Genomic DNA, 110802 nt, shown 5'->3' with positions numbered 1-110802 from the left:
TGTGCAGCTGCGATATTAAGGCCAGCACCGATTTGGATGAGCTCAGGGATCCTGGCAGAGAAGGAAGCATTAAGCTCATTGCCCAGTTCTTTGTCTTCTGATTTTAGCAGGTGTTCTAGGATAGAAAAGGAAAAGATGTCTGTTCACCTACCTGGAGTCAAGAAAATCACAACTTTTTTTTTTCTGTTAATAATGTATGAAGGGGGTGCTGTTTCTCTTTTTTTTTCGTTTACTTTTCCTTTGTGACTCTCTGCCTCTCTCCTCTTAACTATTGCCTTCTGTCAGCACGGCCCTCAAAATAATGACAGAGCTTCTATATATAACAGCATGAAACAATCAGAAGAAAAGACTAGTCAGCAACCTCCACATGATATTCCAAGATCCAACAACGTTAGGATGCTGCCCCATAAACTGATTCATGCTAAGTCCTTGTGGTTTAAAAATTGGGCCACACTGTAGTGACATCAAAGCTTCTATAGGAGAAGTTTACATTGCATCCTGTCAGACCCACTTTTATGGTGTTAAGCCACAACACACCTATGCAGGAATATTATCCCAGTTTCACAGTGAATTGGGAGGGAGAAGCAAAGAGAGGCAGAAAGTGGTTATCTTATCAAAGGTCACAGTGAGTTTGTGGCAAAGCTCAGTTTGAGATCCTGCTCCTATGCTAAAACCCACAGATAGCAGCCCTTTTGCTCTGTAGAACTGCTTTTCTGATTAGCAGCAACTGTCAGCCAGCTTTATCACCTACCATGCTCTTGCTATGAGATATACATGGTATACAATGATGTCTGTTTCATCCAAGGCCTATCCTCCAGGGAAACTGTATAGAAGCATTCAATATTTAAGGTTCGAATTCAGGTATCTCTCACTCTAATTCTTTTGCAGAAATCCCATGTCTTTTTTTCATCTTGACTTCATTTGTCAGGAGTTGAGACAGTGGCACAGGGGAACCTGAGAGTACAAACAGAAATGCTGCAAATAACTTGAGTGGTAATATTGCCTTTGTAGTAAAATTCATTATAAGAGAATGCTTTTATTCCATGCAATATTTACTGAAGAGTTTTCGCCGAAGAGGGTCAGTCAATTTTTCAGTTATTTCTGCTTCAACAGTTGCTATTGCTTATTCTGGAAATTAAGTGGATAACCAGAAACCAGTTATTAATCTGATTAATTTTAAATAGGCAAGAGAGGCAGAATTCAGACAGAAGGAACCTTCCATCAAGTTGCAGTTACTCTTTTCATTGCCAGCTGGAAAGAAGTGCTTGATAGCAAGCTGTCTGAGAATGCAACTGCATTATGAATAGCTGAGTGATCTGTTAACAAGGATGAATTACATTCATTCACTCTGACTGAAGATGTCTGCTGTGTTTTTAAAAATCTGTTTGCTGAAAGAGCCTTTAGTATCAAATATTTTGTCTTTATATGTCAGAATAAGTAGTGTAATCTATGCCAAACATCCTTACAAAAAGAATGTGATTTAGATGACATAGTGACATTCACTGTCTGCAAAGGAGACAACAAATATGGCTGAGATGTCTAATCCTGCTTGCCTTTCTGATTTTCAATTATCTCCATTTAGACAGCTGCAAGGAAAAACTGCACAGGAAACTTCCAAGTGTCTCTGGATGAATTCAATTACTTTGACCATCACAACTCCTTATCACAAAGAAGAGAAATGGAAGCAAATACTGGTAGAAATGCCTTTTGGGTAGTGAGATTTAATGCTACTAGGGACAAAGGAAACATTGTAATTACAAACTAGGTTCTATTAAGTTTGACAGTAAAAAGATTAAAAACCTTATCCTATCCAGAACAGAAAATCTACGTGGATATTGTCCTGTATTTTCATTAGACAGATTTTTGTATGAAATAAGCTAAATTTGCCTAAACATGTAGGGACACTGATCTGTCTTACCCTCCTGAATCTTTGTCTTTCTAAATAAATTAGTTCAGGGCTTGGGCAGGTGACCTTGGAACAGAAGTGATCTGTGACTCAGTGGCTGATTCAAACCTGGGTCCAGATCGTGAAGACTGTTGGAAGTCTGTTGTGAACTGAAAAAAGACTTAACAATTGAACTAAGTGTTAAATTGAATTTTGGATTACCATTTTCAGATTACAAAGCGAGCAAAATACTGGAACAGATGGCTTGGGAATACTGTGAATTCTACATCACTGTCACTATAAAGAGCAGGTTAGACAAGTATGTCAGGAATCATTTATGTAGAGTTGATCTTGGTAGACCAGAAAACCAGAATAGATGACCTCTCATCCTTTTGACACTTATTTCATATGGCTCTGCTTTGAATTTAGATATGCAAACAAAGTATATGTAGTTTAAAGTAGCCTTTGTGTGTAGTTTGATTATTCAGTATTAAAGTATGTCTTAAACAGCAACTAATCTGCTGGTTAAGATCTGCTAGGCTGGAATGAAACAAGGTTTGTTCCAGTCTTGGTCCTGTATTTTCTTCAACTGAAGGGTAGCAGAACCTGGTTAAAAATGTACACATGCTTAACTAGGCAGAACAGTAATTAAAAAACACTCGAATAAGAGCTGCTTACGTAACTAAATCAATAAAGCTGATAGTTTTACGAAACTGGGTTTTGTTTTCATTGAAATTAAAGATTGTTTGGTCTTTGTCATTATAGCACACACAGCAGCAGAAGATCAGGTTATATCACTTAAATGCAGTCATGATGGGGGACTTGACTGTGTTAGCATTAAAGGGCATAAATATAAAGCCAACATAGCACATGAGCAAAGCTTCTTCAGGAAGCTCATTAGAGCATATCAAAGATGCCTAAATCTACCTTTGTGTTAGGCTCCCCCCATTCATCTCCGTGGTACTCCTCTATTGCAGTTGTGATAACTGGGTAATTGCATTTGTAGGTAAGTGCAAGTTTATGCAGCTTTCTAAATTCAGGCTTGTGGATCTGAATGAGGACCACGAACTTTAGGAGGATTACCATTCTCCAACAGCAGAAAGCTCTTCACGCGACACTGTTGGTACTGATTGGAAACAAAGATTTGGTATTTACTCGTACTGTGGCAAAGGCAAACAGTGAGAAGGTGTTACTGAATTTCAAGTACCAAGGGCTAGTGGTCTACAGTTACACCATTTTTATGCATTTGTAGAACGGACATGCCAACTTCAAGCAAGCTTGCAGATGGGTCCAGCAGAGCTGTTGGGCAGTTCCCTCTTGCGCACAGGGGAACATGGGCCCCTTCCAGATGCGGGGCTGTGGCACTGAGGACACGCCGGTGGCCACCTTTCCCCAACACCAACCAGACTTCATGGTGGACAGGCCAGGAGCAACACAGCTGACACGTACAAACAGGTGTAACTTTCCAGTCGCCTTTCCCCCTTTCCCAGAAATCATGAACAACCCATCCCTCCACTTCTCTCCCCACGCCCCGGGTGAGGGCCGGCCGCCACACAGCAACAGCCCTTATCAGCTCTGTCACTCGCCTGGGCCAGGCAGAGGCAGCGTCCTGGGGAAGGAAAAGGGTTGTGCCAGGGAACAGAGTACAAAAAAAAAAAAAAAAAAAAAAAGGAAGAAAAGAGGGTTTTGCGGGCAAAGGCTCTTCGGCCGAGAGAGGAAAGGGGCCTCTTCGAGGGGAAAGCCGGGCGGCCCCCGAGGGCGCGGCGGCGGCGATAAGGGCCGCCCGCGGGTGCCCCCTCCCCCCGGGCTCTCCTCCCACCCTCCGCCCCGCGGGGAGGATGCGGAGGCGCCGCGGGCCGCGCAGCACCCAGGAGCGCAGAGGCGGCGGCGGGGATATGAGCGCAGGGGGCGGCGGGGCGCTGGGGCCGCTCCTGCTGCTGCTGGCGCTGCTGCTGTGCGCGGGCCGGCGGCGGGGTAAGTGCGGCCCCTCGGCCCGGCCCCGCGCCGCTCGCTCGGGGCCGTGAGGGCGGCGCCCCTCGGCCGAGGCGGGAGGGCGCGAAGGCGGACGGAGGCCGCGGGGCGAGGGGAGCGGCGGCGGGAGGGCTGGGGCCTGGCGGGGGGCGCCCGCCGCACCGGGACGTCGAGGGCCCGGTGGCGGAGGCGGCCGCGGGCGCGCTCGGTTTGGCGGCGGCCGGTCCCTCTCCTCGCCCGCGCGTGAGGGCGGCGGCGGCCTCGTGCGCCTGCCGGGCCAGGGCGGGAGCCGCGCCTGAGGGGGGCGCGGCCGGGTGGGACTGGAACCGCGAGGGGACTCGGTGCCGGCGTGGAAAATCCTGTGTGACTAAGGAGAAATGGGGGGGGGGGGACGACGACACACACAACGAACCGTTTTTTATCTCCCAGAGCAGCAATCTGAGGTGGACACTCCCATGCCTTATCAGTAGATAGAGGTATCATGAGAAAGTTCTTACCGTGGCTGTTTGTCCATTTAATTTTCTGACCTACCTTGGCTACCACTGCATGCTGACAGTTTTTGTTCTCTGTTCTTATTGGAAACACGCACACGAAGGTGTATAAAAGCATCGAGAATTAGGAGTAGGGATCTTACGATGCTTCCTATCAGCCTTAAGGCACTCCGAAATGCGCTGTGAGTAAAACTGGAGACGCTGTGCGCGTGGAAGGGCAGTTTTATCAGGCTGATAAATTCAGTGCATAAAAAAACCTGGCTAGGGTGTTTAGCTGACTTCTCGTTACTGTTACGTATTTAGACACTATGTAACGGCAGGCAAAATTTTGTCAGAGCTGCTATATCCGCAGTAAGATTTGCCTACTGTAAGAACCACACCATCCTTTTCGATCTTGGCTGTCTCAAAGGAGTAAAAAATTACATACTGCCATGTCCGGCATCATGAGACAACATCAGCTTGTGCAATATTAGTTATTTCTTTAAAAATGTAAAAAGGGTATAACCATATACATGCTTTGTCCACGTTCAAGCTGTTAGTTCTGAGGTTTATCATTTGGAAAGCCAGTGCATGTGTGAAAGAACAAAAAGAGTTTACAAAAAATGGAGAGAAATGCACATAATGCATTAAAAGTATGAATACAAATAAAGGAAAAAGTTCATATGTTACTCTAGTTTCATGTATATTTATAGCCCTATCAAACTACAGTAAATTAGGTTGTGTGTCATATGCTGCTAAACTACTTCTAATATGAATTAATTTCTAAAATTACTTTAAGTCGTTTTCCTACTGACAGCATTCTCAACATTGTTTTTATGAATGGCATTTATACTATATGCATGTTGATGGTATAAGATACAAATAGATTGATAAACAGCCTGAATGTCTATGTGTAAGTAATAGAATAAATGAGGAAACAGAAATCACAACAAAAGGGAAAGAAAATTAATGTGGAGAAAAGATTAATAATATTGGATAGAGCTATTTATTATGTATCTCATAAGCCTTGCTAACTGGTGGAAAGCTGTTTTGCTTGTTGTCAGAGATGGATGGAGAAAACGATTCAGTGTAGTTATTTTGTTTAATCCTTTCTGTTTATTTTTGTTATCTTTGGTCTCTGAATACTATGGCTGTGGTTTTTCTGCAAGTCTGAACATGAGATGGGAGGAGATAGAATTTATTTTATTCTATGTGTTTTAATCTGGATTTTATCCACTTTGGATTTTATCTGGATTTCATCTCCACTTTAAATTCTGTGCCAGTTACCCAGACCACCTTTATGTTTTTTGGGTTTTTTTTAAAGAAAAACTAATTATGTCTTTTTGTTCTTAAAGCAGTTGTAAACAGATCGGTTCCAGATGTCTGTGCAACATGCCACATTCATGCTACATGTCACCAAACTGAAGGAAAAAGTGTCTGCATTTGTAACTATGGATTTGTAGGCAATGGAAGAACCCATTGTCAAGGTAGGCTGCCTCTTTGTAAAATGGCAAGAAACTGTGTACATTCCTAAAATATTCTGTCTTGAGTAATATTACTGAATTCTTCAAAATACAGTAAAAGCTTTGTCATTTCCTGGCAGAATTTCCAAAACATAGAATATACATGAATTGTTTTTCTTTTTTTTTAACCCTAATGGCTAGCCATGGACTGTACTTTACTTGTACTTGATGTAAATATCATTTTGTAATTAGTTGCTTAACTATTTTATTCAGTTTCTGCTATATAGTGAAGGATTTAAATTAATTTTGTCTTAGAAAATGTAGGGTGTTATCAAATACTTTTGAAATACAATGTATTGGAGTGGTTTATATCTTTGTATCCTAGCTTCAGCAAAAATAAAAATTAAATATGGTGGGCTTCACTTTATTATTCTTTTCAACCTATGTGTTGTTGAACTGAAAGCTAGACAATAAAACTGACAAAAATTTGTGCTGATTTTTCCAGTTATCTCAGATTACTGGGTAACTAAAAATTAGTTTCATAAGCTGAAGGTCTGTTCTTAATAACAGTGTGCATATATACACAGATTTCTTAAGTGCAAATGTCTGTTACATGAAAAGTGTTGTTCAGCATTGTTTTATTACTGTAGTTGACAGTGTCCTTTTAATACTATCTCAATCAATACGTGAATCGAAGGATGATGTCAAATGCTGCGTTGGAGTGAGTGGTAGTTTACCACTGCTTAAAAGGGAAGGTCCTCCACCTCTGATCTCTTTCCCTCCATCTCTTCCCCTTCCTTCACGAGCACTGGCCCCGGTTGGGCTCTGCACAGAGTTCAGTTATCTCATTACTGCAAGAGAAGACAAGCTGTGTATTTTGCCATGTTTATCCTTTGCCAGTTGAGTACGCTGGTTAAGATCAGCACAAGCTCCATCAAGTGCTGCAGCCAGTGCATGCCATAAGGAAGAGCAGGGCTCTCAGTTTTCAACAGCTCTTAGATCAACTTTTCACAACTCAAGCTGTGTTGTGAAACTTTATTCACAGTTTGTCCTGGTTTAGCCAGGATAGGGTTAAGTTTCCCCAGCAGTGGGGGGAGCTCTAGCCGGGTTATTCAGATACCATGCGGATGTCACATCCTGGCAGGTCACATTTTCCTGGCGCGGAGCGCGGTGCACTCGTGGTTTTGTACATCGTGCTTCAAACTGCTGTATTTGGTAGCTATTTTGCTCTGTTCATTGCTATCACTATTACTGTTATTGTTATTGTTGTTGTTGGTTGTGTTGCTGTTGCACTGTTGTATTAAACCTTTCCTTATTTCAGTCTTGGGGCTTTGTATTTCGCTCCCTTTGTGGGGGAGGGGCAGCGGCCAGGTGGTCTCAGACCCCGGCAGAGGCTAAACCAGTACACAGTTTCATCCAGGGACTACAACCCCTGTTGGTCTAAATACTCCAGTATTTAGTTAATACTCCAGGGAAAAAAAACAGTAAGGGGAAATCTGGTTACACAAGAATGAGTGAGGAGGGGAGGATACTCCACTTCTGTTAATCTCTCTGATGTGTTTTAAATGTGCTAACAGATAAAGATGAATGCCAGATTGGAGCCAGCAAGATCTGTGGAAATCATACACTATGTCATAATACACATGGAAGTTTTTACTGTGTTTGCCTTGATGGATACCGAGCCTCCAACAACAACAAGACATTTATTCCCAATGACGGCACGAACTGTACAGGTGGACATCACAAAGAATCTTGAGCACCAGGAATCCAGAACTTAATTTTCTACTGCATGAATCTTTCTTTCCTGTCACTTTAGAACTTACTTTCTAAACCTATGTCAGAGCACTTTCTGCTGTGGATGCAAACACCTATTTGACACCTAGGTTCTAACAGCTGTGAATTAGTTCCATTTTGCATTCTTTGCTATGTTACAAATCGTTGCTTCACAGTCACATTGAAACAGTAATCTTTCCCAAAGAAGAAGCTAGATTAAAGAAAATAAAGTGATAGTTATCTTTTCCCCAGAATGTCATAGCTGGGTTTAGTGTAGAATATTAGCCAGTTCCTTGTTACAGTAATGAACTCTTGTAACTGATTAAGATATTTGCAGATAGGGGATTTTTCTAGGATAGTTGTAGCAGGAGATAACATTGGAAACTATTTGTCAGGTAAAACAGAAACAATTTAAAAGATAACTAGCTGCGAAATTGAGTCTTCTCCTTCCAGATGCTTGAACACCAGGCAATGATCAGCTCCTTTGTTTCCCAGAAAAGCCATCAGAAGCTACATAGAACCCTTCATGGAATGGTGTATTTGTTTTAAGCTTAGCTGCTACATTAATTAAACTATTACAAAGTGCATATATTTTTGTCTGAATTTTTAGATATAGATGAATGTGAGAAGTCTGGGCTGTGTGGTCACAATGCAAGATGTGTGAATACTGAAGGAAGCTACAAGTGTTACTGCAATGATGGTTATAAATTAGAAAATGGAGAGCATTCTTTTCATCCAGATGGAAACATAGTTTCATGCAAAGGTGAGAGTCTTTGGATGTGGTTTTTGCTAGCAGATAAAATCAGATCTTGCATGATATAGTAGCATCTGCTCTGACCTGTGCTTTTAAGTCTCTAGGGCAGAAGACCTCTCTGGGGACTTTGTCTGCTGTATGATTTTTTACTTCTTGGGTTCAGTTTGTTCCAGTGATGTCTGGATGGTGGAGTCAACACAGGATGTGGTTACTACAGACTCTCAGTAGTGGTTCAGGTGTGCGGGGTCAGAGAAGCTTAATAATGGTATGAAGACAATGTAGTTAGTTTCTGAATAGGAAGAAAGTGTGGTATAATCCACTTGCTAATATAATCGCACTGCATGAAGGGGAAGGGAGGAGAGGATAAACAGCTGGTAAGAGAGGTCAAATGAATGAAACAAGCCTACGGGAGAGGAATAATAAAATAATAGCTTAGCTATTTGTAACATACTGTCACCTGCATAAATAACCTGTTCTGTTTATCTTGCCATCACAACAACAAAAATTTCAATTTGAAACTGTTCCTCCTTTCCTCTCTAGTGTAAGTTTTTGCAGATGCAAAGTGCTAGCAGTGTAAGCTGTAGCTGTCAGAGTATGTAATGAACCAGGCATCCCAGGTAGAAGGAACTGCCTTGATTGTATCCACCTCTTATTTCTGAATTACTGCAAGAACCGTCAGTAAAGCTTACTGCCTGTAGTTTGTCTATTTTTTCAACTGGAGTGCTCTGTTTCATTTTGCCAGAATTTCTGATAGCCCTGCTTACCTCACTGACTTCCCCTTCCACATGCTGTGGTAATGTGTCTGTGTCACTTGTGGGGTCGGACAAGGGAGCCCTGACAAGCCGCTGTGCTGAAGGAATGTAGCTTTTTTATGCAGGCTGGTTCAGTGAGATGGAGGAATTGAGGGGCAGACCATTTCAGCGCATCTGCATTGCTTCTCCTTTCCCATGCACAGGGAAATAAAGCTGTGCATTAAGGCCTGAAATTTTCCTCTGGTGTTGAAGGATTGTTCAGCCATTGCTGTAATGAGACTGGCACATGCCAAGCACCATCACATTGCAGTGTCTCCTCTTCCATGTCGTGAATGGCTCCAGCTGTACGTTACTAAAGATGTAGCTCGATACCTGGATCGCTGTGTTCCTTCAACTGTGACCAGTACAACTCTTCAACTCCAGTCTTCTACCTCTTTGGTGACTGCTCAGATTCATCAGATTGGATGGATTTTGTGGTGTGACAATCCAACTGAGCTCATTTTAAAGTGGTTATGTGTTGTGATTTTTGTACTCTGAGATTTTTTAACACAATCTCTTTGCAGAAATTGGATGTGGTTCCCCTCCTGAAATGAAGCATGGCTACATTGTGGGGAACTACAGCTTGCTACCAGGAAGTGTGGTTCATTATGAATGTAAAGAAGGGTTTTACAGCAACGAGGGAAAGTTCTCTTACTGCACTGCAAATGAAACTTGGGAACCTGTCACTTTAAGCTGTAAAGGTGAAAACAGTCTTAAATCTTTCTTAAAATCTTCATTAAGGGGGTTTATGCATGGGGAAGAAAGATAGTAGACTGTTTCCTCAGTTGGAAGGATAATTTTTCAAGATCTGGCTATTTGAAAAAAAAAAAAAAAAAAAAGAAGAAAAGGACAGATTATAAAATTGTGCCACCTCTTCTTGTTAGTGTAATGACATTTTGGATGCTAGTTCTTGTATTTTTACAGACACTGCAATGTGTCCTTCTGCCTGTGAACCAAGGCCTAAAAGACAACTAGATTCTGTAGCATTTCATGGGAAAGGCCACTGAGTTGCAAGGCATCAATGACCTCTCATGAAAAGAACAATTTTTCTGACAGCTTGTGAAGTTTTTCCCAAAGGTTTACTATAGAGGCAAAAGAGAGGCATCATATCACCCCTCATCTCTGGATAGCTTTCATGATTTTGTGAACATTTGTGCATGAGCAAATGCTTTCATATCTCTGAAGTGTTAAGTTTCCCATAAGCATCTTTAAAACTTCCACTTGCTTTGATGTTCTGATTGCCCATTCTGTTGAAATATTACTGCTTACAAGTGCAGGATTTTGTGTCCTGTGAGTAGTTAGAAAGTCTGTATATTAGTTAAATGGCACTTGAAGTGCTAGCTAACAGAAGCTACACGGTGTAGAACAATTCTACAGGGGAGAATTGTCATCCTGAAAATTGTCTCTTAGTGAGGGGAGTTCCTTTTCTCAAGATACAAAAGTGCTCTTGGTTTCTAATTCTTTCCTATTTTTTTTTCCTTTCCTTCGAGAGTGGATAGAAATGTCATGTTTTTATGTGTGTCTATGGGAAGGGAATAAATTAGAATAAAGATGCTAGATCAGTGTGGCTGGGAAAAGTGAAATATTTAATATCACTAGAAAATTCATAAGAAAGAAAATATAAAACAATTTAATCCTGAATTACTGGTATCAAAAGTAAAACAATTGAAATAATATTTTTCCCAAAAAATGAGTAAAGGACAATGAATTTGAAAACAAAAGGGAAGTGCCCATAGTCTCAGGAGGTCCTTAAAGAATACTTGTGGAATGCAGTCCTTGTGAGTTGTTGGTGCCTTTGTTTTATATCAATATTAGTAGGTCAGGTCAGAGTTTCTGGGCACATCTCTCATGGTTAATTGAAATAAAATACATCAAACACCAAGAAACAGCCCGAGTCTGAAATGACAAACTTATTTCCCCTTTGTATTGTAAACTCTTTTCCTGGATTTCAGTTAGGACTTCTCTTTTTGTAAAACCAGCAAGTCTGATTTTTTTTTTTTTTTTAATATTAGTAAAGGCACCTTTAAATAATTCTTTAAATGCTGAGAGTTTCCCTGATAAGTCTTTATTGCTAATTAAAAAATTTCTCCTAGCCAGGTGTAATGTCTTCTTTTTCAGGAAAATCGATGTTTGTCTTTTGTCTTCCTTCCTATGGTAATTTAAGAGTTTATTTTGTATAGTCATGGCGAAACTGGCCATTGAAGGTAGGTCAAACTTGGTAAGATGTGTGACCTAACTTCAGGCTACTGTAAGTGGAGCAGATCCCCTTTTTTAAATTTAAATGTAAGTATATGGATATAATGTGTCTTTGAAGAGTATAGCTTCCTTTGAATATTAATAAAATAATTGCCTTGAGATGAAAAATCAGACAGTTTAATGGGAAGATACGATGTATGTGAAGAGGTGTAGTTAAACTGTTGAGTGTGAGTCTTGTGTCATGCTAACAAGAAAGCCTTTTAGATGGCTACCTTAGAAAATGGACATCATATCAAACATTGCTTTTCTGTGCTGCTTGACTTCTTTGTTTTATACCTTTGTAAATGACAACTTGGCACATTTGTGAATAGAGCAACTATTACAATACATTTTGAACACTGTGTAGACTCTTGCTTTAACAGGAAGCTTTTGCATTGTCTGTTGCAACCTTTTCTATGGTTTTGCATTTCTCTGTCCTTGTGTACTTTTTAAAATTTTGGTTCCTAAAGGCAGTTTTTGCTCATCCACCTCCCTCTGTCTGTTACTCACTGCAAATGGTATAGAACCAGCTTGCCACCTGTAATCAGGTTTGTAAAAGAATGAGAATCTTAAAACCCTGGGACATTTTCTGTATACTAGCAGCTAGGCTGAGGAAGGAGTCACAGATCTAGCATGCCGTTCTGAGAGAAAGGCAGAGAGAAATTTTATTTGGAAGCAGCTCTGGAGTAGCTACAGCACTGTCAGTCATGGTGGGGATGTTGCAGAGGACACGAGGGAGTGTTGGATTGTCACAGGAGCAGAGGCTTAGTTGATAAAAATGAAAGAAATACTCATGGGAGTGCAGCCATCGTTACTTCTGCTGCTTGACTAACAAGTTTATCTTCCTCTTTCTTCCTCTCCCTAGGTGTGGATTGTGGGCTTCCACCTTCTGTTTTAAATGCACATCCAACATCTGTAAGTGGGACCACATACAGAAGCGAAGTTACTTACCATTGTGTTCATGGTTACTTTATTGCAAGTGGCAATCAGACTGCAGTCTGCAATGCCAAAGGACAGTGGGATGGTACTGACCTGGTGTGCAAAGGTAAATCAAATCTGCCTTCAGATGTAGTTAGCATAGGTACTGTTTCAGCCACCATAATAAATAGTAGTCATCAGTTAGAGACATCCTCTTTGGGCATTCAGTTTGTATGGTCTTCTGACATAGGAAGTTCAGTTACAAAACAAAAGCCATATATTAAACAGGGTTTTTTATCTAAGTTGCTAATGAAGTTGCAATAAATTGTTAAAAGTTAACATTCTAAGGACAAAAATCCCAATGCATGTCAGTCATCCATGAGATGAAAATGCAGCCTAAATTGCTGCCATTTTTCTAGCTCAGTATCTTCTCTGTGGTTGAAGCCACTACTCAGAAATTGAACCACTATTAGCAGTTAGTGTCCCCTTAAAATGCCCATATTGGGATACAGTTGCAAACTATCATTGTTCAAGCATGTTATTGTTATTTGGAATTAGTCATAAATCCCTTTTGTTACTCTGATTTGTGAGAATGTAGCCTAATGAGTTCCTTGATAAGAAGAAACACAAAGGTACATTTAACAAAAAGTATTTCACCCAAAAAAATTTCTAGTGTATTTTCACTCTGAGCTCATATTATTAATTAATGTGACCTTAGGATAATTATAGTCTTCAGTCTGTTTTTACATTGGCACTTTTCTGTTCACTGGGTGATTAATATCTTTTCAGCTTGATCCAGCAGGGTTGAGTCTTCTGTTCATTGCAATCAAATGTAATATTTTTTTGAATGTGCAATGTGTATGTTACAACCACTCTCTGTTTTTAGAATCTTCTTTAATATTCTTATTTTGAGTCACCAGTCTATATAGAAGGTTTACTATGTTACACAGAAATGTGCTTCTGCATTTCTGCTTTTCTGTCTGATGACAGGATGGCCATGGGCAGATAGCTGGAGTTAAGCAGCAGTAATTTTTGTATCTCATCACATGCTCTCCTTCTGTAAGTTAAGAAATTCTTTTCATGTGCATTAGTTATTCTACAGCTTGTTCTGATGATTTATAATAGATACTACTTTCATACACATTGGGATATGAAAAGAAAAGTAGTCATGATGGTGCATGTATTGGCAATTGCAATACATATGTTTAACTTTTCCTTTAAAGAATTGTTTTTTTAATTCTTCATTTTCCTTTTCTTGCGTAGAATTTCAGAATTACTTAAGATTATTTATTAAACAGTTTTAAAAGCACTTGTTTTCTGCATGTAAGCTTTAGTGAAGGTTAGATTTTGATTCTTACATTGTTTACTTGATGCAGAATCTCTTATTGACGTTCATAGTGGATTTGAAAGGGAATTTTAACCCTAAATAATATTCTCCCATTGATTTAATCTTCACTCTTTATTCTTTTTTGTTCCCTAATTTTTTTTATGAAGCCCCTGTAAACAACTGAACAAATGAATTAATTTATAAGTGTATTACACCAGCTTTCTCAGTATCTCTAAAGTGTTCTGAATAATCCATCAAATTTTCCCCCGGAAGTGTTCTTTCTGCTTGTCTGCAGCAGCTTCTCCTTTTTTTTCAAAGCTTGAATTAAATCCACTGGCAAAGGAACATAACCTTCTTGATGCTGTTCTTCCATGTCACTCCTTGGACCATGTGTTGTTTTTCAGATCTATTGTTACTTAATGATAGGCAAAATAAAGGAATAATTAGCATGTAGGGGATAAGACAGTGTTGTGGGAAGATGGATCCATTTGTAAAAATTGGCTGAGAGATCCTTGTTCTCCCATTTCTAAGCAGGACCCTTCTATTTGATAGTTCATCTTGAAGGATAAATGCCCCACTCTGCTAGAAAGCCTCTGTTCACAAACTTCTGGGTTCTAAAGGGCTGGCCTGACTTCTAGAAATCACTAGGAAGTGGAAAAAAAGTGAAGCGTTACTTGCTGGAACAATTCATCTCTCTTCCTTAAACACTTTAGTACGCCTTGCCTGTTTGCATTTTCAGGTTTTGTTATCCTGTTTTTTCTGTTGCAGAAATAGACTGTGGCAAACCTTTGATGATTCCACACGCAGAAATGATTTGGGACAACTCTACCACTCTATGGAGCAGAGTGTACTATCAGTGTAAAGAAGGATATTATTTTAATGGAGACAGGAATTTTTCAGAATGCACAATAGATCAGTTGTGGGAGAATATTACATACATATGCAAAGGTAAATATCACTGTAGGAAGTTGCTGTGGGGTGTGCTATTTAAACAGTTTCTCATTCTTGTTCTGAAGGTAAGAACAGGAGGAAGGATGAAGGCAAGAAATCCCTTTCTAATTTACAAGGTGGGGAATGTGCGTGTACTTTTGGATGGAAAGGTCACGGGAGAGAATGTTAACCATGCAATAGTTTCTAGTAGATGCCACAGATCTGTCTGTAGTCATCTTGCTTTTTATTTCAAACAGAAAGGGACTAATGCAACTGGAGTTTTATTGCTTTAAAAGCCAGGGGAATGTCACCAGATGAGCAGAAGACATTTAATGTTTTTTTGTTGTGTTCCTAATACTGTAAAGTGCACTGCAATGAAAGGAGGGGGAACGGAATTCAAAACTCTTTTTTTTTTTTTTTTTTCCCCTCTCATAATGCCCAAAGTAAAATTTGTTTATGGCTGCCTTTCCAGCCTAGATCTAGTTGTCTGAATTTCAGGATTTTGTTAAAGAAGAATGAGTCCTGAGAAGGGAGATCTGTAATGAAGGTGTTGTTATACTGTGGGCTTGGAAACAGGATGTACTGACATTTTAATAATAGCAAAAAAAATAGCAGATGTTTTGGACTATGTCATGCTCCTTAGTGGTCTTCTGTGTCCTTAGAAAGCAGTGTCACAGGATAGCTCTATGACTGTCAATTTTTTGTTCTTTAGTAGCAGTGCTGTCTTTTGCAGACGGTAATGTTCCTGTAGCTCTGTGACATCCACATGTTTTTCAAAAGAACTGGAAGTGCATCTTTGGCTGCTGCCAGTTCACAGACCAGAGAATTGCCACTTGATGCCTCTCCTGCCTCACTTGATGTCTTGAGCATTCACTGCAAATATAAAACGTGACATCAAATAAAATGAGCATGTAGAAAATCATTTCTCTCACTTTTTATAGTGCCCTAATAAAAATGGAAGTACTGTTGTTAGAAGTCATAATTCGTATTTTATTTAGGCAATTTGCATAGCTGTACTTTCTGAATTGGTTTTGAAGCCAGCATTGTGTAGAGTGGCTAAGTTAATCAGGTGTGTCAGCCTTTGCAACGCCAGTAGTTCTATCTTGAGCACTCTGAATCTTTGAAGGGCCTGAACCTGCAGACTGTACTCACAGGATTACCATGAATTTCAGCAAGAGCTTTCCCAGAGGCAAAAATGTAGACTCCAGCTCTAGCTGGCCAAAAAATTCAAGAGTTATGGTCAAGTTGAATGGAAAAAGCTTTTAAAAAATAGCCCAACTAGTCCAGGCTCCTTTGAAAAAAAGAAATCATGAATAGGAAGTTAGTGCAAAGGTCTTCAGTTTAAGTTCTACATTTTTCACATTTATTGAGGGACCATATGACTTTCAAATGAAATGAAATTTCTCTTTCAGTAATGATGTATGGAAATTTATGTTTCAGATGTGTGTGATCTTAAGGATGTGTGTAATTAATCAGTAATTCCCATTAAAATGAGAGAAAATCATGTATCATTGCAAAATAACTTATGATAGAAGTCAGAAAACCATTTGTCTTTTCCTGCTGCCTGAAAAACATCATTAGAAATAAGGAAGTTAAGAATTTCTGCTGAACATGTTCCCTTTGGCAAATAACTTCTTTATTTTTTAGGCAGTGATTTCTGTGGAATGCCCTTTATTTGCATTGTCTGTTGGGATATATAATAAATGTGTGTGTGTATATAGAAGTACATTTAATAGTAGCTGGTTTAAATGTTAAAAAATTGCTCAGCAAAGTTAATTTTACTGAGAGATGTTGATTGGATTAAGCCATCAGCAGTGAAGTCTGGCAATAGTCAGCTCGATTACAGTCTTCCTTTCCCAACCTTTGGTTTGTATACATAAACTCACGAGACTATCATCAATTAAATACCTGCTGTCCAGTATGCTCAATGTGTGAGTCTGGACATCCTGTGGAGCTTGTCCTGGAAGAACTTCTTTTTCCCCTGCAGAGTGGGAATGCATGGTTTCATTTATCTTTATTGCAGAAATAGTATGGTGTTATTCCAGGCACACTTTGTACTGAGCTCTGGTGGGATTTCATGGTAAATCTGGGAAGTTTTTTTTCAGAGTGAAAAACAAGATCCCCTTGCGGGAGTAGTGTTTCAGTTTGTTTCAGGGAAGGTCTTTGGCTGTAAGGCACAAGATAGGCTGAAAAAAGTTTGGTTTTCCCGTTGTGAGTTTCAGAGGAGAAATTGTCAGCCTGAACTTTTTTGATAGTAATATTTATCTTATTGAGAGAGGTTGTTCTGGGTGTGGGCTCAAAATGGGACATAAGGTAACATAAGACTTCCAGTTGCATTTTTTATTAAAGTGAAAAGTATAAAATGAAGCCTTCCCACTCATGTTTTTCTCTTTGAGTGGATTCCACGCATAAGGTGTGGATTTTTTTAATTTATCATGGCTGTAAGAAGGTCAGAAAAAAGGTGATTTGTGCCTTGGCTGAGATGCTTGTTCCTAAATCTGCACTTGCAAATGGCGCAGTGCGCAATGTATAACATAAGCTGTTACCAAGCCCATGAAGAGTATCATTTTGAGAAGGCCAGGGAGAGGAACTGGAGGATGTCTGCAATGAAAATGTGTACATGAGTTGGTTTTGTCTTTCATTGAGCTTGGATATAAATGTTTGATAGTAAAAGGTCAGGAAGGGCTTACGTAGGTGCTGAAGTAAAATCTTTTCCCCTTGTAATATGTGTAGAGCATATATGTGTGTGCATGTACACACCTACACTCACATACAGACAGCTTAACTTTTGAGAACTTACTTCTTGGGCATCTGGGGAAAGTTAAGATGAATTATGGTGAATAGGGGCTTACGGGGTTGCCTTGCTCTTAATTCCGTATGCAGTTCTAAAACTTTTTTGGTACTTTTTCCAATCTTTTTCACAGTTATGAAAGGGTCAGTTCATGCTCAAAAGGGGCAGTGTCTGATGCACTTTTCTGTGTTAACTGGGCAATTGTTAAGGATGTTTTACCTACTGCAGCTCTCTTCATCCCATTTGCAGAGTCCTCCCTTCTACTATTCATCAAGCTTTTTCCAATTTCCCAGGCCCAAGTTCTAGAAATATCCTTGTCATAGAGAGCTTTTTGTCAGAATCTGATCTAGCCTTTCTGTAACAATTGACTCTAGTCCCAGCTGTAAGCCCATAGGCTGCATTGGCTGCTGCTCATTATTCTGATCCTAGAAAACTGCTTCTCTAGAAAACTCCTTTTCTGTGTCTGTTTTCTGTGGAGGTTGTTAGTATTCAGTGTGTTTAGCATCTGTTGGTGTGGATAGCAACAATATGGTGTCTTAAAGTCAAACAGTTTGTCCAATTTCCTTACTTTTATCCAAGGAAAAGAAGATACAAATCTGCATTAAAGAATAACTTCTCAGTATTTAAGTGTCTCCAGTACCACTATTCACTATATTATTAGAAATGCGTTTATTAAAGTATATTCTGATGGGTTAAGTGAAATATTGTCCTTCCAAAAGAAGCAACTGCTGCACATGAGTGGGAAAAATCCATGGATATGTAAGAAGGATGGAGGAGGGAGTGAGTCTGACCTGCATGGAAAGGTAACATGCATAATTGATAAAGCAGGCAATGGGAAATAGCTGGTGTAGTCAAAAGGAGAGATTGTCCTCTGTGTCCCATTAATGCTGAGACTGACAGGATGGCAATTATGTTGGTCAGTTGTGAGAACCTTACAAAGTAGTGTTAGGGGGTAAGGGCTGTCAGCAGATTGTAGGCTTCACATGTGTGGTGTATAGAGGAAAAGATGATCCAGTCCCAACATATTGTGAACCTAGAACTCAAATAGGGAAAAAGCGATTCTTCACACCAGTACACATTCCATCTGATCCTGAGCTTGGAGCTTCTGTGTCATAACCTTTTGTGTGCATGCTCTTTTTTATGTTACCTCTTCCTAAATGCAATGTGAACTGTCCATCTTTCACTAAAGGTTAATTTTCTGTTTCAGAATGCTTCATTCTTCTGTGTTGTGACTCCCCATCCACAAATGGAGTTTAGCTGCATGTCTTGATCTTTGGAGATTTTGTTGAGAAATCCATGTGAAACTTGGGTATTATGGTAGTGTTAGTTGGTGAGCCATTTCCGAGAAAATGGATGTTGTACACCAGCACTGAATGGGAGATACTTGCTTCAGAGATTTGAAGGTTTAGAAGGAACAGCAGTTTGATGAGTCCATCCAGAGAAGGCATAGCAGATTGTCCACACTGTGCACTTTAGAACATGCAGAAGAGGAAAAGAATACTTTCATAATGCAAAAAAACACTTGGAAAAAAACAAAAGTGAAATCTGAATCCAATCTGAAATAAACAGAGCAGGATCATCCTTCAGGTGTCATTTAACTGTAGACCTATATCAAAGATAATTTTCATGCAACTGAGAGGGTCTAATTACTCTCTTTTTAATCTATTGTTTTACCTTTGCTTTCATTTTCCCTTCTTCTCCTGTGCCTTATCCCTATTCCCAATGACTGATTTTCCCTCTACCTAGAATTCTCTGAGATGTCAGTTTTTACATCCTCACTTGTACAATAAGAGATGATACAGAAAGGCAGCTAGAATGTTTCTGTGGTGGCAGTGTCATAATTTCCACACTACAGTGAATGGGCTAATTGTCACTCCCCTAATTTTTATTTCCAGCCATGTGTAAATAATTTGTATCAGCAGTTATGATTTTAACAGAAAAGGTCTCACTCACATCTGTGGGCATTGGTTCAAACCCCATAATTCTATGGGAATAAGAACCCCATCAAACAATTAGGATAATTATAGTCTCAGTGAAGAGGATCTGATTGGCCTGAGTTCTTGTAAAGGCCTAATTTAATATGTTAAATCCAGACATCTGGTAATCTGGTAATTTCTTTAATTGTGTGGAAAAACAAACACAGTGGAGTCTCTGTTGTGGGAGGTGCTACTTCTTAGATCAAAGTGATGCAACCCAGGGACAAACAAAAAAAAAATGTAGATTTTTGCAGGGCTATTTAGGCTTCTGTTTGTTTGAAACTGAATTAATAATTACCTAGTTTGTGATGGCAAATACCCATCTTGGGAACCTCTTTCAGAGTGGGGGTAGATTGTGCATTTCTAATCCCAGCCCATCTGATCCCATCTAGTCGGACACCCTTGACTGATACGTCTTTTCTTTGTAAGTATGCTCACAATTGCATCTCTTATGTTTTTGTCAGTCTGTTTCAATACATGAATTACTCTGCTCCTGATTGTTTCCTGGTAACATTTTTAGACCAAAGGAGGTAGTAAATCTTTAGCTATCTGCTTGTTCCTGCATGACTGTCTCTACCTCCAGCTTTGCTGTTTCTTTGTGGATTTCTTCTGTGTAAAGTTTGGGGCTGAAGGTGAAAATCTGCTGAAATTTTGCAATGCTAGTTAAACTGGAAGTACGTATGTTATTCAAAATGTGAAAAAGTCATAAAAACTTACACTATCCTAAAAAGTGTAAATACCGAAGATATGTCTTTGCAACAAATTCCATATATACTTGTGAAAGCTACTGTGCAAGAGGAGTTTGCCTGTTTGCTATGGGACAGGTGCCTTGAAACAGTCTGAGCAGAAGTTCTCTTTGAAATGTTTGCTCTCATTTAATTTCTGTGTCTGAGTGTGTGGTGCATGTTAGTAGCAGATGGCATTTGCAGCATCACTGACAGTTTTCACAGAATTTAACAGGCAAAACATACAAAAAAAAAGCTAATATTTGGATTTTTTATTTCCCTAAATTGCATGTATGTGTAGGGGTTGGTAGAAGGAGCTCTGTAAGTGAATTTGCATGCGTGGCTGCGCTTTTTAGCTACTTGCAGAAGATGAGGTGTCAGATCAGAGCTGGTTCTGTTTGCTTTCTGGTAAATAGCATTTTTTCATGCAAGTTCAAAAATACTTCCCTGATAAGATATATCTCGAGCTGAGGTCAGTGGTAGTCAAGTGCTCTTTCAACTGAAGACTAGTGAATTGTGTAAGTCAAAGTCATGTTGTTTTAATTACTGTTTAGACATAAAGTTCTCTATGTGTTATGGTTTTTTTCTGAATCAGCAAATAATAAGACTGAGTACTGTGACCTGAACTTTCAGAGGCTGATAAGCAAAGGATTAAGGTTGATCCTCACAGCACAGGGTTAAGGCAGAAGATCATGACAGTACAGGCATTTATGCACTAGTTGTAATTACTGTGAAGATTTTTCCTACACAGTCGAGTACAGAGAGATGCTGTCCTTCCTAGCAGAGCTTTTAATCTTCAGTCCCCGTTTTTCTTCTTAGAATTAATCTCTTTGGCTTCCTTAACATGATTTCTCCCCCCCCCCCTCAATGCTCGCAGATGCTGTTGAATCAGTTTGCTTGCTTTTTGCATTTTCCCATTTGTGTTCTGTTTACCAGCACCTGTCTTTCCTGGCTGCTAACAGCCAGGTGCTATTTGCATCTTTCTACCCTCTCCCAGATTTGACTCCTCCAGGATCTTTTTCCACCCTTCTGCTCTGGTCTCCAGGCATTTGCATGTCGTTTCTAGGGCACTTTCCCTTGGGATGGGAAGGAGATTGTGAGAGTAACCTGGAGGTCATTGGAGCAGCAGCGGCATCCAGTGGCCTTCTCGGTTAATCAGAAGTTGAAGTTTCTAGTGCTGAGGTATGGGGAAATTGAGGGTCTTCACTTCTCCCATCTCATTTCTGAGTCTGAGTGAAAGCTGTTGATCAAAATCAGATATGTTGAAGACCTGGATGCCACTGTCTGCTAAGACCTCACACTGAGGGAGGCATGTAACTTCCCAAGCTCTGGAAGTCACTGGCACCATTAGTTTTTACAGAACTAATCTGTCAAGGGAACCTGTTTCCCTCTAGGAGCGTGAGAATAGTTTTTTCAGAGATACTGTTGTGCTGTTATTGGACCCTGTGTTTATGCTACTGGGATTCATGTTAAATCAAGGACTTACTCTACATTTGGTTATCCAAACAAAGAGCATGTAATTGGTTTCCTCAGAAAGCCCAGGACTTTGTTGTGATGTTTACTCTGTGTGTGTTCCAGCTTTTTGTCCTCTTTCACTCCTACCCGTTTAGAGTGGAAACTTTTGAGAAGTCTGCAAACTCTTCTTTGGCTGTATAATAATTGCATGGTGGCCTCGTCCTTCTGAAAGTTCAGAAAGCATAACAGAAAAATTGATATAGTTACAGAAAAAAGTGCTACTAGTTCTGCCTTCTTTCTTCCAAGAAGGCCACTGTATAAGATTTCTTCCCTTGCCTGAATAGCTGGCATAATCCCTTTTTTGTTGTTTGCTGCTTTATTTTTCTCTGTTTTTTTACTTAGTATGAATCATGTGCCTGATTTTCTTATGGAGCAGTCTTGGAGATTACATGGATTTTTCTTCTTTCTTGGTTCACATTTTAATTCAGATCTCACTGATACGCAAACATTTTCCCTCTGGCTGTGCTCTAATGAGTGATTTTTGCCACCCAGTCTTTTAATAAGAATGTATCTGATTTAAAGAATAGAACAACTGAACATACTCTTTTGCTCTGTGTTGATACAGAAGTCTTAATACTGTGGAGTTTCTAGACAGTACTGTGAAACAGAAAACAGTAATAATACACAGCACTTAAATACAATTAATTACATGGCCATTTATAAGGAATTTTGTTTTAGAGGACATGCAGATTAATCTCTTTTTCTTCTGTCCTGTAGAAGAGGAAGCTTTCAATAGCATTTCCATACTTAATGGCAAGTTGGAATGGGGGAATTAAAAGTAGTTGGGAGATAAACTGGTCTAGTGAGTGAGGCATCTGTTGAATATGTGAAGAGGGAGATATCATTAGAAACGGTTTTATGACAGTTTTAATAATCAAAAAAAAAGGAAAGGAAAAAGTGCTGCAAAATGCATAAACAGTTACACTTTAGTTCTAAATAACTGCCTACATACAAGAATTTTAGAGACTGTATTCATTTATTTCAGTGACAGCTTCATGTCCATGTGCTGTAGGGGGACCCCTGTGAAATGGTAATGAAGTTTACATATGGAGGAAGAGCGCCCTGAGCTTTTACAGCAGAGCATTACACCAACTATTGTGTGAATATTTCTGAAGTATCTACCAAGGCTGCCCTGTAAATTCCCTTCATTTCTTTCAGCAGCTAGTAAGGGCTTTTCAGCTTAGAAACTGTATGAGCTTGGATTTGTATGACCTCGGTGATGTAGTGAATGTAATAGGAAAATATGGTAGTAGGACAAAGGAATGATTGACAGCTGGTGAAAGAAAGAAGAGAAGCAAATACGTTCACTGTCCATCTGAGTTGTGACCAGAAGGAGCTTTAATCTTAGCTCTGGGAGGGTAGTTGATTATCTTGTTATGTGAAGGCAACTGCTCTGTGTCTGATGGCAGAGCAGTGAGAGAACTACCCAAAAAAAAAGAACAGGTGACTTGATCTTCCTCGCTGTGCTTTTTCTCTGAGGCATAAGCCAACTTTTAAAAGTGTGTAAATTAACACAGTTATGTTGAGTGATGTATCTCTGGTTGCTAGAACTGTACCCCTTACATTCTTAGTTCTGTGGGCTTCTTTCTTTTAATCTGGTGTTTGTTCTGAAAAGTCTTTTACTGTGGCTGTGTTGTTTAATTTTATTTATTATAAAACAAGGACAAAAGTTGACAACTTTTAAAAAGCAACCCAAACAAATAATGAACCGAAACATTCATTCAGCTACAAAAAAGCTTTTTTCCAATCTAACACAGAAGCTTTCGTAAAACACTTTAATGCAGGTTGTTGTATTCAGAAAGGCATTATTTTCTAAGGTTGTTTGGCTTATTGGTAACCTCTTTTTCTTACAGACAGATCTTTTCAATCTTCTTGACTTTATTTGCAGTTTAATGAAACTTCTAATCCATGAGATCCAATGGTCTACAAGGTCTTCAAGTTGATTTGTGTGTGGCTCATTCTTTAAAAGACAGAGCACTGCATGTCATGAGATCCCGATGCTGGCACCCAAGTTCAAGGAGAATACAGAACGGGTGGCAGAATTAGTGGAATTACAGCACTTGTTCATTGCCCCAGTTGTTTATTGGAGCAGTTGTTTATTGCTCTTCATTTTTGGTGGTGTAATACTGTCGTAAGGACACTTTAATAAAAGACTTTGACCTGTACACAGTACAAGTTTAATGTATTCAGACTAGGAGGAATGTGCAAAGCAGAGCAAAATGTCTTTTCTCAGTGGCTCTTCTGCCTGGATTGTCACCTGGTACGAAAGATTCTAGTCTTTGTATATACTGAAGATCCTTGTGTAAGAAACAATGCTGTTGTATACGTATGCTTTTATATACAGGAACACATCATCAGTCTGATGGAGTTAATGAACTTGTTCCTTTGCTGTCAGGAAACTGTAATGTAGTTTTGATGTCCTCTTCAAGGTCTGTAAAGTCATTAGAATTAAAATTGTCTACAATAAAATGCAAGCTTAGCAAAGTATTTTGTTTTCATTAGTCACAGTAGTTTACAAAGTGCTGGCTGTGTGTTTAAGGACTTCAGTCATTGGCTCAGAACAGGCTTCTTCAGTTAGCTTTGTATTTTAATTTTAGGAACCAACACAGTTAAGAGAAAACTTACTACCTAGCTTCTGCCTACCTTGTTTTATTTTTCCCATTTGAAAAAAAACAAAAACACAGAAAACAGAAGAAATAAACATTTGCTCCAAACATACTAAGATCTGCATGAGAAATAGTAACTGTTTTCATTTTGTGTTCGTGTTTTTGCTCACAGAGGAGGAATTACTCAGTAATTTGTCCATATTCAATGAAACATGTGTGAAGTGGCAAAGGAAAACTGGAAGACTGCAAGTGCAAGAAATGTACATAGTAAGTGAGACAGTATTTGAGATTGGGAGTAGCTTTTTCCTGGTCAGTTGTGATGAATCAGCACTGCAGATTTGTTTTGTGGGTTTTGTTTGTGGGTAATTTGTCTTGCTCTTCCCAGTGAGCTGCTTAGAAACCTAAAGGTGGCTGGGTTAGGAAATGAAAAAATCCCTGTCCTAAAGTTAAGTAGAAAACTGAAAAGCTATTGGGATCCCATTCCAGTAAATCACCTAAACATCTGCTTGAAACTGTAAGAACTGTTTCAGCACAAGTTTATGTTTTAGTGGAATTCTGTTGTAGAGCTCAAAGTCACATTGACATAGAAGACACTGCAAAACTTGGGCTCTGTCCCTATCTGTGATGCAATTTCAAGTAAACAGCATTTCACTTGCAGATACTGGATGCAACTTTTTTCAGAAATGCAATATATATTGATATACTGTGCCTTGCTCAAGAGATTCAACCACCTTATCTTTGAACATTTTAGAACTGTTTTTCATGGAAATTGAAAGCAACCTTGGTAACTACTTTTTTTTTAACATAAAAGCATATAAACATGTAAGTCAAGATGTAAATTCTCAGAAACAAGTAGTTCAGTCAGTGTTATTGAAAGCCAAAACAGTATAAGAATTCCCATATTTTGAGAATGACAACATCCAAAGAAAGGTTGGTTTTTCGAGTGTGTACAAATAGAGAAAAAAGTAAAAGGGGATTATTTAGGATCTACAGGATGACTAGGTTAATGTGGAAAATACTTTTCAAGGTTGAGTCATAATTTTAGAAAGCAACCTGTCTTTCTCCTCCTGTCTTATAAACCAATGTATTTTCAGTTTGATTGCTTTTATTCAGCACTGCTGAGATGGAAAAAGCAAGTTTCCAATTACCCTAACAGTTCAAAACCAATGCTTTTCATGTATCCAGTGGTAACTGGCAAGCTGTGGATCTCTGGTGTAATGCACTTTGTGCACATGCTTTTGCCTGAATTCAGCTATCTGCAAGACACACCAGAATAGTCAAAACTGAGAATGATGTAGGCATAGGTTGAATGCAGTAAAGTTCAGAACACATTCTGGACTGCCTTGAGCTCAACTACGTAAGTTTTTACTGTCCCTTCATCTCATATAAACAACAGGTTTCTTTTCCTCTGCACTGGCATGACCTTAGGGAAGCTTGTCTTGTACAGCTGTTCGACGTTCAGTCTTACTACTGCTTCTGTATGGCAAGAGGGAAAAACTAGAGAAAACTAACAAGCAGGTGTAGTTTCCATCTGTGTGCTGTAAACAAGAAAAAATATTTACTTACACCTTACTATTTGTGTTGGAGGTGTTTGTTTGTAGTGTCCATGTTATAGATTCCTTCTATTTGTTGTAGAAATATAGGAAAAAATATTTGTAATTTTAACAGCCAGAGGAAATTAAAGATCTAATTTATTAAGCTGTCTTGTTCCACCAAAGCAGTTAGTCACAAGCCTATTTTTTTTTGATTGAGCTGGTATTCTAAAACAGATGTAATCCTAGGTTCTCAAGGCTTAATTGAACTAGTATTCTGAATTTTGGAGAGCCACAACCAATTGCACCATCGTTTTTGTTAAACCTTTAATAGTTTCACATACTGGGCCAAAGATTGGATGAGAAGAAGTTCTCAGAAGATGTGATATTTAACATCACTACAAGTGAAGATAATCCAAAGGTGTGTTTAGATCTCAAATCTGGCAGTAACTACGTGGTGAATATTACTACCATCTCTTCCACAAACATCACTGTCTCAGTTACAGTAGCAGTTCAAACAAAGGGTAGGTTGTGTTTTGTATTTTCTGTGCTTATAGAAGAACTTATTGTGCTGCAGAACTCACTGTTTTGCGTCTAGCAGACAGGATAACAGGCTGTCTCCTAGACTCTATCATTCTTTATGCCGACTGCACACATGTAGCCACCATCAGCATCCTCTTTTTCTGCAAGATGTTTTTTGTTCTGCTCACTGTGGCAGTTGAATCTATGAGCAAGCAGACCAATGGTGGTAACTGCCCTTCAGAAAGATTTGGCAAACTTGCTTCTTCAGGATTGGTCTTTTGGCTGAGGCAGGATTGGTGCAGTGGCATTCCTGGCTACATGCCAGAATTTCTGTCTGCGGTACAGTGCTTACTGGTTTCCATTCCTTGCCTTGAAAACTGATTCTCTTGCTTGTGAGAGAATTCCTTGTTGCAGAGCTGTGTGATAATAATCTGAATAATGTGAGGATTATAGATAGTGTTACTATGTCTAAGATGAGCATGATGTGATGAGCAGTGTTCTGGCAGTTTTTCAGTAATTGTAGAGAAGGCATGTTCTAACAGCAGGTTTCTGTAGAACCTTAGTCATGGAAACTTTAAACTTGCCTTCTGACATACTAATGCTGATGAGACAGACCTTGAGAAATAATTGCTTTTGGAATCCACAAAAATGCTTGTTCTCATGTGCTTTTTCCTAAAGGGCATCAACTGTGACAGATTGTTCTATGATAACTTCATTTCCATCAAAAGGTTTGAACCCCTGGATCTTTCTGTCATTATAACCTCACTAGCTCTGGACAAATAAATCCTATCTTGATTTTCCAAATAGTCTGCTTGAGTTTTTCCGAAAACCATTTTCCTCTAGCAAACGTTCATGCTTTATTTAGTAGGTTTGCTCATTCAAAAAGAAATGAGATTTTTACCTCCTTCCCAGAAGAGAATTAAATTTTTTTTTTTTTTTTATTTTCAGCTACTCATATTCAATAAAGTTGAAGGTGAAGTTTTTGTAATAAGTTGTTCCCTTTTTTATTGTCTCTACAGTAAAGGAAGCTTTCAATAATGTATTAATTTTTAATGATACCTGCTTGAAATGGCGGCGAAATGTAAGAGGAGCTGATGTGGAAGACAGATACTCAGTAAGTGACAATCTGTATTTTGAAACTAGGAAACAGTTTATATCAATCACCTGTACGAAAAAAACTGTAATTTTTCAAACACTCACTGCTAGCAGTGTTCCTCATTCTAATAATGTCTCATAAAAAAACAGGGAGTAAGCCTGAATAGCAACCTTCAAAAAAGAAAGAAACCACCATGCTCTTTTGCAGTCTCCTTTTCTTGCTTATTTTTTTTCCCCTGTTCTACTCCATTTTGCCTTCCCTATCTGTACTTTCAACTTTGTCATGTTCAGGCCTCAGACAACTTGGTTCCAATTCCATGGAATCAGTCCACTCTGTCTTGTGATATGCCCATCCCAGCAGGGCATTTCTACATGAACTGTCTCTGCCAGGACTCTTGGCCACTTGCTGTTGTCTCAAATCTCTGTGTACTAAGAGGTGCTCAGAGATTATCTAAAGGCATAGGATCTGTTTAAAGGAAAATTAGCACATGGTTAAAATATAGCAAGCATTTTAGTTTTCATTACCAGAGGAATGATCAGGGGAGGCCTTAAGTTAATAACTTCACAATCATTTGGGACATCAACAACAAAACAAACACACAATCCAACAGAAACAAAAACCCCCACAGGTCTGTAAATTTGCCTGGAAACATAGATGTCTGTAGGCAGATCTTGGAGGGTACTTGGCATTTTGACATAGGTCAAAATGACTTGTTTTTGACTTGATCGTCGATCAAACCAGACAGGTGTTTGTGTGAGCTTACTTTTATAACTCATAACTTTGCACCATGAGGGTATACTACAATGAAGTGCATTATTGATGGAAGCCTATAAGTTAGCAAGAAATCAAGACTTGGGGGAAATCATAGTACTAATAAAAAAAGAAGATAGACTAGGAGGAGGAGAAGTGAAAGATTTAGGACAGTGTCAGACCTTATCAAGAGGGACTGCAATTCCTGTCAAATTTTGGAAGCACTTGAATTTGAATAACTGTCAGTGCCAAAATTTCTGGGGTTCTGAATGCAGTGATATGTTTTTCTGCTATTTCTTCTAATTTAGAGCATGACATGACTGAATGCAAATGATATATTAAAACATTGCAATTTCCATGCCATGATTGTTTGGTTACAGTTTCATGTGCAAGGCCAGCGTTGGTATCAGAAGGAATTCTTTCATGAAATGACCTTCAACCTTACTACACACAAGCAGGCTCCAGAAGTTTGTTTTGATTTGCAGCCAGGCACCAATTACTCTGTTAATATTTCCATGGTAGCTTTGAATTTTTCACTGCTCGTTTCCATGACAACACAAATTGCAGGTAGGTCCTGCCATTTATTTTATGTATTTATAAAAGCACCTATTGGGTGCCAGAGGCTCAAGTGAAACAGTGTTGTTGATCTCAGTGTTGTATGGTGGGTTGTCAAAGTGCTCTTTCTGTGCTCAAAATTGTTCATTGTTTTCACAGATTTCATAAGGTTGACAGTTCAGCAACAGAAGCGGGAGAGAAAGGGGGGGTGAAGTGTTATTCTGGCACAGCAGGGAAAAGACAGCTTGGTGCGTTAGACACAGGATTGGTGTCTAGGGGAGCTGGGTTAAATTCCCTGCGCTGTTGGAGGCTAAGTCACTTTTTTTGTGAGTTTGATTTTGCTCCACTGTGAAGTTGAGATAATAGCACAACTGCACTTCATATGGGGATTTGTGTTGTGACAACAGATATCACTAAAGTCTACAAGGATCCAAAGTAGAGAGTCCTGCAATTACCTCAGACAGATACCTTCATCTCTAATTGGTGGACTACAAAACATAAAAGTCATTTGAGCAAATGAGGTTCTGTAGGGAGAGTCTTGACTTCACTATTTAGCAAGATTGTCAAATGGAGCTGAAACGCTGTGATGAAAAACATCTGTCATGTTTTGTTTAGAACAGTTTTTCACCATCCCTATACTGTCAGACTTCCTGTATTAGGTTATTACTGTTCCACTGTGGAGTGCAGTGTTTTGTACTGGTGTTGTTCCCATTGGGACCACAAATTGGAATAGGTAAGAACCATGATAAATCTCTGAGTATTTGTAACTCTTTTCAGCCACTAGATGGGACCAGTTCTCTTCTGACTGCTTAGGAAGCACTAGGGATTTGTGGTGGTTTTAAAATGGGTAGTGGAGCAATATTTTTTGTAGTAAATCTAAGGTTTTCAAACTTTGTGAAAAGCAAAACATCTCTTGTTTCCTAAAGGTACTGTTTAGGATATACAGTGACCTGTTGTTTGTTTGTTGGGTTTTTTAAAAATGAAATTACAGTAATGATTTGATAACTTATATTCAGAAGTTTCCTAGCTGTCAGTCAAAGGTAGCATCCATGAGTTCATGTAGCTTTGTAAAAACTAGTAAGCTGTCTTAGAATTTGGTTCACTGAGGTAATTTTTGAATACATACTCAGAGTAAAGGCCTAGCACTTTACTCTGTCATCCTGTGGTATTTCCTAAACTCTGCAGGATTGCATCAGGTCACTTACTCAGCAGATCTCTAGAGAACACTTTGCAGCAGGTGCTGTGTGAAGTGGTATTTGTGCCTGGGCAGCTGGCATGTTTTCCTCTTCACTGAGTTAGTGCTTAACAAATGCACATGCATAGCCCCAGAAAAGGTCTTCATGTAAAAGTTAGGTCATTTCCATTTTGAAAAAAGATCCTGCTACACAAGCCACTACTTTTTTTCAGTGAGCAATAAAAGGTAGGTGTTGTTCTGTCATTAGGAATCTTCATCCAAAACTTGCCATGCAAACACTTCGTATTGTGCTTTTTTTAATGGAAGCCAAAAAATAAAAGTCTTTTTGTCGTTGAAATTCAGTGAAAATTAAAAAGCCAACAGTGATGATGCTGCATAGCTCACCAAATAATGAAATTTAAATACGATGTTAAATTTGTTGCTGTTTCAGCTTATCTGAGATGAAAAGGGTACAGTTAAAATAATTCTTCTGGCAGTGTCCCTTTGACTTCTATGCCTTATGTTTTAGGAATTGCATTATCTGTACAAGCAATTTAATTTATATAAAAACTATTTCTATTTTAGAGTAGGTGTATAATTTGTTTCTTCGTTTGTCCAGTTATTTTGTAATTATGTATGTTGTTAAACCAGACAGTTGTGTTTCCATCATGCGTGGAATGATCTTAATGTATCTGCCAGCTTAAGTCTGAAAAGTGTTTTTTGGCTTGGGTGGTTTTCTGCCTAAATAGTACTGTATAAGTGCAAAGTATGCCTTAAGCACAGAGGCTCGAAGTAAGCTGACTTACAGAAGTGTTTTACTGTTAATGTACTGGAGGTGGTCTCATTTGTTGCTTAAGGTTTCATATGGTATCCCTGAACAAATGCACAGTCAGTTTGTCTGTTTTCCCGGCCGGCGGCAAATCCAGATACTGTATCTCTCTGACTTTCACACACCTCCTACGTTTTGAGAGTTCCTGAGATCTTAACTGTGGAGTTTCAACAACTGTGGAGAGACATGTCCCAGAGGATTTAATGAACACTGCCTGACAGATTTATTTCCTGACAAGGATAGTAATCTGTGTAAATTCTTAAAGATTGTTGCAGAATACAATAAGCATGTAAATGCTAGCATCAAGTTTGGGTCTTTTTTCAAAAACAGAAAGATTTGTGAATGCATGTTAGGAAAACTACTCCTATATCCTGAATATCTATATTTGTATATCTCCTGAATGAGGATATATTATGTCCATAGTATTTCTAAAGAAAAAAAAGCAAGAACAAAAGCAAGAACTTGGGACTTAAAAGCCTGCTTTCATCCCTGGCAAGTATCATCCTTTAAAAATAGTTCCATGCTGAGCACAAAGCTGGGTTTGCCCATCATCTAGTGGATGGTAAATATAGTCTAGCAAATGCTTCATGGATCATTGAAATTCTGCTCCTTTCATACTTCCAGTAACAGGCATCTTGCACAGACTTTTACGTCTACTTAGCTTATTTTAGACAAGCTCTCAACACCTGTCTACTTGAGATAGGAAATTGAGTCAATTATGAAAAATGATTAGACAGTGATTATGTTGTGGTTGTAAAAAGATGGTAGCAAGATTGTCTTTTAAGCAGGAAGGGAGTTCATGTCTGTTTCCAAGGAAGGAAAGGAGTGTATTGTGGGTGTACTTTCTCATTCATTATTTCTGTTGGGATTGCACTTCTTACGTATGGCTCTGTTAATTTTCCTCTTTGAAGATCATTTATTAAGGCATGCTCAGACAAGTCATTGTTCTTAATTTCATTATCTGCTTTCACATATGAATCTAAGAAGACTGAATGTTGTAACCATTTTCAAATGTTTGAAAAACAGAATCATAGAGAAATATACTAATTCTAATATCCTAAATAAGAGTAACTTTCTCAGTTGAGTCACGTTACAATGCTATTGATATTTGAATCTGTTTGCAAGCTTTGCTTTGGGATAGAGTCAAAAAGTGACAAAGTTGTGGTCTTTGGGAAGTTCATGAGTGCCTCCTTATTTACAGTGTCTGGCTAGCTATTTTTAGTTTAGAGCAGACCACTGTGACCTAAGACATCATGCTTATGAGACAGAAAATTTTTGGATGTTAGAAATAGATCTTTTTGTGCTTGAATTACATTTGCTTGGACTACATTTCCTTCTTGTAAAATAATTCATATTAGAGTCAATGATTATTTCTCATAACTCTTCATCCTCTTGATTTTTTTGCTTTGAATCAAGGTATATTTTGAGTTTGTTCTATGCTTACCGTTCACACATGCTGCCATTTCTTACATATTTGTACATGCATTTTCCAGTGGGTTTGGGTAGGTTTGACTGCGAGCCTGTGTACCTCAGGCAGTTGCAGTAGTTCCTGTGTTTCTCAGCTGCTATTCTTTTTGTTTTAGTCCAGGATATACCTGCAGGCCACATATTCTTGTGTGTGTACCCTCTCTCTCTTCATATGGACATGTCAGAAAGTAGGCTCACAAGCAGGGAGTCTAGAAAGTGACTTGAATTAGAAGAATTAATTCCATCACATACTAAGAATAATCTTCTAGAGACGTGTACTTTCATCTTGGTATGTGAAAAATATACTACATTACAGATCAGGTTGTGATGTCCAGCTTGTTTGCCTGCCCACAGATGTAGACACACACATAGAAGATACATTATTGCTCTGCTTTGTTGTATGATGGAAAGGATTTACATTCATTCTTTCATAAAGGAGCCTCTTCAAGGTCTGGAAAAAGAGCAAAAAACCAAATTACTTTCCAGTGAGGAAGTGAAAGACTGTTGGAGATGTGGTGATCTGACAGCTCTTACTCTGACAGCACATCATGTACCTCCAGATATACAGTCCATTACTGTGTGCAGCTTCAGAACATGAGTATTTCAAAGAAGGGAGCTTCTGATTTATGTAATGGGAAAAAAATCTGAGTATGATTCCATAATTTTTTTTTTTTTATGTAGGGAGGAATTTAGCTGCCAGTCCTGTAAACACTTTTATACATATGTTCATACATGCATTTTGTATTTTTATGCAGAGGCTGTTCAAATGCATGATATTTTAAGTTCACATAAACTCCACCTCTCCATTATTTTTCTGATCTCTTTCATAGCAAGAATTTTTTTGATAAATATTTGTGAAGTCATGCTCATTCTTATCACCTCTATCATACTGTTTACAAAGCACTTGATGTGGATGGCACAGTCTATGCTTTATAGCCAGTGCTTTACAGGCTGAACAAAATTCTTTGCTTCTTCAGTCTTTTCAACCCGTGTGAGGTGGGGGTTCTTCAGTGTTGCTTCAGGTAGCCCTTTACAAATTTATAGTGATGTTTGTGCATCAGCCTTTATGTTGTTCTCAACTTGTTAGCGTAATTGAAGTGTAATGAAGTAAATGAGTGACATGCAAAATGGAAGAAAACAATATAAGAATAGGCTACAATGGAGAGGAATATAGATTGTAATAGATTTTCAGCTAGAAACTCATACATGAGAAGGTCATGCATATACTCTGATACTGTTCCCATTTCTAAGATACAGCTATAGAATGGTTTGGGTTGGAAGGGACCATTAAGGTCATTTAGTCTGACCCCCCTGAAATAAGCAGGGACATCTTCACCTAGATCAAGTTGCTCAGAGTCCCATCCAACCTGACTTTGAATGTTTCCAGGGATGGGGCATCTACCACCTCTGTGGGCAACCTGTTCCAGTGTTTCACCACTGCCATCATAAAAAATTTCATCCTTATATCTGGTCTGAATCTACCCTCTTTCAATTTAAAACCATTACCTCTCGTCCTATCCCTACACCCCCTGATAAAGAGTCCCTCCCCATCTTTCCTGTAGCCCCCTTTAAGCACTAGAAGACTGCTGGACCAGCTCGAGCAGGTCCATGTCCTTCTTATGCTAGGGGCCCCAGAGCTGGACACAGCACTGCAGCGGGGGTCTCACGAGAGCGGAGTAGAGGGGGAGAATCCCCACGTTGACCTGCTGGCCTCACTTCTCTTAATGCAGCCCAGGATGCGATTGGCTCTCTGAGCTGTGAGCACCCATCGCTGGCTCATGTCCAGTTTTTCATCCGCCAGTACCCCCGAGTCCTTCTCCCCAGGGCTGCTCTCAATCCACTCATCCCTCAGCCTGTATTGATACTGGGGGTTGCCCCAACCCATGTGTAGGACCTTGCACTTGGCCTCGTTGAACCTCATGAAGTTCACGTGGGCCCACTTCTTGAGCTTGTCCAGGTCCCTCTGGTTGGCATCCTGTCCCTCAGGCGTGTCAACCGCCCCACTCAGCTTGGTGTCACCAGGCTGGTGACTTATATCGCAATAGCTCATTAAAGCTAAGTTGCTTCCAGTTACACTTTGTGTTTTGCTGAGCTGCTGACAGTGGTGTCTTTCAGTGGTTTTAATGTTACCTGTGTAGTACAGCAAAGCTTATTAAAGCAGCTAAGAATAATAATACATCTAAAAAACATGTGCCCCTCACCCCACCCCCTTTGTGAGGAAGTGGGGCAACACTTTCTGTTTGTGCTCTGCCTCGCTCTAAGAAGTGCTGTTCACTCAGGAAGCTTTGCAGTTTGCTGTGTCTCAGCACAGAGGAGCAGAGACAGGATTTGAGTCCTCAGCAGGAAGGAGCAAAGCAGCTGGGCAGTTGTTGCAATTCCCATGTCGCTAGATCTAACCAGCCTGCTTGCCTTCATGTCCTGCCCACCCCATTGTGGAGCAGCACACCCTGGTTCTCCCCGCTGCAGCTTCCTCCCTGGTGTGCCTCTTGCTCCTTGCCCCAGGGTCACTGTGCTGGGAGATCCAGGTGTTGTGGCTCTTGCTGTATGAAGATGCCAGTGCCTCCCTGTCCGCGTGAAAGCTGCAACCAGCAAACTCCACAACCTGCCACTACAAGGAATTACATTGATTTCCATCCTGTTTACTTTGGGTGGATGTTTCCCAGATGAGAAAAGAGAAATAGAAAAAACAAGTGGTGTATTTCCTCATGCCTCTTAGTTGAAAAAGCACCTTGCGGAGTTTCCCCTGACCAAATCTTCCCCCTCTGCATGGCCAGGACTGCGTCACTGCCTTCATCTTGGTGCATATGAGCAGCTGCCAGTCCCCTGTGCCACAGGTCCCGCCTGGCCAGCTCCGGCTCGTGCAGAGGAGCGCTGCAGAGCGGTGAGCACCGGCGGGGGACGTAGGAACCGGCTGCCACTGCCAGGCCGGGTGCTCAGCCTGCGAGTCCAGCACAGAGCTGCACCCCTCCGCCTACCCATGCGAGGTCCTGACATCGGCTGAGGAAGCGCGGCGGGAGCGGTGGTGGCTGTTCGCAGGATCCCAGCACAGAGCTCTTTAGCTGAGCTGGGGACGCTGTCACACCAGGTCCATGCCTGTGGAAATGCCAGGCGTGCCCCTAACCCAAACACCCTGAGCAAAGAGCCCCCGCCTCCCATTCTGCTGGCAGAGCCCAAACCCCTCTCGCTGGCTATGCAGAACAGCGGGCATGAGGACTCCCGTGTTTCGTAGGTTGTGTTTTGTGTGTGAGACGTTTGTTCCTAGAGATGGCAAGGGAAAGGCGCCACAGGAAGAACCAGAGGAAATGGCAGCAGGTGACAAGGCAGAGAAACGTTCAGGTAGAGATGAACCGGGAGATACGCACCAAACTGGCTCACATAAACACGTGGCAGCAAAATTAGGTTAAAAAATCAGGTGTAGAAAAACAGCAGCGGGATGACAAACTAGCCGTGTGCCCACTTTCCAGTCGTGTCCTGTGGCTGCTCTGCCCCTGCCTCTGCCGTGGACCCGGGGTTTCTGCCTGCTGGGCAGGGCACTCTGCGCTTTCCTTTTCCTTCTGTTTTGCAGCTGAATATCAAAACCATGAGCAAGACTTGTCCCTGCCCGGCCTTCTGTTAGTGTTTCCTATCATCTCGGGGCAGTCGGTGGCCGGTGCGTTCTGGCTCTGAGCTGGCTCTGCTTTTCCCGGGCTTGCTGCAAGCCCCTTCCTCGCTGGGTCAGGCCGTGGGCTCTGCCCTGGGAAACCTCAGAGCATGGCTCTGCCTGCCTGCTCCTCTGCCCCAGGGGCAACGCACGCCCATAACGCAATCTAGCAATGGCCCCTAGAAGAAAAAGCAAGACGTAGGTGGGTTTACTTTGAAGGGCGGAGTCTCTGGCAGCCTAAGCGGTGCTCGCATGCTCCAGAGAGAGCTGTTCACTTTCGTGACACGTCAGCAGTGGGACTGTGGCAGCCAGACGCTCTCTGACTCACCTGTCTTCATGTGCCAGGCACCAGCTTTCACGGCTGGCGGCAAGGCAGGCCCTCCGCCTCGGTGCAGGACTCGGCTCAGAGGAGGCCCCCACGCGCTCAGCTGTGGTCCCGTCCCCGACCCCACACCTGCCTCGCTGCCCCCTGAGCGTATCCCCCCATTGGAGACTGTCCCGCAGCTCGCTCATCACAGGGTTGCCGGAAGGAAATCCGTGTGGACCAGGGGGGCTCTTCCCCTCGCGTGGGGCTCTTGTTTTCAGTTTCCCTCTTCGGCAGTCCTGGGTGACCTCCCGGGGACTGGCTGCGGGCCAGGACCTTGCTCTGCAAAGTCGCAGCAGTGGCTGCCTGGTGTCAGCTCCCCTGGGGAAAGCCTGGGAAGGCTCAGCGGCTCACACCATCTGTAGAGAAACTGCTAAGGAGGTTCGAATTTGTATAATATTGTGATGTGAACAATCCAGCAGTTCCTTTATCTTCTCTTCCTTTTAATTTTTTCTCATAAGCTCATATATTCTCCCTATTCAATACTGTCAACTCTTCCTCTTGCAGGAAAAGTCATTAGCTGGCTGCCTGCTAGCGGACACCAAGTATGTAGCTAAATACTCAGAGATCAGGTTTTTAAAAGGCTCCCAGAAAATCCACGTTTAAAGGCTTACTCCTGAGACATGCCGACTGGCTCCGTCTCTGAGCAATTTTAGGCTCTTCCTACCCTCCTGGGACACGGCCTCCATTAGCCCATGACCCTCTGTGTTAATAAACCCCAAATGGTACGCACCGATCGATACACAACGAGGCAGGCAGGGTCACCTTCTGTGTGCAAAGCACCACGTACCCTCTGCAAGCCCTTTCCCTGAAAGAAGCCACCAACAGGGTGGCTACGGCTGATGCTCCCCTGGTCGCTCCTCCACCAAGCCGTAACGCTCCCCCGGCTCTGCCTGCGCGTGGCAAACCCTGACCTCAGGTGGAGAGCGGGTATTTCGGTATCCTGGACGCCTGAGCATCCACGGGAAGCTGTGGGCCCAGCTTCAGTTTTGCAGAGGTAAGTCAAAAGCTGTTGTGTGAGGGCACAAGGGTTAGCCTTGAATTGGGAACGGGGCCAGGTGTAGCTGCTGTTGGCATAATTCAGGCTGGTGTTCCCTTGGGTGGTTAAACAACTGCTCTTTTCTTTCGCGTCACCGCCAGGCCAGCGGGTGCTCCCACGATTCGCTAGGGGATCGCTAGGGGATAGGGCACTGACACTGCCCCGGGACTTCCCCGGGGACAGTTCACTTTAGCCATGGACCCAAAGAGGCTCTGTTCTGCTTTGCCTTACCAGAGCCGCGCGTGAATGGTTTGTCTTTGCGCAGCTCAGGAGAGCAGCACCTTTGGCAAAGACCACGCGATATTTGCATGACAGGATTTCCGAGGAAAGTCCTCGCGGAGCTCAGTCGTGTTGCTAAAGGGCAGAGAGCGAAAACGGTGTTGCTGAAGGGTGCTCAGAGGGAAAGAAAGCAGCTGCGTGAAACTGAGGCGCCTGCAGGATGTTTTGGCTGTGGCTTGCTTTTCTGCGTCAAAAGGCTTCTCAGTCCTCCCAGTCTGAGCAAGGGAGACACTGCAGCCCTAAAATGAACCTCCTGTTTGTCTTGCCCGTGACAGTACGTGGGAATCTCCACCCCCTGTCAGCCGCACGGCGGACCCTGGGGCTTTGCGGAGGAAGGAGCCCATTCTCAGAGCTCTTCCCTACGGCATCCTTTCTTATTTCTCCTTGATGCCCAGAAGTGGTCTGCAGCTTCAGTCAGCACCGTTGCGGACCGTTGCTCTGACACAGAAAACGTGATGGTGCACAAGCTGGCTTCACGTCTGTCACGTGGCTGTGACTTACACTGACTTGTGGGCATGGTCGCAGGTCACTTGATGCTACGTTAAAGACCGAGAGGTGCCAGTCAAGATCCCCTAAACACGTCTCCCTGCTTTCATCTTTCCTTCCTTCCCTAGGACCGTTTTACTTCAAAGGCATCCTGGCCCGGGGAGTATTTTCCCAAAGAGAAAGGATTTTTTGTAAAGCAGAGTTCAGTCTGGCACAGCGCAGGGGCCAAACCCGCAGGAGGCAAAGCACACCACTGCAAGCAGAGCTGCGCCTGGCTGGTGGCACGGCGCCGGCCACTAGTTCCCTTTCCATTTTTACTGTCTGCCTCACTGAATTCATACCTTCCCTGTGATGAACAGGATAGTGTGACATTCGGCCACAGATCGGGTGAACAAAGCCCGCAGTCAGCACAGCGAATCACGTGAGTGGGATTCCCAGAGAGGACCAGTCTTTAAAGAAGATTCAGATGATCATTTTCTGTAGATGTGATCTCGATTTATTCAACGTCCTTCATTCCCTCCCTTCTTTAAGTAATGTCTTTCTCCAAGTTAAAAATCTGTTCTTTTTGTTAAAGCAATTATACTGTATCATGTACAGTAAACTTAATTACTCTTCACAGAGTAATACAAGTGGTAAGGTTTTTTTACCACTTTCTATTTTATCAATATCTCTACCTTTACAAAAAAAATAAATTACAGCAGTGTTTTTGACTTCCTTGTTTCAAAATTTGTTAAAAACATTTTGGACATAATGTCTGTAAATCACCATTTAAAAAAATTCCTTGTTTGCAGGAAATGAAGATCACGGAAATGGCATTATGTCAGGAAAGGGCTGTTTCAATTAGAACTTGGCCTTAAGAGGAATCTTTGATTTTACTTCCCTGAACTTGGAAGTGTTGCTATCTGGTTTTGGACTTTGTGGTTCAATTCCATTACTATTTTTAAAGCTTTTATCATTAGCACAAAATGGTGAAGGGAAGCTGTAAAGAGGGCTGTGCTGGCACCAAGCAAAGGTTTTTTTAATAAGGTACAGATGATTCAGTTTAACAGGTTTTGTGCATATCCATATATATGGTGGGACAGAAACAGATTTGTGCATTTATTTGACATGTCTGTGTAGAGGAAACTTACAGCATTTCTTTCCTGTATTATATAACCAAAGGTAAGTAGCACTGAGTTGTCCCAGAGTTACAGTTTCAGAGCTGTACAGAAGGTCAGATGACAGGAAAGGCATTAAATATTCCTGTTACCACTACTGGAGAATGTCATAAAGGTGCCCACATTCCTTGTATTGCAGCAGTTTGCCTGTGAAGTCCTCGGACTGCAGCAGTAAACAGTATTGGCAAAAAACAGGGCTTTAAAACAAGAAGTAAACAACTCATTTCCATGATTAAAGAAAGAAACATAGCTGTTCCATTGTGAAATATTTTCATAACTAATAGCTGCTTCCAATAAGCTAGCTTTTTCTGAAGAGCATGATTACAGTATAACACCAAGCAGACTTTTGCTCCAGCATTGAGGCATGTGCTATTTTCCTGTGCTGTTGCAGTGGTCGGCACTTCCTGGCATGCATTTCTTTCTAGTAGCCTGCCTTCATGGTCAGAAGGAGACTCAGCGGTGGATTCTTATTGCAGAAAATGAGCCTGTATATGAAATGTCCAAGGGTTAGTAACATAGCACTGCTGTGACAAGGAAGTAGTGAGAGTGGGACTATCTCTGGATGTACTTGCATTTCTTGCTATGTTCTTCCGTGTTTTCCTGTTGTTGCTACAGATATGTTAGTCTGTTCTGCTGGGGAAGAATTAAAAAACCCACAAAAACCTTTAACAAAGGCAAGGTGCTAGCAGCACCTGAACAGACTGGAGGATCACAGCCCATGTGGTGCAAGTCTTGATCTCTCCATACTTTCCCCCGTTCTCTCCACCTCTTCTAGATGGTGTTAAGTCAGTATTTTTTCCATGTGGATTTTTAAATCTGGAGATTATGATGACTTCACAGCAGACTTTTTTTTTTAATGTTAAATTTCTGGAAAGGTGCTTCTTTTAATAAAAGTTCATAGTGGCCAAATACCGCATATCAAATAATTCCTTCAGTGTTTCCTTTCTGGTCACTGAAGCAAAAATGAAATACATTTAATCTATTATTATTTGTTTATTATTATTACTACTTCACATTGTTGCAAGTTGTTCACTTTTCTTATTAGAACAGGCATATTTCTTTCGGTGTGCTTGATGTTTGTAGTAATTAGTATTTCTCATCAGCAACTGAAAATGGCAAAAGACTCCCAGACTTTAAAAGCACTATGTGGTTTTTTGCATTTTACTCTCTTCTGCCCACTTACTAGGGCTGTCAGTTCTGGATGGCTGCTTATTTTCATGTTTTGCATTTTTCCTGTCAAATTATTGAAAACAAAAAATGTAATTGTTATGAACTCAGCATTTTTTTGTCCCCTGTTCCCCCTTGCACTGCTTCTCTGGAGAAAAGATACAAAACTGTAGGATGCAATGCACATTCTGGCTGGCATTAAAGAAGAAATTCCCAAGTTTTTCTTGGAAATTGGAAAATTCTCAAGAGAAGTTACTAGTGGTGTCTTGTGGTGGTATTGGATGCCAAAGGAAAGGAAGATAGGAGAAACAGACCAGATGAATCTACTCTGACAGATATATTTTCCTGTTACTCTGTCCACTGGCAATGTCTATTGAAGTTAAGGGTGGGTTTACATTTCTTAAGTTCTGTTTACTTAGGTTTGCAAGGTGCAAAGGCCATAAAGGTTGGCTGATAAATATTATTTGTTCATTTATTTTGTTCGCATAGAAATGTCTATACATTTTAAAATATCTGCAGTTGCAGACGTTTTGGAAAGGCCCTCCAAAGTAAATACTATTTCCTGTTCTTGCAGGCAGCCATGCAATACACTTCATTAATTCAGAAAACTATCTGACAGGGTTTTCTGCCCTGTCTCTGCTAGACGAAAGCCACTGTAGAACAATCAGCTTTTGCTAGATATAATCTTACTCACATTTCAGTCCTAAACATTCGTAGCTATTTTCTTCACTGGTTTTGAAGAGGACCTGGTAAAGGGAGATACCAGAGCAATTCATTTGGCTAGGTAAGCTTTCAGGAGGTTGTCTTGAAGATGATTTTTGCCAAGGGCAAGGTAGGGTTTTTCTTGCTAGGGATGCTTGTATGGCCTGTTGTCTTTATTTTGGGCATACTGTGCTTAAGGCGTTCCTTTCCCATGTTTCATTTGTTTAAAGCAGAGGCCGTGTAGACTTTCAAATTTCTTTTTCATAGGCTACAAAGACAAGGTCCTGGTTCTGTCATAAAAGACAATTTCTCCTTTATTTGGATCTTTCTTGAGGTTTCACTTAGCTCTGATGATTGGAACTTCAGACACTCTGAAATGATCACACCTGGGCCTTCTATACCTCTGGTAGTACTACTCTAGTGTTACAGAAATCTGTTTCATATGCTTTTTAGAGCAGCCTTTTCCTTTTTATTTCTCTTGTCATTATAGTAACTAACACTCATTCTGAGATGTACTAATGTGCTTGTCCTACTACTTAGAATATATAGCAAAAAATTTTTGTTAGTAGTCCCAAGTGTATCACCTTGTACTTTATACTGGTGAATTTCATCCCATTTCTGCAAAACAACAGCTGTTGAGGTCATTCAGTTCTTGGGTAATGTCTCCGTACTGCTTTTGGTTTACAGTAGCATTATTTGAGCAGCAAAATTCATCTGTATACACACGGATTTTGCACCATGTTTGTTAACAAAATGGCAGACTTACTACTTACTTTGTTTAGTCTTGGAGGAACTTCTCTGATAACCCTCCCGCACCCCAGTAATTCTGCTTCCAACATGCTGTATTTTGCTAACTGCATGTTTATCAGTTATTTACCCATTTCACAGTTTTTCTACCAAGCCTCATTTTCTCCTGATGAATTAAGGACTTTCTGTGTTTCAACATGTATGTGCAGCTACCCATATTCCAGCTGTTTGAAAAACCCGTGCATCTCAGGAAGATTTTGCCTGATATGACAACATGGTCAAATCTGCATATGTTTTCTTTTGTTTGTCTCTATGACATTGATTATTCTTTCTAATGGTGCTCTGAAGCCTTGGTTTTCTGTATATAAGGACTGCATTTGTTACTCTTTAGTCAGATACCACACCAGCAGCCTGATAGACCAGTTTTCAAACAGCCTAGCTATATCTGTAAATACCTGTGCTAGTTCTTTCGGACTTCTGGGGTAGATGATAGTATCTGTACTTTACACTCTGCCTCCTTGGTTGTGCACACTGAAGCTCTTTTCATTTTTGCTTCCATGCTGATAGTGGTAATTTCCATTATCGTAGCACCAGTCTCTGTCAGTGTGCAGCTGTCATCATTGCCATTGAAATTAGAGGCAGAAATGTTTGTTCAGTTTTGGCCTTGATGCAAATTCCCACTAAAACAAATTAGAGCTCTGTACCCATACTGAAATCCAATTTAAAGGACTGGATATTGCCAGCTGACTGTGAGTAGTAACCAAGGAAGTTGCCTTCTTGAAAGTGCTTTTGGCACTAATAGGTTCTCCTTTATTCATACCATTTTATTTCTTGTAGTGGGCTGTGTGCCCAGAGTTTCATCTTTTTCTTCTTGACCATTTCAGTTAGCCTAATAAATAATATTGCTTCTTCCAACAAATCCTTCCTGTCTCATTTCTCTGCAGTCTACTGTCATTTTTGGGTGTCTCTTTTTCCCAGCTAGCAGATATACTTCAATACAGGCATTTGAGTTGGGGCTGCCATGCCATTAAACTCGTATTTGCTCTGTGTTTTTCCTGACCAGACTATTTCTGTTGCCTGCAGACTTTAGCTGTCAGGGGTTTGAGGCTCAGTTAACAGAGGAAGTTTTTTGGGAAGAAATAGCTAGGAACTGTCATGCCTGAAATATTTATAAAGCCTCTCTGAAGCACCGGTATTTGTTTACTTTTTAGATCCCCCTTTTCCAGATGTAGAATTTGTTGTAAAAGGTTCTGCACCTTTGCTCAGACTCCGGAAAGCAGAAGATCGAAATGGACCGATCAGGTTTGTCTCTGTGCACTCTTCACCCTTTCAAAAAACATTCTGCAGGTTTATGTTACTTACATATTGGAACTTTTTGTGGGGGTTAGATTATTTTTGTTAGCAATGGGAGAAAACTTAAGCTGTAACTCCCAGTTTCTCCTCCCTTAGCAGAGAAATATTTGGCTTCAGACTCTTCCCTGCTTTCTGGAACAAAATCCTGGTTTTGACAATTCCGAATTTTCACTGTTGGGTTTTTGTTTTTGTTTTTTTTCCTTTATCCACAGTGAAATCACAGTAGATTTGCACAAGCACAGCTAACTCATGCAGCCAGTACATTTTTTTTTTTCTAGGAGCCAGAAGAAATGGTGAACAATGTCTATATTTATGCATATTCTGAAGTAGTGTTTTCATACTGATGTATTGCTACCAAAATATATATTTAGAGAAAAAGGATTTACACCTTACTAAGTGCTGTTTGTGACAGAAAAAAAGGTAATGGTAACATCATTGCACTAAAGCAGAAAATACGTGAACTCTAATAATGTTTCATGAAGTGACTAGTGTAACAGCCCCAATAATTAGTCTTCCTGTGGTTGGATACCATAGACTAAATATTGTTTTGAGAGGCCCTGAAGACAGATTTGAATAATTTTTTACAAATGGTATCTGTTCTCTCCTTTAAACAGAAAAAGTCTTTTCTAGGAAATTATGAATCATTTTTAGAGGCCAATGGTTTATTGTTTCATAGGTGAACTTATATGTTAGATGACAAGAGCAAGAGATAACCTGTAATAACTCATTTTGATGCTCTTCTGAGCATGAATAAACATGTAAAGGTAATGTGTGTGTGATGAGGAGAACCACCTCTAAGCTGTGCATGCAGTGCTTTTGGTTCAAAATGCAATGGAACACACAGAGAAATATTTTAGTATAAGAAGCATTTGTATTGGACATTGATAATAAAAAGCAGTTAAGAGGCTACAAATAGAAAAGGCTGAATTAATGAATGTCTGGTGCTTAGTACATTGAAGTGAGGGCTAATGTTTACTTTTTTGTTTCTCTCTAGTCTTTATCAAGTGATTGTGCTTCCTCTGGGTTTGCAAAGCACTTTTATTTGTGACTCCTTCGCTGCTGCAACTTTCTTTAGTAACACCACTGACATTAAAGGATATGTGGCAGCTGAATTTCAGGCGAAGGATGTTGCTGATAACATGTCAATTGCTCTTGGAGACAGACATTACTACGGGAAGTTTTATAATGCTCCTTTAAAGCTGGGAGAAGAGTATTGTGTTTTTTTGAGAATAATAAGTGAGTGGAATAAGGTAATGGATGTTTTAAAACCTTTTCTTTACACCTGTTGAATGAAATGTTGTTGGGGGAAAAAAGAGGAAAATGTTAGCTTTGTTGTTAATTTTTTTATGAAGTTGCAAGGATCTGTGAATTGACAGAATTAGATTAAATAATTCTTGTAATTCCTTACAGATATTTATGTCACTGTAATGTTGGAGCAACTCTGGATACCCAAAGACAAACAATGCAGAAAACTAAAAATGAAGGGCCATCGCTGCCCTCAGTGATTGAGGGTGTCTTTATTGTGCCAGAATTTAGTGGAAGAGATTAGTATGAGAATCTGAAAATTACTCCTTAGTAATGAAAAATTCACTCATTTTAATTTTTAATTGAATGTTTTATAGCAAAATATTCCAGTTCTCCAAATCACAATGAAAAATATGTTTTATCATGTGTGTTACCTTCCACATAGCAGTGAATGTCAACTCCAACTGCCTTGGGAAAGCCTTGTGGAAAAAAATATGTATGACTAACACTAATTCTTTTCTCATTTTAAAGTAAATATGTATTTTAATTAGAAACAAAAAGTTTCTAGAAACATCTCAGCTGTTTTGTGCTCCAGTGTCTGTCCAGTGTCTGTCCAGTGTCCAGCCTCCCATAATGTCATTATGCCACTAGTTTTCCAGTTGTTATCTATCTCAGGAGTCAACAGCTTGTCATTTTTTCTATAATATAAGTCTTAGCAGTAGGAAGTTTTTCTTATATGGGCCAGGTGATAGACTTTTCATGTGCATACAGTTCCTGAATATCAAATGTAAAAACAACAAAGCAACCCTTACTAAAGAAGAAAACACCTAAACAGTGCCTCACCCTGACACCCCAAAAAATTAAAATAGAGTTTTAGGACTTTGTGCATACAGCATGAAGCAAGGGCGAACGCAAAAACTGATCTGTTAGTCACTTGTACATAATTGTCTACAATTTTGGAAGCCTACACCCAAATCTCAGTACGTTAAAGCAGTTTCTGTTAAGGAATGTAACTCTGCCTCTGTCCAAAGCAAGTGAAATTAAAAAAGTACACATAATAGCTGTTACTGGTATCTGCTAATCTGTGCAGCATAAGTTTTGTGTGGCATCAACTTTAACAATAGTCTAAGAAGTTTTTATAGCACAGAGAAAGTGGTTTCTGATCCTGATACAAGTCTGTTGTTTGTCATAAATCTTTAACTAGTTATGTGAGGGAATAAGTGGGAAAATGACATCTGAAGGCATTCAGTTCACAAATAATGTTAAGTTAGCCCAAAATATTCTGGGATTTGACCAATGAACTGTATTTTTAAAAAAAATTTACTCTGTGGAGCATGTTTGTTGATGAGTCAAATCTATACAAGTTTAGCCTCCTTAAGCACTCCTAGATACATCCTTGAACTCAGGTTATGTATCCTTGGGTATATGCACTGGTTTCCCTAGCTTTTTCCCTTCAATATTTTCTGATAATGGGGAACATTTCCTATTGTTACTTGTGTTTGGGCTTTTCTTGCACAGAACAGGGCAGATTGCTTATGTCTTTCTGCCAGCTGTTTGTTAAATTGCTTCTAAATTACATTATTCTTTCACTTTCATATAGGTTATTTCCTGATGTTTCATCTCTAGCATTGCCAGATGAATTTTCTAGGCCACTGATTTAATGAAATATTATTACTGTTATTTGTAGAAGTCACTCTTTGCTTCCTTCCATTTAGAATGCATCAGCTACTTAATATACACTTTCTTGTATGGCTTTTGTTACTTGATAAAGTACAAGAAGTTACATACAACATGTATAAATCATTATTAGGATTGCAAATACCAAACAGCTTTGGTTTCCAGCTTTGCTTATTTGAAGTGGAACTTACACCTGTGGCTCAGAAGTACTGATTTATCTTCAATTCTCATGCCCTTGTATTTTGCACAATTGTTGGTATTAAGAAGTTAAAGAAATTTAGAATTATAAATTGAGAGTTTTTGGGTTTTGAGAATTTCTGAAAATCTGTCTACTTAAGTAACTGAATTTGGATTCAAGAATTAGTATTTAAAAGTCTGCCTTTTAAAAAAATCTGCTATTTCATTTGCCCTCAATTATTGATAGATGTGAAATCAACATTTCTGTAGTGTATTTTACTTGTGAACACATTTCCATCTGAATACAGACAGAGGAATACATGTCATAGACTCCTAACAGATGTTCTCATTATTGTACTTTTATGTTCTGGCATCCTCCAGAGTTCCTTCTGACTCCAGACCCCTTCATGATGAGAATGGTACAATTTGTATCATACCTCCTGCAAAATCATGACTTAGTTGTGACTTTTTATTGCTATTATTCCTCAATATACCTGTCATATTTTCTTTGTGATAAGGGTGGGAAAATCAGTTCAGATAAAATTGTGTGGACACAGTTAAGTAAGCTGTTCCGTTTTGTTGAGTCTACATTTATTTAACCCTCACTCAGATTTGGAGGTTCTGAGAACGGTGTCTGCTGTGTGGTTTTTACTTTCTGTTTATTTTTCAAGGTGGAGGATTTAAAATGCATATTTCATTTGTGGAGGACATTCACATGTGTTAAAAGGCTGTCAGATGATCTGTGGAGATCACTAGGGATGTACAAGGAAAGCAGTTAGGAAGTTGGAGATAATGGAAATTATCATTTTTCATATTTAAGAATTTAGCAATTGGAATATAGAGATGATGGAGACCAAGAGAGGATTTGGGAACAAACAAGAATTTACTGTCTTTACCATAAAAACCTTACTGAAGTGGAACAAATTGTCCAGCCTTGGAAGTGTCCTTCTCCATCAGGGATACTGCTAATTAAATAACTCAAACCCATCTGGCACCTATTTTAATCTCCAGTGATTACTTTATGGATTCCATGCTGTGCAGATCCAAGGATCATAGTGAAGGGCAAGAACTAAAAAAGGTGTTTGATGTTTAAACTTATTTGAGATGAATTTATTTAGCACAGCTTTTGTTCAGTGTCAGCATCAGCTTTTTTTTGGATCAGTTTCTGCATGTAATGGAAGTAAGAGCAGGACTGTGAAAGGTGAAGATGACACGCAGTCTTTTCAGAAAAAAAGGTATGACCTGTTTGGAAAACTGGAATCGGAATGACCCCTACTGTGAGAAAAGTCTGTTAAAATTAGCCTAATAAAAAATCATATGAGAAAAGTGTATATGCAGGCAAAATGTTTTCTCCAGATGTGCAGCTGTGGAAGGGATTTCTATCTCCAGTTTAGCTACCTGTGAATATTCAAGTTGAAATATGGACTTTGAGATCCATGAATACTCAAGTATTTGGAGGAGTAATTTCACTGATAACTTTCTGGAGAGGTGCTAATTTATCAGTGGAGCAGATTTATAATTTGATTTAGTATAAAGTGCAAATGAGTGAACTTTACTGCTGATAGTCCTGGGAGCTCTGTAACTTCTCTGATAAGCAGAAGATGACCAATTTCCTGCAAACTGGAGTATGTTATGGAGGTGGCTATTTCAAGATGAGGGCACTCACACCTGTGCATCCAGAATCTGGCATTTGGTTGAGTTTTTAAATCCACCCCCTCTTCTTTTTTCTCCCTCTCCTAAGAGGGTTTTCTTTGTCAGTGTTTTGCCTTTTTAAAGAACCAGAAAACTCCTTATAAAAAATTAGTTTAAGAAACACTGAGATTCCACAATTTGGCATGCAGACACACTAAAATAAGATTAAGCAGACAAATGTGCCTTTGCTTTTTTGTGCAAATGCTTCAAAATGTAGCCTTGAATGTCATAGAAACATACTGTTATCCAGAGCAACTTAATACACATTTTGCCAAAAGATGAAAAATATATTTGTGTGTATTCTGTTAAAGTCTGTGAAAGTCATTTAGCAGGAAAGTACATATAGAAGCACTACAAAAATAGACCTCACAGTAATTATACAACAGACAATAGAACTTAGAGTAGAAATTCTTGTGTATGTATGAGCATGAAGTGCTGGGGGGAAGAAGCTCTACAGGGATGAAAGCTTACTGTAAAAAAAAACCAAACTTGCAGAAGCAGACCCCTGATAAACATTAACTCTACTACTATAAACATTAACTACTATAAGTATGCTATAAAAATTGTTTAAAATAACCAAGCAAGTTGTCATAACTGAAGAAAACCTACAGCTAGTATTTGAAAAACATGCCGTTAAGTACCATAATATATATTCTACATGGGGATAGAATTAATGCAGCATATTCAGTCTTAGCATTTCATAAATTTTGAATTCTTATCCAATCAGCTTCAAAGATCCTTCCATGTTACTTGTATGCCTAGGTTATAGAAGGGAATAGTGATGATCTAAAAGACTATAGCCAGCCTTTCATCAAAGCTCTATCTCTAGTCTTTATAATCTTTTCAGGCAAGCTAGAGGCTGCTATGAGAGGACTAAGAAACTCCATTCCCAGTAGTAGTAAAATACAGTATGTTGTGGAAGGCTGCTCTTGCAGAAGGTGTTAGTGGTAATAAATTTCTCTCATGAGAAACAGTGATTTTTATGTTTTCATTTTCAGGTGACAACACAGTCCTGTGCTGTTTGGGCACAAATTAAAAGTAAGTAAATTCTTCCTTCAGTGAGAAACCAGAAGTTGACATGGCAGCATAAACTAATAATTGCTGTGGCTGTTTCTTCGTTTGCCATTTATGGTTGGTTGACTTTGAGGACTGGAAATGTTAGAGGCAGAAAATTTGCCTTGCACTTCTGTATTCCATTCTAATGGATTCAATAATCCATTCTACGGTGGATTCTTTGGTTTCCCCTGGTTTTCAATATTACTCTTTCTATGCATCACATCTGAATATTTACAGCAATTTTCATGCATAAAGTATTTGAAGCACAGAAGACGTGAAATTTTAGAAGCCTCTTTTAAGCTATACTGTCTTAAAGATTTAAAAAAAAAAAACCAACCAAACTTTTTCTAGCTTTTAGAAGCCACATTATTTATTTTGTTATGTTCAGGTGGTCCTTGGAGAATTAATTCCTTTTATGAACTTAGGAAAATAAAGGACACCATGCAAAAATAAAAAGATGGCTAATTTTTGTACTTGTAAGTACAGTTTCTTAAAAATACAATGGCATAACTTTAAAATCCAGTGAATTTCTCAGCATGGTTTTATCTTTGTATTACTTTTTGACTATAAAATGTTTCCAGTAAATGAGTTTACCTCAGAGGAGTTTGGAATCCACTAGACATCAAGTTTCCTTCCTTTCCATGGTGGTAAAAAATACTCTCTTCACCCATTTCATCATGTTTCAGCAAAACACAAACATTTGCCTCTCCTGACAAAGAAAGTGGCACCACTGGAGTCCCCTACAAACTCTAAATTCTGCTTTTGAGTTGAAAGACTTATGAATTTGAGTTAGGAAATGCAGTGACACTGAAGAGTGAGAGAGTACTTTGGAATGATAATAAATCATGTGGTGCATAGAGTGCTTGAAGTACATCTTCTCCACTGTTCACAAAATCCATGTCTGACTTGCTATTACCGATCTTCTGGTGACAACTGTGTGTTTATTTCTAGGTTGCCTTTTGCTGTGTATTCATGTGACCTAGTTCATTTACCACCACACTTAGAATATAATTTAGGTAGTTTGTGGTTGTGGAGACTCAGCTAAGACCAAGGATTCCCTAGGTTTGAGGTCTCTATGGCAAGAGCTGTAAAATAACTCTGGAAAGACAGAAGACTGTCCTCTTCTGAATTTGTCAATTATCAGCTGATAGAGCATCGTCAGGTAGAACAGGCCAGGCCTTTGGCTTTCTATTGTAAATCCATTTGCCTTTATATTGAATGGACTTCTAGCCAAATGGTGTACTTAGCCTAATGTGCTTCTGCAGCTGGAGAGGCTGAGAGTATTTTTGTCTTACTGAATCCTTTGAGGAGTATTTCTTAATTCAACTTGTGTGGAAGGCAAATCTGTAAATTAAATCTAAACCAAATGGGCCTGTTTCAGATGCTGTCTAGACAAACCTACACATTGTATGATAAATCATTGTAAAAAGTTATAGAAAGCTGTTAAAAGCACACTTCCTTCTGTCACAAGTAAGTAAAACGAATTTTGAGGGGGTTTCAGCAAATATATTCTACAAAGCATAGGGAGGACAGTTCTCTCATTTTTATGGAGGTCTGACATCTGCTTTAGAGATGCATAGTTTGTGTATGGAATTGGTGTTACAGTGATACAAGGACAGATATAACTTTTACCAAAACTGAACATGCTTGTAGGTTGAACAGATTTTCCTTGTAGGGTCCCTATCTGAAATTCTTTATTTTGCCAGACTCACAGTAAGTTTACAGGTGAGAGGTGCTGCACAGATACAAGCCTTGCTTCACTGAGTAGTGTTAGGCAAAACTAGTAAACTGGTCACGTTCTCCTTATGGGTCTGTGTGATTTTCTGTGCTTCAGATCCATTGTTGGGGCTGTTTTGGGAGAATGCCCAGCCAGTTTTTTTCCTGTACATTAAGATGAGCCAAGAAAGAGTTCAATTTAAGTAACAGAAATTGCTTTTCTGATGTTCAGGCACTTGGATTCTCATCATGGACATATTTCCTTGAATAAGTGCCATTTTTGCAAGAATTTAAAGTTTTGCTGAAACACTAACTACTCATGCTTGCAAGATTTAATAGGAAGTAGATTTGTGGAACGTTGAAGGAATAAGAGCATCCTAGATGTCTGTGGGAAATACAGTAAGAAGTAGGTAATCTTTGATTAATGCTGAAAATGGGAACATAGAATGGTTTGGGTTGGAAGGGACCTTAAAAACCATGTAGTTTCAACCCCCCTGCCATGGGCAGGGACACCTTCCAGTAGACCAGGTTGCTCAAAGTCCTGTCCAGCCTGGCCTTGAACACTTCCAGGGAGGGGGCAACCAGAGCCTCTCTGGGCAACCTGTGCCAGTGCCTCACCACCCTCACAGAGAAGAATTTCATCCATATATCTATTCTGAATGTATCCTCTTTCAATTTAAAACCATTACCCTTCATCCTATCCCTACACCCCCTGACAAAGAGTCCCTCCCCAGCTTTCCTGTAGCCCCCTTTAAGTACTGGAAGGCCACTATAAGGTCTCCCCAGAGCCTTCTCTTCTCCAGGCTGAACAACCCCAACTCTCTCAGCCTGTCCTCACAGGGGAGGTGCTGCAGCCCCCTGAGCATCTTCATGGCCTCCTCTGGATCTGCTCCAACAGGTCCATGTCGTCCTTATGTTGGGGTCCCAGAGATGGACACAGCACTGCAGGTGGGGGATCTCACAAGAGCAGAGTAGAGGGGGAGAGTCCCATCCCTCAACCTGCTAGCCACACTTTTCTTGATGCAGCCCAGGACACGGTTGGCTTTCTGGACTGTGAGCACACATTGCTGGCTCATAGTCAGTTTTCCATCCACTGCTACCCCCAAGTCCTTCTCCACAGGGCTGCTCTCAATCCACTCCTCGCCCAGCCTGTGTTTGTGCTTGGGATTGGCCTGACCCATGTGCAGGACCTTGTTGGACTCCCTGAGGTTTGCACAGGCCCACCTCTCCAGCCTGTCCAGGTCCCTCTGGATGGCACATCCCTTTGCTCCAGTGTGTCGACTGCACCACACAGCTTGGTGTCATCAGCAAACTTGCTGAGGGTGCACTCAATCCCACTGTCCGTATCTCCAACTAAGATGTTAAACATCACTGGTCCCAACACCGACCCCTGAGGAATGGCACTCGTCACTGCTCTCCACTTGGACATCGAGCTGTTGACTGCAAGTCTCTGAGTGTGACCATCCAGCCAATTCTTTATCCACTGAGCGGCCCATCCGTCAAATCCATGTCTTTCCAATTCAGAGACAAGGATGTTGTGTGGGACAGTGTCAAAAGCTTTGCACAAGTCCAGGCAGGTGACATAAGTTGCTCTTCCCTTATCCACCAATGCTGCAACCCTGTCATAGAAGACCACGAAATTAGTCAGGCATGGTTTGCCCATGTGCCCTAGCATAGTTTTCGGGAGGATCCACTCCATGATGTTGCTGACCACAGAGGTGATCTGACTGGCTTGTAGTTCCCCAGGTCATTCTTTTTTCCCTTTTTAAAAATGGGGGTTAAATTTACCCTTTTCCAGTCAGCAGGAACTTCACTGGACTGCCACGACTTCTGGAATATGATGGATAGTGGCTTAGCCACTTCACTTCCCAGCTCCCTCAGGACCCAGGGATGCATCTCATCAGGTCCCATGGACTTGTGCACCTTCAGGTTCCTTAGATGGTGTCAGATCTGATCTTCTCTTACAGTGGGTGGTTCTTCGTTCTCCCAGTCCCTGCCTTTACTTTCTGTGACCTGATCAGTGTGGCTGGAGCACTTGCCAGTGAAAACTGAGGGGAAAAAAGAATAAAGGTGGCTGGAAGGGATTGAATTTCTATTTTCTCAGATTACCTTCACCAGTAGTCCTTAGTAATTCTGGCTTTGACAACAATTCTCTGTAAGCCTTCTATTCTGTCCCTGAGTGGTTTCTGGTATTATGGCTTGGGTAAGGCTGTGATTGTGACGTTCATTTCTGTTCTGTTACTTGGGAGAAAAAAAAAAGGGGGGGGGGGGAGAAGGGAAGAGAAATCATGCACAGATCATAAAGATTTTGAAGAACATGCAATGCTCAGTTTAATAAAGCACTAGGATTTTCTGGTAGCAGAGACCACCGTGATCTATGACTTAGATTGAATTTGCCAGTGATGAGAGGGGAAAATGTTGACATGGAGTATCTGAATTAAAAAAAAAAAAAAAAAAAAGGCAGGAAGCTGAGGGATGGAGAATTATAATCACTTTGAGAAATACACCATTTAATCTTACTTCCTCAACTGGATATTAACTACTAGATAGTCACCTCCATTACTGCTTGACCAATCAGTAAGTCTAGCGTCCGAGTTTTTTTAAAGTACTTTGAGCAGACTCAGTTGATCAGTCACCAGACTAAAGCTACACTATTTGCTATTTGTTTGTTTGAGTTGTTTGATATTTTGTTTCAGATTTATCACCCACTCTGCAATACATGACTGCTGTTGGAGTAGGATCAGTTGCTGCTGTCTGCCTTATACTGATCCTGTCATTCTCAGCAGCACGGTACGTATTTTTATTAACTCCATTTTTGTAGTCCTCTGGCACAAGGCTTATGTGTTTTTTCTTCTCAGTTAGTTTTTCTTGCCAACCTGCTTAGTTTAGGCCTCTTGGCTGGTTAAAAACTATTATCAAGAGTTCCTTCAGTGGCCACTAACACTGTCCATTGCTTGAACTGATGCCCTCTATATCTTTGCATTCACTGGTGAAACATCTGAAAATATGGGGACATCTTAATAAAGGAAGGATGCAGTCAGTGAGTAGCACCAGGAATTTAGTTGATAGGTTTTTTTGATTTAATGGTATCTAAATAAATGAAGTTGTGCTACTCTAAAAGTAAATCATACTAACAGAAATGTCAATGCACATTTCTTATGTAAGAAGCTAATTTCTAGTCTTCCAAACTTTATTCAAAATGCCTAAAATGATTGTTTTTCAGAAGCAGTTGATCTTTAGCTAAAGGCCACAATAAAAACATGTTAGAAATTTTTAAGTAAATGATTTCTTTCTGTTTTGTGATCCTTCATGCAGGGGCAGTAACTTTATAACTGTCTTCCTTTCAAAGATAAAACAAATATGTACCTCTAAGTAATTGTGAATGTCTATGTATGTGTAAAATCTCTTGACTAAAAAATATGTCTTTGTTGTTGTTTTAATATGTTTAATCTTTAAGAATAGTCTTCTGACTTATGGCCCTTGAAAGGTCAGAAGCCTCCAGCTTGGGGGCTGTAAAGTATAGAGCATTGATCAGTTAAGCTGCTTATTTGTCATTCAGGAATTGAGGAGCTAGTTTTATACAGAGCTGGAGAAAGTAGGATTATTTGGATTATTTGTAGTTGTCTAAATTTCAAATTAGTTCTTTCAATTCCAAAATGAAGGCTCCACGGTGTCTTTCTTTAAGTAATTAAAGAAAGGGATCTCAGGATTCCCTTGGCAATAGGGTGCAATGGTAAACTTGAGCTTGCAGTCTTGATTGTTTTTGTTTTTTGAAAAATATTGTCAGAGTCAGCTTTGACATTTGGGGCAGAAAGGGCGGTAACTGTCTTGGAGTCTAAACTTGCAATGCTGTCTGAGGGCTTATTGCAGGAGCAAGGGCGTCCCTGGGCTGTCATGGTGGGAAGGGCCCCTCAGTTATTGCAGTTTCTCTTGACAAAAATGTGACAGAGGGATATAAATACCTTTTAAAACTATGTCAAATCAATTAGCATCAAAATGATGGGGAGCCATTTAAGATAATAGACAGTACTGGAAGAATCATGTGTGAGTATGAATCAGTTGTGAATGAGTGTAGATAAGATTAGGTCCTGAACTTCCATTTCAATCTTCTTTTAAGAGGAGTGAGAGCAAAGAAAATCCAGGTAGCATCCTTAGGGAGCTGAGTACATTGAGTACATTTGACAGGAGTGATGCTGAAATGTGGTGTAATGTTGAGGGCCAGGACTTGATAATTCAACAAGTATCTTTCACAGAATCACAGAATCATCTAGTTTGGAAAAGACCTTGAAGGTCACTAGTCCAACCATTAACCTAACATTGACAGTTCTCAACTACACCATATCCCTCAGCGCTGTGTCGACCCTACTCTTAAACACCTCCAGGGGTGGGGACTCCACCACCTCCCTGGGCAGCCCATTCCAACACCTAACAACCTGTTCTGTAAAGAAATACTTCCTAATATCTAGTCTAAAGCTTCCCTGGCGCAACTTGAGGCCATTCCCTCTTGTCCTATCGCTTATTACTTGGTTAAAGAGACTCATCCCCAGCTCTCTGCAACCTCCTTTCAGGTAGTTGTAGAGGGCGATGAGGTCTCCCCTCAGCCTCCTCTTCTCCAGACTAAACACCCCCAGTTCCCTCAGCTGCTCCTCGTACGACATGTGCTCCAGACCCTGCACCAGCTTCGTTGCCCTTCTCTGGACACGCTCGAGTAATTCAATGTCCTTTTTGTAGTGAGGGGCCCAAAACTGAACACAGTCATCGAGGTGCAGCCTCACCAGTGCCGAATACAGGGGTAAGATCCCTTCCCTGTCCCTGCTGGCCACGCTATTTCTGATACAAGCCAGGATGCCATTGGCCTTCTTGGCCACCTGGGCACACTGCTGGCTCCTGTTCAGCCGGCTGTCAATCAACACCCCCAGGTCCCTCTCTGACTGGCAGCTCTCCAGCCACTCCTCCCCAAGCCTGTAGCGCTGCTGGGGGTTGTTGTGGCCCAAGTGCAGCACCCGGCATTTGGCCTTATTGAAACTCCTACAGTTGGCCTTAGCCCATTGCTCCAGCCTGTCCAGGTCTCTCTGCAGAGCCTCCCTACCCTCGAGCAGATCAACACTCCCACCCAACTTGGTGTCATCTGCAAACTTACTGAGGGTGCACTCGATCCCCTCATCTAGATCATCAATAAAGATGTTAAACAGGAGTGGCCCCAAAACCGAGCCCTGGGGGACACTACTAGTGACCGGCCACCAACTGGATTTAACTCCGTTCACCACAACTCTTTGGGCCCGGCCATCCAGACAGTTTTTTACCCAGCAAAGCGTGTGCCCATCCAAGCCTCGAGCAGCCAGTTTTGCCAGGAGAATGCTGTGGGAAACGGTGTCAAAGGCCTTATTAGAGTCAAGGTAGACAACATCCACAGCCTTTCCCTCATCCAATAAGCAGGTCACCCTGTCGTAGAAGGAGATCAGGTTTGTCAAGCAGGACCTGCCTTTCATAAACCCCTGCTGACTGGGCCTGATCCCCTGGTTGTCCCGCATGTGTTGTGTGTTGGTACTCAGGATGAGCTGCTCCATCAGCTTCCCGGGCACCGACGTCAAGCTGACAGGCCTGTAATTTCCCAGATCATCCTTCCAACCCTTCTTATAGATGGGTGTCACATTGGCCAATTTCCAATCTGTGGGGACCTCCCTGGTCAGCCAGGACTGCTGGTAAATGATGGAAAGCGTCTTGGCGAGCACCCCAGCCAGCTCCTTCAGCACCCTCGGGTGTATCCCGTCTGGTCCCATAGACTTGTGTGTGTCTATGTGATGCAGTAGGTCACTGACTGTCTCCTCCTGGATTGCAGGGGGGTCATTCTCCTAGTCTCTGTCTTCTGGCTGAGCAGGCTGGATTCCCTCAATACAACTAGTCTTGTTATTAAAGACTGAGCCAAAGAAGGCATTAAGCACCTCAGCCTTTTCCTCATCACTTGTTACCATGTTTCCTCCTGTGTCTAGTAGGGGATGGAGGCTCTCCCTGGTCTTTCTTTTGCTGTTGAGGCCCTTGATCCCAGGTACAGAGAAGTTCTTGAATCCATTCTCCTGTTTTAGAGAGCACCAGACAGAATCCTTTGCAGAAATTAAAGCTGCCCCATCCCAGTAGAAGGCAGAGAAGAGAAAACCCAGATGTCAGTTGTGAGAAGACCCTTCACAGTGCTCACAAGAAATAGCTGTAATGGTCATAAATAACAAGTACCCTTTTAGTTTTAAATAAACATCCGTTTAATGCATTTCTGAGTAAGAATGTAATTTGAAAAAACATCTGAAGTCAGCCTTCTGTCCTGTCCAGTTGTAAAGTCATGGTCTTGTTTTAGGCACTGTACTCCAAGAAAGATGTGGCCCATCAAGAGAAAGAGACAGAGGAACTCAACAAAAGTGGCATGAGATCTATCTGATACAGCTGCAAGTAGGGTAATCTACTAGTATGTTGCTTAGCCTGCCAGAGAAGAGACTGCCAAGAAGCATGATATACAAATAAAAATTCATTATAGAAACACCAGCTTCCTCCTGTCCATAGTGCCCATGGCACATGTAGCATGCATGGGCAGTATCCCTGTGTGCTTCTGAATAGTAGGAGAGGGAAGCGTGGGAACAGATTGCTGCGAATGCTGTGAAATGTGGCTTCTGGGTGGTCTGCAAGGGCAGGTTAAACAAACATTTGTCAGGAATGACACAGCTACAGCTGATCTTGCCATGCTGTCAGGTGAATGGTCTTGGATTATTTCTTGGGGTCCCTGTAAACTTTCCTGTTCTGCAGCTCTCAGTCACAAAGAATGACTGTATTCAAGTGCTCACCAGTTTGCCACATGTCTGCTGCCTCAGGGATTAAATTACTGCAGTGGGACAGATTGTGAATTCCCACTTGCTGACAGCAGTCTTAACTGTTCCTGAGTGAGTAAAAGTCTGACGCTGGATTCACAAAGCGCCCAGCCTGACTGCTGATGTCCTCAGATATTATTTTTTTTCATCTAAAAAATGCATTAGTTATTATTAAGGCGCCTTGTCACACATTCACCTTGTTTCATTCCTCCTAGTCCTTTGCTTCCTTTTATATGTGATGCCCATCTAGATGCATAAGGACAATGCCAAAACTTCAGCTTTCTGAAGATCTGCTTTGGGCATGAGTGTTGTTGATGCCAGGGTTAACACAGGTCAGGTAGTCATCAGACCCTATGGGAATGCTTCCTACCCATCTCATGTTGGCCATAATGTTCAGAATTTATATCAGCACCTTAGGTCTTCAGAAAACTTTAGAAAGTCTGTCATTTATCCCATCAATATGAGTGATGCAAATTCTCTGCCAAGTCCATGCTTGAGTCTTGAATAGGTTTTAAGTATTTTTTTTTTAACTGGAAATTTTTCTCTTTCTCCAGCTCTTATCTCCACAGCACAGTGCACTCCCCACCTGCTGCTTTAGCCTGTGAGGCTGTACATTTATCTGCTACAATGGACGTGGCACAAACAGGGATTACGTCATCATTCCTAGAGACTGAAAATGTCTCTCTTCTCTGATGTGTCATCCCCTGAAGTCAGCATAGAGAAAATGCACTCTTTTTACCAAAGCCAGCGTCTGTTGGGTATGGACATATCTGCACGGCACACATGTACTATAGCATGGGCAGTTGAAATCTGTTTGTTACTGGAAGCGAGATGTTTATTGTCTCCCCTTGTTTCCAGATGGTGTGCTATGTAAAGGAGAACCTTGCCTCACAAACAGGTTTGTGTCAGAGACATTAGCATCCATCCTGTGTGCTGGCCACAGGCTTTCAGCTGTGCCAGCCACAAGAATGCCTGATAATGAGTGTCTGTATTGTACTTTATTACATGAATAATCCCCTGATCCAGTTGAGACCGTCTGAGGATCAACTGCTACTTTAGGTACCTTAGGACACATAAAGTCGGCCATTTTGAGAGAAAGTATAGCTCAACCCTTATATCAGATAAAGTGCCTATTGTATTTCCAAGTTTAAAGGTAGAAGACTTTTATCAGTCACTTATGGGTAATGGTACTTCAATAACAAGTACAGAGTTATTAGCCATGAAATCGTCACATTTAAATAGTGTCAGCAACAGATGTGTTCCAGAGATATTGCAATCATTGCTCATAGCAATTAGCAATAATTGCAAATAATATACCAATCTATAAAACTGCAGTTTGCCAAAAAACTGAGCAGCTTTAATGGCATGTGAAACTAATTTAAATAAGGAGCTACCTGTGTTAAATGAGGTTTTGTTAATCTGCATTCTATAATTACAGCTGAGTAAAGCCATTTAAATCATTGTCTGATTAATGAACTGGTGTGTGACATGTGGTTAGAGTTCCTTAATAAAGTACAATTAACCAATTTCTTATGACATACTCCCAGTTAATATTTTTTCCTTCTGTAAGAAAGAATCAAGTGCCTTTAATTACTTCCACTCGTGTTCAGAAGTTGCATTGAAATATATTAGCAAAATCATTCTGTTAACTGGTGAAATAAAGAAGTGAGAGTTTGGTTTTTACTCAGTTTTGTCATTTTTTCCAAGTTGTGTTTTTGTGTTTTTTGTTTTACCGCTTTGGAAATATGATACCCATTTTTGGAATTCTAAAAGTTTCTGATTTCTGCTGCCTTTATAATTTTAGGTGGTGGAATTCCCTTTTTTGGTGGTTAAAAAGAGTATTTTAAAGTGTAACAGCAGACTTTGTAGCAGATAGCAGAGAGGAATTACTATCAAAGTTATGTGAGAGAGATTTTAAATGCTGTATCTAACTGGGGGTGCTTTTTTAAGATCTGGGCAGACATAATTCCAGTTATCCAGCATTTCCACTGCTTACTAAACCTGCCCTCAAGTTAGTAAGTTTTCGGTAGTTAGTAGCTAAGAACACCTTTGTCTACATTAGCAATTAAGAGTTGGTAACATTTTCCTTTGCTGAATGAGAAAGAACAACTTAACTGTTCATACTGGGTTACTGTTACTTAATTTTTCAGTTTCTGCTTCTGAATTCATTCTCACACATTCTGATCGTAATTCCCTTTCTCAATGGAATAGGTTGCCAAGTGGTACAAATTGCACCACTTCATTCTGGTTCATTCTCCTGCTGCTCTGTTCCTGTGAGAGAGTTCATGAGCAGCTGTTCCTGAATGAGGGAGAGCTGGGGAGGCAGGAAATTATTTAAAGAGACAGACATGCTATCCTCTGTGAAAGAAAACGTCTTTCACCTTTTGCTAAGACCAGCAGTGTTCTAGTATGTTATGCAGGACCAGGAATGTGAAGTCCATCTTGTTAGTGGGTATAGTTGGAAAGTTCTTCATGTAACCTTCAACAAGTAATTTCTTCTCTGTGTGCCTCCTCTTTACCTAGCTTGTCTTTTCCTAATGTAAAGTTTTCAGGGCAGGGTTTCTTTTTACCAAACATCTACACTTCTGCTGGGACTTACAAAATGTATTTAACAATTAATTTGGACATCTCTCCACAGCAGAGCAGTGCAGCATATTAATGCCCAGAAATGAACCGACAAGGGAGAAGCAATGAGGCAGGACTCCCTCCCATCTTAAGTTCTCCAAAACAGCTACAGTACTGCAAGTTCCCCTTTTTCCCTCTGCCTCCTTTATCACTCTTGGCAGACCTACCTCTGGCTGTGAGCCTGTCTTCATCTGTAGTGTACTTATCTTTCCTCCATCTACATCTGCTTCAGTTTAATGTGGGAAGCATAGAGAAATAATTTAGCCTTACCCTCCTCAGATAATTGTGCAGATGTTAACAGTTCATTTGTTAGAGCCTCTCTCTTTCAAAAACATTCCTCTATTGCTCCTAAGCTTTCCAATTATATTTTTAAAATTATTTTTTAGGGAAAGTAAAAAGGTTTAAACAGAGGAAATGAAGAAGTAGCTAGAACAGAAGGTTCTTAAAAGTTCTACTCAGAACAACTGTTAGAGGACTGGACAAAAAGAACAACACGAAATTTATAGTGGCTGTATTTTCTGTGTTACAGAAACAAGCTTGTACAGTGGAATTAATCTGGTTTAAGATCACTGCTAGCGAAGGCCAGTTCTCTGACATTTCATTTGAAGAAAATATGCCATTATGCTAGAAAGGGTTTCACTGCAAATATGAACTTTTAGACTTCTGATCAGATAGCCGATTTACAAAAATACTTCTTCGGAGAAGATAGTTCTAGCAGGTGCCACTTTGAGGCTTTGGAGTTCGAAGTGTGTGTCTGTAGGAGTACTTCCATTACTCAGATTTCTAATCCTTAAACTCAAGTTTATGGAACGATCTAGTGGCTCTGTATTTTATATGTAGCATCCTGCCAAACTAATTGCAACATTGACATAATCACACCCTTATGGTTTGAGAAATTCTAGAGACATTTCTAATGATCCTTCACTGCTGTTCCTTCAGTTAACACTGAAATTCTCCTTTTTCTTCCACATTTTTTTGCTTTGCTTCCTCAGATATGTGTTTCACACCCAGGCCAAGTAAGGTAAAGCCAGCTGAAGCTGGTCTGCTTTTACTGCTGATCTGTACCCATGCATGGTGCTATACTGAGATGTGCTATATTGAGAAACTTTGTTTTAGATACATACCAATGTCTGCGTTATCTCCAAAGTGTCTTTGTGTATAGAGGAAACAGGAAATTGTTAGTCCTGGATAAACAATTCTGTGTAAGCTTAAGTTAAACTATTTAAAACTTTTATTCTGTAATAGATAACATGGAGATTACTGTAAAAATCCAGTATTTATGCATGTGACTGTGATGGTGTGTCAAATGGAAAACCTTTTATCATAAAATACACTTTCTACTACATGTCACTGATTGGTCCTTTAAATCTTTTGGTGAGATTTCGTTGTTCCGGGCATGATAGAGACAGTGAAAAGCCATCCAAGCTTGTTTGTTTCAGTGTTTATAGTCTCAATAAGTTGTAGGGGCAGGGCCAGATGTGTGGGCCAGTATGCTCTTTGTTTCTTCCTCTGGTCTCAGATTTAACTGTTCTCTGTCACCATTCCTGCTTCTCAGGTCTTCCCCTATTTTGCAGGGCCATTTTGTATTCAGCAGAATTCAGACAATCCATCATGAGCTGACAGATCCACGATCTCTAGCTCAGATGGAAGTCTTTCTATTCCTGGTGACAGCATTGCTAGGAAGTTATGAAAGTCTCTGAAAAAAACCAACTGTTGCATTGCTTTCAAGGACAGAGCTGGTGCCTTCAGATGACATTCTGAGGAAACTCTCTGAAATTAGTTGGTGATCTCAGTGCTGAGCTCTAGTGGAAAGGAACAAGTGTCAGCACTGCTAAAGCACCTCCCTAGCTGCAGTTCCTGACAGCAGGAGAAATTACTCTGGACAGCACAGACACTTGTTCCTTTTGGCTCTGACAGAGGTGAGGTCTGAGGAGGCAGAGAGCGATGACAGTATCTGTGGTGTGGCTATTATGGAGCTATTTCCATTCTGAGGTTAACAAAAATGGCACCTTTGCAGTCACAAAGAAGGGAGACTTGCTCTGAAGTTCTGGTTTTCTCCTCTCCCCCTTCCCCAATGTTTTTGTGTATTTTTTCCAGAAATACTGCTTTTGTTTGTGCAGTCTCACAGCTGAATAAGGAAGAGTGACCTTTTATTGCTATTTTCCCAGGTTGAGGCAGCACAACTGATGTATTTCAGCTGCACTTCATGTTTTATGTTCCCTGGTGTCCTTGTTGGATCACTGTGAAAAACTGTACACATTATATACTTATAATATATATGTGTGTGTATATATATATGTAGCTTATATATGTGTGTGTATATATATGTAGCTTGTTCTGTTTCTTTCATTTCACTTAAGTAACTGAAGATTTAGTCTGAATTTCACAACAAGGGTGAGGAAGTTCAGTTTCTGCTCCCAGGACTATAAAAAATATTAATAAACTGGGGAGCAACAGAAAAATGATTATAGAAATAAAGTCAGTTCTTAATAGAAGGTAATTTCCAAAGGCCCAGATTTTCCTGAGGATCTTTTAGCCTGGAACGTTTTAGCTTGACTTTGACGGTTCATATAAAAGTCTCTCCTGCAGCCACCCTGGAAGGAATGAAAAGAGAACGGAATGGATTGGAGTAGTCTGGTGAAGATGTTTCAAGCTAATGGGCACAAATCAGCTGTGCTAATACATTGGATAAAGCCTAACATAACAAGAACTACTTGGTGGTGTAACTACTGGGTGGTATAAGCCAGTTCTCAGCTTTCCCTTTTAGCAGTGTAAAATGAACTACTCAGTTTAGTTCTTGACTAGTGAAGATGTTAGGAAGTTCCATTTTGTTTTGCATTCCAGTGAATTCTGACCCATTCTAGGTATTTTTTTCCCAAGTGTACAATTGGCCAGTCCTTTCCTCTAACCTGGAATTTCATTCAGCCACACAAAAACAGAGGCAGGTGAATGTGGAATGCCAGACGAGTAGCAATTGTAAAGATCTGCTGAGAGGCAGGGAAATAGTGCTTCAACAGCGGTTCCGCAGCTCTGCGATATACCAGTATCTTACTGGCAAATGAATAAAATTATTATTATGTGATTATGCAGCGTGTTTCAGAAAAGTGATTTGAGTGTTTTGTGGCTAAATGAAACCTAGCTCCTTCCAGTTTTGTTAAATACTACCTTAGTCCCTTTATTCTTCAAGGCTTTAATCTGCCAGATGCTCATTTTCATTATAATAAAACAGGCTCAAAATTGGGCATACACCCAGATATTCTGAGGAATTTTACTTTCTGCCCCAGATTTTCATGAAATTCCCTTGAAATTGTGGAATTATCCAGGTTCTCACCACGTGCCACTTAACATTGTTCTTACTAAATTTAGTGCAATGATACATATTTACATTAGTTTAAAATCTGCTCTTTTGTTTTAACTCGAGACAGAAAGAGGAGACCAGAAAGACGATTACACTGTGCATTTCTGCGAGGAGATTGAAAGCAGTAGCTGTAAGAATGTTTCCTAGTATGGCAACAGCAGCACCCAAAGACTTTTCAGCAGTACTATTATTTATCCACTGTTTGTCTACACAGGAGGTCAGTGTGAATCAAGGTAGATGGGAATTTCCAGCTGCATATCGCCTTTGCAATTTCATCTTTTTTTTTTTCCTTAAAAGATTTTTCTATTGGTCAGTCCAACAGCATTTGAGATTAAATAGGATTTTTTGAGATAGTTTAGGATCCTGTTGATCTGTTCTGTTTTCTGCTGGGACTCCTGGGAGTTTGTTTTTTCATCCTACATCCTGATAATTACCACAGCAGGACTGATTCATATTTTCAGACAGATCAGACTGTTTGAACACATTATCAGGTATTGGCTTTGGGCATTTTGCAATGAAAAGCAATGTCACCTTTGACAGGGTATAACAGTTATTTCTTATTTGATAATATGACTTAAGGCAAGCACCAGTTCTGGCTTTTCCCAGGTTCACCCTCCAAAATAAAAGGCAGTTTGTGCATTGATGCCAGTGCCAGCGGTAGATGCCCAGAGCCTGGAGAGAGGTCACAGGTCAGCAGAAGAGCACCTGAAGAGCAGCACAGAGGAGTTCCAGCCAGTAAGTCAGCTTCATCAGGACTAACTTAAATGCCTCTATGCAAACACATGTAGCATGGGGAATAAACAAGCAGAGTTAGAAATGTGCACATGCCTGCTGGGCTACGATCTTGTTGGCATCACAGAGATGCAGTGAGATGGTTCCTATCACTGGAGATTTGGAATACAAGGATACAGGCACTTTAGGAAGGACAGGAAGGAGAGATGAGGAGTGGGGGTCACCCTCTATGTCAGTGACCATCTGGAGTGCCTGGAGCTCTGCCTGGGGATGGATGAGGAACTGACCAAGAGCTTATGGGTCAGGATTAAAGGGAGGGCAGGGACAGGTGACTTTATAGTGGGGGTCTGCTACAGGCCACCCAACCAAGAAGACAGAGTGTATGAGGCCCTCAATAGGCAGATAGGAGCAGCCTCACGTTCACAAGTCCTGGTCCTCATGGGGGACTTCAACCACCCGGATCCCTGTTGGAGGGACCACACAGCAGGCCATAAGCAACCCTGGAGGTTCCTGGAATGCATTGATGATAACCTCCTTCTCCAAGTGATAGAGGAGCCAACAGAGAGGTGCTCTGCTGGACCTTGATCTCGCCAACAAGGAGGGGCTGGTGGGGAATGTGAAGTTCAAGGGCAGCCTTGACTGCAGTGACCATGAGATGGTGGAGTTCAAGATCCTGAGGGCAGTGAGGAGGGCACACAGCAAGCTCATTACCCTGGACTTCAGGAGAGCAAACTTTGGCCTCTTCAGGGATGTGCTTGGCAGAGTAGCATGGGAGAAAGCCCTGGAGGGAAGAGGGGCCCCAGAAAGCTGGTTGATATCCAAGCATCACCTCCTCCAAGCTCAGGAGCGATGCATACTGACAAAGAGGAAGTCAGGTAAGAATGCCAGGAGTCCTGCATGGAAGAACAAGGAGTTCCTGGACAAGCTGAAACACAAAAAGGAAGCCTACAGAGGGTGGAAGCAATGACAGGTAGCCTGGGAGGAATACAGAGAAATTGTCTGAGCAGCCAGGGATCAGGTTAGGAAGGCCAAAGCCCTGACAGAATTATATCTGGCCAGGGATGTCAAGGGCAAGAAACAAGCTTTTATGGGTACATCAGTGGTAAAAGAAGACTAGGGGAAATGTGGACCCTCTCTGGAAGGAAAAGGGCGACCTGGTCACCCAGGATATGGAGAAGGCTGAGGTACTCAATGACCTTTTGCCTCTGTCTTCACTGGCAAGGACTCCAGTCACACTGACCAACAAGCAGAAATTAAAGAACGGGACTGGGAGAATGAAAAACCGCGTATCGTAGGAGAAGACTAGGTTTAAGACCATCTAAGGAACCTGAAGGTGCACAAGTCCATGGAACGTGATGAGATGCATCCATGGGTCCCAAGGGAACTGGCTGATGATGTGGCTAAGCCACTATCCATCATATTTCAGAAGTCGTGGCAGACTGGTGAAGTTCCCACTGACTGGAAAGGGGGAAATTTAACCCCCATTTTTAAAAAGGGAAAAAGGAATACCTGGGGAACTTCAGGTCAGTCAGACTCAGCTCCGTGCTCAGCAAGATCATGGAGTAGATCCTTCTGGAAAGTATATGAGAGCACATGGAAAATAAGGAGGTAACTGGTGACAGCCAACATGTCTTCACTAAGGGCAAACCATGCCTGACTAATTTCATGGCCTTCTACGACAGTGTTACAGTGTTGATGGATAAAGGAAGAGCAACTGATGTCACCTGCCTGGACTTGTGCAAAGCTTTTGACACTGTCCCACACAACATCCTTGTCTCTGAATTGGAAAGACATGGATTTGATGGATGGACCACTCGGTGGATGAGGAATTGGCTGGATGATTGCACTCAAAGAGTTGCAGTCAATGGCTTGATGTCCAAGTGGAGAGCAGTGACGAGTGCTGTTCCTCAGGGATCAGTGTTGGGACCAGTGATGTTTAACATCTTAGTTGGAGATATGGACAGCGGGATTGAGTGCACCCTCAGCAAGTTTGCTGATGACACCAAGCTGTGTGGTGCAGTCGACACACTGGAGCAAAGGGATGTGCCATCCAGAGGGACCTGGACAGGCTGGAGAGGTGGGCCTGTGCAAACCTCAGGGAGTTCAACAAGGTCAAGTGCAAGGTCCTGCACATGGGTCAGGCCAATCCCAAGCACAAACACAGGCTGGGCGAGGAGTGGATTGAGAGCAGCCCTGTGGAGAAGGACTTGGGGGTAGTAGTGGATGGAAAACTGACTATGAGCCAGCAATGTGTGCTCACAGTCCAGAAAGCCAACCGTGTCCTGGGCTGCATCAAGAGATGGGCCAGCAGGTTGAGGGAGGGGATTCTCCCCCTCTACTATGCTCTCATGAGACTCCCCCCTGCAGTGCTGTGTTCAGCTTTGGGGTCCCCAACATAAGAAGGACATGGAACTGTTGGAGCGGGTCCAGAGGAGGCCACGAAGATGCTCAGGGGGCTAGAGCACCTTCCTTATGAGGACAGGCTGAGAGAGTTGGGGTTGTTCAGCCTGGAGAAGAGAAGGCTCCAGAGGGACCTTATAGCAGCCTTCCAGTACTTAAAGGGGGCTACAGGAAAGCTAGGGAGGGACTCTTTATCAGGGGATGTAGGGATAGGACAAGGAGTAACATTTTTAAACTGAAAGAGGGTAGATTCAGACTAGATAAAAGGAATAATTTCTTCCCTGTGAGGGTGGTGAGACACTGGCACAGGTTACCCGGAGAAGCTGTGGCTGCCCCCTCCCTGGCAGTGTTCAAGGCCAGGTTGGACGGGGCTTTGAGCAACCTGGGCTAGTGGAAGGTGTCCCTGCCCGTGGCAGGAGGGTGGAATTAGGTGATCTTTAAAGTCCCTTTCAACCCAAACCACTCTATGATTCTATGAAAATAGATTGCATTTAGAGTGACAAAGTAAGGCGTAAATGACAGTGATTTTGTAATCACAGGAGCGATGAACCCAGTATACTTGGTAGAGTATCAGCAAGCAAGAATGCAACCTTAATACGAGAAGTGATCCAATTTAATCCCATTTAGATGTCACTTTGTTTTGCATTTATCCATAAACATGTTCCAGCATATGATAGTAAGTCAGTATCATAGTGAAATACTTTTGCCTCCAGTCTTTTTATCTGCTACCTGGAATTTCCCTTCCCAAATGTTTTCCTCACAAGCCTGCCTTGAGTAATTACTTCCTGTGTTTAGTCATATCCTAAAATGCTCTTTCTGTGTGGGTAGATTGTCTGCGTCAGGATATGCTTCTCCATAGGAATAATGGCCTGGTGAAAATTGTTTGAAGTGTTTTGGTACAGTGTGTGGAAACTACAATACCTAAAAGAAACATTATGTCACAGTACTGGCCTTCTGCTCTCTGACTATCAGGTGCTTTTTTTTTTTTTTTTTTTTTTTCCCTTCTTAAGATTTCCAGTCCCTTTTGAATATCTTAGCTCTGCAGTCTCTGAGAATCTGGAACACTTACTCTGAACTTCACTTCTATATCGCTTTCCATTGTTAAGGTATGTTTTACTGTGGGTGACATGTGAGTCAAGATTTAGAATCATAGAATGTCCCAAGTTGGAAAGGACCCATAAGGATTGTCGGGTCCAACTCCCTACTTCTTGCAGGACTACCTAAAATTAAACCTTATGACTAAGAGCATCACCCAGACACTCCTTGAACCCTGGCAGGATTGGTGCCATGATTTGCCTGGGAGCCTGTTCTGGTGACCAACCACCCTGCCAGTGAAGAACCTTTTCCTAATGTCTAACCCAAACTTCCCCTGATGCAGCTTCATTCCATTTCCTTGTGTCCTGTTGCTGAGAGAGCACATCAGTACCTCCCCCTCCGCTGCCCCCACTGCCCTCATTTGTATGCTTGGGATCAGTTTGTCCAAATTCATTTGTGTTAGTTGAATGTTCCTTCTGCAAACAAGCCTGTTACAAACTCTCAATTTCCCCATAATAATGTCTTTGCCTGAGGGCACATGCAAGAGCAACAGGAGTCACAAAGTCATCATATTGTGAGTTTGGTGAAAGGAGGCAGTTGAGAAGGAGTAGAATACAGCCTCTATTTTTGTCAGACACCAGAGAATCCACTGCACAAGTTGACAATGTTACAAAGGCTCTGCGCATGGTTCAGGAGACATGCAATATAGAAGACTCCATTGCACAATCAATTCTCTCTGTCTCTTGCGTGCAAACAGCAATGAAAATCTTTTACTGCTTAGTATGTGATTAATCTCCTGTGCCTGCTAAGAGCTGAGCTTATTTAACAGCAATGTTCAAGCTCTTTTAGACATTCAGTTCAATGACAAGACACAAATCCAAGGAAAACCAGGTTTGGTTGAGCCCAGTATCCACAAATCTGCTTATTATCTAAACTGTTTCAGCATGCTTGCAGGCTGTTCCCTGCAGACAGATTTAAACAATTATAGAGCAATGTTTTTTTTCAATACTCATTTGCAGTCTGCTAATTCTTAAAACCTGTTACGAGCTTTGGAAAATCAGTGGAGCTGAAGGCAGCTGTCATAGAGAATCGTGGAAGTGTTTTTCACTAGAAAAGAACAGTGGCATACTCTGAATTGAAGAGAAAAAAAAAAAAAATCAATGCAGGTGCAAGCTTTCCTTAAGTAGGTCTTACCCAATAGCTGCTGGTCAAGAATGATGACATCTAAGCAGAAGAAGATTACAGGTAGACTCAGGCATCCTCAAGGAATATATTTTCCCAGTGCTCTAGTGTTCTAGGATAGATAGACACAGCACAAACAATATCTAGGGAACATACAGTGCATAGAAGAAGGTTTACAAGCCAAATCTTGGTGTTTGTATGAATAGAGGAAGCAGATAGGTTTATGCTGTAATGAACTGAGCAGTGTAGAACATTTTAAATATGAAGCAAGATAATTATTAGAATAATTCAGTTAACAAAAAGCCTTTGAGTCTCAGACTTTAAGAGTGAGCTTTTAAAGGTGGCTTCTAAAATCATTCTCTTTATGCCACATTCATGTTCTTACACATTTATGTTCTTTCCAAGAACCGTGCTGAGTCTGCAGATACCTACGTCTCTAAGGCTCTATATTAGGGGCTGCTGATTACAGGTCCTTATGTGCATTAGCTGCAACTTACTGGTTTTGCACTTTATAGTTTCTATGCTAATTCTGCTGTTGCCTGTCTCTAGCAAACATTTGCTGCTTTTAAAGGAGGAAATTAGTAATCTGGGAAAAGTCTCCACTTCAGCCTTAGCCTTTCTCACAGCTATAAAAATCTGGCTATTGGCTGCTGGGAAATCATGGGCTACAGATACAAGTCTTGAAACTGCAGAAGCAGCAGGTTTCTTTCCAGCCATCCACAAGTGCAAATCACTATAATCAGTCCTTGTTTTTCCAAGTAAACAAGCAGCTTTCCAAACAGATATAAATCTTTCTCTTCTTGCCTTTGGCATCCTTAAGCAAACATGCTGTTCTTTGACTTTCACTTTGTTACCCTCTTATCTTGTATTCATTTTCTCCTACATTTTAAGTTACATTTAGTTCCCTTTGTCTTTTTCCCAATGGAGTCAACATCCTGTGGGAGCGTGTGATTGCATTTTTTCCCTTTGTAGGGAGAGGGGAGTGATGGTTCTTTTCTGTTGGGGAAAAAAAAAAAAAAATTATGATCAGTTAAAGCCCTAGGAAATACATTGTATTTAACAGGTCTTCCAGCCTGAGGTAGAGGTGAGGATTTGAAATGTGGTTGTTGTGGCATTTGATCTTTTGCACTATTCCTCTCAGATTTCACATCAAGGCAGAAAGGTGCATGGATACACTTTAAATGTGGAACTTTCTGTCCAGCAGCAGGGAAGACTGGAGAGAGAAAGAGAGAGAGAAAAATGCCTGTTAACTTAATATCATTTCAACCCTTATCTTGCAATCTGACACCAACAAACCAACAAGGGATCAGCAAATGAAATGTGGAGAAAATGATAGAACCACTCTGTTCACTTCAATTTCAGACTGCCAAAGGCTGCCTTGCGGACAGCAACTTTCACATGTGTCAGTAGGGAAGCATTACCACAGTTAGAATTAGAGATCTGACTAAACAAAGAGTAAGTGGCCTGACACCCATTAGAGGAGTTGTTCTGTGTTTTGTTGAGCTTTTTAAGAAAAACAGTGTTCATGTCAAGACTGAGGATTTCTGCCCACATAGGTCACCTTCTGAGAGAAGGTTGAAAGTCTGCTGTTATTTTGAAGCTGTAATTTCCAAGTGCCGTGACTGGCTCAGGGAGAGTCTTTGTCTCCTAACTTCTTCAGATTTCTTTTGAAAATTCTGTACCCTGCCCTCCTCCCTTCCCTTGTAAAACATCAGAAAACCTGATTAAGAAGGAAAAAAATAAGGTTGACAAGATCTTAAGATGCCGCTGAAGTACATTAGCATTTACACCAAGGCAGTGCTGATAAGTTTTGCTTGGAAGGTAAGTCTGGGTCATGTACCTTTAGCAAAAGTAGAGCCCTAGTGTTTTTGATGTGGGACTTGGATATGTGTCTGTGGTCAGGGTTTGCACATTCATTTAAGCTACTCTGCATGACTGAGGTACTGGCACCCACTTGAATCATTCATGGATTCGTCCATTTGAAAAATATTGATAAAACCCATATCTTGTCAGATTTTTTTTAAACCAAATATGGATGTTCGTTTAAAAAACATTAAATCACCCAGTTTTGCCTTTTTAAAAAAACAAATGTAGATGGTATGGACAAACTGCATTTTTAGGCATTGTTGTGTTCACTTCTTTATTTGTTTTTAAACTGCTACTTCTCCTTTGTACTTGGGAAAAATCTTGTCAGGACCCAATGCTCGCTCTTTGCTTTGTACAACAAAACTCCTTTTCTAATGATTCCTCTGCTTGTTACCTGGGGTTAATTATCTTTGAGGGCATCTCACTGCCATGAAGAACCTTGTCTCTGGTTCTGAATATAGATAATCATCTTACTCCTGTGCCTGTCAATCTATTTCCACCTTCCTTACCTGTTCTTTATACATCATTTTCCTGAAGAACTCAAAACAGGTTACTGTAAGAAAGCATGAGGAATAGAGAAGTTTGGGGTTCTACTGGCTGCTGCAGCGTAAACTGGTAAAAACATAAAACTAGAACTGTTGCAGTTTGACTGTCAGTTTTGTATCATGAGCGCCGATTTAGACAATGCTATCTGTTTCTCTTCTGATAACTGTCTTTTATGGCTTAGAAGGTGGTTCTGCTGCATGTACCTGTCTGTGGTCAGGTCAAGTAGCATGATACAGATAGGTTTTACATTACTTTGGTGAATCAGAAGGTTACATAAGGTGTTTGCTAATATAGGGGTATTTCACATGGTTTTTTAGCCACCTTTGTACTTATGATTAGAGCGATACATTTTGAGAGTAGGTGTAAAACTGCAATATTCCATGCTGTAGGAATTCATGCATTATTTATTTTTTAACTGTTTGGTGAAAATTATCTGTGTGAATGTTACACAGAAGGGTATTCCATATATGAAAAAGATTTTAAAATATTGTGTACTTTGTAGCTACGTGCCTGATACTGGTTTTGAGCAAGAGGAGGAGGTCATAGACCTCTACAAGATTTGTTAGCTTACTCACATAAAGAAACTACAAGTAGAGCAACCTGTCTGCATTCTGTATATATGGTGTCAACAGCAGGCAGTGTTACCTGTGCAGTTCCCCTCAGCTGTGATGTGGTCTTTGCAGTTTCTGTTGCTTTAAATGGGATACCAGCTAAACTCACAGTACCCTGCTTTCCACAACTCCCAAAAGAGTAGTGGGAGTCAGAACTGGACAGTAGTTGCTGTCAGGCTTTAGTGGAGTTATCTCTCTACTCTCTCTGATACTCTTTGTCTGCTAGTGTGTGGTACAAACTAACAAATGCAGAGACTAGAAGTATCAGAAGCATCTATCAGCAGGGCCTTAGGCTTCGAGCATACAGTTGCAATCTGAGTACTGTAGCTACTGCATGGCAGATGTCTGAAACACCTTTGGGCCTGAGGAGGAGTTAAAGACAATAAATGCAGCCAAATTTAGTGAAACTTTAATTTTTCCTTTCTCCTTCTTCATGGGAAACACCTCACTGACAACTGCAAAATAGTGCTAAGCTGTGGCCAGCAGTCATCTTTTTGGTCCACAGTGAAGTCACTGGTGGAAAATACAGACATTTTCTAGGGGAAAGGACAATTATCACTGAAGGAAACTTTGGAGAGAGGCCAGGGAAAAGAAACACTATCACAAGAACATGAGTAAAGAGGGGAATGACTTGCATGACAGATAAAAGAAAATAAAGTGGACAGAATCTGGAAAGAGATGAATGCACCACTTCTGCTTTTTGTGCTGTTTTTTGCAATATCCCTCTTTGTTGCGGTCCATCATAGCCAGCTGTGTTCAGCTGTCAATTTGAGGGAGTAGCCAGACAGGTTATTTGCAAGTCAGCAGCATATGTGTAAGGATTGCAACATCATGGTCACTCTGGGTGTGCTGGTGGCAGGACCAGGAGAAATCTTATTTCCCCAGCAAAATGTTTACCTACAAAGAAAAAGTGGTGCAGTGGGAGGAGTGGGAACAGCTGAAGCAGCCTTTGGGCTTGAGGTCAGATCATAGTTTGCCCTGAAAACTTTGGGATGTTTTTTCCCCCTCCCAAAAATATGGAAGGTTTGCCCCTGACTTAAATTTTGCAAAGCTCAGGGGGAAGCAGGTGCCAGTAGACACCTTTCTAACCTGGTTGTTCAGGCATCCATCAAAAGCCAGATCTTCTCTGTCCTGCTGAGAGCAGGAGCTTCAACTCTTCGCTTGCAGAAGGCCCTGAATAGTGTAATCCTAGACACTTTCATAGCAATTGTAGAAAATACATCCTCATCCACCCAGTAAATCATGTTCCAATACTTTCCATGCTAAGCTCCCTGCAATCTTTTTAAGGAAGCAACGCTTTCTGCTGCTTTTGTTTTTCTTTTTTTTTCTTAACCAGTAGTGTGTTTGTACCGTTTTTATACCCAAGCACACAGCCAGTACTTGTGCTCTAGCAATCTGCAGGCATAGACAGAGCCATGACCTGAGCTTGGGCAGGAACTACACACCAGCTGCGTGGTCAAGTCTGTGCTACGTAGCACAGGAAGACCAGCTGCAGGCTCTGACGCTCATGGGACCAATGTCTTGTTGTGTTCCCGTGTGGAACTCCACCATCCCTCGTCCATCTTGTGTCTGGCACTGTCGCTCCCCTTCCCTTTCACAACTCACATTTTTTAGTAAGTTGAAATAAAGTATCTCTTTTTTTTGTTTTGTTTTGGGTTTTTTTTGTTCGAGAGATGTCAGTGAACTGAAAAAACAGCTCCTGCTTTGGCACAACTGACCTATAGCAGCCTTGCTCCCACCACATAGGGTCTTGCTGAGACTGTGACTTTGATTTATCCAAGTGCTGACATAAGTGAGAAAGGTAGGTGATTAAAATTTGATATAGATGAGTTTCAGAGACTCATGTTATTTTTCCCAGCTTTTAAATGGCTGTTGGTAGTTATATACCCAAAGGTTTCTACTGGCTTTGGATTTTTTTGTCAAACACAATGATAATTTTGTAATAAAAATACTGCTTTTCCTGTGGAAGAATACAGTTTCACAGAAAGGTTGCTGAAATAATTAAACAGACATTTTGTCAGGTACAAACTTTATGAAAGTTCAGTGATTTGAAACCATCTTTTTTTCACAGTGTTCCCCATATAAGGGATCATCTGGAGAGAGGAAGGCATCCCTTCAGAACCTTATAGTACCCCTTCCACCTCTGTGCTTGTCTGAGCTTTAATCTTCACATCCGAAGGCAAGCCCTCAGCCTGGGCTGCTCTGTTGGGCTTTTTATCCATGAGATATTTTCTAATGCATTTAGATGCTGGGAGTTCTTCTGGGTGGATAGGCAAATGCCAATAAATATCTAACTGGGTGCCTCCACCCTCACAAATTAGGCTTCCTGAAGATGGTGATGTCTGGAGCTGTTCTGGATGAACGGGAGAGACAAGGGCAATAGCTGCTCTTACTTACTGTGAGCTGTGGATGAGATAAAGGTGGTTCTGATGAGAAACAGCACAGTGGCATCAGTAGGCCTCTGGTGGAGCTCCACAGGGCTGTGGAGAAGTCCCCTAGCCCACCACCAGTAAAGGTGAACATGACAGTAATTGGAGAGGCATTTCTGGACTGGAGTGACATCCAGTAACACTCTCCCTAGGAAGTGGAGCTGGCGAAAAGCTGGACCAAGCCAACCAGGAGTGCAGGTTTCACCAGCATCGAACTGTGAGATGCAAGGAAAGGCTTGAGGAATATTTGTTTAATGGGTGTTTGTGCTGGCAGATGAGTAATCCTTTATAGCCACTGCCACTGAGAGAATGGGTGTTTTCCAGTCTTTGTGAGCTGCATATATAAATATACATTTGTATATATATTGATGCTGCATTTCCTTTCCTCTGATAAAAGGTCTTCCCGTTACATAAACAGGCTTTTGACTGCATAAAATTACTTTCAACCCCTAAAGTCATCTAAACTGTAGGAAAAGAAGGGGCAGTTTGTCTTTCTAACTCCTCCATTGGTGTTTTCACCAGCACATCACATCACCACACCCCTAAGAACATAGCTGTGCTGCCAAAATCCCGTTGAGAGGGCTGGATGCACACCTGCGCTGCTGCCAAGGTACAGTTGTAGCTGGGAGAGCTCCAGGTTCCAATATGCCTCCAGGTCATTGCCAAATGAACAGATCTGATGTCCTTTGATGCAGATTTCTCAGGGAGGTGGGAGATACTTCATGTTCTGCTCTCAGGGTTATCAAGGGGAAACTTTGTGACTTGCCAGAAAATCCCTGAAGGTCCCCCCTGCAAATTCAAAGCCTGCCTCTTCTTTGAAACAACGCTTGCTGAGAAACACGAGATCTTTCCACTGCAGTTTTCCGTGGCACAGCTTTTCTTTGATCACCTCTGTACCACTTTGCTATCTTTGCGTTTCTCAATGAAGTGCTGAAAGTCGCAAGGGTATCTACAAACAAGAGAAGGTTTTACAGGAACTGAAAACAACAGTAACTGGTTCAGCTACTGCACCCAAGCCAGAAAATTAAAGGCCTAGAAAGTTCTGGCATTACAAGAATGACTTACTACTTTCCTGTTGGAAAGGGTCAAGCAGACAAAGAACAGCCCAAAGTGTGTGCGCCAAAGCACATCCATAAAAAGAGCAACTCCCTTTAGCTCCAATGGGATGATGCCCAAACTCAAGAAATATTTGCTTAGGGGCAATTTTTTAAAATTAATTTCTTGATTATTAGCTTCCCAGTGTCCCTTTAATATGCATACATCTACATGGAGAAGGGATGAATGGTGGATACAATCACAGACCTGTCCCCTGCACTAACTTTGCATGTAGTGTATTTATATGGCTTCCTTTGCCAGGTGTTTGATTGCACAGCACCTGTGGTTTATTTTTCATTGCAACACCTCTATATGATGCAGAACTACACTTAATAATGATCTCTTACTAGATAGAAGATGGTAAAGTGAGTACAGAGAGCTTGGTTGATGAGATACTTTTAACCATTGTCTTATAAGTAACTTAAAAATCCCTACCTTTGGGATTTCTATTCTGCTTTCTTTTTTTTTTTTTTTTTTTTTAAATGGTTATGATAAATCTGATATGATTTGGTTCAGGAAATACTACAGGTTAGCATATCTGACAGATCTGCAGACAGCTGGACTGCTTAATCCTGAGTACAGGTGAGGAAGGGTTTTAGCTAAAGCCATCAGGAGAGGAGGAGGCTTAGTCTTCTTTGAATTGCAGCCAGTCTTTCTACAGCATCAACTCTAAGAGCACACTTGTATCTTCATCAATTCATCCAGCATCACATAGAAATTGCTAACACTTTTTCAGTAATCTGGAAACAAAACTCAGTATGGATTTGGTTTGTTTGGGTGTTTTTGTGTAATTTTCTTAGAGCTCAGCCCACATTCATTTGTATCTCACAACAGAACTGGTCCTCTCTGGAAATCCCACTCACGTGATTCGCTGTGCTGACTGCGGGCTTTGTTCACCCGATCTGTGGCCGAATGTCACACTATCCTGTTCATCACAGGGAAGGTATGAATTCAGTGAGGCAGACAGTAAAAATGGAAAGGGAACTAGTGGCCGGCGCCGTGCCACCAGCCAGGCGCAGCTCTGCTTGCAGTGGTGTGCTTTGCCTCCTGCGGGTTTGGCCCCTGCGCTGTGCCAGACTGAACTCTGCTTTACAAAAAATCCTTTCTCTTTGGGAAAATACTCCCCGGGCCAGGATGCCTTTGAAGTAAAACGGTCCTAGGGAAGGAAGGAAAGATGAAAGCAGGGAGACGTGTTTAGGGGATCTTGACTGGCACCTCTCGGTCTTTAACGTAGCATCAAGTGACCTGCGACCATGCCCACAAGTCAGTGTAAGTCACAGCCACGTGACAGACGTGAAGCCAGCTTGTGCACCATCACGTTTTCTGTGTCAGAGCAACGGTCCGCAACGGTGCTGACTGAAGCTGCAGACCACTTCTGGGCATCAAGGAGAAATAAGAAAGGATGCCGTAGGGAAGAGCTCTGAGAATGGGCTCCTTCCTCCGCAAAGCCCCAGGGTCCGCCGTGCGGCTGACAGGGGGTGGAGATTCCCACGTACTGTCACGGGCAAGACAAACAGGAGGTTCATTTTAGGGCTGCAGTGTCTCCCTTGCTCAGACTGGGAGGACTGAGAAGCCTTTTGACGCAGAAAAGCAAGCCACAGCCAAAACATCCTGCAGGCGCCTCAGTTTCACGCAGCTGCTTTCTTTCCCTCTGAGCACCCTTCAGCAACACCGTTTTCGCTCTCTGCCCTTTAGCAACACGACTGAGCTCCGCGAGGACTTTCCTCGGAAATCCTGTCATGCAAATATCGCGTGGTCTTTGCCAAAGGTGCTGCTCTCCTGAGCTGCGCAAAGACAAACCATTCACGCGCGGCTCTGGTAAGGCAAAGCAGAACAGAGCCTCTTTGGGTCCATGGCTAAAGTGAACTGTCCCCGGGGAAGTCCCGGGGCAGTGTCAGTGCCCTATCCCCTAGCGATCCCCTAGCGAATCGTGGGAGCACCCGCTGGCCTGGCGGTGACGCGAAAGAAAAGAGCAGTTGTTTAACCACCCAAGGGAACACCAGCCTGAATTATGCCAACAGCAGCTACACCTGGCCCCGTTCCCAATTCAAGGCTAACCCCTGTGCCCTCACACAACAGCTTTTGACTTACCTCTGCAAAACTGAAGCTGGGCCCACAGCTTCCCGTGGATGCTCAGGCGTCCAGGATACCGAAATACCCGCTCTCCACCTGAGGTCAGGGTTTGCCACGCGCAGGCAGAGCCGGGGGAGCGTTACGGCTTGGTGGAGGAGCGACCAGGGGAGCATCAGCCGTAGCCACCCTGTTGGTGGCTTCTTTCAGGGAAAGGGCTTGCAGAGGGTACGTGGTGCTTTGCACACAGAAGGTGACCCTGCCTGCCTCGTTGTGTATCGATCGGTGCGTACCATTTGGGGTTTATTAACACAGAGGGTCATGGGCTAATGGAGGCCGTGTCCCAGGAGGGTAGGAAGAGCCTAAAATTGCTCAGAGACGGAGCCAGTCGGCATGTCTCAGGAGTAAGCCTTTAAACGTGGATTTTCTGGGAGCCTTTTAAAAACCTGATCTCTGAGTATTTAGCTACATACTTGGTGTCCGCTAGCAGGCAGCCAGCTAATGACTTTTCCTGCAAGAGGAAGAGTTGACAGTATTGAATAGGGAGAATATATGAGCTTATGAGAAAAAATTAAAAGGAAGAGAAGATAAAGGAACTGCTGGATTGTTCACATCACAATATTATACAAATTCGAACCTCCTTAGCAGTTTCTCTACAGATGGTGTGAGCCGCTGAGCCTTCCCAGGCTTTCCCCAGGGGAGCTGACACCAGGCAGCCACTGCTGCGACTTTGCAGAGCAAGGTCCTGGCCCGCAGCCAGTCCCCGGGAGGTCACCCAGGACTGCCGAAGAGGGAAACTGAAAACAAGAGCCCCACGCGAGGGGAAGAGCCCCCCTGGTCCACACGGATTTCCTTCCGGCAACCCTGTGATGAGCGAGCTGCGGGACAGTCTCCAATGGGGGGATACGCTCAGGGGGCAGCGAGGCAGGTGTGGGGTCGGGGACGGGACCACAGCTGAGCGCGTGGGGGCCTCCTCTGAGCCGAGTCCTGCACCGAGGCGGAGGGCCTGCCTTGCCGCCAGCCGTGAAAGCTGGTGCCTGGCACATGAAGACAGGTGAGTCAGAGAGCGTCTGGCTGCCACAGTCCCACTGCTGACGTGTCACGAAAGTGAACAGCTCTCTCTGGAGCATGCGAGCACCGCTTAGGCTGCCAGAGACTCCGCCCTTCAAAGTAAACCCACCTACGTCTTGCTTTTTCTTCTAGGGGCCATTGCTAGATTGCGTTATGGGCGTGCGTTGCCCCTGGGGCAGAGGAGCAGGCAGGCAGAGCCATGCTCTGAGGTTTCCCAGGGCAGAGCCCACGGCCTGACCCAGCGAGGAAGGGGCTTGCAGCAAGCCCGGGAAAAGCAGAGCCAGCTCAGAGCCAGAACGCACCGGCCACCGACTGCCCCGAGATGATAGGAAACACTAACAGAAGGCCGGGCAGGGACAAGTCTTGCTCATGGTTTTGATATTCAGCTGCAAAACAGAAGGAAAAGGAAAGCGCAGAGTGCCCTGCCCAGCAGGCAGAAACCCCGGGTCCACGGCAGAGGCAGGGGCAGAGCAGCCACAGGACACGACTGGAAAGTGGGCACACGGCTAGTTTGTCATCCCGCTGCTGTTTTTCTACACCTGATTTTTTAACCTAATTTTGCTGCCACGTGTTTATGTGAGCCAGTTTGGTGCGTATCTCCCGGTTCATCTCTACCTGAACGTTTCTCTGCCTTGTCACCTGCTGCCATTTCCTCTGGTTCTTCCTGTGGCGCCTTTCCCTTGCCATCTCTAGGAACAAACGTCTCACACACAAAACACAACCTACGAAACACGGGAGTCCTCATGCCCGCTGTTCTGCATAGCCAGCGAGAGGGGTTTGGGCTCTGCCAGCAGAATGGGAGGCGGGGGCTCTTTGCTCAGGGTGTTTGGGTTAGGGGCACGCCTGGCATTTCCACAGGCATGGACCTGGTGTGACAGCGTCCCCAGCTCAGCTAAAGAGCTCTGTGCTGGGATCCTGCGAACAGCCACCACCGCTCCCGCCGCGCTTCCTCAGCCGATGTCAGGACCTCGCATGGGTAGGCGGAGGGGTGCAGCTCTGTGCTGGACTCGCAGGCTGAGCACCCGGCCTGGCAGTGGCAGCCGGTTCCTACGTCCCCCGCCGGTGCTCACCGCTCTGCAGCGCTCCTCTGCACGAGCCGGAGCTGGCCAGGCGGGACCTGTGGCACAGGGGACTGGCAGCTGCTCATATGCACCAAGATGAAGGCAGTGACGCAGTCCTGGCCATGCAGAGGGGGAAGATTTGGTCAGGGGAAACTCCGCAAGGTGCTTTTTCAACTAAGAGGCATGAGGAAATACACCACTTGTTTTTTCTATTTCTCTTTTCTCATCTGGGAAACATCCACCCAAAGTAAACAGGATGGAAATCAATGTAATTCCTTGTAGTGGCAGGTTGTGGAGTTTGCTGGTTGCAGCTTTCACGCGGACAGGGAGGCACTGGCATCTTCATACAGCAAGAGCCACAACACCTGGATCTCCCAGCACAGTGACCCTGGGGCAAGGAGCAAGAGGCACACCAGGGAGGAAGCTGCAGCGGGGAGAACCAGGGTGTGCTGCTCCACAATGGGGTGGGCAGGACATGAAGGCAAGCAGGCTGGTTAGATCTAGCGACATGGGAATTGCAACAACTGCCCAGCTGCTTTGCTCCTTCCTGCTGAGGACTCAAATCCTGTCTCTGCTCCTCTGTGCTGAGACACAGCAAACTGCAAAGCTTCCTGAGTGAACAGCACTTCTTAGAGCGAGGCAGAGCACAAACAGAAAGTGTTGCCCCACTTCCTCACAAAGGGGGTGGGGTGAGGGGCACATGTTTTTTAGATGTATTATTATTCTTAGCTGCTTTAATAAGCTTTGCTGTACTACACAGGTAACATTAAAACCACTGAAAGACACCACTGTCAGCAGCTCAGCAAAACACAAAGTGTAACTGGAAGCAACTTAGCTTTAATGAGCTATTGCGATATAAGTCACCAGCCTGGTGACACCAAGCTGAGTGGGGCGGTTGACACGCCTGAGGGACAGGATGCCAACCAGAGGGACCTGGACAAGCTCAAGAAGTGGGCCCACGTGAACTTCATGAGGTTCAACGAGGCCAAGTGCAAGGTCCTACACATGGGTTGGGGCAACCCCCAGTATCAATACAGGCTGAGGGATGAGTGGATTGAGAGCAGCCCTGGGGAGAAGGACTCGGGGGTACTGGCGGATGAAAAACTGGACATGAGCCAGCGATGGGTGCTCACAGCTCAGAGAGCCAATCGCATCCTGGGCTGCATTAAGAGAAGTGAGGCCAGCAGGTCAACGTGGGGATTCTCCCCCTCTACTCCGCTCTCGTGAGACCCCCGCTGCAGTGCTGTGTCCAGCTCTGGGGCCCCTAGCATAAGAAGGACATGGACCTGCTCGAGCTGGTCCAGCAGTCTTCTAGTGCTTAAAGGGGGCTACAGGAAAGATGGGGAGGGACTCTTTATCAGGGGGTGTAGGGATAGGACGAGAGGTAATGGTTTTAAATTGAAAGAGGGTAGATTCAGACCAGATATAAGGATGAAATTTTTTATGATGGCAGTGGTGAAACACTGGAACAGGTTGCCCACAGAGGTGGTAGATGCCCCATCCCTGGAAACATTCAAAGTCAGGTTGGACAGTGCCCTGAACAACCTGATCTAGTTGAAGATGTCCCTGCCCATGGCAGAGGGATTGGACTAGATGACCTTCCAACAAAGGTGCCTTCCTACCCAAACCATTCCATGATTCTATGATTCTGTGACAACTGAAGACTGTCACAACTGTGACAACTGAGAAATGTCAGAAGTCAGAATTAAGAAATGAAACATACCTTTCTACAGGCAGGGCCCAAAAAGCCCTGATGACCCAGAGCTGATCACAGTATCTCTTACAGCAGGTAAAATGAGGATCAGTGCTCTGTGTGAGGGACTCTGCTGCCACAGCACACAGCTGAATTTAAAATTAAATTGAAATAAAAAAGTCTGTCCTTGTTGCTGTGTGTCTTGTGTGGTGTTATTTTCTCCTGAGTTAAATAAATGAAATCAGTTTACAATGTATTTGTTAATAGTTGATACCTGTTTTGTAAAGAGTATACAAGATGCAATTCAGGAAGAGACTGGAACAGGACATGTGAGAATGCTCCCTTCCAGAACATCCTCAGCATAGGAAAAGTTCAAGAGATGATAGAAAAGAGACAAAATACCCTAGAGCTTTAAAGTGTTTTGTAAGAAATTATGATGTTGAGCAGGAAGCCAAGTTAATGTCTGCAGAACAATTATCACAGTCCAAAGGTTTTCTCAATATCAGTGTTTCTAAGTTTGATGAAGGAGTAAAAAGATGGTCAACTTGGAGAGTCTTATGGATTTTTAGTTGTATCTTGCAGTGGTTTGGGAAAAGATGCTGAAAAGAAAGAAAACTAAACTTTTGAAACATGGTATAGAAAAATAGGCCCATTTTAAATTGTTTTGACACTTCTGAGTAGAAATTCAGTGAGTGCTTTAGAAAGGTTAGTATTATAAATTTGAAATGCCATGGAGTTATTGAGCAAATTCCAGCCCATAACACTGTCTTATGCTTAGTTCATGACCATGAGCAGTCCTCATTTATGCCAGAGCATAGTGACAGAAGATCAGAAGATCACTGACTTCTGCAGTCAGTGGCAGACTTTCTTTACCCTGAAGCTATTCAGGTAAATAGGGAAAGCAGACCAGGCTCCAGCTGCGTCAAGGCTCTTGACTCTGGAAGCAATTAAAGCATTAAATGAAAGAGAACAGCAAAACAATTATGTGTTTTTCAAGACAAAAAAAAAAAAAAAAAGGTTTAGATTTCTTAAATCCTATTTCAAATCAACAGAAAAAAACTTCCTCATTTTTGCCTCTGGTGCATGAAGAGTTAGATTAGATATAAAGAAGAAATTCTTTACTGTGAGGGTGGTGAGACACTGGAACAGGTTGCCCAGAGAGGCTGTGGCTGCCCCCTCCCTGGGAGTTCAAGGCCAGGTTGGACGGGGCTTTGAGCAACCTGGGCTAGTGGAAGGTGTCCCTGACTGTGGCAGGGGGGTTGGCCCTTCCAGCCCAAACCATTCTATGATTCTATGAATTAGTTCACGTCCCTGTGAGTGGCTGTTCCCAAGTAATTGCTTTTCAATTGAGACCTTCACAGGTCTGAAACAGTGCAGAAAGGAGTTAATTCACATAGCTCTGACATATTGCCCCAGATTCTGGATACATGGCAGGTGGGAAGGATTGCAGATCATAGACCATCATGCAGGAGGTACCAGCCAGCCCATTTCTGCAAGGATTTGACTTGTTTCTGCTGCTGTGGGGGCAGGTGGCCGGACCACAGGAGATCCAATGAGACAGAGGTTCATTAAAAGTGCGAGTCATGTTTTCAGCTCAGAAGAAGAAATACCCTAGAAAAAAAGGACCATTTCTGCTCCCTTTTTCTCTTAACCAGTCTCAATTAAATCAGGCAAATTAGTGCCTGGACATCTCCCCTCCCCATCACAATTTCTGAAAGAAAGTCTGTCTATAGAGAGGAGGTTTATGGTTGTTTGCTGCAGTAGACATTATGCCTTCCAACCACAGAGAGGAAACTTTCCCAGTCCCTAGATGTTTGAGATTTCAAATAAAAAAACCCCCAAAGGGCAAAGATACCAATTTTGTATGTGTACCAATCCCACCATCCCCAGACTTGCAAGATTTCATAGATTTCATCAGAACAACAATTGCCAGCATATAGCTCAGCACACAGCTCAACACAGCCAGATGAAAAACTTATCAGGTACTTGTGGCTAATACTAAAACCTAGATTTTGTAAACACTGCAGTTTTATGCCAGCATCTTTATGCATTAGACAAAGAAATCATGCTTTAAATTTAATAGATGTGACATCATATCCTGGGGAAAAAACAAAACTCAATATTTGCCATTTTAGCTGCCAGTTAAGCTGTGTACAGGAGCAATGGGGAAAGTTTAGAAGCAATTATAGACAAATTAACTTCTCATTCAAACAGTTTTAAAGAGCCTTAACTCTTCTGAAATAAAAAGACCTACTAGGCACTGGAGTCACAGAATCACAGAATCATTCAGGTTGGAAAAGACCCTTGGGATCATCGAGTCCAACCATCAGCCCTACTCTGCAAAGTTCTCCCCTACACCATATCCCCCAACATCTCATCTAAACGACCCTTAAACACATCCAGGGATGGTGACTCCACCACCTCCCTGAGTAGCCTATTCCACTCTCTGACCACTCCTTCTGTGAAAAATTTTTTCCTAATGTCCAGTCTAAACCTCCCCTGTTGCAGTTTAAAGTCCTTCCCCCTTGTTCTGTCACTAATCACCTGTGAGAAGAGACCAGCACCAACCTCTCTACAATGTCCTTTCAGGTAGCTGTAGAGAGTGATGAGGTCTCCCCTCAGCCTTCTCCTCCTGAAACTAAACAGTTCCAGCTCCCTCAATCTCTCCTCGTAGGATTTGTTCTCCAGGCCCTTCACCAGCTTCGTTGCCCTCCTCTGCACTCGCTCCAGCACCTCGATATCCCTCTCGTATTGAGGTGCCCAAAACTGGACACAATACTCCAGGTGTGGCCTCACCAGTGCAGAGTACAGGGGGACTATCACCTCCCTACTTCTGCTGGTCACACTATTTCTAATACAAGCCAGGATGCCGTTGGCTTTCTTGGCCACCTGGGCACACTGCTGGCTCATGTTCAGCTGCTTGTCAATTAGAACCCCCAGATCCTTCTCTTCCACACAGCTCTCCAGCCACACCTCCCCAAGTGTAGGACCTGGCACTTGGTCTTGTTGAAGCTCATCCCGTTAACGTTGGCCCACTGATCCAACCTATCCAAGTCCCTCTGTAGTGCCTCCCTATCTTCATGCAGATCGACACTCCTGCTTAACTTGGTGTCATCTGAGAACTTACTGATGATACAGATGAGTCACATTTTAAATATTTAGAGATACTAGAATATTTCTGAAAGCTAGAAGATCCAACTAAAATTCAAAGTTTTAATACACTTCTAGCAATTTCCTTCAAAATACTCAACCTTTTTCTGCTGATAAGATTTGCTTTAATGTTAGGAAACCTCTACCATGGATGTTGCTAGCAGAGTGAAGGGTGCACATTTTTTTCCCTCTCCAGAATAATCTAGGCTTACTTCAAGGATAGCAAAAAGATATAAATAGAAATTACGAAGCTTTCACCTCAAAATTACTCTGTCTAAAAGGCACTGTCAAAATTACTCTGTCAAAAACAAGGGCACTGAGCCATCCTCATAAAAGGTAGGAGGTTGATCCCAAAGATACTGTACAATCAGAAGACTAAAATGTCCCTTTAGGGGATGAAGCGATGTGACCCTAGGTGAGGACAGCTACCGTTGCATCTCACAGTCACATGCTTTCTGACTTTCAGATCCTGTTCTTCATTTCCATTATTATGCTGGCTCTAGTGGCATCTCAGATGGCTTGAGCAAGCTATGAAGTTCAAGCCCTAGCTCAGGAGCAGGAGCACTTTTTGTTTAATTATCATGCTGTTATTGCTTCTGCATTTTTTCCCCCTCACTTCCTCCAGTTTACAGCATTCTGTCTGCTCCAGTTTGCTCTATTGCTGGAGGGGCTGAAAGGCAGGTGCTATTAACCACATGAGCACATGGAGATGAAACCACTGGAAGACAGACCAGTATGTGGCTCTGGTGTCCCGTGAGCACAGTGGCTGGCTGGGACAACAATGTGCTTCCTCCCTGCATCAGGAGTTAGGCAAATGCTTCAGTGTCACCAGCTGCCTCTCATCACATGATGCTCTAACTTACATTAAATTGGGCAAAGATGTTAAACTAATAATGCACAGATTTGGGAGGCTGATTTTAGTTTTTTAGAGCCAGTGGGACCACACCTTCTGCTTGTGTGATCTGTATCATGAGATGAAAAATTGCTTCATGACTGCATATCTAAGAGAAAAACCTTTACCCTGAAGAAGTGGTAATTTGGCTATATGTTGTATGTATTTGAGAAGACGCAGTTTGTAAGCACTGACACCTGACACTTTCACCAGGATATCAAAGTGCATGAGATAGTTGTTCTTCTCTGTAAGTTCAGAGTGATCCTAGAGTTTGCCAGAAGATAGTTTGAAAAATGTTGCTGAAGGATTTTGTGATGCTTTTCACCATTCCAGAGAGGGGCAGAGGGGAGCAGCAGAGCTATCAACTTCCTTGGGATATGTTTAATACATCATTGAATCATTACACAGCTAGGAAATGGATATGATTTTGCTACTCATGCATAGAGGTGGTAAAATACAAATAATGCCTATGGTGAGATAGCCAGTATATCCAAAACCACACACCAGTTCTCAGAGGACTTAGAGCTAAGCAACCAGATTACTGTTTCATCAAGAAAGTATGGAGAAGTATACATTGCCCCTTAGGACTATGATTTTGCTGGACCAAAATGATTTCATGGGAGATAATGGGAGACTAAGGGTTGGTGCCACTTGTCAGTCTCTGTGATGTTGTCCTTGATCCGACTGCAGCTGCCATTCCAAATTTCTGTAAATCATTAGACCCCAAAGCTGACACCTGCAGTGCCCTTAGCTCTACAAAATGTTTTCAGAAGTAGCAATCTAGTTATTAATTCACCCAGTGTCCCTCATCTCCAGGGTTTAGTCTCCTGTCTGCGGTGCTATGGAAATAAGAAAGATCCTTCAGAGTTTTGCTAATCCTTCAGCTCTGGTTTGGTGCATAGCTAACACACAGCAGTGTTACAGTTGGTTTTTTCATAGGTCTTTCATGCTGGTCTTGTCTAATGTCTTTAAATACTAAACAGTTACACTCAATGTTGTCCAACCAAATACATAATTTTGAGCAATATTAAAGATGGATTGGTGTCCAGCACCAGATGGTATTCCTGGATGGTATGTTTAACATATGGACAAATAAAACCAGCCTAAACCAATCCATTTTTGTTACCAATGGCACTTTTATACAGTGGCATCCCTCTCCATCATGGCACTGGTAGTACTAACCTACCAAAATAAAAACCCTATTTTTGTCCTACCCACCACTCACAGATCTTCATCCATGCAACAGGTTGTGTTGGTTTAGCCCCTGCCGGGGTCTGAGACCACGCGGCCGCTGGCCCTCCCCCACAAAGGGAGTGAAATACAAACCCCCAAGACTGAAATAAGGAAAGGTTTAATACAACAATGCAATAGCAACACAACCAACAACAACAATAACAATAACAGTAATAGTGATAGCAATGAACAGAGCAAAATAGCTACCAAATCCAGCAGTGAGAAGCACGATGTACAAAACCACGAGTGCACCGCGCTCCCGCACCAGGAACAAATGTGACCTGCCAGGATGTGACTCCCCATGGTATCTGAATAACCCGGCTAGAGCTCCCCCCCACTGCTGGGGAAACTTAACCCTATCCTGGTTAAACCAGGACACAGGTTTTCTCTTGTTAATGTGAATTATTACAATGCTGGAATGAAATATTTGAGGCATGGTATGAGCATTAAATATAGTTAGAAAGTTGAGAACCCACTGCTATTTTAAATCCTTTAAGGTGCAGTCACCTCTGTATGTTGAGTTGATTGATGGCTATTGTAACAATGCAGTCACATGTCAAAACTCAGCAGTACCATTTTCACATATTAATTTGGTTTACAAAGCACTCACTACATTTCTGCCTAATCAGTAATATATTAGCTTCACCTCCTCCGGTTGTAAAGTGATAAAATGTGCAAATACTGTTCTATCAAACTGGCTAAAAATTGTCTTAGGTTGTTTTTAAAAAATGAGAGAAGATAACAGTAAACAAGAATAATTTTTAATTCAAAGTGGGGAAGAAAAACCCACCAAAGCCCAGACAAACTTGCAAATCACAGGGCAAAATATGGACTTTGTTGGAGTTTGGAGAAACCAGATGGTTTTTATACAGATTGCAATCAAATCATATCAAAAGGTAATATAGTTCCTGCCACTCTCATTAAATTGCAGAACAGAGAGCTTGTTATACCAAAAGTGTTGAAAAAGCCTGGGGAAAAAGCCTAGGGGTACTGAAGCAGAACTTCCAAGAAGGAGAGAAGCACAAGGATCATAGAAGAGTCTCTAGTAAGTAATAAACTGCAGGAACATACCAACAGTGCAAATCCCAAACTTAACTGCTACTGAAAATATCAGGATAGCTTTCTATTACAAAACTAAATGTAAAACAGTGTCACTGGTGATCTGTGTATAAAATAATGTTGCAGTAACCAAGTGTAACGCACCCTTGAAACCACAAGCAATTCCAGTTTCATGCTGAAGCTCAGATCAAGTCTCTGCAGCAGCTTCCAAAACCAGCCGAGGGAACCTGTACTTGATAGTCTTGAAAAATAGACAGAAACTTTTACTTTTAAAATTACTGCAGAATTCATTGCCGGAGTTCATCTATAGCGAAGGGGCACTTAGACCTTAAAATTAACTCTGATGAAAGATCATCCTTTGGCAGAGAGGTCTGTAGAGTTCACACAAAATTACTGGAAAGTGACGGAAAGCTATACTTTACTGACTTCAAAGGTCTGGTAGAGTGAAAAGAACAATCTGGATCCTTAAAAAAGGTTTTAAAAAACAGTGGTGAGAACAGGGACCTCCTGTATGCAGGCTGAGTCCTAGGTTAAATTGCTTTTGAGAACCTTACTGGACCTCATCTGCTGCTTCTGGTTTGCGCTGTTCATTCAGGGCTGGAGTATTTTGACCACCAGTGAGCTGGAAATGGTCAATATCTTACTATGGTGATTATCCATCTCTAAGAAGTCTGGTGGCTGAAAAAGCAGAGACGCATTCAGAAAGCTAAATCATTATGTGAAAAGCATTGAAATGGACAGGACTTGGAAAACTGTTTATCTGATAAAGTCACTGCACAGCCTGGGTTAGCTTCTTCTGTAAAACTGTGGACAAACAGTGTAATGCCATCAATTAAATTTATATGCTCATTTGAAAAAAAGTAATTAAGTTTATTGCACAAATCACCCATCGTGATACCCCCAAAATGCTTCTGTTTAATAGGATGCTGTAACTGCTGCCTGTACTAACAAGAGGAACATCTAAAGGAGCTTTGATCTTCCAGAAATCATCCTTTAGATTTTCTCATCCAACATAAGACAGTTTATAAAATCCAAACCTGTGCTAAACATGATTTCACTAGTCAGGTTTCTACACTCCTCTGAAGGTTTCAAAAATATTGACATTAGAAAATCCCTGAGAATATTTGCCATGAGCAAGAATAAATACTTCAGCTGTAATCAACCTCATGATGGACTAATTCAAGCAGAGGGGTAGAAAGACCACAGGTGGGATATCAGTTATCAGCTGGTCTAATGCTATGACTACCATTCTTTCTGGAGAGATTTATAAGGGAAATTTACTAGAGATTTTAATAGAGAAAGAATTTTACTTTATTCTCCAGGCAAATGATAACAGCGAATTAGTGTTTCTTGGAAGATCAGTATTGAAATTTTCCTACATCTTTTGTTAAACATATTCCGCCTTAGAGTGAAAAGGCTTAATCATAAGGAAACACAAGCAGCCCAAACACAAATTTGACTAGTTCCTGGAATGGTAATAGAAAACATTAATTTTGCATTGCTTCTCACTGAAACTAAATAATAGTTATTAAAACGTTTTATTAGAAAGTCCCAAACTTTGCCTCTGTTACTCTGTTACCAGGAAGACACAGAACTCATAGAAAAAAGTGCACATTTAAATCAAATCATTTCTTAGAACAATTGTGTCAGAAAAAAAGTCCATCTTATACATTAGATAGTGTTTATTTACAATTTTATTATTTTTTATTATTTTTGATTACTAAGTACAGAGAGATATGAAACCTGTACCAAATCCCATTTCCATTTCTAAAAGCCTGTATCTAGGCTTTGAGTTGAATGCAATTTCCAAATGAAGACATATGTCACCCAAGCCTAGAAATAAATAAATATTTACAAACAATCAGACAAAACAGATTTCATTTTCACTCCTTTTTCCTCAGTTTAAATAAACGATGTCAACATTTTTCTGTGTCTCTAAATTCACATTTGCTAGACCGTGAATATTTTTCCTTATTGTAAGGATGTCAAGGTGGATTTGTTTCATTCAGTCCCAAGGTTATTCAGGTATTTCCTTTTGACAGAAAATGCAGAAATGAAATGCAAGTGAAGAGGACATTGGGGAAAACCTGGAACTGGAACTCTTGCTGGTGGTGCAGCTTAGGAATGTCTGTATCATGTAAAATTGAAAAGTATAAAGCTCCTGATCAACAAGGAGCTTCTTCACAAAACAGCAAATCTCGTACCTTCAGGAATAGAAATAATAGCCCAAGAAAAATGTTTCTGTATTTAATATCCAACTATTTGCTAAATAATTTAATGATAACCAGCATAAAATAAATTATTTACTTGATTTACACTCTCTGTGGAGGTAAATTCTAGAAAACATTGTGCAAAATCTGCTCATGTCAATTTACGGAGCAGCCCCAGTCAAAATCCAGCAGACTTCCAGGCAGCTCTGGCTTATGCAGTGTAGCTTGAGCTCAGGCTCAAGCTGGGCACTGCAGTGCTTATAAATTTATGAGCTATACCATCCACCGGTCATGTAAGAGGCAGCAGCCCCTGCTCCAAAACTCGCCTGCCTTTGTTAGCAGGTTTCCAAGAAACATCCAGCACAGAACGATCTAAGGATCAGCAGTTTGCTCCCAGGAGGGATATCCTTGCAATGCATCATACTGTATTTTAGACAGCCTTTCCTGTCTGCAGACAGTCAAATGATTCAACCACATGTCTTGTGAAGATAAAGAGAGAAATATGCTGAGAGGAAGAGAAAGTCACTTATGTTCAGGACAGCTTGAAGTTGGTGGCTGCTAACCAGAAAATAACTTCTTATGCTCGAACAAGCTGTTAAGAGTCCCATAGCAAAGTTTTGCCTTAAACCAGAGTGTTAGCGTCCAAACTCATGTGTTGACTCATGTAGAGAATAAAAACTCCCAGCAAAAATCAAAGAAGTTTTTTAAACCCTCAAAGCTGCTGTCCCTACATTAGATTTAGAATAACAAAAATCTAACTCCTGTATGAATTGGGATTAATATGGAGATCAGGCAAGTCTTAAGGCATCTGCTGATTAACCAAGGTAAAAAATAAATTTTGCCTCTGCAGAAATAATGGAGATTTAAAGCATAAATAATTGCTGAGGCAGTAGTAATACTCCCTGTGATGGCCTTTTGGTGCTGTTTATATTAAAAGGCTAACAAATTATCACCTGATAACTGTCAGCAGACTAAGCATTAGCATAAAATATATGAAGTATCTAATTTACCTTGTGAAGCATCTATGAAGGCTATGAGCTTTCAGCTCTGTAAATAGCTGGAAAACATCCGTGGTTTCCTATTTCATTGAACTGGCTGAAGGGGATAGTCAGCAGATCTGCTGTTTAACCTTTGATTCTTAGTATTACATTGTGTAAGAATAAAATAAGTAAGAATTGTAGGTATGGCCAGGCAGCAATGTCAACAGTGGCTTAGGAGCCCTTGAACAACAGCTGTGTGCCAACACCCAGCTCACTGGCTGAAGATACTCTCATGTTCCTGATGGGATGATGTCCCAAAGCATATATTTAATATAATAACTGTTCATTGCCAGTTCAGCAGCAGTGTGCAGTCAAGGCATGAGAGCTGTTAACATAGGAAGAGTCTAGGCTTGGAGGGAGAACTTTGGTTTTGCCCCTCTGGCTTTCCCATGACTTCCTACATTGCTATGCCCCGCTAGTGTCTCAGCGCTGCTGCTATCACTTCCTTCAGGGAGAGGAGCAAGCTGTCTCAGCATTTTTGATGCTTGTACATTAAATGGCCTTTTCTTTTTCACTTCCTGACATGAAGACAACATTGTGATGGCTGCACCTTTGAAAAGTGTTGGCTCAACATCGTGCCTGCCAGAGGCGCATCCTGTTATTGTAGTCAGTGTCTGCTTCCATCTTACACCAGCTGATCCACTGGACTGGGCTTATTTCAGCAGTGTTATTTCCAGCACCCAGCAGCAGAGCAAATGTTGGCTAACTCAGCTAGTTCCCAGCTGATTTTTCCATATTTCTAGATGTGGCCTGTCACTTCAATTTTTCCCTCCTCCTGACACAAACTGCATATCCATTTTCAGCTTAATCACGTTTTGCTCTTTGGGGACTGGCATGCACTCATCTCAGGAGTAAATGCTGTGACTTGTAGAGAGTACTAAGGAGGACCAAACCAGGGCAGTGCACTGGCAAGTGCACTCATGGTAATGTTGCTAAATGTTTCATGAGGGGGCACAGGCAGCTCTGAGTGCTCACATCAGGGGGTGAAGTCACCGTGTCTTGGTGGCTGCAAAGTATCCACATTCCTGGAAGATAACCATGTTTTTGTCCCTGCCATCCAGGCTGTGCAAATACAGGTTTGGTGGTGCATAGGACAGAGCGGAAGGTACCCTTGGGAGACTGATGTAGCACCAGAGATACTGCCCATGGCCAGGCAGAAACACACCCTGGTCTTTTACTCTTCTCTGATTCAGCCTCTGAGCTATGCAAAACAAACTCCTTTAAAAAAAAAAAAAACAAACAAACAAAAAAAACCACCCAAACAAAACCAAAAAAAAAAACAAAAACAAACAAACAAAAAAAAAAACACCAAGCACCAACAAACCAAACGAAACACAACAGAAAATGAGCTACTTATTACTTTTCAGATGGGAAGAGCAGCTGCTATGGTAGCAGTGGGTTGGGATATTCTCCCTCTTCGAATAAAGCTCTAAAAACTCCCCAAACACCCCTCTGACAGAGACCATGATAATAATGTGATAACCTCCTGAAAATAATCTTAGAATACTTTTAGAGCTCCAGCAATTTGCTGTTGTGTCTTTAGCAGTTGTGCAAAAAATTGTGTGTGCAGGAGTGGATTTACAGCAAGAAGGATTTTCTGCATAAAATCCTAAGGGAGACAAGGCAAAAGGAATTTTAATTTTAAACAGAAAGGTGAAGGTAACATTATTCTCTTGGAGAACAGAACTATTCATAAAAGCTACAGAAGTGCAGATACAGCTTTTAAAGTTCTCCTGTAAGAAAAAGAAAATGAACTGGTTTTTTTACTTCTATGTGGAACTTTTTGCATATTTCTGGAAAAAGTGTAGAATTCAATCTGCATAGCCCATTGCTTCCAGCAGCTTTCAGATGTCCAGTGAACTAGGAGTACTGGAATACAATGATACTCAAAAGCAAACCATACTTAAATGGGGAAGGACACCACAGTTTGGAGGCTTTTTTTCTCAATTTATTATTCTTTTGAGCATCTGTTGGAAGAACAAGGTCTTTAAAAAAGATAAACATCCACCCGAGCCTGAAGATAAGGCTTTCATATCTTCTGTATTTATGTAATGATCCTCTCCAGAGACTTGCAAAGAAGAGAACAAACAAAATAAAACAAAAGTAGCAGAGAGGGGAAGGGACATTGGGAGGTCTCTAGACCACCCTTCTTCTCCAAGGAGGGTCAGATGTGAGATCAAACAGTTGCTTAGGGCTTTATCCAGCTAGGGTTTGGAAATCTCCAAGGATGGAGGTGGTATCACCTCCCTGTGCTGTCTGTGTGGGGAAAAAAGCTTTTACTTACCTCCAGCCTCACTGGCCCAACTCAGCTCACTGCATGCCAGGGTTTGCCCCTGACCCCACTGGCATCACTGCTGGGGCTCTGTCTGCCTGGGGCTTTGGTCTCTCACAAGTGCATGGGGTCCCACTGGCCCCTTGCTCACCCTGTACCAGCCCCTCCATACAGCAGCCCTGCCCTTGTGCATATTGACTGGCTGACTGGTCTACTCCCATTTGGTGCCATCTGCAACTATCTGATATTTGCAAGGAGTGGTTTTTCTTTTTTTTCTTTTTTTTAAAGTGTTTATTGAAATAATCATGCCTAAGAAACTACTTCAGAAATCTGAAAGGAAAGAAGAAACAAAGAAAAAAAAAGAAGGCAAAGCAAATCACTCCCTTAAATATTTCATTTAGGACCAATTGCCTATTGACAGCTGTGGTGGTGGACTTCTGAAACCTTGTGTGTTTTGGACAGAATCTAGGCAAGCAATCTTGCAAAAAAACCCAGGGGACCAGACCTCTACCCACAATAAACTACAGGCAGCTGGGTTATGTTGAATTCGTATATGCTATGGAAATGGCCCCGAGAACTTTGGAAATTTTCTTCCTTCTCCTAAATAAGCAAATCTGCTGCAAGCTGGCATTTCTAGTTTAGAATCAATATTTCTAACAAGCCTCTCTCCTGTTTTGAGAATCTCATGAGAAGAATTATTGCAGCTACTCAGAATTTCAGGAGGCAAAAAATGCAGACGCATAGACTGGTTTGGGCAGAAAGAGATCACTAGAAACCTCTCATCCAGTCTCCTCATGGCTTTATTCAGCCCAGTTTTGAAAGCTCCCAAGGAGGGAAGTTGCACTGCCTCTCTTGGAATTGTGCTCCACTACTTCACTATCCTGTTGGCAAATTATTTTGCCTTTGTGTCTAGACAGAATTTCCTTTACTGTGACTCTTTACAGTTGCCTTTGCTGTGCATTGCTGAAAAGAGTATGGCTCTGTCTTCTTGATAAGCAGAGAAAGTAGTAAGCACTACCCTTGACCCTCTGATTGTACAGCCCCCACGCAGTCATAAAACTGTTAAAGATATTCAAAGGAAAACTCAGCTGAAAGTCCAGATAGCAACGTTATGCAACCTTGGCTAGAAGTACCTGTCTACACCCTTGCTCAGTACCTTCCCTTCAGAGGGATGGTTAAAGTGCCCATATGTCAAAGTTTTGAGCAAGGGCATATCACACCTCCATGATCTCCTGCACCAGCCATCTGAACAGGGAGAGCTGCGGGTGCTGGGGCATGGCAGGGGATGACACTGCTGGCACGTACCCGTGCTGCAAGACCAAGCAGTTACTGCGTATAGTGATTATTCCTGACCAGTAAATGCAAGAGGCTTCACAGAGAACAGGAGGAAAAAAACCCTCAAACCCTTGGCTTGGCTCAGGTGCTGGCAGATCCTTTGCAAAAGCGAGAGAAGAAGGACAAATGTTGCTTGTAAGGCATTTCATTGGCCAGGAGCTGCAGAGCATCCAATGCTTCCCCTCCCTGCCCTGCCTGCCCTGCCTCCTCTGCCCAGGATCTAACACCTGCACAGGGCAGAGCAGTGCCATGATCCTGCTAGAGAAGGTTTGAGAACCGGCCATGGCACTTTGCAATTACTGGAATTTGGGGTTCAGTTGTACGGTCGGCCCTTGGACAAAGCTTCTTTAGACTTCAGGAAGGGTTTGTTCCTGGGGAAGGAACACAGCATGGGGCATTTGTTAGTGCTGCATGTCTGTGCCAGCCAAGCAAGGCTTAGTACCTCCACTTTGTGAGTAGCAAGAAGCACAGAAATCTACACATTCCCTTGCATTTCACACAGATTTTGAATTTTCCTCAAAGCCACAAACAGGCATCAAGGCACCTCTGTCTCCATGAGCGTTCATAGTTGTGGTAGGCTTGGGAGTCTGTAGCTATGTGCTGTGATTTAGCAGCAACTGAGTGTTCAAGATCTAGTATATCTTGCTTCTACGATGTGCTGTCCCCCACGCTCCATAAGCCCTCTGGGAAGATCTCCCGTCTGTCATTGTCAGCCCAGGGCATGAGATCAGACAGCTTTTTTTATAGCTTTAACCTTACAGGTGTTAACATCCACTTGGCCTCTGTGATGCCTGTGTAAAGCAGGTACCCCAATGCTATTCAGAAATGACAACTCACACACATCTGTGATCAGGTGACCTGGTGGTGACCCACTTGGAGATGGCACTTCATAACTTTTCTGTGGTGGCTGCTGGGGTCTCACAGATGGCTTGATTTCTGGATCCCTGAGCAGCTCTCAGGGAGAAACTTCACAGTGTGGGCTTGCAATTGCATGTAAAGTTGTGCATTTGAGCATTTGCACTGGCACCGGGAGATACCCACAGAGACCCCAAGTGATATTGTCACAGAGGAAATTGCAGAGATTTCTAAATCACAAAGTAACTTCAACCACAAGCTTGCCTTCCTTCTTCCTGCTCCCTCAACAGGCAGAGCAGAGGGCAGTCGGGGGAATGCAAGACTAACAAGCAATCCACTAATGAGCTGAGCTCCTGCTTGCCTGTGTACTGCCAGCCTGGCATTTTAACATTGTCTCTGGTATAAATATCGCTCTTCAAATCCTGCAGACTCCTTCAGCTATTTTACTAGAGGATCTTCATTAATGAATGCTCTATGGGCTTGTAAACATTTCTGCACCTCATTAATTACCACTTCTGAATAGAAGCCTGCTTGGAGCTTCATTAACAAAGATTATCGTTGTGAACCATGACTAATTCCTCCCAAAGCACTTCCATCTCTCATGATCATTTCTAAGTTTAAAAATAAATGCCAGCTGCCCGTCTTTGCTGGAGCTTGTGCAAAGTACAATGGCAGCCTGGGAAGACTATTGCTGGGCTGATCACAAGTTGGTTTGTATCAGAGGTTCCAAAAGAGGCTTTATTTTGCTTTATGGCTCAGAGAATAATTTCTTTAAGCTTTATGGGAAATAGAAAAAATCAGCTTGCCTATGCTGCCATACTGACCTGCTTGCAGGAATGAACTTTGTAAACTTGTAAAAATGGAGGGACAAAAAAAGAAACAATTATTAACTCACTTGAAACGAGTCAGGAAAAACGCTGATTTGCACTTGGTTGGAGCTTGCAATGGTCATTCTTAAGTTTCAGTTTGCAGTAACCATTATCCAAACCAATCTAGATACAGAAGGAAAACAAAGCCATTTTGCCTCCCCACCTGCAAAGCCACACCCTTGGGGTTTATATTTTGCTGTTGTTACTTAAAACTGCAACCTACATAGCTATGTACAGAAGGTTAAACCAAGCAGATTGTACAATCCCAGTTTATTCTCAAGTTCTCCATTGGCTGTAATTCAGGGAGCCTGAAGTTTGGGTAAAAGGGGAGCCCCACACTGTCTGCAACAGCCCAGCTAATAGTAATTGAGTTATCTGTATTTAAAGTTACTAAGACCAGGCCGATTGATACCAACAGGGAAGGCAGTCTCAGTTTTAGGATGCCCTCCAGCACACACTCTAGTAAGTCTTGAGGAAAGCTGCTATGGCTTTCAGCTGACGACTTTGAAAAGAAGCATGAGGCTTGAGTGCATTCCTTACTGGCACCCATGGGAAGGGACACCTCCACTTTTGAAGTAGCTGATATTATGCCAGTAGGAAATCAAGCCTGGCATCCCTTGCAGTAACTTGGTAGCAACAGCTTTGGGGAAGAAGGAGCTTGAACTCTAAAGGAAGAAACAAAGAAAACAGCAAGCTTGCGTTTTTCTTTTCAGAGCACAGATAACCTCTGAATGCCTTTGGTTATGCTGAAAGAACATGAAGCCACCGGACATGGTTATAATTCACGGTCCTCCTAAGTGTGTGATTGAAAAAATAGATATAATGGAAGTCTCATCCTGATCCAAGGCTGAGTGAATATTTACATCTTCCCTCTACAACCAGGGTAAAAGTGGAGGCCGGGGAACAACATTCCTAACTATATTTTTCTTATGCAGGTGGTTGTTTCAATGTTTTTCAAAGATTTCAGTGATTTCAGAGCAGCAAACAAAAACTGTATTTACTTGGTTTTGCTACCGCTTTTTTAGATTATGTTGATATTTTGCACAGGAGCATCAGACATCTGATTGCCTGGCTTGACTGCTGCAGGATGTCAATACAAATTGACATGACTGAAAGAGATTCAAAAAAGGCTTCTGTAAAGAGTGGTAAAACTGGAAAAAGTATTTGCTATTTCCTGGGGAACCGATTCATGGTTCCTGTCCCTCTGTCCTCAGCTGCTGTCTCCTTGTTTCCTGCCTATGTGGAGACGACAATGTGGGTTCAGTGACTGCTCTGGTGTACATCGGACTCACTGCAAAAAGCCTGAGCTTGAACACCTCTCCCAAAATTGTGATGTTTAAAGCTAAACTTTCTGGTGTTGCAGAGATAGTTTTCCCCACTTGCAAACATGCATTAAACAAGAAAATCTTGTTTTCCGCAAATAACAAACGGAAAAAATAAAACTATTTCAATATAAATTTTAAAAAGAAATCTAAATCCTTCTCCTAAAGTCACAGTCTTCCTCTGGGATGGCATCTACGAGGCTTTCACCCTCCCAATATCACCTTCACCCAGGTTCAGACTGTAAAACTCTTGCTGGGTATCAAGGCCTGGTGGTGCTGGATGGATGTAGCAGAGCAACCTGTTTCTCTTACTTGCTTCTTTCTTACCAATTCCTCCTGCCACATGCCACCCCCCCATCTCCTATCCAACCTTTGCACTACCCCAATATCTGCACAAGCAAATCCTGGCAACCTCCGAACAGGTTCTGTTACCTAAGCGCTCAGCAGACAATACATAGTGCTATAACCTAAATACACGGCTGAATTGTTGAAAAGTGCGTTTCACTCCCTTTCAGAGAAGTGTCACCCAGACATTTCAGAGTCATCTGGCAAGTGTGGCACAAGCCTACTCAAGTTTTAAGAGGCTCTCAGACTGCTTCTGCTCTTTCTCAAATAGCTCTTCAAGTTTTCCTACCCTCTTTTCCCATTTTCTTTCAGTTGGTTCATTTGTTCACTTTCTCTGGGACAAGCCTTTCTACTGCAGTGCTGGAGGCTGTTGCTGGAAGTGAACGTGATGCTCAAGCGTGTTCAAATGATTAGCTGGCTTGGACTTCTGCACCTGCTACAACTGCAAACTTTTCTCCATGCTATGATATTACTTCTGTTTCACAAAAAGAATTAAAAAAAATTCTTTTCAGACCAGTTCTTTCTGTTTCTCTCCCTTTCTCTCTGCCAGATCCACCTCTTCTTCTCTGCACTTCTTTTCCCTCTGAAATATTTTCTTTTCTGGGAGGGCAGCTGGAAGGAGTGGCTTTCCTTTTAGACCTTGACATTTAGATCTTGGTTTTCTCAGAGATTGACAGGCATCTCAGGGGAGGCTGTTTGCACTTGAGGCTTGGCCCTCCATACCTTCCAGTTTGGTGCAGTGGAGCAGACTGTTTTCATGCATATATGCCATATTGCAGGCTTGTGAGATCATGATGTTTGATGAACTGGGAAAAGAGAAGAAAGCTGATTGGATTCTGAAGTGATGCCTCTGACAAGCTGGTGGAAAATTTAGAGTCAGGTCTCAGGTTATCACCTGGTTGTGTTCTTCCACATGGCCAACATGAATGACATTGACTCCTCTGAGCCTTTGTGACAGGCAGTACAGCTCTGGTATGCATGCAGTTTTGAAAAGTATTTGGGTAGGATGCTGGGCTCTGTGCTGCTTCTTTGCAGTACATAGTGGGAAGAGTGACCAACACTTCTTAAAAGAGATCTCTGCAGTCTGAGGGGACGGTGGTGTGGTGGGACAATGTCTTCTTTCCACTCAGTGGATGTTTAACAAGTAAGCAAAAGGCTAGGCTGGCAAGGCTGCTGGATGCAGACATAAGGCTATACCAGCAAACTTATTTGAAGATGCAGCCTCGTGTCGGTTCATCTCCCACACACAGAGCCATGGGTGCTAGCCCTGTTCCCACCTATGTCCTGTTTTGGCTCTTCTTGGTGTGCCACACAGCTCTGACTCATGTTAAAATAAGACATGGCTGCTGGTGTGCTGCTCACTGGAGACCTCTACCCCCAGAGCAGAGAAAGGAGAGGCAAGGGTTGGAGCAAAAGCTGGAAGTCAGGTGCTGAAATACTCTCCTCTCCTATTGAAAAGTGTGATTTCACCACGTTTAGAGACAGAACTGAAGGCAGCAGGGTTTGGCCTTGCTCAGCGCCTCAGCCATCCTTGTCCTGCCAACAGCAGCAGTGTGCAGACGTCTGAACATCTCTCAAAACAGCAAGTTGGAGACAAAACAACTGGAGGCTGTTAGCTTATACTGTGAAAACATGGGCAATGATGCAGGCAGAAAGTCTCTGTGCTGTTGCACATGCCCTAGGAACCATATTACATATAGAAAGAATGCTTAGTTGGTATCAGCACATCTGCAAGTGCTCACACCTCCAGAGAAAGCCAGTTCCCATGCAGCTGAGGAAGCAGGATGCCCTGCAGTGGGGTAGTGCTCCTGTGTCACAACGTTGGCTGTTGACAATCTGGCACAGAAATTATGCCCTCCTCAGGCACCACGATGCATACTTCAGTAGGTTGTTGAGGATTTTTATGCATCAATACACCATTGCATATTGTTCCCTGGCAAAGCCACTGTCAAGAGTAGCTTGTACTTGGTACAGGCACAAAGGTGCCCTGTGCTCGTGGCCACTTTTGCTGCTCCAATTTTTGCTGTTTAGCTATTGCTGTAGCCTAAAGGTCCTGAGCAGCAGCAGAGCAAAAGCAAGACTCCCTTTTTTCTCAAGGTTCCAGGAGGAGCACTGAACAACCTCTGTGTGTCCAAACCAGAATAGCACAAGGGTATGCAGAGGGTTGCTGTAGCAGGAATAGCACAAGCACTGGCTTAGCTGGCTGCTTTTCAGCTTGCTTCCATCAGGAAAACTCCACCACCTCAAAATATCTGCTTTAAAAGAGGCTGCCCTCCTCTCAGATATGAATTTCTGGTATGTAGGGAAGACACAGGCCTGTGCTTTTGCTAAGAGATGCCAAAAGGGATCCATGCACACAGTTTTGAGATTGAACACCAGGAAGCTGCTTTTCCCTCCACAGCCACCTTCACACAAGCAAACAGTTCTGCAGTGGCTTCACACATGTAGATTCATCCCTCTCCATCTTCTGCATTACAGTTGGCAATGGAAAGACAATAAAGTCACTCTTATGATGGTACTTGGCAAATTAAGTCTTGAAGCTGTCTAAAAGCATTAGTGTGGACCATGGGTCCCACTAGCACAGTATCTTGTCTCCAGCTGGGGCCAGAAATGGGTATCCAGGAACCAGCAGCAACTTCACCGCAATAGGTTATGCTGCATCTTCCCTGAGTTTTCTCCCAGCCTCAAACTTTTTCGCTTGAGACATTTCCTGTAATGGATGTGATTGCTGTCTCTTTTGTAACCACCAAAGAATTTATTTCCCAGTCTTGACCAGTCTCCCAGTTGTATGATTTTTGCCGGGTCTTTTGAGGAAACATTGCAGCAGCTCAGCTATACCAGCTCCACATCAGAGGTATGACAAATAAGACTGACATGCTTTGCTGAGGACTAGCCAAAGTCTCTGCAGCAGTGGTCCACTTTCAAGCACACAATGTCATCAAGGAAGGTGATGTTAGGTTGATAAAGGTGTTCTTCTTTTCTTCCATTTCGAGGTACTTCAGTTCACCTGGTTACATACCTTATTCATGTATATTTGTCCTTAGCCAGCTGTGATTTCAATTTATAAGGTAAGCATGGCACTGCAGGCATCACCTTGTTGTACTGTGTTTGCCACTACATCTACCTGTGGCATGCAGGGCTCATGCACTGATGTGGTGGTGGCTCTCGGGGGAAGGCACCAGTGAAAGAGAGGAAGAAGCCATACAGCAGTCATGGTTTCCCCTTGCACTGGTCATGTCTGTGACAGCCTGTGGCGAAGCGTTCACCCACCCTACAAGGAGCCACCTCCCCTGCTTGGCTTTGGACCTGGCTGCTGCTAACTTCATTGGGTGGCCTGGAGCAGCTTCTTCTGGAGGAGGCTAAGCTTTGTCAGGAGGAAAAATGGAAATACAGGAACTGGGAGGTTTGAACAAGGACAACAGATCAATTGGAATAACTGGGGAAGAGAACTGAGGTTACCAGTTTACAAACCCCAGCCACTACACCATCCCATTTACTATTCTGGTACCAACAACACAGGCATACAGATCTCCTAAAGGTGCATTCTTGTCATGAACAGCTGTTTCCAAAGATTTTCTGAGGGGATTACCAAAAGAGCTACCCACTATCATGGTGTTACAGGTGCAATTGTCCTATTTCAAGGGCAGTAGGACATGGTGCCCTGGAAAGCAGTGGTCCTTAGCTCAGCTGATACTTCTGTCTTGCTCCTGACCCGTCAAAGTGAGTTGCTAGATTGCTGTACAGATGAGGAATCAGCATTAGTCTCAGTTTGCATACAAGGATTTGAAGTCCAATGGATATTAGCCATTGGCTAGTGGTCACACTGTAGAGGGGTGCAACTAGCTGAGCTACCAGCTGAGGGTAAACAGGCATGTCTTTACCCATGAGATATGTGGGGCTGAAAACTGTCTCAGGCAACAAAGATTTGCCCTGCTTCCATTTATGCTGTGGGTGCAAAGCTTTGGAGGTCAGTTCCAGCTGCATGGGATGACCTGTGTGACCAGGAACATCTCTGGAGGGAGACCCAAATATGCATTGGGTCTGTAGGGTATTCTCTTCCCAAAAAATCCCTATTTTTATCTTTATGATGAAAAGCCTGTGCTATAAAAATCTTGTCTTTCCCGAAAGTGTTTACTAATTCTTGTAGATAAACCTGCCCTTCCCACAGGCTATTTTCTTATTTTTCCTTCTTTAAAGACACAACTCTGTGAAGATTTGGGGAGGGGGAAGGGGGTTCTGCTTATTGCGCCATATAACTTGGCTACTAACTTACACCAAAGCAAACACGGCTGTGGAGGAATCTGGGGCAAGTCTCTGTAGTAGTGCAATGACATTAAGTTAGGGTAATTTACGTCAGTAAGGATGAACTTGGCCCTGGGTACTATTCCTTAGGATTTCATAATGAAAACCAGGCATCCACCCCAAGAAAACCTTAGCAGAGGCACAGCTAGATGAATGCAAACTCCTAATGCTGTGATGGCTGGAGGTGGGGAGGATTTCCATGTAGTTCTGCTGGGCAGGGAAACTTGAGGTATTTGCGTGCATCCCGAGGGTACAGTGTGTTTCAGTTCTCTTAGCTGCCTTGGCCCTGGCTGCTTTGCCGGGAACTCATTCAATGACTGCCAGAAATAACACAGAATTAAAATATACTCATGCAGAACAAGCACCCACAGATCAGTGATACCTGTGTGCATATAAAGGCATATTAGATGTATGCAGAGACACCTCAAATATCAGCTCCTGGCACATTTTGCTTTCTCCAAAGTAGGTGACCATTCTTCCTAAAGGCAACATAGCAAACACCTCACTAGAAAGTGGTTGTGTATGAGTGTGTTTCTGCTCCCTGACTTTTTGTTCAAAGGGCAGTGCCCACTGTGGTTTTCCTTTACATATATTGATGTTTCACCTGCAAATGTGGATTCATAGGAGGTCCTACACATCTTCTTCAGCATTTGTGTTAGCTGTCAGTTTCATCTGTCTGTGCTGTCCTTCATGTCTGACTGTTTTCTTTGCCATGCTATTTGGAAAATAAGAAGGAATATTTACTTTCACTGGTCTCTTCATCTTTCTCTTTTCCTTCATCACTCTTTCTTGCTAAATATCTCTCCGCTTAACTGCAGTGATTTCTTTTGTAACAAATAAGGAAGTCTGGGCAAACATTTTGAAGGCTTTTTGCCTGAGTTTTCATGAAATTACCCCCAGCCCTATTCCCACCTTGTTATTTCGAACAGTGTTTTGTATACAGTCATATAACCCTTGGTGCCAGGACCTAGCTGACAAAAGAAACTTGCTGCTTACAGATCAGTGACAGCACTTGTCTTTAATGGAAAAGGCTTTTATGTTTGATGTTAAGTCCCCAGGAAAATTGTAATACTTGTTGGCAGATGGATATCATTCATGCTTGGTGCACAAAATTACACTTGGTGCTAACCAGGCAACCACTGGATGTGAACTGTGTATACATTTACCAAGTTTGATCAATTTTCCCACTATACTATCTGTGCTAGGCATGTGTATTATTTTTTAAGGCCCATATGAGCTGTTTTATGGAGAATTAAACTGCCTTTAAAAAAAAAGCCGCAAAGCAATATTCAAGTCTTACTTTGTTTTTATTTTGAACATGTTAAATAATACATATTATTTCTTCTGTTACTCAAAGCTTCTCAGACATTGAATTGTCTCCTAGTGGGAGGTCCAAATGGGGGAAACTGCAAAAGAAATGTCTCTTGCTGTTTGACTGCTTTGCCCTCTGAACAGATTTTGCTTCAGGCATGTTCCCTTCAAAAATGCAACTTGGTCTTGTTGATCAGCAGTGCTGCAGGAAACTGTTTTATCTGCAAGTCATTACAGGTGTATTTTATGGTGGAGTGGTCAACATCCAGTCCAAACAGGAGATGCCCTGTTGCCCTACCTCCACCCCAGGCAAGTGACTATACATATAATCCCTGCTCAAAAGAGACAGGCTGTTAGAGAAAAAGGAGTGAAGTGGCATGCCCAGGGCCACCTGAACCCATGTGTCACAGCCAGCTCATTTTCCTAGCCAATTGCAATTGCTGCATGAGCAGCAGGAATTATATTGGAGAACAAAAATGCTGGCCCAAAGTGTAAGGGAGATCACCCATTACTTTTTGACCAATTTTGAGGCAGATCCAGAACAGGCTGCAGATTTTGTTGTGAAAGCACCTGTCTGCTTTCAGTGTCCCCAGGGGCAGGCTGTGGTAAGGTGACACTGAGCTGGGAACAGTGCATGTACCCTTGGAGCTGGGAATAAGAAGGAGCAGGGCAAATATACAGGCATGTTTTGGTGTGGAAAGGTCTGGTCTTAATAAATAGATAATAAAAACAATAATAGATATGATAGTGGGTGATCAGAATGAGCCATGAAAATTAGCTCCTCTTGAAGGCAAGGTAGACTCTGCCTTTGGTTCAGATGTAGGTAGTATCAGTGAATCTTAAAAGCAGGCAGATGGGGATCAAAGTCACATCTACCAGTCATTTTGCTTTCACTGCCACGTTAGGACCAAAGCCTTATTTTGGACTCTGGGGCAAAAATAAAGTGATTATATCCTGGGTATTTTCCAGTCTTACCATCTAGCCAAGCCTCGCTTCTTAAACATCAGAGCTTTTTATTAACTTCCACATTGTTCTTGTTAAGTGGGTCAGAAATATTCTCTCTTCATCTTTTTCTCTCCTCTCTCTCCTTTTTTTCCTTTTTTTTTTTTTTTTATTGACGACAAGTAAGAGAACAGACTTCTGCTTGCTGTATTCATGCAGTTCCACTAACCAAATGCTGATCACTATCCCCTCCCCCATCCTTTTTCACAGTCACCTGTTTTATTTACCTCTTCTTTGCACAAGAAAATTATTCTGAAAGAGCAAAAGACCATAAGTAACTTGATTTCCCCAGCTTAATCAGTCTCAGCTCCTCAGAGATACATTTTTCCTTGCTCAGAGTAGACCTTACTGTACCACTGACTTATGGAGGTGACACCAATACTGCGGTTCAGTGGTGCAGCAATGCCCTGGTTGTGAAGTGGAAAGAAATCTCTGAGCAAAAGGATGCCATGGGCGGGGGAGGTTCAAAGTCTCACCTAAGCTTCTGAGAGGAAATTGTCTTGTTTGCTTCATGGCATTGCAACTCACTCTGCTTTCTGTCCCTAGCTGTGGCCTTAAACCACCACACTAAAAACTGTGGGGAGGTGGGAAGCATTTAACTTGGTCCCATGTCTTAATTCTTCTCCCATTTCACAGAGACTTGTGCTTGTAAATTGCACTAAAGTCCCTACCTGGAAGACTGGGGTTTCGTTTTTGAAGGGGGTGGCTTTTGCTCTGTTTACCCAACAAAGTTTAAGAAGGCTCTCCTGGGAGATTGCTAGCTATCCGCAGAGGTCCCTTCTCACCTGCTCCATGCTCCTTTTGCCCCATCCCCAGCAGGGCTGTGAGTGCTGCAGGGCAGTCGCAGGCTGCTTGGCTTCTCCCACTCCTGTGGCACACACAAGCACCTCTAGACTCTGATAATTGCAGTTGAGCTGAAAGGTATTTCTTGTTGCTGGCAACCACAAAAACTCAGATTTTGAAAGCCATTACACACAACCTGCCTTTCTCTTGCAGCCCATGTTTGGACCTGCTAGAAGGCTGTTCGCTCCTTCTTCACACAGGGACTTGGCCACTTCCCAGGGCTGAGCTGTAGAGACCCAGTGCTGTGTCTGTACATAGATACTGGATCTATATGTGTCTATACATAGATACTGGATTGGGTATATTGCAACATGGAAAGATTAAAAGAGGGCCAAGAAATTTCCCTCCAGGAGGGTTGCTATGCTGTCTCTGTGCATGAGAAGCTGGGACCTGGCTGGGTGAGAAAATTCATCAGTAACAGGACCAGCAGCAAGGAAGACACTGCAGTAAGAGAACAGCGAAAAAAAAACCCAGTGTCTGGAAAGGGATTTTGGGGCAGGGACAAGGAGAGTATTCAAATGGATGGCTAACTAACATTATGACCAACAGACAGTGGTCCAGCTGCCAAGGTTCATATAAACAGTGTAAGGGCTCAAAAACTGTTGGAGAATGAGGGAAGGAATTTCCACTCAAGGTGAGCTTGGCTATCTCTAATGCCTGGCTTCAGTTGCGTGACACCACTCAGGTGATCCCAGGCTGCAGCTGAAAGCAGGGGTTTTGGGAAGACACCTCCCCTCCACGCTTCCAGCCCAGGGGTCCTGCTACTTCCCCCTGCCAGCTCCAGTGCCCAGAGCCCATTTGTCCCGCTAACACTACAGAAAGCTACCTACCTCTAGTTTAGTGTCCTTCAGGAGTACTCAGCAAGCAGAAATCAAACAGTTTCTCTGACAAGACCAGCTCTGGGGGACAGATGCCTCTTTAGAAACATGCAGAAGCTTTCTTTTTGAGTGAGAAAAAAAAAAAAAAAGCTTTTATTTGTTTAGACAACTGCCTTCTCATGTTTGTTCTGGTCATCGTAACTACTCCCTTGCTTTTTGAACTCAACAGTTTTGAGTCACAGGAAGTATATGCTCTTTGAGTCTCTGATTATTTTGGGAGTTGCCCAACCCCGTGGATGACATGCAGTTAAGATCTGGTGCTTTCAGGGAAGGTGGGGTGGTCTGGTGTTCCCCTTCTTATCTATTGGACATCTGGTAGCCTAAGAGCCACAGGACAGTGATGATGTGGTTTGGGAACAGATTTTTTGTGGGTCACTCACAAGAGTGATGCATGCACAGTGAATTCTCTGCATGTGCTTCTCTCTGGGACAGTCAAGGGCAAAGAAATGCAGATTGAAGAAGAGACCCTGAGAATATGCTTGCTGTGATGGTAACACGCTAGGGTGCCAACATGCACTGCCAGTTTCCTTTGGGATCTTTCTCCTCTTCTCCTTTACTGGGGGGTGTCAATATCAATGACAGATGCTGAACAATGGCCACTGACTTCTGCTGTAACTGTCCTTGAACCCATCCTCTTTCCCACTGCAACAGCATGCATGTTTGGACAGCTCTGATATTACTTAATTAGAAGTATGGGACAATTCATAATTAGGACAATTTGTAATTTTGCCCTGCTTCCTGCACTTGTTTTCTAAAAGACCCAAGTTAACAGAGCCCAGGCAGCAGCAGGACAGATGCCTCCCTCACTTCACAATAATTAGCAAGTTGAATCAATGAAGCCTGGTTTTCCTTATTAATCTGTCTATTGGATGAGCTACTCTGTGAATGCTGTGATGGCTAATATAGGCTGCACACATTCTCAAGTGAGGAATGTGTGGAGAAGAAGAACCCTATTAAAGTGTTTATTTTCATGAAAAGGGTAAGAACTGACAGTGTTTGGGACCCCAGCCCCTTGGTCAAATGCAGTCAACACTGGCAAAATGTGTTGAGAAGTGACAACCATCAATAGATCTTCGCTATTGTGTTCATCCAATGGTAGACAGCAAAATGAAAACTCTCCTCCTTTTCCTCCCACTTCTTCACATGGGAAGCTAACAGAATTATTTTGCTTTTCTTGCTCTTATTTGCAGGTTTACTCCCTGGTGTGAGCCTCTTGCTGTGCCTGGAGCCATTAGCAACCCCCTGCGGCATTCGGGTGAGAGTTTGCTTTGCTTTACTTGCAGAGGGGAAGTGGGACTGCCTCTCTGGCATGTCTTATCTACAGCATATCTGTAACATTAACTACATTTTGACTCTTTGGGAGTCCCTTCCCAAGCCTGTACCAGACCAGAAGGGAAATGATGGTCAGGAGGTGGGTTTGCTTCCCATTTGTGGCCAGGTCACACTTCCGCAGAGCAGGTTCAGCAACATATGCTCTGTGCACTTCTGCAAATGTCATGAATGCAGAGAGGGGTAGGTGCTGAGCCGTACCCTCTCTATTCTTGCTTTTCTGACAAACATAATGGCAGGATCTCCTCCAATGAGTCACTGAAATGAAGATGTCTGGATGATATGCTTGCAAAAGTCTGTTCTGCAATGACCGGTATGTTGGGTAATCTTTTTTTGTAGGTTTCCATGTAGAAGGAAGCGTGGGTTGTCTAGCATTTTGTGAGCTATCAGGCTTTCTTAGGAAAACTCTGTGTGCAGTGGCAGACACCCTGTGATGTAGGCCATGCTTTTTCCCTTTTTGGGGGTTTTCTTGGGTTTTGAAATTCACACGAACCATAGGGCAGACGGGAATAAGTTCTGGGAAAACAGACAAAGAGGCTCCTTCTGAACAAAGTAAACATGTTTAAATCACAGACAAACAATGACCTTGGAGCAGTGATCTGTAAGCTGTTGCTCTGCAGACCCTCCTGCTCCTAGTACCTTTGACAAATCAGTTGGATTTCCAACGCAGGGAAGGCTGAAAGGTAATTTGTACCAAAAGCTCGTCTATGCCAGGGCCCTTTCCTGAGCCCCATCCCTGCTGAGGGCTCTGTGCCATCTCCCTGATTTTACAGAGCTTCTGTAGCTCCCACTGGCATCTCCTGGAAAACCACAAAACTATGGCAGCCATCAGAGCACAATGTGGGGGATGGATGGTTCAGCTGCTCCTTCAGTGATACTGACCTCCTTTGCCTGTCAATTACACACATGGGAGTCTCCTCTGCTCTCCTCTCTGCTTCACTGGTAATTACTTAACAAGGAAAGCACACCTCCAAACAAACCATTTGCTCCATACCATGGAAAACAGTCTTTGACTACTGAGTCAATATTTTTTTTTCCCCAGCAACTACAGAAGCAGAAAAGAAAAACTCATTCAGAGCGACAATGCAGGTCTATAAATAACTGAGTTCAGGGAATGGAGGACAAGTCTTCTGGAAGCTGTTTCTTCTCTATGGGAGGACCATGCCCTAGGCATGGCAGAAAGCTAAGCACCCTCTCCTGGAGCTTCCCAGGAGGCCATCGAGCTCAGTCTGTTCACAGCTGGGTTTCTTCAACATCTCCTTTGGGACGTACCTTTTGAGACAACGCACCTGGGAGAGCAAAGGGAATTCCCTGTGGCTAGCAACAGCCAGCCTCTCTTGTCCTGTGAACACTGCTACCTAGTGCTCTAGGGAACATTGAACAAATGCTTTCTATTTCTGATTTCTCCAACCTTCTCCCAGTTCCACTTGTCTCCCATCATGTATGGGAGCTGGTGTTCTCTCCTGGGTGGGGACAGACTGCTGCTTGGTGCTATTACAGCTTTCTTGTCTAGAAGCTCTAGCTATCAGCACAGCATGGTTCAGCAACATTGTAGAACCAGTGCATCTAGTTGCTGCCCCTGCTTGAGCCCTGCAGTTATTCCCTAACCTCTAAACTCACGAAGAGAGACAAGGAGGAAGCCGTTTCCCTCAAACTATTTAAACCCTGTTGAAGATGACAGCCATTAATCTAAGGGGCCTAAGGGGAAAAAAAATTGGAGGGGCTTGCAGGGACTTGGAAATGGATAAAAAGGGCACAGGATGTGAAAGGCCAACACAATCAGTCAGTCAATGTCTTACTGACCAACTTGTCTTCATCTCAGCAGACAAACCGTCTGCACCAACAGTTATGCTTGGGCCACAGACAGTCAGCAGGATGAAAAGTAAGAGAAGCAAAAATGCACAGTGTCTGGAAGAGAGCTCGAACACACCTATGGGAACTGATCAGAGAGTATTCAGATAGCATAGGAGCCATGGGTGGAAGAAAAGCAACAGACACCAGAGGTATTAGCAGGGTGGTGCTGCTGCAAAAAGGCAGAGTGCTGCGGGAAGGATGATAAAAGGCATGCCCCAGACCAGAAAAGTAATTTTCACTTTAGCACTGGGTAGATCTCAGCTGCAGTGACATGCATATGTGAGAGATGTGGCACTTGGAGTAAAATCTAGCTGGAAGCAAAAAACGCTATAGAGAAGCCTTAGAAACATGCAGGTAACTGGGGAAAGACTGAAAGAAGTCCTCATTTACCAAGGAGACAGAAGATGAGCACTGTCTTGATTGGTTTTCAGTCATATATGAACACATAAATCCATTCTTCCCAGGACCTATTAGAAGTCTGACAAGTAATTAGCCTCATTTGTTAATTGCACCTATGACCTGTGATGGCAAGTGAAGAAATACTTTCTTCAAGGGCAGGGCAGAAAAATATTGCCTAAAGCTGCCCTAGCCACTGAGGAGTCTCCTTCCCTGACAGCTTTTGGATGTGTTTAGACCAACTTCTGTCTGATGTGCTCTAGGGATGTCACTCAATGATGACTGCTTTTTTTACAATACGTTCTTTCCAGCTGTATATTCCTATGACTGCAAGAGCCCTAGCTGAATGTGAGAAAAGAGGGCATCATTATGAAGCCTGGCTTCTAGCCACATACATTTTGCTTGGATGAAAAAAAAAAAAAAAAAGGGAGAAGGGGCTTGCCCAGCGTGGGAGAGCATTTGAGGAGCTGTTGCCCGCCAGCAGTTTCCTTCCCTGTGCAGTGCAGCCGGGCTCTGCCTTCAGCGCCTGTGAGGGATGGTCCCAGTCCCTGCATGCACGTACACGGTGAACAGAACCCTGTGTGACAGAGCTTTCCCCGTGGAAAGGGAGGGTGTCCTCAGCCCTCACAAACTCCGGCTGCCTGCCCTGAGAGTACACCTGCATTTGTCTTTTAAGGGGAAGTCTCAACATCTTCACTCTGCAAATGACGGGGGACTGCTGAACTCCTCCTTGCAATAAATCAAAGCAATAAGGAAGACAGAGATGTGTGTGGAAGTAGGTGTAAGTAAGGCCTCCGGAGCCCTGCTTTGACCTACTGTGTTACTGTGCCAACAATATTATCAGGGAAGACAACATAAAAGGCATTTTCCCAAGTCTTTAACCCCACATGGGACCAACCCCCTCCAAAAAAACCCCAGAAACTCACATTCAGTTGAACGAATCCCTGCTTTCTAAGGCCAGATACACTGGGAAGCTCTAATCAACGTTACAGAAATCTCCTGTTCTCTGACAACAGGCTGAAAGTGATGCATCTAAGTGTCACCCTGGGTGAGGACTTTCTTTTCCTGAAGGGATGGTGCAAACAAATAGCAGGCATCTTGCAACATGCATCAGAAAACATCTGCAGC

At 42.2% G+C, this 110802-nt stretch overlaps 1 protein-coding gene across 11 annotated transcripts; it reads left to right on the top strand.

Annotated features, from left to right (window-relative positions):
• The first annotated feature begins 3401 nt into the window (after nt 1-3401).
• Nucleotides 3402-59087, top strand: SUSD1 (sushi domain containing 1). 11 transcript variants are annotated; one of them, XM_074812164.1, is made up of 16 exons: nt 3402-3859; nt 5685-5813; nt 7367-7522; nt 8173-8325; nt 9632-9808; nt 12208-12387; nt 14356-14535; nt 24303-24397; nt 25997-26186; nt 27204-27298; nt 28411-28597; nt 42848-42938; nt 43984-44239; nt 48779-48818; nt 53249-53342; nt 57958-59087. In XM_074812164.1, exons 1-16 carry the CDS (start codon nt 3724-3726, stop codon nt 58094-58096), a joined length of 2298 nt encoding a protein of 765 aa, XP_074668265.1. In that variant the 5' UTR covers nt 3402-3723; the 3' UTR covers nt 58097-59087. The 11 variants fall into 11 exon arrangements, 10 of the variants coding, with proteins under 10 accessions (XP_074668265.1, XP_074668264.1, XP_074668271.1 ...); XM_074812163.1 differs by having other exon boundaries at nt 5682-5813; XM_074812165.1 differs by lacking the exon at nt 3402-3859 and adding an exon at nt 4388-4529 and having other exon boundaries at nt 5682-5813.
• The last annotated feature ends 51715 nt before the right edge of the window (nt 59088-110802 follow it).

Source organism: Strix aluco, chromosome Z (genome assembly GCF_031877795.1).
Source record: "Strix aluco isolate bStrAlu1 chromosome Z, bStrAlu1.hap1, whole genome shotgun sequence".
Classification (NCBI taxonomy): domain Eukaryota; kingdom Metazoa; phylum Chordata; class Aves; order Strigiformes; family Strigidae; genus Strix; species Strix aluco.
Note: the sequence above shows the minus strand (reverse complement) of the source record. Positions and strands in the feature narration are given on the sequence as shown.

What these genes read in the sequence shown, in the direction of transcription:
- SUSD1 (XM_074812163.1), top strand. Translation starts at nt 3,724, where the DNA reads ATGCGGAGGCGCCGCGGGCCGCGCAGCACCCAGGAGCGCAGAGGCGGC. An exon ending in TATTACATACATATGCAAAG is followed by an intron (nt 14,536 to 24,302) that starts GTAAATATCACT and finishes TTTTGCTCACAG; the next exon opens with AGGAGGAATTACTCAGTAAT. An exon ending in GATCGAAATGGACCGATCAG is followed by an intron (nt 42,939 to 43,983) that starts GTTTGTCTCTGT and finishes GTTTCTCTCTAG; the next exon opens with TCTTTATCAAGTGATTGTGC.